The 144,179-nt window shown below is 37.0% G+C and overlaps 1 protein-coding gene and 1 pseudogene across 1 annotated transcript; one reads left to right on the forward strand and one right to left on the reverse strand.

Moving 5' to 3' along the window:
• The first annotated feature begins 21,140 nt into the window (after positions 1-21,140).
• Positions 21,141-21,231, forward strand: LOC126009840 (uncharacterized; annotated as a pseudogene).
• A 33,884-nt stretch (positions 21,232-55,115) lies between these two features.
• Positions 55,116-104,369, reverse strand: SLC35F5 (solute carrier family 35 member F5). Its single transcript, XM_049773575.1, has 16 exons — positions 104,155-104,369; positions 103,187-103,271; positions 102,898-103,039; positions 98,873-99,016; positions 95,067-95,129; positions 92,150-92,231; positions 90,673-90,863; positions 83,347-83,428; positions 82,182-82,269; positions 79,130-79,194; positions 74,766-74,870; positions 66,523-66,682; positions 61,992-62,082; positions 58,528-58,682; positions 57,865-57,961; positions 55,116-55,602 (listed from the first exon to the last, which is right to left on the reverse strand). The coding sequence occupies exons 1-15, from the start codon at positions 104,195-104,197 to the stop codon at positions 57,886-57,888; spliced, it is 1,572 nt and encodes a 523-aa protein (XP_049629532.1). The 5' UTR covers positions 104,198-104,369; the 3' UTR covers positions 55,116-55,602; positions 57,865-57,885.
• Positions 104,370-144,179: the final 39,810 nt, after the last annotated feature.

Below are 144,179 nucleotides of genomic sequence, written 5' to 3' on the forward strand. Positions count from 1 at the left end.
TGTATATATGCTCATTTTTATTTATTTATTTATTTATTTATTTATTGGTTTTTGGGCCACACCTGGTAGCTCAGGCGTTATTCCTGGCTCTACACTCAGAATTTGCTCTTGGCAGTCTCGGGGAACCATATGGGATGTCCGGATTCGAAACGCCGTCCTTCTGCATGAAAGGCAAATGCCTTACCTCCATGCTATCTCACTGGCCCCTAATATTATAATGATTTTAAACATATTCTTCTTATCTTTTTCATTTGTTTGTTTTTTGCTTGATGCTCAGGGGTTACTCCTGGCTAAGCGCTCAGAAATCGCCCCTGGCTTGGGCGTCCCATATGGGTCGCCTGGGGATCGAAATGCAGTCCTTCCTTGGCTAGCGCTTGCAAGGCAGACACCTTACCTCTAGCGCCACCTCACTGGCCCTAATTTATGTATATATGCTCATATATATACATAAAACACATATATATAATGGACTTCTCAATCATAAAATGAAATGAAATTTGCCATGGGCAACAACCTTGGTGAACTTAAGAGCATTAAGTCAGACAGTAAGAGACAAACTGAGTATGATTTCACTTGCATGGAAGTTTATAAAACAAAACAAACAAAGATAAATAAATTAAAATCATAGAAAGAGAAATAGATTGCTGATCACTATAGTGCAGACGAGTGGGAGGTGTTTGAAAAAGACAAATCAAGAGGTACAAATTTTCAATAATAGATAACAGATGCAATATAGAGCGCAAAGACTATTAATATAATATTGCAATGTTGAAAGTTGCTAATAAAATATTATAGCATTATTTGGTGATGATTTCACAAAGCATACAGATATTTTATCTTATATATTGTATTATTGTTTTACTTCAACTATACTTTAATAAACAGGCAAGATCTCACTTAAAGGCATCAATAACAAAGTAACAAATAAATGAAACACTGACAGAACTGAAATAGAAAGTTCAATAATTATAGTTCAATTCAATCTCTCAGTAATTGATAAAACAGATATTCATAAAAATAATAGGCTACAGAATATCTGAATTTACCAACCATTCCTGATAAATCATATGTCAAGCCATAAAACAAGTCTTAATAAACTAAAAATTCATGAACTCATACAACAATGTAGTTTCTAGCCATTGTTTTCAACTGGGTGAAAACAAAATCAAATATACTAAAATGCACATGTCAAGTTAATTTAATGCTTAGAAGAGTTTATGAAATTTTATATTTGAATTAGAAAGAAGAAAGATTTATAGTGTATACTAATCTTGCATCTCAATCAGATAGTAAAAGAATGAAGGATGCTTGGGGGCATCAGAAATGTAATGCAGAGTATAGGACAGTTTGTTGCCTTGTACACAATGGACACAGTTTCAATCCTGTATACCAGATGGCCCCCAGAGCCCACCAAGAGTAATTTCTGAGCACAGAGCAAGGAGTTAACTGAGCACCACTAAGTGTGCCGCCCCACACACACACACACACACACAAAGTACTCTGCTGACTAAAGGTAATTGTTTTGAAATCAGTCAGAAGGCGAAAGACATAGAATGTCAGACCATTTATGGCATATTTTAAAAAAAGCATATAATAATACCCAAAGACAATGGAGACAAGGGTCCATCATAGGACTCTTGCCATAATGATCTGGGTAGTGCTGTTGGAGTAGAGAAGGGACCATTATGACAATAATGATAATAGGAAATGATCATTCTGAACAAGAACTGGATGTTGAAAGGAGATAAAGTGATATGATAATATGCGTTCATTAACTATGTTGAAAATCACAGTGTCTATAAGGAAAAGTGCTACTTGCATAGCAGGCACAACTGAATGCAGGGGAGAGAATATGGAAGTGGGCAGAAGGCAATCTGGGGACATTAGTGATAGGAAATGTGCACTGGTAAAGGGATGGCTGTGGTCATTGAGTGACTGAAATTAAATAATGAATAATGGTGACTGTATCTCATAGTATAAAATTAAAAATTTGTTTATAAAACAACAGCTTTTAAAATGAAATGTTTGTTGGCATGAGACTGTAAGTTTAATGCTTAGTGCTTTCAAGTGTTACCGGTGACTCTGTAGTCGAGACTACCCAGTGTCACAGAATATATAGTCTGTGCAATTAAAGATGTATGAGCGCAGCATTCGGGAACAAAGTTCGAGAGCACCACAGTGACCCCTGCTGAGCATACAAGCAGAAGATATTCATTCACAATTAAGAGCACATGTGCAAATAGTGCAATTGAAGTGATAAACCCAGGGAGACAACTGATGTTGAGTATGAAAATACTGCAAGTAAGAATATTTTTGAATTCCAGTCATTACAACAACAGGAAAGAGAAGGGGAGGGAAGGGAAGAGAGAGGATGGAAAGAGAAGGGAAGGGGAGGGAAGGAAAAAGGAAGGAAAGAAACAGAAGAGAGAAGAAAGGGAGGGGAGAGGAAAGAGGAGTAGAGAGGTAGAAGGGGAAAAGGAAAGGGGAGAAAAAAAGGAAAAGAAAGGAAAGAGGAAGAGAAAAAGAAGAGAGGGAAAGGAGATAATATTGGGGAAATTAAGGGAAGTAAAGGGGAGGAAAGGGAAAGAAGAAAGATAGGAGGGAAGGGGGAAGGAAGGAATAAAAGAAGGGAGAGAGGAAGAAAGGAGGGAGGGAAGGACTGAAGGAAGAGAGGAAGGAAGAAGAATGAGAGAAAAAAGGAAGGGTAGAATGGAGGGGGAGAGGAAGACAAAAAGGGAGGGAAGGAAGGAGAAAAGTAAAGGAAGGAAGAACAAGAAAGAAAGAAAAAAGAGAGGAAGAAAGAAGATGAAAGAAAAAAGAAAGAAGAAAGCAGAAAGAAGAAAGAAAGTAGAAAGAAGAAAGAAAAAGAAAAAGAAAAGGAGACTTCAAATCAAAAGTAAATATAAAGTAAATAACTGGAAGGAATACAGATGGATGAGAAAAGCAATACAACAGAGGAAAAATTAACAAAAATAAAAAGCTGATTTTTTGAGAATTATGAATAAAATTTATAAGATCATAACTAAACTGACAAACAAAAAAATGACACAAATTACTGAACCAGGAGCAAAATAAAAGATGATAAAATGACTGATCCTTTAAGTGCTGAAAGGTTATTTTTTTTACTTTGTATGAGTTTTATTGTATATTTTTTATAAAAATCGTTATTTAAGCACCATGATAACAAGCTTGATTATAGTTGGGTTTCAGTCATAAACAGAACACCCCTCCTTCACCAGTGCAACATTCCCACCGCCAATGTCCCAAATCTCCCTCCTCCCCACCCCACCCACACCTGTACTCAAGACAGGCTTTCTATTTCCCTCATTCATTCACATTGTTAGGATAGTTCTCAATGTAGTTATTTCTCTAACTAAATTCATCACTCTTTGTAGTGAGCTTCATGTCATGAGCTGCATCTTCCAGCCCTCATCTCTTTTGTCTCTGAGAATTATTGCAAAAATGTCTTTCATTTTTCTTAAAACCCACAGATGAATGAGACTATTCTGCATCTATCTCTCTCCCTCTGACTTATTTCAATCAGCATAATAGATTCCATGTACATCCATGTATAGGAAAATTTCATGACTTCATCTCTCCTGTTGACTGCATAGTATTCTATTGTATATAGCTACTCATCTGTTGAAGGGCATCTTGGTTGTTTCCAGAGTCTGGCTATTGTAAATAGAGCTGCAATGAATATAGGTGTGAGGAAAGGGTTTTTGTATTGTATTTCTGTGTTCCTTGAGTATATCCCTAGGAGTGGTATAGCTGGATCGTATGGGAGCTCAATTTTCAGTTTTTGAGGAATCTCCATATTGCTTTTCATAAAGGTTGGACTAGATGGCATTCCCACCAGCAGTGAAAAAGAGTTCCTTTCTCTCCACATCCCCGCCAGCACTGCTTGTTTTCCTTCTTTGTGATGTGTGTCAATCTCAGTGGTGTGAGGTGTTACCTCATAGTTATTTTGATTTGCATCTCCCTGACTATTAGTGATGTGGAACATCTTTTCATGTGCCTTTTGGCCATTTGCATTTCTTCTTTTATAAAGTGTCTGTTATTTCTTATCCCCATTTTTTGATGGGGTTAGATGTTTTTTTTCTTGTAAAGTTCTGTCAGTACTTTGCATATTTTGGATATTAGTCCTTTATCTGATGGGTATTGGGTGAATAATTTCTCCCAATCAGTGGATTACTTTTGTATTCTGGACACTATCTCCTTTGAGGTGTAGAAGCTTCTCAACTTAATATAGTCCCATCTGTTTATCTCTGCTTCCACTTGTTTGGAGAGTACTGTTTCCTCCTTAAAAATGCCTTTAGTCTCAATGTCATGGAGTGTTTTACCTAAATGTTGTTCTCTATACCTTATAGTTTCATATCTGATATCAAGGTCTTTAATCCATTTGGATTTTACCTTCATGCATGGTGTTAGCTGGGGGTCTGAGTTTCGCATTTTTGCACGTGGCTAACCAGTTGTGCCAACACCACTTGTTGAATAAGCTTTCCTTGCTCCATTTAGGATTTCTTGCTCCTTTATCAAAAACTAGGTGGTTGTATGTCTGGGGAACATTCTCTGAGTACTCAAGCCTATTCCACTGATCTGAGGGTCTGTGCTGCAATACTGTGCTGCAAAACAAGACAGAATTTACCAAAATTGATTCAGTAAAAAATTTAAGTTTGAAATGAATAGTATCAATTAAGAAACAGAGTTAGTAATTAAACACTTTTTCTCCCAAAATCCCAAACCTAGATTATTTAATTGTGGTTATTACTAATAATTTTTTTGGTGTGGTGCCAGCTCAATCCCAAGCTTTTACACTAGTAAATTTTATCAAAAATTCAGAGGTGTCTTACCAATCCTACAATACCAATTTCAGAATATAAGTGTATTTGTGTGTTAGGACTGTCTCAAAGTCTCCCAAAGGCTGAAGAGTTGGTGCAGCAAGAAAGGCACTTGTAGTTAGAACCCAGCACTACATATGGTCATTCACACTTCTGGAGGTGATCCCTGAGCAGAGATAGGAGTAAGAACTGAGCATATTTGGGTTTGGTCAGAAATTCCAAAAGCCACCCCTCTCGTTCTCCTTGCTTTTTGTCCTCATATAAAAGAAAATCTCCAAACTCAGTGGTTTATCAGAGAAGCATCACATTATAATTCTGGAAGTTAGAGGCCTGAGATCAAGATGTTAGCAGCAAGAGAGGAGAGAATTCAAAGTTTTGGAGCACAGGCCTGGTTTATGGAAGCCTGGATTCCATCTCCAGCACCACCTGGCCTCCCTAGCACTGCCTAGTATAACTCTGGTGACTATTAGCACCTCTGGGGAGCACCTATCCTTGAAAAATAAGTTAAAATCTCAACATCTTAGGACCAAAGAGACAGCTCAATAGACTGAAACACAGACTGCATGCATGAGGCCTGGGTTCCACTTTCCATGTTGCATAATGCACAGAAAATCACCAAGAATGACCCCAAGCCTCCAGTTAGAAGAGTCCTTTAGCAGCACCATGTCAGAAACTCACCTAAAAATGACAACACGGAGGGGCCAGAGAGATAGCATGGAGGTAAGGTGTTTGCCTTGCATGCAGAAGGTTGGTAGTTCGAATCCCAGGATCCCATATGGTCCCCTGCCAGGAGCGATTCCTGAGCGTAGAGCCAGAAGTACCTCCTGAGCACTGCCAGGTGTGACATAAAAACCAAAAAAAAAAAAAAAATGACAACAGAGTTAGTTCCTTTTAAGGATTATGAGAAAATATTTGTTCTAGGTCTCTCTTCTGTGCTTATAGATCTCTGTGTCTTCACAAGACCATCCCTGTGTCCATACATTCCCTTCATAGAGGGATACCACTCTCATAACATTATTTTAACTTGAGTACTTTTGTAAAGACTCTAAATGAGTTCTTCTTAGGGGTACAGGTGGTTAGCACTTAAAACATAAATCTAAGCAAGTCACATAATTCAACTTATAATAATAAGTGAGAAGCAAGCGATCCCCATTAAAGCCAATTTTATCACCTGATACAGAATTTATCACTGAAATCATTAAGGAAAGTACAAAACAATATTATGCATGAAATAGATATAGAAATATTTTTTGGTGGGGTGTCACACCCAGTAATGACCAGAATTACTCTTTGGTGGTTTTTAGATGATGCTTCTAGTGGTACTCAGACTTGGGCTTCTACATGTAAATCTAGCCATTTGAGTTATTTTCCTGGACCATAACAAATATTTTTAAAAAGTAATAATTGTAGTATAAATAAGTATGTTTGGGAGGGGGTAATTAGTGGGGAGTCACACCTGTTTATACTCAAGGCTTACTCCTGGCAGTGCTTAAGAAGCTATATGTGGCACTGTGGATCAAATACAGGTTAGCATCATGCAAGGCAAGCACTTTACCCACTGTAATATCTCTCCAGCATATTTAAAAAAAAGTTGTGCATCATAGACTAGTGAGAAATATTTAAAGAAAATTAAGTTGGTTTGAAGAATTGAAGTTACAGAGCTTCAACTGCAGCTTCAACTTCAACTTCAACTTGAAGTTACTCAAAGGACAGAATGGAATGGAAATGAAGGATTTTAAGTGACATTAAAATTGTAGAAGATCTTTGACATTTGATGTTAGAGAAAGTACAGTAACTTTGTATACCAAAAGCATAAACAATAAAACTATATTATTTCTGTATTAATTGGAGGCTTTGGGCCACATCCAGCAGCACTCAGGGGTTACTCCTGGCTCTGCACTCAGAAATCACTCTGCATTCTAGGACACAAGTCTAACCTACATAAAGTCACAAATATAAGAATTTTACCAAGCACCCCATCAAGTCACAATGCCACAGAGTTTAAGGTTAACTGTAAAAAGAAGATGTGGAGAAAATCTAACACCTGAAAACTAAACAACATGCTACTGAACAACAGCTGGATCAAAGAGGAAATAAAAGAATAAATAAAGATATACATTGAAAATAATCTATGACCAAGAGGATTTCATCCCAGAGATACAAGGATGGTTCAACATATGCAAATCAATCAACACCATCCACCACATCAACAAAGAGTAAGACAAAAACCACATAATATCAATTGACGCAGAAAAGGCTTATGACAAAATGCAACACCCATTCATGATGAAAACCCTCAGCAAAAAAACCTTCCTCAAGATAGTGAGAGCTATCTATAAAAAACAAACAAACAAACAAACAAACAAAAAACAGCCAACATTATTTTTAATGGTAAAAACTAAAAGAATTTCCACCAAGGTCTGGCATGAGGCAAGGATGTCCACTATCTCCACTCTTTTACTCAACATAGCATTAGAAGTCCTAGAAATAGCAATCAGACAAGAGAAGGAAATAAAGGAATCCAAATCAGAAAAGAGGAAGTCAAAATATCTTTATTTGCAAATGGTATGATAATATACATCGAAGACCCTAAGGAGTCCACAGAAAAGCTCCTAGAAATAATAAGTCAATACAGTAAAATGGCTGACTACAAAGTCAATACACAAAACACAGTTGTATTCCTTTATACAAATAATGACTCAGAGGAGAAAGAGGTCAAAGAGTCCATACCATTTAAAATAGGGTCCAAAACTATCAAGTACCTAGGAATCAACCTAGCAAGAGACTTGAGAGATTTATATCAAGAAAACTTCAAAACACTTCAGAAGGAAATTGAAGAAGATCTAAGGAAATGGAAGAACAGTTCATGTTCTTGATTGGAAGAATAAATATAAACAAAATGATGGTCTTACCTAAACTACTATTTAGTTTCAATGCAATCCCTATTCAAATTCAGACAAACTTCTTCAAGGACTTAGAACAATCAATTATAAAGTTCATTTGGAACCATAGAAGACCTAGGATAGTGAAATCAATACTGAAAAACAAGAAATTGGGAAGCATCTCATTACCTAATTTGAATCTACAAAACCATAGTGATCAAAATAGCATGGTATTGGAACAAAGACAGATTTTCAGACTAATGGATCAAAAGAGAATATCCAGTGAGAACCTGCCAAGCATATAGTCAACTAATATTTAACAAAGGAACCAAGAAAATGAAATGGAACAAAGACAGTCTCTTCAACAAATAGTGTTTTTACTAGGACCATAGAGAAAGACTTTAGGGTTAGAAAATGTAGTATGCCCCCCAGCACCCCTTTACCGCCTTGCTCCAGATCTCCAGGGCTTCCCCGGGCCACATGCCTGGGCAAGCCAGCGAGGTGGGTCCCTCGGTGGAGCTTGAAGGTTGCCCTAGGCTTTCCCCATTCCCCACTTGGCTCCTTAGGGAGGGTCTGGGTGGGGGCCCTGAACTTCTGGCCTCCCAGCTTCTTGAAGGTTCTCTTTCCTTCCTGGGAGCCGGAAGTCTCTACTAGCATGGGGTTCGGCAGGCCTCCACCATGCCAGAGGCCTTCTTAACCAGGCCTAGGGGGGTGCGGGACTTGGGTGACCCCAGCACCCCTCTTCCGCCTTGCTCCAGATCTTCAGGGCTTCCCCAGGCCACATGCCTGGGCAAGCCAGTGAGGTGGGTCCCTCGGCAGAGTTTGAAGGTTGCAGGCTTTACTTGTAGGTTGCACTAAAGCAGTCACTGATAATCTCTTAACTAGTCTATATTTTCAAAACCACGCAGGGGCTAGCGCCCCCAGTACACAAGGTACATTAATAGCTCTCACTATCATTGAATTATGTTTTTGTGTATGCAGAATGTCCATTTTGTACTCTGCCCTTTCACATACCCCTACAAAAGATCATTTTTCTCTTAACTCTCTCACCCCCTATCATCATTACTCCACATTTACCCTTTTTAACTTAAGTACTGTAGAATCCTAAGTCACAGACCATAGTGGTGCCCTGGAGTTAACACCCCCCCAACTATTCCAAAAGGCATAGAATGTACACATATATCTTTTCAACATTTTATGTGTGTTTTCTTTGACGGCTATAATTCTTGCTGAATTATTTCTTATACACTGACGATTTTCCCTTTTTTTTTTATTATCTTTTCTTCTCTTTGTGAACTGTTCAATAGGGAATTTGGTGAAAGAGTCCCTTCGTTTAATGCTTATTTTGAACCAACTCATGGGTATTATTGGACGTGTTCTTACACCCCCATATACTCTGATAATGCCACGTGGCTTTATTTCTTGTTTGCTTAGGCACATTAAAACGGGAAAATACTATACATACAAATAAGTTCTTATCTAATAGAGATGGGAACACACAAATCTTGTAGTGCAATGGGACCTTACACCCTGAACATTGACATAATGACCTGACACAGGCCTCAGAAGAATGGGCATTCTCCATTCACCCCTGATCTAGGGAAGACATCTACGAAACATCCAAGGTTGTCTATAACATCACCTGGAGGCAATCCTCTACCAGGGAAGACCCTACCGCTGCTCTGACATCAACCTACTCAAAAGAGACTTCCCTTAACACTGAGAGACTTAACAACAACAATGACCTGCTTTCAGGACAGGTCTTTCTGTATTGCCCCTTAATTGTGAGGTGAAACTAGATGATATTCCACACGAGCCTGACTTCAATGTGGGATGTGCAGATTCTAGGATCTTTAATACAGAAACCTGATGCCAACAATAGAGACTGCATAAAAAATAAAACTGTATTGGCACTACAGACAATGACTTGGATTGAACAAATTTGCCTGGAGCCTAGAGTTGGTCTTATGCCAGGAAACTTCAGGGGTAGGGTCTCCTTGTATTTAGACCAAGGCTTTTCCTTTCCATGTCCCCCATATTTTGGTGGGCCTATGCAAAGAATATTCGCCACTCTAACACTGTTTTTACTGTGCCTCCTTTGACTCTAACCCTTTAAAAAAAAACTCTTAAACTTTTGATGTTAACTTAAACCAATATGCATGTGCATGAAAATATAAAAAATACTGTGCCTTCAATGTTTAAGGAGTCACATAAATTTCATTGCTTTAGATTGCTTTGTGTACTGCTAAGAAATGTTATAATGTACTACAATCTGGGGACTTGTGGACAAAGTAATTGTACATGGGTTCTGCCTTATTTTTCTTAATGTTCTTTGACTGTAAGTTCAATATTTAGGCGTCATCAAGGGGATTTCTTCTGAGAACTCTGTTTATGGGTGATTGTCCTTCCACTGTAACTTTACCTTGTCCTCTTTGCATCATTGTCTTCATAATTAAAAATAAAAATTAAAAAAAAAAGAAAAGAAAAAGAAATGTAGTATGCCTGGAGCCTGTAGTTGGTCTTATGCCAGGATGCTTGGGTTAGATCTCCCTGCTTTTGGGCCAAAAGTTTTTACTTTCAATTTTCCCCATATTTTGTGGTGCCTAAGCAAAAACAATAACAACAAAAACAAAAACCTGCCACACACTCATCTTTTTTTATTGTATTTTTAAAATCTCTTATCTTTTAAATTGGGGTTCCTGCCTTTTTATAGAACCTTAGCACATGGATTACTTTCTTTTACAACGTATTTTTGCATTTTTCTATGAAATTAAGAAGAAAGAAAGAAAGGCTGTGGGCCAGGGGCCAAGTGTTCTCAGATGCATTGGCAGGGAAATAAATAAGGACAGAACTAAATATCCAAGCCAAAGTCAATGATAATAGAATCAAGGGACCTAAATTTTAACAATCTAAACTTAAAGGGACCTGTTATACTGGCAGGCCAGGGCACAAAGGATGGTAGTAGAGGATGCACTCTGGGTCCATTGATTGAGGGAAGTTGACACTGGTGGTGAAAAGGGCCCTGACTCATTGTATATCTGAAAATTCATTTATGAAGGACTCTGAGGATCACAATTGTTTCAATTAAAACAAGAAAAGAAATCACTCCTGGCAGGCTCTAGGACTATATAGGATGTTAGAGATCAAAATTGGGTCTGTCCCTGGTTGGTTGTATGCAAGCCAAGTGCTCTATCACTGCTATGGCCCCTCAGTATTAATTGTTTAAATAAAAATAAACATTTTAATTTATAAAAATGATTAATATTATATACTGTATTAATAAAAATAAGGAAAATTACTATAGACAATTCAATTATTATGATTAAAAATTTTTAATTTCCCACAAAATAGAAAAATAGCCAGAACTTTTTTAATCTGAACAGCTTTTGAAAAAAAAATCCCAAAGCTATATTATACCTTCTGGTGAAAGAGTAACCTTTCCCTCCAAGAACAGAAATGTCAGGAAAAAAATTATCTAAGTGTAGTTAAATTTATTACTGAGATCTGCAGAGATAACATAGGAGTTAAAGTTTGCTTTGCATGTGGCCAATCCTGGTTTGACTTTTCATATATAGATTCCTAGCATCACAAGTAGTTACTTTGGACAGCGGAAATGAGCCCTGAGCACAGTTGGGTGTTGCAAAAAACCAACAAACAAAACAAATCAATAAAGAACATCTAAATATTAGAGAAATATTCTACATATATGGGTTGGGAAGTTCTACATTTTTAGGATGACAGTTTACTTAAATATATTAACTAAAATACAATCACAGTCAAAATTCCAGCAATTGGTTTGGTTTAGTAGAAATTAGTGAGTTGATTTTAATATGCATATAAAATACAAAAGACCTGTACTATGCATTATACATTTGTAAAGTAAAACAAAATCGACATATTCACATTTGCACATCTCAAACTGTATTGTGTACAGAAAACAAGACTTTGATTTAGTCAAAGGAATGAAAGAGAAATATATCCCTATTAATAGAGTTTACTTTTAATAAAGATGTCAAGACAGTTCATTGAGAAAATATGTTATTTTTTAAGACATAGTATTAATACTACTGAATATATGTATGCAAAGAAATTAAGATACCTCATACCATTTACAAAATTTGGCTTAACATGAACCACAGGCTTTAATATAAAAATTATAAAACTAAAAGAAAACCTAACACAAAAATGATTGTGCAGCTTAGATTAGGCAAGAAATTCTGACAATTGACACTGAAATCATTATCCACACAAAAATATTATTTCCTAACAAATTGTTAGTTAGGAAAAATCAAATTTAATTTACCTTTCCAAAGAAAACCAAACATAGAGAAAATATTTGCAAATCATATAGTTGATAAGGGATGTGTAATCAGATCATACAAAGAATTCTTACAGCACAGTAATTAGAAGGCAATTTAAATGTGCAAAAGAGTTTAATAGACATGTCACCCATGAAAATATATGATTGCCCAGCACCATGGGAAAATGCAAATTAAAATCACAGAAAGAGGCAGATCCATGATGAGCCCTTGAGAATGATTGTCAAAGAAGATAACAGGGCCAGAGCGGTGGCACAAGAGGTAAGGCCTTGCCTGTGCTAGCCTAGGACGAACCACGGCATCCCATATGGTCCCCCAAGCCAGGAGCTATTTCTTAGCTCATAGCCAGGAGTAACCCCTGGGAGACAACGGGTGTGGCCCAAAAACCGAAAGAAAACAAAAAGAGGATAACAACCTACCCATCCACAGACCAGAAGCCAAACAAGCTAAGGTTTACAAAGATGTGAGATTATCTCTCACCCACCTAAACTAAACCCACTTACTAGTGAGCAAGACTGATGGTAACATAGAAAAGAAGCACTTGATTTCAAGAGGAACCAAGATGAACAGCACAAAACCCCACCACACCTTGTAGGTGAAGATAGCAATCCAGCAAACAGGAATAGAAAGTAACCCCCTATATAACCTCTCTGACATCGAGTTCAGAGTGGAAATACTAAGGATGCTCAATGAAACAATGGAATGGACTGCCAATAAAATCCCAGTAAGAGCTCTCTCACCCATGGAGCCACAAACAGCAAACTGCCTCCTTGGAAGCTGGTGACTCATCCTATTGTTCTTATAGCATACTCTAAAAACCATTTAGGAAGCCGTTGGAAAGTTCCAGGCATGCTGACCAGAATACACACTGACCAAGTCATCAACACCTAACTGCAGAGCAATGAGCATGGTACTGAGGTTCTGCCAAGGACAAATTCTCTGGCAGCCAGAAATTTTACATCTCTGTGAAGCGCAGCTTAACCAAGTCTAATGCAGATAAAATCAAAGATACATTGGCTGTAAGCAGCCTGTTCGAGAAAGCTGTAGGTAGGGTTATATGTATTTCTAATATTGGGTCTGTAAACAAATAGTGGGCACTGTACTAAAAATCTTGGAGCAGCCCTTCCTTAATATCTACTCCCCACCTCAGCCCTCACTGAGGGCTTCTCCCCATCACACTTCTCTCCAATAAATCCTCCTTCTTATACACAAGAAAAAAAAAGAATAATAGTAAGACATTTTTTCACTATAGCAATAAAATGCCTTAGATAAAAAAAAATGATTCTTTCAAGGATTGGATTAGATTCTAAAAGGCTAGAGACCCTTCAGAAAATGACTTGGACGTTTCTTTATAAGTTGAATATTCAAAGATATGTAAGCCAATAGGTCAAAATAAAAATTATATATAATAAAAAAGTTGAATATTCACATATGAAATTGATTATTTTATGAGTCATCCAGCATTTTTATTCCTAAGTTACTAAGAGAAATGAGGGCATATGTCTATCCTAAGATTTACATGTAAATGTTGATGTAGCACTAATCATGACAAGCAAAAACTAGAAATTATAAAAATGTCTGTAAACAGTTGAATAATTAATTTCAACGTGGCATATCTGAATAGTGAAATGCTATTTAGCAACTAAAAGTAACAAACTACTGATAATACGACATGGAAAACTTCTGACTAATTAAGCTAAATTAAAGGGACTCAGAAAGGGTATGTGTTACAATGATCCATTTATATAACATGTCTCAAAATGGCAAGTCTATAGAATTAAAAGATAGCGGTTTCTGGGGCAGAGAGTATGAATGAGAAATAATTGTAATGAATATAAGTAAGAAAACTTTTTTTGGGGGGCCACACTCGGTGACGCTCAGCGGTTACTCCTGTCTATGCGCTCAGAAATCGCTCCTGACTTGGGGGACCATATGGGAAGCCCAGGGTCAGTTCTAGGCTAGCACACACGCAAGGCAGACACCTTAGGGCTCGCGCCACTGCTCCGGCCCCCAAGTAAGGAAACTTTTGAGTTTATGGACATGTCTTAAAATTGGGTGGTGGAGGAACCAAAGAGAGTACAGCAAGCAAGGTACTTGCCTTGCATTTGACTAACCTGTATTTTATTTCCAGCATCCCATATGGTCTCCTGATCCCTCCAGAAGTGACCTATGAGTAAATTTTGATCATTACCACTTTTCCCCCCAAACAAAACAAAAGTATAAATGATGGTAATTACTTCATAGCGATACACATTAAGAACAAAAACAACAAAACCAATTGAAGACTATAGTTCATTTGCTTGAATATTATTCCAATAAATATTTTCAACTAATTAAAATTAAAAAGTACTAAAATGAATTAAACCAAAAAATAATATACTTAGTAAACACTATAGAAGTAAGCCATGTGGGAATAGGCACATAAAATTAAATTTAGTGTCTATTTCTAATTGTTTGGGGTTTTTTCGTATGGGCCTATACCTTATGGTGCTCAAAGATCACAAAGTTCATATGTGGCCAAAGATCACAGTCCTCATATGCTGACCTGACTCAGGGTACCAAGGACCAAACCCTGGTTGCCCTCATGAAAAGCAAGAACCCTACTTGCTGTACTATCACTTTGACCCCAATTAAAAATAGTTTCTTAAATAATTGACAATTTTTAAGTTTTTAAGGGAAGGCGAAAAGAGAAAAATATTGAAAGTATTATGTTGTCATATCATAAGCTGGCATAGCTGAATTTCTTCGAGAGTGTAAATCATCATTCATAAGTTTGGTTGGGTGTGACAGGGAATTAGAAATACAATTTTGCAGCTCAGACAGATGATGGGTCAGAAGGATACAGGTTTGGAAATCATCCACCAAACTGAATGAGTTGGGGGCCATGAATAGGATTATAAACATGACAAGACAGAACAGAACTTTGTAGAATACCAAGCCCTAGGAGGTCTTCCTCTGAGAAGGAAGCATTATAGAGACAAGTTATGGGATCTAAAAGAAAAAAAGAAACCTAAGGCTTCATGAAATTCACTTTCCAAAATAGAGGCTAAGCTGGTGTACTCACAAAGAAATACAGGCAACAAAACTAGCCAAAATTAGTTTTCATTCCTTTTTTCTAATTCCTTGAATAAATTTATTTAGAAATCGAATGCTCTAAGGCACAACATTGGTTTGTTTTTTGCTTTTGCTGTATGTATTTTCTGGAGGGGGTGAGCTTAAATATATTTTTGTTTTTACTGATTACTCTTATTCGTGAGTCACTATGTTGTTCTCTTGACTTACATTATTTTAATTTGCAGTCTCAATTGTACAGTAATTTAGGAACCATTGTTTCCATTTTATAGAAGAGTAAAAGGAGGCACTCAGATGTTAGAAAATTTGAATAACCTAAGAACCAAAATTTTGTGTTTATTTAATTCTATAATCTGTGTTCTTTTTGTTTGTTTTTGGACCATACCTAGGGGTGTTCCAGGGTAACTCCTGAAGGGACTGAATCTGTGCTCCAGAATCACTCCCGGTGGGATATCTGGGATTGAATCAAGGTTGGTCACATGCAGGGGAAGCAACATACCTGCTACATTATCTTTCCATTTCCTAAAACCTTTGTTCTTAATCAGTACACTGAAATGCCTTGGACTCTCTATGAAGGTATATCTTAATGTTCTACAAACCGTAGAATGCCAAATCTTTGGAGTCTGAGGGTGAAGTGATGCATTCACACTGCAGCAGAGAAACCTAAATGGGGTAGGATCTTCATAAATTGGTTTTGCCCACAGAGAAATGTCTCTGCTGTTTCATCAGTACCATGAACTTTGCCTCCAGATCCATCTGCTCAAAGAAGTATCAGATTGTAGCCACTTCTGCAGGCTAAGTGTTCAATTGAGAGAAAACTCAAACTAGACTTTTTAGAGAAAAGTATAGGAGCAGAACTGAACCAGAAAGATAAAGGATTTGTCTAAGTTATAGAAAGCAAAAACAAAGCTCAGTGTAGAAGTCAAGTCTAACCATAAGCCCAGTGGAACCCTTTTTTGGGCCTCATCAAGATCACCTCAATTTGGGCTTTATCAAGATCACCTCAATTACCCCCCAAAATATATATATACATTTAAAATAAAAAATATCTGATATATATGTATATCTCACTTCAGTTAGGGAAGGAGGAAAATCACCTCAATAGCCCAAAGAAATACAGAATATTCACACTATAATTTCAGAATTTATATTTTTCAGACTTTTTAATTTTCATGGTTGGTTTGAATTAAATAATTTAATCATCTTGACTTTTTAATCTCCTTTTCAAAATTTAAATTCTCCAAGGTATTTCTACAATGAAGCTATTAATGAAAATGAGAACTAAATAAAAAAAAAGCTGTTACATCTATGTTTATCTACTTTCTTTCTCAAAAAAAAAAAAGCCCTTTGGGCATAATTGTGCCTTTTAATGTAAATGATGCAGTAATACAATTCTTAAAAGAAAGTCAATACAATGAAGTCATATAGAACAAATTTCATTTCCACCTTCCAATAAATAACAACTTTTAATGGTCTTTTGGCTTCCTTAAGGAAGACATTTTGAAGAAAACGGAGGAAGTGAGTAAACTTTGGAAATGATTGTCTTAATAAAAAGAAGGGAACAAAAAGAAAGTAAAAGGAGCAGGGAAAGGAGAGACAAAGGCAGAAGAAATACACAGAGAAAGTCAAATGGCAGACATAGGGTTATAAATGGGAATTGGTTGACATTCCCTAATGACTGTCCTTGACCCAAGAAAATTCTCTGGCTTGAATCCACACTGCTTTCTTATGCAGAGTTTCGTTGGCTGGAACAACCACATGATACCTTATTCAATAGTTGATTTTAGAAACAAATCATTTTTCCTGCTGCCTCTTTCTTATTCAGATAAGGCCAGTGGAGGGGTTGAGTCAGGCCTGAAAGGAGGCAAGAAGGCCTGGTAATAAATGCTCAAGCATTAAAGAGGTGTAACTTTACAACAATAGTCAAAAACTCTATTAGGAAATACAATACATACTTGTTAATAGATTTTTTGTTTTTCTTTTAAAAATCTCTTAAATTTTTAAAAATAAATCCTTTAATTGAATCACCATGAGATACACAATTACAAAGTTGTTCATGACTGAATTTCAGTCATACAATGTACAACAACTTTCACCAGTGTGGATTTCCTGCCACTAGTGTCTCCAGTTTCACTTCCACCCTCTCCTCCACCTGCTTCCATGACAGACATTCTTCTTCTTCTTCTTCTTCTTCTTCTTCTTCTTCTTCTTCTTCTTCTTCTTCTTCTTCTTCTTCTTCTTCTTCTTCTTCTTCTTCTTCTTCTTCTTCTTTTCTTCTTCTCCTTCTTCCTTCTTCTTCTCTTCTTCTTCTTCTTCTTCTTCTTCTTTCTTCTTCTTCTTCTTCTTCTTCTTCTTCTTCTTCTTCTTCTTCTTCTTCTTCTTCTTCTTCTGCTTCTTCTCTCTCCTCTCTTTTTATCTCTCTCTCTTTCTCAGACAACTATGGTTTGCAATATTGTTAGTAAAAGATTATCATGCATATCACTTTGTCTTCTTTCAGCACCCATTTCTTTTCCAGAGTGATCATTTTTTAACTATCATAGTGGTCCCTTCTCTGCCCTAACTGCTCTACTTATTCTGAAACAATAACAAACATAAATAAAAATGCAATCATCAAACCTATCTACTAACTCCCCTGTCTATTTGTGGCAAGCTTCCTACCATGAACTTGTCCTCCTGGTTTTTGTTTCTATTGTCTCTAGATCTTTTGACTATAAAAGTTATTATTAAGATAATTGAGCAATGCTGTCAATGTTATCTGTGATGAAGGTACTGATGCAGGACCACTGAAGGCAAGTCTCTGTGGTTATCTAAGGTTCCCAGGTTATGTAGAAAAGTTTATAGGAAAGTAAAGGAGATGGAAAAGGAACTTCCCATATGGGGAGGAACTTAGTGTAGAATTACATTCCTATGACTTGGGGGGGGGGTGTAAGAGTGGTTTATAGACAAACAGAGTGTATAGGCTTTAAAAGACTCTTTGCACTCCTTACCAACTGAAAAGAATGCAAGGATCCTACAGAGTGGCTGTTCTGAGTCCCTTGGGTTTGGCCATTTGCCTCAGGCATTGTCTGGTATCTTATCCTTCTTGGTGGGGCAGAACGCTATGGTCCAATTAGGAATGTTTAAAGTATTAGCCAGACTCTCTCTCTCTCTCTCTCTCTCTCTCTCTCTCTCTCTCTCTCTCTCTCTCTCTCTCTCTCTCTCTCTCTCTCTCTCTCCTCTTTCTTCTCTCTTTTTCTCTTTCTCCACTCTCTCTCCCTCCTTCTCTTTAACTCCCTTCCTCTCTATTTCTCTCCCTCCCTCCCTTCTTCTCTACTCTCTCTGTCTCTGTCTCTCTCTTTTTAGTTTTTGGGCCACACAGAACCATGCTCAGGGGTTACTCATAACTCTGTGCTCAGAAGTTGCTCCTGGCATGCATGCTCTGGGGACCATATGGGTTGCAGGGAATCAAAACCAGGTCCTCCAAGATCGGCTGCATGCAAGGCAAAGGCCCTCCCCTGTGCTTTCTCTCCAGCCCCTCTCCTCTCTTTTTTCCTCTCTCTTTCTCTTCTCTCTCTGTCTCTCTCTTCTCTCCACTCTCAAATCAAAAATAATAATAATAATAATAATAATAATAATAATAATAATAATAATAATAAAGTATTAGCCAGATCCTTGGGTATGAGGTGTGCATTAGGTCCACAGGGATAGAAGAAACTGCTGGCAAGGAGAACTGGGGCTCCCCCCCCCCAGTACTGTGGTTCTAAGAAGAGGGTGATATTCTTCTTAATAAAAAAAAAATTCTGAGAGGTTTAGCATGCTGGAGACTCATCACTCCTGTGTACAGTCCCGATTCCCTTAGAAAAGAGACCTTTGGGGTCAGAGTGATGGCGCGGAGCAGTAAGGTGTCTGCCTTGCTGGTGCTAGCCTAGGAAGGACCATGATGTGATCCCCTGGCATCCCATATGGTCTCCCAAGCCAGGAGTGATTTCTGAGTGCATAGCCAGGAGTAACTCCTGAGCATCACCTGGTGTGGCTGGGGGAAAAAAAGAGACCATTATTGGAACATTACTATGGACAATCTACTTATTGCTGTATGGAACATACTCTCAGATGGTTTACAGGGAAGAAACAAAGTCTTTTGTAGTATTCTTGACTTTTCCTCATAAAAGTGAATAGCTTCAAACAATGTTTAAAGGCTGGCTGTGATAGCGAGGAGATTGGTTTGATAATTGTGTTTTTATTTGTGTTTGTTATTGTTTCAGAATTAGTAGAGCAAACACCCAAATGGCCAAGGGAAGGAAAGAAAGGGGAGGCATCATATAATCCTTTAAGTGCTGAGTTTTGCAAAACTTGGGCTGGGTAAAATGGGAAGTAACCCTATTTGTCTTGCAAAATATAAACAAAGGCATTGCAATCACACCCAGTAATAATATGCTTTGCTCATCCCAGCTCACAGCAGGACTCCAGTCATCAGACCAAATAAGTCTAGGCAGTGCCACTGGAAGTAAACTTGCACAAAGAAAGGCAATTAGCTAGTCTTTATGGCAGGATCATCTCCCAGGCTCAGTGGGGAATGAGGGAGCACATGGATTTTCTACTATAAAAGCTGTTCTTCACTTTTACACCCTTTCTTTGTAACCCAAACTTCCAAAGTAAGCCCAGAGAGGACACTTTCTCCAGAAACCTCTCAAAGTCCCAACAGATGGAAAGAGGCTTATAGGCTGATCTGAACTAGCAGTGCTGAGAAACTTTGCTTTCATTTGGGATTTCATTTATTACCAACTGAAAACAGCGTTTTTTGTTTTTTCCAGACTATAAAAGTAGTCCATGCTTGTTATTAAAACAAGTTTAGACTGAAAAGCATATAATAGTGTGTCTGGGGGGTAAAGCATTGCTGGAAAGTGAAAAAAAATAAGTTATTCATAATTTTCCAACCAGAAAGTTGGACATATTTTTGTGTTAGCATTTAAGTTTATGTAATTATAAACAGCAATTTGATTATACTAAACAGGCTCTAGTATAACCATTATAATTTTTATTTTCTTCTTACACTATTCTAGGCATTTTATACATTCATAAATATAAATTTATAACACTACAAAAATATTATGTGTAAAAAGCCTGAGAAAACAAAGGACAAAGATTTTTGCCAATTTTTTCAGGAAAATATACAATAAACTAAAAGACTAGTTTCATTAGTCTTTAGGAAAATTCAAATAAAGACCTACCAAAATAGCTCAAATAAAAGAGAAAGTTGTAAGTACCTGGTAGCAAGGATGTGAAATAATTAGAACCTTTAGACACTGCTGTTGGATCATTTATTTATACAACTCCATTGCAAAATGTTTGGCAATATCTGTTAAAGCCAGTCATCTATGTACTCAAAGTTTAGCGATTTTATTTTGAGATACACATCTAACAGAAGTGCATGTACATATTCACTGAAACAGGAAAAAGAATACCCATCTATTCATAATAGATAAAAAGAAAAAACAAGGGCTGGAGCGATAACACAGCAGTAGGGCTTTTGCCTTACACGTGGCTGACCCAGGACGAACCTCGGTTCCATCCTCGGCGTCCCAGATGGTCCCCCAAGCCAGGGTTTCTGAGCTCATAGCTGGGAATGGCCAGATGTGGCCCAAAAACAAAAACAAAAAAAAGAAAAACAACTAACTTTCTACTTCTACTAGAAAACATTTAAAAAGCTGTGGTATATCAATAATTGATTGCTCATGCATCCGTGAGAGAGAGTGGATCTCAGCTACATATGATATCATGCATGTCTCTCACAGCAATGTCAAGAAAGTCAGCCACAGAAGATTACACATGGTGCAGAAGCAAGAGCAAGCTGACTAAGCATGGTAGGTTCTGGGTAGGGGCCCATTTTTTCCCCATAGGGGTAAATGGAGACTTCAGTAGTAAAGTTCTCTTTCTTGGTATGGGTCCTAGATATAACTATACCAGCTAAGTAAATACTATTCCAAGTATGTAAATATAGGAATATTATTATACACTCAAATTGATCACTTTACAAAGCCTGGAGTCATGTTCGCTTCGGCAGCACATATACTACAGAGAAGATTAGCATGGCCCCTGCACAAGGATGACACACAAATTCGTGACACATTCCATATTTGAAAAACAAAACAAAACAACAAAGTCTGGAGTCAGTTGAATTTATTCAGACATTTTTCTTCACAATCAGATTATAAAAATTTCTAATTATTTAGGGGGAGAGGTGTAGGGACCCACATGAAAGGCATTTTCTCTACTAGTAAGCTTTATCCCTAGCCCAAGGGTATCTTCATTGGTAAAAACAACAACACTCAAATTGTGCACAATATTAAAAATCTTTTTTTGCTATGATGACCTTTATCTACCTATCCCCTCTCAATATACACTACTATGCTAAGTACTGAGAGCAAACCAGTTCTTGGACACTAGAACACTAGACCACTAATTCTTGTCGGAGATACACTGGACTCACTGCCTCTCGGACAGATTGAGCTGCAGAGATTTCTTCTCCAAAACGGATCTCTGCAGAGTGAAACTGCCTGCCCACAACTATGCTTCTTCTCTGTGATTAACAGAGAAGAAGCATGACTGGTCCAGAGAATGGCTGAGGATTGGCCTCTACCTTCAAAGGGACAAGCAACTCTGACCCTAACTCCAGGGCATTGCAGTATTGGCCAAGAATTCTGTCCAAACTGTTTCATGGTTCAGATTTTTCCTTAACTCTTCTCCAGGAATAATCCCCATAAACAGCCTACACACAAACCTTTGTTTCAGTTTGTCTACTATAGGAACTGACTTCAGATATCTGCTTAGGAAAACAAATCAGAAATATATGACACATTGTTGAAAGCCAATATCCTCCAGGATAGGTATAGAGATGGTGGATTTTTAAGCTGCCACAGAATTTGACTTTGGAGATGTTAGTCTAGGGCTTGTCAGATAAGGAATCACTAGCAAAGGACAGGATAGTATCATATGGGCAAAGAAAGTTGAGAAAATATTGCCAAGGTTGACCTAACCAAAGTAGGAATGCTTGGTTGAGAAATAAACATAATACTTCATAGTCCATAGTTTTGATTTTTTGAGGTAGGCCCAATTGTGTTCAGAAGTTACTTCTGGCTCTCTGCTGGTGGTACTGACCATCCTGGTGGTGCTCAGAAAGTATAGGACATGCTAGGAATCAAAACTCAATTGTCTGCATGCAATACAAACTCTTCAGTCTCTGTCCTGATTCCCTGGCCTCTAGTTAGTTATAATTTTATCATTAAAAAATTCTTGTTATGAAGTTAGGTTGTTGTTTGTGGGCTTCCCAGATTCTCAGGATCTTGAAGGTCACACCTAGCAATAATCGTCTCTGGTTTAGCCATGAGATTTCAGTGTTCTCGCTAAGCAATATTGAGGCCCACCAGGACCACACCTGAGAGTGCTGTGGTGGTGACAGGGGAGCATGTATGATCGGGAATCAAACTTAAGGAAACAACTCAAGTGTCCAAGAAAAGATGACTGGATAAAGAAAATGGTACATAAACACAATGGAATACTTCTCAGTCATAAGGAAAATTAAAGTCATGTAATTTGTCAATACATGGATGGAACTGATGTCAGGTTGAGTGAAGTTGAGGAGATGGACAGACTCCAAATGATCTCTCTCAAAGTGGGATATAATAAAATGTCATAGGGGAATATCAAATGCTCCAAGGCTATAGAAACAAAGAGCAGAACTGGTCTTCAGTAGAAAGTTTGCCACTGCAGTGATAAATTAGGCAAGGGAACTCGAGGACAATGGTAAAGGGGAACATGCCTGCTATAATGACAGGTGATGCAAGGAAACAGGGAGGGAAATTGGGGACACTGGGGGAAGGTAGTGAACACTGGTGAAGGGATAGGTGTTAGAACATTGTACACCTGAAACTCAGTCATGAATATCTTTGTAACTTTATAGATCATGGTGATTCCAAAAATGAGTAGGATAGGGATAAAAAAAAAAAATAAGGCAAGGCATGAGTTCCACTTCTTAGAGTTATTCCCCTAACCTTTGAGAATGGCTTGAATAAAACAGGTACTCTACGGGGACCTTTGGACAAATGAATGACAGAGCTAAAGCTGTTTTGGAGAAATCAAGCAGTGAAGCACAAGCTGACTGCAGCAGTTTTGGCTTTTTGAAGTCCAGTATGGCACATGGGGCCACGGTCAGGCATAAAAACATACCATGTCTAGACTACAAGCAGTGCACAGGACAAAATAAAATGGAGCCAATCGATCTGCTCTTTCACTCTACAGAGTTGCCCTGAGAAAAGGCACTGGCTTTGTGCAGGCAAGGTGATACCAATCAACCAAGGATGAAAATATCATTGAAATGTAAGAGAACATATTAAACTAGAGAGTGCTCCAACCACAATTTGGAGTTGGCTGTCAAAGATGGGCTTGCATTTCTGGGGAATTTTTAAAAGGCTGGTGGCTTCCTCAAGAAAACTCAGAGGAAGTCAGCAATGAGTTGAAGACTAAACTAGCTTCTTTCATTTCCCTTTTAAACCTTTTGAGAAAAAAGGAAAAGGAAAGCCTAACTCCGCTGAGAAGAAAAATAGTTACTTCTCAGTAACTTTTGGAGTTACAGGGCACAAAAATATTTTTAAGTTATCTCCAAGTTCTCAAACTCAGAGGATGAAAAACTGTTGTTAAAACTGTCCCCATGGTGAGATTTTCATGACTGGGTTTCTTTCTTAAAACAAGAGTGCAGGTGGCTGGAGTGACACCATAGCAGTAGGGCATTTTCCTTGCATTCTGCTGACCCAGGAGGGACCCAGTTTGATTCCTGGCATCCCATATGGTCCCCCAGCCTGCCAGGGGCAATTTCTGAACACAGAGCCAGGAGTAACCCTTGAGCACCACAGGGTGTGGCCCAAAATCCAATAACTAAATACATAAAGTAAAAAAAAAAAAAAAAAAAAAAAGAGGACCGCAGAAGGTTTGCATCTGCTTTTAGTTGAAATGGAAGCAGTGCGTGCAGTCTCTTGTGCTAGCACAAGATGGGAATAGTGGAGCACGGTTGTAGACCTCACTTCCATTCAAAGCTTCCCCACATTTTTGCAGAATGGAGCTTTCATCAGCTGCTTGACTCCCAGTGTTCTCTTATTCTTCAAAGTCCTGGCACTATCTGTGGAGAAAGGGGATGCTTAGCACCAGCAAAGCACTACCTCAAAGTTGACAATCAGTCTACCGGCACCACTGCAGGGAGCAGGGACGGGCCTCTACATGCTGCTGCCAGGAGCAAGTCAACATCTTCTGTGTTAAGCAGACGTCTTTTTTTTTTAGTCACCTCTGCAATCACTGATCATGTGCCTTTTACAGTAGTCATTTGTTGAGACTTTTTTCTAATGACTTACTTTCTTTCTGGAGTTTGTCTTTTTTGAAAACATATCAATTTATATTTAGAAAAGGACTCAGTAGTGGGCTGCAGTGGTAGCGCAGCGGTAGGGCATTTGCCTTGCACGTGCTAACCTAGGACAGACCTGGGTTCGACCCCAGTATCCCATATGGCCCCCTAAGCTAGGAGCGATTTCTGAGCGTGTAGCCAGGAGTAACCCCTGAGCGTCACAGGGTGTGACCCAAAAACTAAAACAAAAACAAGAAAAGGACTCTAGTATGTGTGGTTAAAAAAAGCATATATTTGGGGGAGTGGGCAAGAGAAACTCGCCAAGCAGGGCTCAGTGGACCTGGGGCCATTCCCAATGATACTCAGCTAACGAGGCCAGCTGCTTCAAGGCTACAATAGGTGAAACAGAGCAACCAGGATTCAGCAGTGCTGGTGACAACCAGGATTATGAATGGTGGTAATAAGGACAAAGGGATTCATGCAAGGATTCCCATTCCTTGCTTCTGCAAGCCATGTATCCCTAACTCCTGAGCCCTCTGCTTAGCTCCTATTTGCATTTATTTTAAAACATGTTTTGGAAATCAAGTTCTTTTTTTTTTTTTAACCTGAGTTCTCTTTCTCTCTGCAATTTGATTTTATGATGCAGATCATTTCTTTACCTGTACAACCCATTATCCTCAACCACCAGGGGAACCAAGATTCTTTATGGTTTTATACCTATGTAGTTGACATTTTTGTTTCATGCTCAATGGAGGATAAAAGCAGGGAAATTTGGCTCATTCAATGTCTTCATGTTTTGAACATTATACTTTTACTCCAGGATGTTAATCCCACTGGAGTAACTGTCAGATTTACACATGCTCAGTGCCTTCTGGTCTCACACATTGAAAGGTTCACAAAACCAGAGCCACTGCTCTTAGGTTTCCTGCCTCATGTTCATGAGTCTGAGACCAGTTCTGCAACAATTTCAGTGCTAAGCTCCTGAGTCAGAAATGGAAAGTATTTGTTTCATGGAGAAAAGGAGAGCCCTCGTTCAGAAATATGGTTGATGACTGCTTTTCAATGTGTTGGGGGAAAATGGCCAATTTCTACAGATAAGAGCTAGCTCTCCAAAACTGCCATCAGAAAGCATCTGGATAAACCTTCAGTGGTGAAGTTTTCAGCTCTGATTTCTCGAGGTGAAAGAATAGCAAAGTGCTAGGAAGGCTTTCTTTTCAAGGACACCTACAATCCGTTGCCTAGGGATAAGAATGTTAGGTAAATTGGTGTCAAGGTCCCTTCTGCTAAGAGACTGAACTGCATTTTTATACAGGCTTGCCTTTTTTCAGTGAGAGGTATAAAAAGCCTTTAGGCAACTTGGTACACATCTCAGATTATGTTGGCTCATTACTCTGTGAATGAGGTCAGGGTTATTAGCTTGGCTTCCTGGAGTTGAGTTTTCTACTCTGTTCTGTGTCCACAGACCACAATTCTAACCTCAATTAGCAGTGACTGTATTAATTTTGTATGTTAATTTTAATAAGAAAACCAGGTAAGAGAATACCTGTATTTCAACTGGGGGCAGAGAGAGTATAATATTTATAATAATGTAATCCTGTTACCTCCTTCCCACTATTTTTCCTGAAATTCTTTTTAAAAATTTAATATGCATCTTATACATTTATTTGGCAATTGATTATTCTTTCTTTCTTCTTTTCTTCTTTTTTTTATTCATTCATTCTTTCTTTCTTCCTTTCTTTTTTCTTTTTGGTTTTTGGGCCACACTCGTTTGGTGCTCAGGGGTTACTCCTGGCTGTCTACTCAGAAATAGCTCCTGGCAGGCATGGGGGACCATATGGGACACCAGGATTCAAACCAACCACCTTAGGTCCTGGATCGGCTGCTTGCAAGGCAAACGCTGCTGTGCTATCTCTCCGGGCCCTCTTTTTTCTTTCTTTTTATGGATCATATGCAGTGCTCTTTAGGCCATTCTCTTGGCTCTATGCTATGGTTTATTCCTGACTCTGTTCAGGTGATCATATATGGTGTCATATGTTTATTTGACATTAGTAATTTATTTCCATCTTTTAAATTTGTTTTTTTTTTGTTTTTGGTTTTTCGAGCCACACACATTTGATGCTCAGGGGTTACTCCTGGCTAAGGCTCAGAAATTGCCCCTGGCTTGGGGGGACCATATGGGACGCCGGGGGATCGAACCGCGGTCCTAATCCTTGCTTAGTGCTTGCAAGGCAGACACCTTACTTCTAGCGCCACCTTGCTGGCCCACCATCTTTTAAATTTAATATAGACAAAAATACCTTTCTTTCACTTACTTTAAATACCCAGTGTCTAACTTTATCACAGAAAACCACTAATCTTAGTTTTTTATGAATCATTGCAAAACTTCTTTATATGTAAGAAAAAAATCCACATATATAAAGATATATATAAAGAAATAAGCAAAATGTCTTCTATTAGAAAACATTTGGATGGGGACCAGTGAGGTGGCGCTAGAGGTAAGGTGTCTGCCTTGCAAGCGCTAGCCTAGGAAGGACCGCGGTTCGATCCTCCGGGGTCCCATATGGTCCCCACAAGCCAGGGGCAATTTCTGAGAGCTTAGCCAGGAGTAACCCCTGAGAACCAAAAGGGTGTAGTCCCAAAAGCCAAAAAAAAAAAAAAAAAAAAAGAATGGATGAATTGAAGTACTATGAATTTTTTGTTTGTTTGCTTGTTTGTTTTTTTGGGTCACACCTGGCGGCACTCAGGAGTTACTCCTGGCTCTGAGCTCAGAAATAGCTCCTGGCAGGCTCTGGGGACCATATGGGATGCTGGGACTTGAACAGGGTCTGTCCCATTTTGATTACTTGCAAGGCAAATGCCTTACCACACTGTGCTATCACTCCAGTCCCAACTATGACTTTTTAAGTTGCAATAAATATTTATGCATATATTCTTAGTAAATTTCCATAGGGTAAATTTTTATTATGTAAAAGAATATGCATTTACAGTAGACATTCCCCATATATATGTATATATATACATGACAATATGCATATTGGGTTTGAGGGCTACACCTGGTAGTGTTCAGGGGTTATTCTTTGCTCTGCACTCAGAAATTACTCCTGGCAGGCTTGGAGGACCATGTGGGACGCTAAGGATCAAATTTGGGTTGACCTTGGGGCCAGCGTGGTGGCGCTAGAGGTAAGGTGCCTGCCTTGCCTGTGCTAGCCTAGGATGGACCACGGTTCGATCCCCCGGTGTCCCATATGGTCCCCCAAGCCAGGCACAATTTCTGAGCTCATAGCCAGGAGTAACCCCTGAGTGTCACTGGGTGTGACCCAAAAACCAAAAAAAAAAAAAAAATTTGGGTTGGCCTTATACAAGGCAAATGCTCTATTAGCTATGGTATCACTCCAGCCCTTACCCATATATCTTTAATAAGAACTTTTTTTTTAATTTAGGGGTCATCCCCTGCCATGTTAAGGCTACTCCTTGCTCTGTGCTTAGTGATTATTAGGGGACCATAAAGGGTGCTTGGGGATTGAAACTGGGTTGGCTGCATGCAAGACAACCACCCTACCCACTGTACTTTCTCTCTGGCCCAACACAGAAGATTTTTGAACAGGAAGTACTTTTAAAAGTACCATATAAAATTTAACTCAAGATGGAACAAAGTAAACACAGTCACCATGTTCAAATCAAGCAGCTCAGTAAATTCACTCTTTTCTCAAATGAGATGTAAATCAAAACATGAAAGATTATGCCTACACTGGCCCATACAGTAGAAAGCTGGCCATCTTGAAAGGAGAGGGTGTGTCATGTCCCTGCCATATTGAAACTATGCTTCCTGCCTCACCCAGAATCAACTCCATGATGATCCAATCTCATCACTTACCCTTTATGATTCCTTTTAAAGACACAAATCTGACCACACTTCAGATATGCCTATTTGGGGGCTGATATTGTCAGGGCTTTTACGGGTACGGGCTCCCTCCTCCTGTATCTTTCATCTTTCAGGAGATCTGCCAGCTGAGTATATGCCCCTAAAAGTTGTAGTATCAGTAATAGTGCTTTGAATTTCTGGACAACTTCATGAATATGATGCTTCATCCCTAAAAGAACACCCCAGTTACCAGAATGGACAACTAATAACAAGAGCTTACTTAAACTTCTGCCATTGTATTAATGACTTCATTGGAGATACAATACTTTTCACAAATGTGCTTGCTATTCTACTTCTTTATTTTTTTCTCTTCCATTTTATTTTTTCCTTCTATTTTTCAATAACTTTGTTTTCACTTATCTGGAAATAAATGTATTAGGATCAACTGTTTCAACTATGTGATGCATTTTCTTTAAATAAAAAAGATGAAACAAAGATCTAAATATAAGAGCCAAATATAAAAGTCAAAAAACATATTTGACTGTGTATTCCTATAGTAACAAAAACATAAACATCAAATGAAAAAATAGATAAAATAAACTTAACACGTATCATTTCTGTGCATTAGAGAAACTTTTAAAGAATTAAAAGTTAATCTATACAAAGGGAGAAAATATTTGCCAATCTTGTATCTTATAAGAATCTACTATCGGGGCCGGGAAGGTGGCGCTGGAGATAAGGTGTCTGCCTTGTAAGCGCTACCAAGGAACGGACCGCGGTTCGATCCCCCGGCGTCCCATATGGTCCCCCCAAGCCAGGGGCGATTTCTGAGCACATAGCCAGGAGTAACCCCTGAGCGTCAAACGGGTGTGGCCCAAAAACCAAAAAAAAAAAAAAAAAAAGAATCTACTATCGGGGCCAGACCAATAGTACAGGAGGTAAAGCACTTGCCTTGCATGCAGCTGGCCAGTATTCAGTCCCAAGCAACCCATATAGTCCCTAAAGCATATACAGGAGTGATCCTTTAGTACAGAGATGCAGATGAGTACAAAGTACAGAGACAGAGATGCCCTGTGCATCTCTAGGTATTGCCAAAAATATCACGCACACACACACACACACACACACACACACACTCACACAAAAATAATCTACTACTATATTACAGAATAAACAGAATATTTACAATGAAAAGCAAAAACAGTTAAAAAGTAAGTAAAGACTTACAAAGATATCTCTCCAAAGAGGAATTATAAATAGTCACTAAATAAAGGAAAACTCAACACTAGTTTCCAGGAAAATAAAAATCAAAGTCACTAGGATACATAATAATATAACAAAATTAAATGCCACTGAAGTGTATATTTAAAGTGGTCATAATGTTAAATTTTATATTATATGATATGTTATAGAGTAAAAATAATCTTATATATTTATATCATAAATATTATGAAATAGAAACAATTTAACTCCAGTACTATATGTTTTTCTGTGTACCCCAGGAGTCCTATTCTCTGAACATAGGACCAGTAGTAAGCCCTGAGCATAGCTGGCTCTGGCCTAAAAACAAAAAGAAACCAATTCCAGTATAGATCCTAGAAACAAAAAACACAGTGAGATGTGATTCTAACCTATGAGAATAAATATAATGAATAAAAACACACACATTGAAAAATGAAATAAAGCAGAGTTGTTGAATGTGTGGAGAATCTCAGGCTAGAGAGAACAGCTCATGGACTGAGCACATTTTCATATGCAGGATATCAAAGTCCCGTTTCCAGCACAAAGCAGGATCCCCTAAGCTCTGCCAGGAGTGAGCCCCAAGCACAGAGGCAGACGTAGTCCCTGAGGACTGCTTAGTATGGATCAACAAGGAAATCAAAGATAGGGACACACACACACACACACACACACACACACACACATTTCTTACAGTGTAAATGGTACAACACTATGGAAAAGAGTAGAACAGATGTCAAAACATGAAATACTGAGTTATCACGTAAGGTTAACAATTTTCTCCCAGGTAGAGATATCCAAGAAACATGAAAACATGTTCACACAAAAACTGTACACAAATATTTGTAGAACCATCACTCACACTAGGTAAAAGATGGGGAAAACCTAGATATCCATCATCTAATTAATTAAAAATTAGCATAACTATACAATAGAATATTATTTGTCCAAAGAAAATGTAGAGGCTGAAGAGATAGCCTCTACCCTCTACAATGCTTTTTACACCGCTGACCCAGGCTTAATCCCCAGCAATTTATTATGGTCCTCTGAGCCCTGCCAGGAGTGACCACTGAGCAGAGTTAGGAGTCAGTAGTACCTGCACAGGTATGCTGTCCTCCTCCAATTAATAAAGAAAAGAAAACTGAACCACACGCTATGATATGATATGGTTGTACCTTAAGTCATTACATGATTAAATTAAAAAAAAAAACTCAGTTGCCAATTGCATACATTATCTGAATCCTTTTATCTTGAATAGCAGCAGATAGGGGTAGAAAATCACTTTATCAGGCTGGGGAGATTGAAGAGGAAGTGAAGATAACAGTGAAAGTGAGATAAAAATTAGTTGGGGATGATCAAAAGGTTCTAAAATGAACTGTGATAAGGAAAGACAAGCTGTAAATATACTAAAAAAGTAATATATTTTGTTTTATCATGGTGAATATATAATATATAAATTGTGTCTCAAGGCTAGAGAAATAGTATAATAGGTAGGGCACTTGCTTTGCATGTGGTTGACCCCTCTAGGCACCAACTGCAACACCACAACTGGACCCTTGAGCTCCACTGGACGTGATTCTTGAGCACAGAGCCAGGAGTAAGTTAGGTTTGTCTTTTTGGTACATAATGAGCACGGCTGGGTGTGGGAAACAGCAGCAACAACAACAACAACAACAAAATAAACAAAAAACCCTGAAAGAATTGTATCTCAAACTGTTAAAAAGTCACATATAATCTAATTGCTAAAGATTGAATATTCAGAGTGTATGGGGATATCAATAATCAATTTTCCAGAACTCCCTTTCTCTTTTCCTTCTCTCTCTCACTCCTAGTGAATCTTGACAAATACCAGTTCAACACATCATTCTCCCCCAAGCAAAGGCACTATGAAATGGTGGGTTGCGCGTTCCACAATCCCCAGAGAGGAAGAGGGATTCCTATGCCCCCATCTGGGTAGGACAAGAGACGCAGGTCCGGCAGCAATTCTGATGCAGAAAATAATCCACAGACAATTGCAAAAGAATAGCAGGCCAGAAACTCACACTGCAAGCTGTTCACCCACAAACCAGTTGCTCAACCACGTGGAACAGCAGGCCAAGATGGCAGCTTTGCCTCTAAGGCCTCCAAAGCAGTCTTTATTGGGAAAAACAAAGCCCATACCCAAGGGGAGGGGGAAAAGCCAGATGAGGTGGCAATGGGGAAACTTCTTTTTCAACAAGAAAACCAAAGGAACCCATCGAAAATCATCTAATTAGAAGGCAATATGAGGACCACTCCAAAGTCCTCTATCAACAAGGCACAACTACTATCAAAGAAAACAAATTTAGTTAGAAGGGTATCCACCAGCATGCGCTTCAAAGAGAGAAATAGGGGTCAATAAACACGCAGTCATTGTTCAGAAAACTCATGAGTATGAGTGGACACACACAGTTGAGGAATATACAATGGACGTAGAGTGCATATATGGGAAATGACAGAGAACGGCCACTAGCAGTATGAGGACAATGGTGTCTGCAGGTTGGAGAAAGTGCAATAATTAGTAATCTCCACTGAGCAGTACTGTCCAGCCAGGGGCTTGGTGTACTTATAAGTATGATAGTATTTTGAAGGTTTTGTTTTACTGAATCAACACCAAAAGAATATAATGATGTGGGCCAGAGCAATAGTACAGCTGGCAAGGCATTTGCCTTGCATGTGGTGAGCCGAATTTGATCCCCAGCATCATATACTGTCCTCCATGCCTGCCAGGAGTAACCCTGAGGAGCGCTAGGTGTGGCCAAAACCCAAAAAATAAACAAAGAAACAAAAAAATAGAATGATGTGGCTTCTTCCATGAAGGATCTGTTACACCCTCCAAACTACAGACCAGTCAGTCTATTTTAGCTTCCTTAACTCCAGAGAGTCCTTATAAGATCTTTTTGTGGGAAGAGAGAAGGGGCACAAAGTTGCAATTATTGAAATAGAAGGTCATTTTCAATAGATATTCCATTTGAAACTCTAGAAATATGAGCTACTGCTTGTCATTTGATTGTTTTCAATGAGTAAATTTGCATGAACCACTACATTCACTCAATTGGTTCAATTGGACTGTGGGCATTCCTCCTTTTTGAAACAAATGATAAAACAAAGACATGTAATATTCCTGAGGCAAACAAAACTACATAGTAGACTATGCAATGATGATTGAAACACTGATTTTAGACATAAGCCAACAAATTATGTGATCAGAGAGCAGGTCAAAACAGGGGTGTTTTGAGGGACACTCATCATTTGTCTACCAAAAAATGCAATTGACTTGTTTTTAACTAAACCTTTTATTTGACTTCATCCAAAGAACACTCATAGATAAGAAAAAGATGAGTACTCATTAGAAATAAGACATTAAAATATAGTACATAATGAAAATGTAAAAAAAAAATCTGGATGTGGAAATAGTACCAATTCACTCATACGATAAAAGCTGTAAGGGGCTAGAGAGATAGTGCCTGCCTTGCATGCACTCAACCCAAGTTCGATCCCCAACACTCCATATGCCTTTCCCAAACCTGTCAAAAGTGATTTCTGAGTGCAGAGCCAGGAGTAAGCCCTGAACACCACTAGGTATGATCCAACCTCCATCCTCCAAAAAAGCTTGAAGTTAAGGGGCTAAAGAGATTGTACAAGGGTTGAGGCACTAACCTTGCATGCAGCTGACCCTAGTTCAGTCCCTGGTAGCACATATACTGGTATATATATATATATATATTCCTGAGCACAAACTCAGGAATAAGCTCCAAGCACCAAAACTTTCATTTTTTTTAGAAAAGCTGCAAGTTGGAGCCAGAGTGGTAGCACATAGTGGTAGGGAATTTGCATTGCACGCAGCTGACCCAGGATGGACCTCTGTTCGATCCCCAGGGTCCCATATGATCCCCCAAGCCAGAAGCAATTTCTGAGCACATAGCTAGGAGTAATCCCTGAGCAAGCGTCATCAAGTGTGGCCCCAAAACAAACAAACAAGCAAGCTTCAAGTTAAAGCTATACCCAAATTATTTTTTGATGGCCACACCTGCAGTGCCCATGTCTTGTTTCTGATTCTGTACCCAGGGATGATGCCTGGCAGATCTCATAGCCCCATATAAGTTCCAAGGAATGAATCCCAGTCAACCGTATGCAAGGCAAGTGCCCTACCCACTGTATTATCTCTCTGGCCCCCAGAATGACAAATATTAAAAAGCTATTTAGAGCTGGAGAGATGGTTCTAAGGTTTGCATGTAAAAGCCCCTCAAGTTAGATCACCATGCCTATCTGGCCCTGGAGCACTGTTATGAATAACCTGTGATCTCTGCGAGGTAACCTGGTCCAGCATTGCTGGACCTGAGCAGAATTAGTAGATTAGAACAGTGAATCATATGCCTCAGTTGACTGAATGATCCCTGGATCCCTAAGTATTGCTAAGGAGGGCACCTCCTCAAAAAATAGTTTAGATATCCCCATGGGTTTTCCAAAGAAATATTATTGTTCACCTGAAACGTAAAAGTCTTTTAAACTAATATTTTCTTAATTAAAAAATAAAAGACCCACATGTATTGGTGATACAAAAATAAACAGGAACAAATTCTGGAAGGCAACTGAACAATAGAATGGCAACTAACAAGGTATATGAGGCCCATATCCTGTGACCCAGAGATTCCCCTATCAGCAGTCCTGCTATAGATATCTGTTCTTTCTTATCTTCCTTCTTCTCTTTTTTAATTTTTACTATATGCCTCAAAGGAAGTTAATAAATGGGTAATCATTCCTCTAAACTCTACAGAACTAATTTCTTCTTGACTATAGGAACTGCCACTTTAAAATAATATATATGTGTGCCTTTATAAAGAAAGAAGCATCAAAAGTTCCTTCTACAAAGGTTCACAACTAAAAATGTAAAATAAATGAAGCTCCTAAAATGAGGTGCCGGTAGGTCGGATTAGTAATCCCACTCAACAAGAGTTGACAACTGGGTTTTGGAAACCAAACTCAGAATGATCAACATATATGCTACCAAAGCGCCCCCTGCTGTCTCAATTACAAAACAGATCTATGTGATAGGTTTTAGCTGTTTTCAATTGCAGCTCTAAATACATTTATGTTTCCTGGGGCTGGAGCACAGAGGTAGGGCATTTGCCTTGCACGTGGCCAACCCCGAAGGAATCCCAGCACAATTCCTGGCATCCCATGTGGTTCCCCAACCCTGCCAGGAGCGATTCCGAGCACAGAGCCAGGAGTAACCCCTGAGCACTGCCTGATGCGACCCAAAACCAAGAAGTAAATACATTTACATTTTCTAAAATTTTTTATTAACATCTTCAGTTTCCTCGGCTCAGAGGTCTTCTTGGATCATGTAGGCTTCTGACCTGTGTATATCAAATATTTCAGTGAAGATCAAGAGCCCTGGAGACCTTTTGTTTGCTTGGTTTTTTGTAGTTATTTTATTTGGAGGGGACTTCCAGATACTCATACCTCATGTCTAAAGATTTGCTTCTTTTTATTTTTCCTGTCTAATTTTGTGCCATATTCCTCCTTCCTTCTTTGTAAACTGAAATCTTTCTACCTGTTCTCCTCTGTTCAGGGTATCTGTATATATGTAAATGGTTACATATTAGTCATTTACTGCAAGTTCACAATACACTTGCATTCAGATTCATGCCCACACAACCTCCATCCCACCTGTGTTCCACTCCTTAATTGAAGTGAATTTTAAATGATGTCTATGTATGAACTATACACATGGTTCATCTGACTATAAATATACACATATATAGGCATATGTATAGTTTCATATGACTGAAAGTCCATATCCCTGAGTCTACTGAATCAGATCGTCATCTTGAATCTACACTTTGAACAAGTACCATAAGAAATAACAAGCACACACACTATAAAATTTTACATAGTTTTTTTTAAATTATTTTGGTTTGGGGCCCTACCAAGCTGTGCTTAGGGTTTACACCTGACTCTAAGCTTTGGGACTCTCCTAGCAGTGCTTGGGGATTGAATCAGGATGGACCACAAGCAAGACAATCCCCTGAAACATTGTATAATCTCTCTGTGATTTTTACCAAATCATGAGTTTTTGTCTAGAGAGTTTTCATAACTCCGAATCATCTAAGAAATTAAGTGTAAGATTAATGCTGGCTTATATGGCCATTGATTGTTTACAATACCTGTACTTCATCCCTATGAGAGGATTCTATATAGATACTTCATCGATAGCAAGCTTGGCCAGGACTTACAAAGTAAAACAAAGCCATATGGTAAAAAGGCCCTCCTTTTATTAAACAAAGTTTTACTTTGTAAATCATAAGAAAAACAATATTTCACAGTCATTTTATAAATATGGCCCAAATGGCTCTCTTCTTTATTCAACTCACTGTTTATGATTAAATTCAACAAAATATATTTACAGTTTCTAAGCAAATGCACTTACCAAGCTCCAATAACAAATCCTCCAAATACTTGTTGCAGATATCTTATTATTTTCTTAATTTCATTTAATTGATACTTTGTGATCTACAGAGTCCTTCATAGTTGAATTTCAGACATAGAGTGAGTCAGGGCCCTTTTCACCACCAGTGTCAACCTCCCTTCACCAATGAACCCAGAGTGCAACCTATCCCACCACCCTTTGCCCCCTGACCTGCCAGTATAACAGGCCCCTTTAAGTTAAGATTCAAAGTTCAGATCCCTTGATTCTATTATCATTGATTTTGGCTTGAACATTTAGTTCTGTCCTTATTTATTTCCCTGCCAATGCATCTGAGAACACTTGGCCCCTGGCCCCCAGCCTTTCTTTATTCCTTCTTAGTTTTATAGAAAAATGCAGAAATAAGTGGTAAAATAAAGTAATCCAGGCCCCAAGGTTCTATGAAAAAGGCAGGAGCTCCAATTTAAAAGAGATAAAAAAAATACAATAAAAAAGGTGTGTGTGAGGCCGGAGAGATAGCATGGAGATAAGGCATTTGCCTTGCATGCAGAAGGATGGTGGTTGGAATCCCACCATCCCATATGGTCCCCCGAGCCTGCCAGGAGCAATTTCTGAGTGCAGAGCCAGGAGTAACCCCTGAGTGCTGCCAGATGTGACACTCCCCCAAAAGAAAGGTGTGTGTGTGTGTGTGGCAGAGTTGTTTGTTTGTTTGTTTTGCATAGGCACAGCAAAATGTGGGGTAAATAGAAAGAAAAAAAACCTTTGGCCTAAAATCATGGAGAACTTACCCATGAAGCATCCTGGCATAAGACCAAAATCAGGCTCCAGGAATACTAAAAGTCTTTCTCTGTGATCCCAGTAAGAGCTCTTCATAATCACAGTTGGCATGGTCAGGTTTCTGTAGTTACAGACCCTGGTTTCTGTACAGATCCTATGTCAAAGTCAGGGTGACACGGAGCATCTTCTGGTTTTATCTCACCATTAGGTGACAATGTAGAGATCCTCCCTTGAAAGCAGGTTGTTGCTGTTACTAAGTCATCAGGGTATCATATAAACCCACTCTGGAGCAAGTCGATGCCAAGCCAGCATTAGGGCCTTGTAGAAGTCTGATCCCTGATGCTGGTGTAGAAAACCATAGATGGGATCCATAGATGGGATCCAAGATTCAGTGGTGAATGGCCAATGTCTGATATTCTGAAATCTAAGCCAAGTCATTATGGCAAGTGTCTATTTGGTAGGAAATTCTAGTAGATAAGTTTCTTTAGTGTTCTAAGTTAATGTTAGAACCAGGTTATCAGAATTGTTTATCTTGTTATTTAAAATCCCATATGCACCAGTAGTACTATGTGGCATTGTTCCTTTTTTACATAGGCATATTAAAATGATGAAATTTTATGTGTGCAAACAAGTTCTTATCTAATAAGGATAGGAATGCATAAATTTTATATTGCAGTGGGACCTTACACCCAGAGATCTTTTTCTTAATCAGAACTTCCTGCCCATATTTGCATCCCTCCCTCACTGCTTCTGTTAAGCCAATACCCTCTGAAATATCTTGACAGTAACTGTAAAGCTTCTTCAGGTTTTGCTGGTCTTATTTTAAAGAGATAGAAAACTATTTTTGAACTGCTTATCAATTTCATGCTGTTTGATGTTTTATTGCAAGTTGAAGGTAAAACTACTTTGTACTTATTAGGAACACAAAGTTTCTTGCCTGAGTACTTCAATAAGCCATCAGTGCTAAGAAAACATCTCCGTTCAGCCTCTCCATTACCTCTGGGCAAGTGCATTCTTCTACAATACTCGAAAAGACACCCTGACCATTTATCAACCATTTGCCATTTTATCAGAAATTTCCAAACATTATTATTTGTAAAATAAATATTTCTATTCATGCATGGATAGATGTTTAGAGAAATCATGAAAAAGTAAGAGTGAGTGAGAAAGAAAAAGTAAAAGAAAGAAAAAGGAAGTACAAACAAAAGGAAGAAAGAAAAAAGGAAGGAAGGGAAGAAGGAAGAGAAGGAAGGAAGGAAGGAAGGAAGGAAGGAAGGAAGGAAGGAAGGAAGGAAGGAAGGAAGGAAGGAAGGAAGGAAGGAAGGAAGGAAGGAAGGAAGGAAGGAAGGAAGGAAGGGAGGGAGGGAGGGAGGGAGGGAGGGAGGGAGGGAGGGAGGAAAGGAAGGAAGGAAGGAAGGAAGGAAGAGAAGGAAGGAAAGGAGGGAGGGAGAGGGAGGGGACTAAGAAAAGGAGGGGGAGAGGGAAGGAGAAGGAAGGGAGGAAGAAAAAGTTTTATGAGGTGGGGCAGGAAATCAATGGTTAAATTTTTGCAGAAAACCACATATTGGACTTCATCCTCTATAGGGAGATGCTATTTATATAGGATAATCAATATGTCACAGGATACCACAGTGTTTCTCAATATATTCAACAACAAAATCAATTTTTGTTCCTTTGGTTTGTTTTAGATCACCAATTAAATTCATCTCTACGGACAATAGTATTCAACAAGACTTGAATTAAGAAATGCATTCATGCAGATATCCCTAAATATTACATCTTAAGTAGGTTTTCAAGGCCAGGAAGATAGTTTAAAAGGCATGAGTGCATGTTTGGCATGTGGGACTCTGGATTTAAGCACTACATGGTCCTTCTCACAGCACTGCCAGAAACAATCCCTGGGCAGTCCCTGAGATAACCCCCAGTGTGGCCCAAATAAAAATATAAAAAACAAAATATAAAAAATATAAAAACCTTAAGTAAGTCACTTCATTAGAAGTTACTTAATAATATCCCTCAGTTTACTACAAAAGGGACATTCATGTCACCCCTTCATTTGCGGTAGTACAAACCACAGTGTCAAAAAAGAAAAGAGAGCAAGGGGGGTGGGCGCATGGTGAAGGTTGTTATACTTTGTATGACTGTAACTCAATTCTGAACAAATTTATCTGTGAAAAAACCCTGTATTATGCACAACCTTTAAGCCATGGTGTTTAAATAAAAAAAAAATTTTTAAAGATGACATATATAACAGTTAAATGGAAAGGCAACTTATGTACTCTGGAAGTGTATATATTGCTAAAGTGGCCAGTTTTACTAAATCAATATGTAAATTCAGTACAATCTTCATAAAAAAAATACCAAAGTAATTTTTAACAAAACACATCAATTCTAAAAGTTGTGTGTAAATTAAATAAAAATACCGCACAGCTGGAGTAATTCTGTGAAAGAAACAAATTCAAAAAAGAGTCATAGTACGTGGCTTATATTACATTAGCATATTATAATTCTTTTTTTCCAATCATCATAATAACTTTATTCAAGAACTATTTTTACAAACACATTTCTAGTTGGGTTTCAGTCAAAAAACTATACCCCTTTACCAGTGCAACATTCCCAACATCAATTTCCCCCCCCTCCCCATTCTCTCCCACCCCCTGCCTGTATTCAAGACAGGCATTCTATTTATCTCACTACCATTGTCATGATAGTTGTTAGTGTAGTGATTTCTCTAACTGCACTCAACACTCTTTGTGGTAAGCTTCATATTGTGGGCCAGTCCTTCCAGCCCTCATCTCTGTTGTCTTTAGGTATTATTACCGTACCATCTTAAATTTTTCTTAAATTCCAAAGATAAATAAAAAATATTTTAAAAAATAATTCAGAGAAATAAATATAAAAAACAATGACCCTTTTTACTTTTAGTTAAATGAGTACCATATTATTATTATGAGTGAAAGGGAAGGGCATAGGGTAAATTAATTTAATTGGTCATTTAAATCTCTGGCTCCAAAAGTTTTCCAGTCAAAATCGGCAATGAGATGGTAGCAGTAGGAGTAATGGGAGATAAAAGGAAGCTCCTAGTCAGGCAACAGTCACTTTGCACCCTCACATACACCCAAACAGACAATATGACAGCAGGGTCTCATCATATCCATGTGGCTTTGGCCAGGGCCTCAGATAGGGTATGGGGAAGAGATAGGTAGTTACTGGGGTAGAGCCTAGAGAGGCCCAGCAACAGGTTACAGAGCAGCAGTCTCAACAAGGGACACAGGGAGCAACAAATGGCTAAAGGCAACAGAGCCTGAGAATTATGAGATCTACTGAACTGAGCTTATGTGGAGAAGAATTTAATTAGAGGGACCATTGTTTTGAGACCTTAGGAGGGAAGTAATCACTGTGGTGGTACACATTACAGTATTGTAAATCTCAACAGAGATTTTTTTTTTAAAAAAAAATCATTCCTGGAAGGCTGGAGAGACCATATGGGATGCCAGGATTCGAACTACCATCCACCCTGTGTTGGCCATGTGCAAGGCCTTACTGCTGTGCTATCACTATGGCCCCACTGAGTAGCATTTATATCACAGCTTCTTTACTTCCTTTGGACTTCTGATATGTTGCACAGAGGAGGAACAAGGGAGTTTTATGGGTTGTTTGCAGATTTTGGTTAGTGGAAATAATGCTGCAATAAAAATGATGTACATATAACTTTGGAGACTATTACTGGGATAGATGTCAGGAAGTCGAATTTCTTGATCACATGCTAGTTACATTTTCAGCATTTTGAGATTTTCAAACTGTTTACCACTGAGGCTGATCTAGTTTCCATTTCCACCATTAGTTGATGAAATTATTTTTTTTCTTGCATTCCCACCTGCACTTTCTGTTTCTGGCCCCTTTCTAGGCCATTTTCACAAGTGTAAGTTTTTCATTATCAGTTTTTCTTTCTTGTTATTAAATTTTACTTTTGGCCACTGGTCTATAACACAGTATATACAACCTATCACCATATCCTCTATCAAAGTAATTTGTATTTTACTGATAATCAGTGATCAGAATCTTTTTTTTTTTTTTTTTGGTTTGGGAACCACAACTAGATGACTCAGTGCTTACTCTTGGCTCTGCACTCAAGGGTCACTCCTGGTAATGCTCAGGGGATGATATGTGCTGCCAGAGGGATCACTAGAGTGGCCCCATACAAAGCAAATACCTTACCCACTGTACTATGCTCTAGTCCAGAATGAGCACTTTTCATGTGCCCGTTGACCATCTTTACTTCTTTGCAGAAGTGTCTGTTAAGGTCTTTTCCCCATTGTTCAATAAGGTTGTTTGATTTCTTATTTTTTTTTTGGGGCCACACCCTGTGACGCTCAGGGGTTACTCCTGGCTATGTGCTCAGAAGTTGCTCCTGGCTTCTTGGGGGACCATATGGGACGCCGGGGGATCGAACCGCGGTCCGTCCTAGGCTAGCGCAGGCTGATTTCTTATTGTTAAGTTTTGAGAATTTAAGAAAGATACAGCAATCTTTAAAAACATCCACTAATGCTATATTTTAGCAATTCATCATATAGGTCTATAATTCTAGAATGATGCAAAACTCTTAAGATATGGGTTAGTAGTTCATTGATCATTTAACATTATAGTTGATCATTATAGTTGCCTGCCATTTTATTAGATGCTACAAAGATTTGCCTATTAAAGCACATTTTCCTAAATCTATATGGAAGCTCTACTTATTATATATTTTAGTTATTAAAGTTATTCGAGTCTTTGTGCTAGATTATAACTGTTTCTCCTCAACGTCAAATTTAAACAAAATTATTTGTGATGTTCAGAAGATCTGAAAACAAGAAGGCATGCCTGGCCCAAATGATGAGCTACTTGCCTGTTATGTCATGGTGAAATTCACGTCCCTAAATCAGAGCCTCCTGTTTTTGCCTCCTCCAGTGGGCTCACCAAAGACACAGGTACCGTAGAGTAATTCTTAAAAAAAAATCCAGATACTAAATACTGCTGTGTCTTTTTTTTTTGCAAATACCAATACCAAAATATGCATAAAAAGTGAAATAACCTTTCATCATAAACTCCTCCCCATGACACAGTATCTTATATTCACAAAGGAACAGCCAATTTAAGAATAAAGGGCATGAACCTAACATGTCTAATGCTCAACTTTAATGGTTACTAAATGAGGATCAGACCCTCAAATCACCTAAAGCTGATAGCTAATAGCCTTTACTCTTGGGTCCCACAGGACCATTAAACAACATAGTTGTATAGCCACTGATGTACTTCCCAGAGCTATAGCACTAGGCACAAACAGCTAATATCTGGGCTTCTCTTCCAGAAAGGCCTTCACAGTTAACCAATCCACCTGCTGAGGATGTAGCTTCTAATTGGGTGCTGAATAAGACTCTTAGGAGACACAAATAGTTGGTGAGCACAACCTAGAGGACATCTTCCAAATGCCAGTTCACTCCATAGACCAGTGTCAATTCTGAACCTGCTCAATACCCACTCTCCAGTGTCACAGTTCCAGCTAGGTCCTGACTGTGGGAATAGATTATGGAAAGTAAAGAAAAGCTAAAGTATTTCTATACTGGTCTCTGATTATATCACTTGTACATTTTCTGCCCTTTTCTTGCTATAAGAAATTTCTTTAGGGGCTGGAGAGATAGCATGGAACTAAGGCGTTTGGCTTGCATGCAGAAGGTCGGTGGTTCAAATCCTGGCATCCCATGTGGTCCCCCAAGTCTGCCAGGAGCAATTTCTGAGCATAGAACTAGGAGTAACCCCTGAGTGCTGCTGGGTGTGACCCAAAACCAAAAAAATAAAAATAAATAGAAATTTCTTTAGCAAGATCCTGACTTGTGTCTCCAGTTAACATTTTCTCCTTTTGCCCCATCAGTTTAGAGATAGTATTTTGGTTTTACTGAGATTGCCATCTTTTGTTTGTTCTTCCAGTACTTTTACTACCTGAGCAATCAATTCTTCTAAACCGTGTTTAAAATACTTAGGAGTATGTTTTATGTGTCCCTTCTCACTGACCTACCCACCCATCACCCCTTGGTATACCCATGACTGCTATAATCGTGAGCTGTTTCAACTCTTCAGGAAAAACTCACTGGAAGGGCCTTATCATGTATATATGTAGTTCTTCCCTATGAAATCATTCGAAAATTACTTTGAATATTTGAAAACTTTACCTCTTATGTTGGAGTTTGCATGAATATGCAATCAACCTATTGTATTTTAATGTTTTAGTTTTTCTATGCTCATTTCTACAGGATATATCTTAGCAATTCAGGTAAAAAGTAATGAATAGAAAAAATTTTAGCCACACCCATCTGTGCTCAGGGATTACTCCTGGTTCTGTGCTCAGGGATCACTCCTGCTGGGCACAAGGGACCATCTGAATAGCAGGAATTGAACACAGATTGACTGAGTACAAGACTAGTCCCTTACCCTCTAATCCCTTACTGCTCTGACCCCATGAATTGGAAATGTTTATTAAAAGGAAAAATATTAGAAGTCAAATACTTGTCTACCTAAGAATAGTTTGGAACATTTTATGTGTTTTATGAACATATATATACAAATAATTTTACACAGAATAAAATTATTTTGTGTATTATATAATAAAAATTATTAAAACTCATTAACTCATATTTTACATGATTATTCAGCCCATAAAACAATCTTTTCCAAATTACAAAAATAAACAGTATTTCAAATTATATCCAAAATTATAATTAGCCATATAACTGTGCTTATATTTTAAATATCTAAACATTAATTTTATTAAACAGATGGAGGAAAATTATTGAGTTTTATAATAAAATTGAGAAAAATAAACATTAAATTATCCATTACCAAGAAATAAATATCTAAAAATATACTTCTTTAATCTGCAAATATTTCATCTTTCTAAATATTCTTTTACTACCTCTACTCTTCTGGAACTGGTTATTGAATGAAGTTTTGCAAAAACATGATTTTTATACTACAAGTTCCCTGGAGTAGCTGCACATAGCTACTGACTACTCTGTATAGACTCTCAGATAAATCTTAAATAATGCAACTTGGTAAGAATGATGCTCTTTTGTCTTATGTAAAAGTACAAATCTAAGTATATTGGCACTTAGTAACTTCATCTTTAATTTACTAGCCAAAGAGAATTAGAATGCAATATAAAGTTTTAGTATAGGACTAGTCTAGATGCCAACCAAAGTTCCACAAGAAATTTCCAGGACAACTAACGACTTTAAAAGAACTATAAACTAGGGCCCGGAGAGATAGCACAGCGGCGCTTGCCTTGCAAGCAGCCGATCCAGGACCAAAGGTGGTTGGTTCAAATCCCGGTGTCCCATATGGTCCCCCATGCCTGCCAGGATCTATTTCTGAGCAGATAGCCAGGAGTATCCCCTGAGCACCTCCGGGTGTGGCCCAAAAACCAAAAAAAAAAAAAAAAATTATAAAAGAACTATAAACTATAAAAAATGTAAGCTCTCTCGCACTCTCTGTATATATATATATGTATATAATATATAATATAGTTATATTATGTCATATTATTTTATATATAACATGTAAGGTATTGTAACATATATTAAATATAATATCATATGGATAATATATACTTTGTATAATAAATAAATATATATATTCCTACATTCACATTTTAAAGTTTATTAATTTGGGTAAAATGGTTACTTGAATGTCAGAGTATATGGTATTTATATAGCAAATTGTTGGGTTTCATCTTTTCTTTGAGCTACATAGTATATATATATATATTGTGTATATATTTCGTAGCTTCTTTATTCATTCATCAGTCATTGGACATTTAGGTCCCTCCATGTTCTGACTATTGTACTAAGTGTTGCAATATATAAATACTGTTGCCTTATCTCTAAGACTATAAGATCCATTTTGGATTATAATAGTTGAACTTTATCTTATATCCTACTATTGGTTTGATTTTTTTTGGGGGGGGTGGGGGGCTTGGGCCACACCCAGCAGTGCTCAGGGGTTACTCCTGGCTATCTGCTCAGAAATAGCTACTGGCAGGCACGGGGGACCATATGGGATGCCAGGATTTGAACCAATCACCTTGGGTCCTGGGTCGGCTGCTTGCAAGGCAAACGCCACTGTGCTATCTCTCTGACCCCGGTTTTATTTTTTTTCACCATTAACAAATATTTTCCATTGTATAAGTAAATGGAATTACAATTTGCAATGTTCCCCTTTTCTTTTGCCATTCTCTTTAGTTTTTAACTATAAGATATTTCAGTGGATTAATGGATTCCAAAAGTGGAGAAAACTTCCCATTTATGAGCTAGGGTGCTCATCCTGCAGGCACCTAATAGAAGTTTAACATGTTAATGCTGGAATTACAGTCTATACTACCAGGTAAGCCAAAGCCAAATGGTGCTATGTACAGATGTCAACAATGTTAAAGAGCATGATCTAGTTGGAAGCAAAATGTTTTTTTAAATCTTTTGTTTGCTTTTTGAGGTTACACCCAGTGACGCTTAGGGGGTTACTCCTGGCTATGCACTCAGATATTGCTCCTGGCTTGGGGGACCATATGGGACGCCGGGGATCAAACCAAGGTTTGTCCTGGATTGATCATGTTCAAGACAAATGCCCTACCACTGTGCTATCACCCAGGAAGCAAATGTTTTATCCAAGTTCTTCTACATACACATGTATATAAAATATATATACATGTATATAAAATATACATGTATATAAAATACATGTATATAAAATATATATCCCAATATTTGCCATTTAGCAGTTCTAAATGATAGGGAAAGGTTGGGACTATTCTATGTAATAAGATTGAATTAAGAGGAGAAATATTTGTAGTATTTTATCTTGATACTTTCAACATTCCCAGTTTTTAAGATTATAAATTCACAAGTACATGAGTGACTATTTTTAAATTAAATACTGAAAAAATTGTATATATTAAATCATATGCTCACAATGTTAGCTTGTTTTTATAGTTTGTTTAATGCTACCTGGAAATCAAGCAGGTAATGAAAAGTAATATTTAATGTAGTGGAGATTAACAAGGTCAGTCACTTAGAAAAGCGACTATTTATTATTTATCTAATATACCTAGTCTTCACAAAACTGATGGATTCAGACTATGCTAGAACATAAAAGCTTCAATACTGCTTTACAAATTTGACTAAACCCAGAGACCTCTGATTCCACCAAATGTGTCCCACAAAGTTTCAAAACAAAAACGACCTTATTTGTGACAGTACTTCAGCTTCCAAGGGAGTGTACCAAGTGCCTTCAGGAAAAGCCACAGGCAGCTGAGTGGCTTCAAGCCTAGGGTATGTCAGTGTAAAGGACAGAGGTAGTGTTCTCCGTGAGGTTGGTCATTCACCTCGCTAGTCTACCTGGGGGGCAGGGGGCTTTTGTCCTTTCTTGTGAAGGAGCTGTTAAGGTAGGAGTAATCTTTTTGTTTTATTTCACTTCTAAGAAAATTAACTGATTTCATTTATAGGTCTATTTTATATTTCGCTTGTCCACACGAGGGGAGTTCAGGGGCTACTGATGCTGCCATTCTGCCCTGACCTGACCCTAAAGTTCACTGAAGACTTCTGAGTCTTGGGGCTGGAGTGATAGCACAGCACACGGTGTTTGCCTTGCATGCAGCAGACCTGGGTTTGATCCCTGGTATCCCATATGCTCTCCTAAGCACTGCCAGGAATGGCCACTGAGTGAAGAGCCAAGAGTTGTTCCTGAGCACTGCTGGGGCTACTCTTCCCTCATAAAATAACCCAACTTCTGAGTCTGGTCAGTAAGCTCTATTAGAAGCAAATATGAAGCTGTGATACGTTATCACTACTGTTACTTTACTCTTCTGTAAGGCGCCAAGTGCATCTATAGTATTATCTCTTGGATAATAATATTTAAAAGGAACCTTAGAAGATACTGAGTTTAGTGTCTCACTTTCCATTTGTAAGTAGTAAGACAGTGAAGCTCTGACCAAGGAAATGAGCATTTGCAGCAATGCTTAAGCAGAGGATTAAGCACTGCCACCTTGGTCTTAGTCTCTGGTGGGTGACATTAGCTTTCATTTAATTTGATCAGGGTTGGGCCCTCAGTGATTTTTCACTGGGCCAAGATTCAATACTAGGGCTTGAGGGTGTTATCCTACTGAGGCCCTGTGATGCCCAGGATCACCCTGATCAACAGTGATCCTGAGGTCTCTAGGGCTTGGGGGATTCTTTGGGGATCATATTGTGCCCAGTATTAACTGGGGTCAGCTGCATGTAAGGCACATGCTTAAACCTCTATACTGTCTCTCCACCCTAACCTCCCTTTTATAACTAAATGCAAGGACACCTCAACATGCTTTGCATACTAGAGGCCAAGTTTAGATCCCCAGCAACACAGGGCCTATTCCTGCCGCCCTCTTCCGGACCCACATACACACAGGATCACTAGAAACCAGGGATAATCTCTGAGACCCCAAAACCAAAGTAGATCTATCTAAATCATACATATATCTCCAAATAAAAATTCCCAGTGGGGATAAAGAGAAAATTTAATTTTAAAATTTCAATGCAGATTTCAATCCAGGACAATGATTTTCAAAGTAAGATTCTGAGATCAGGGACCGGCGCAGTGGCACTAGAGGTAAGGTATCTGCCTTGCCAGTGCTAGCCTAGGATGGACTGCGGTTCGATCCCCCGGGGTCCCATATGGTCCCCCAAGCCTGGAGCGACTTCTGAGCGCATAGCCAGGAGTAACCCCTGAGCGTCACCGAGTGTGGCCCAAAAACCAAAAAATAAACAAATAAATAAATAAGTAAATGATTCTGAGATCAGGAGGAGGGGCATTACTTAAAACTGTTAGAAATGCAAAAAAAAAAAAAAAACTGTTAGAAATGCAAAAACTTATCCCTGAGCCCCCCACCCTACCTAACCCTTTTCATTCCTCTCTACACAATCAGAAAAGGTTGCACTGAATAATCTGCTGTTTAATAAAGCCTTTCTTCCAGGTAATATGAATGGATGATCAAATTTGAAAGTCACTGTTCCTGTATGCATTTATATTTATAAAAAAGGAAAATACTACAGTTAATTATAAAGCCAAAGTAATTCAGTGTATTATACTTTTAACCAGAAAAAGAACAACAAAAATTTGCTTTGAATATTACATGGTCTGACACCAGATTTTCACAAGGACAAGAATGTGAAAGCTAAATAAGCAAATAGTGGTAGTTAGAATCTAAAGAATTGTTTTCACCTCATGTCACTGACTCCTGGAGAACAGAAATCTTCTGCATGCCTTGCAAGGACACGCTAAAATTAATGGATTTTCTTGCATGACTCGCTTCATTATTACTTGTCATAATTAAAACAGGTATTTTTGAAAACCAAGTAGTAAAATTTTGAATGCCTAGCATGCAAGATCTCAGTTATAGTTAATAAAAAGTCTTAAGAAATCACATGTAAAATTAAATTAAAAACTAAAAATTTCATAAAGTGACTTGCTGAAAACTTTAAAACTTTTATATTAGGATATCAAAGTTTTACTTTTCCTAGCATAAAATTACATAACTCTGTCTTTATCTGAGTGCTTCAGCAACCAAAGCTCCTACTTTAAAAATAAGCTACCTGTATATAACCAAAAATTCAATATGCTCTTATTGATTATATTTTTTTCATTTCATAGAAAATTTTTGTTTGCTTGTTTTGGAGCAATATCTGGCAAAGCTCAGGGTCTACTCCTGGCTCTGTTCTCAAGGTTGAAAGCTGGAAATGCATAGTCAATGATGGGCACTGAACTGGGCTTGACTGCATGCAAGGAAAATGAATGATTAATTTTATATAGCTTATGGGAATTTTTAGGAAAGCATTGTTTTTTCAAATACAATGATATTAAGTAGTTTTAAAAACATGTGGGACATATTTTAAGTTATTAACATTTAAAAAATTTATAGTTAGGGTAGCATCATTGCCAAAAGATATTAACATTTATGTTATTGAACAAAGTTACTGAACCTCTACCCACACCCCAAGATCCACTATCAATGACTACTTATAACTTCATAACGAAAAAAATCAGAATAAAAATAAGGTACCGTAAGTTGAAGATAAAATAAAATTTCCATCATTATGTTAAATGCTCCAATTTAATGTTCACTGTAATCCAACCCCAGGAAAATGGGTCTAAAGCAGGATCCCCACAAGAATTAATAAACCAAGATACTCATATGGTAGAAAAAAGATAAAATGGGAAGCTTCCAACCTCAGGGTCCTGAGCTTGCCAAACCCACCTCTTTATTGACCAGCTAAATCCTCAACTGGCTGGGGGAGGATTCAGTGACAAAGCATCTCTCTCGAGCTAATCCAATCCAGTGTAAGTGGGCCTTTTACATGTAAAAAAGAGTGAGTTAAAAAGGAAGGGAGTCAGGAAAGTTTATTTTAGGGTAAATATATCCAATACGATATAATCTTTATGCTTGATGGCAAATTTGTTTTATATTAATTTAACAGTAAATTACCATCATGACTTGATTCTAATTTACCGTATTTTCCGGCGTATAAGACAACTTTTGAAACAAAAAAATGTCAACCGAAAATTGGGGGTCGTCTTATACGCTGAGTATATCCCGAAAAATGTTTCAATATGCCGCTAAACGAAAATTGTCTGAATATTGCCACAAAACAAATTTTCCAACTCGATCCTGCACCAATCACTGCAAGGCTGCTTGGACTGCCTCTCTAACTCAGCCAATCCAAGCAGGCTTTTTATGCATGCAAATTAGACAATGTTCTGTACCCAAATCTACACTGTCAAAAGCCTGCTCAGATTGGCCAGAGTCAGAGAGGATATCTATTACAGTATAACCTTTGAACCTTTGCTTGTTGTGATTGGCTCACTGTGGTACAGACAGTTGCAGCACAGGAACGTTCGTTCTGTCTGATAGAGCGAATATAGGCCTAAACCTATGTTTTAACTGCAAAATTAGGGGGTTGTCTTATATGCTGGAAAATACGGTATATAAAACTATTATCTACCTCTAATTTTGCGGGGTCCTGAAGCCCCCCAGGGGGGCCCGGCCAGCAGGAATTAGCTGGGAAGGCTTCTCAGACAACCGCACTTCTATTTTGCTGAGTAGAAGAACAACCACACCTGTAAAAAATCTGAGAGAGGTTAATAATAACGACCCAAGGCAATGTCTCACTGCTCAAAGGCGTTTATTGAGGTCCAGCACCTCTTTATATAGGGAAGGTGAAGGAGGCAGGCAAAAGGCAATGTCAATCATTCTTTTGGCATGAAAATTACTTCATTATTCCAAATAAGGCAAGTGGGCAATACTTCTTGCAGTATCCATGGAAACATCTTGTGACCTTCTAGCTGCATTTCTAAACTTTTAACAGATATAAGGTGGGGGCAATGTTCTTACAGAAATAATTTTGTACAGACAATGTAACATATACACATAATAGCTGCCTTGTTGACTCCGGAATGTAGTTGAGGGAGTAAGACCTCATTTCTGGGAATGGTACCGGGCCGTGTTGCTCTCCTCCGGGCTACAAGATTAATTATACTTTGCAGCTGCACATTCCTTTCTCTTTGGCCCTAGAACTTACAGCAAGACTGCATGTAGCCTTTAGGTGAAAGGCTGAACTAAGGCAGAAAGTATAGCAAAATAACCTCAAACAAGTCACAGTCCCCAACATAATTTGTTTAAGGCTAGTAATTTTTTTTTTCAACCTTCCAAGTGGTACTCAGGAGGCCCAAGAGCATCACTGGGATTTGCAGTCAAACAAATCAGAAGTTCAATTGTAAGGGCCTGAGGATATGTTGCTGCTCAGGCCCTGCTATAAGCATAGCTTGGACCCTCCTAGTGGTTCCAGGGGTCTGCAGGGTCACATCTAGTAATGCTCAGGAGATTCTATAGTACAAAGAATTGAACTCATAAGATGTATACATACTAGGCATGTGTCCTAACCCTGCACAACCTCCCAGCCCTATGGAACAGATCTTAATATTTAAAGGAAAATGTTCTATGTACACAGTACACAAAGCATGAAAACTTTATTACTACTTTTGTACAGATGATTGGTATTAATACTATCAAAGGAAATGTGGGGGAGGAGAGTGTTTAAAAATTGCAAGTCTTTGAATTTCCATACAGTTTCCCCATGGAGTCTGAACCAGATAGTATTGTCACTAATTGTGAAAAGGGTTACTTTTGTTACCATATTCCCACCAACATAGGTTGTTTTGTTTGTAATCATTTTTATTTATGCTATTGTCACTGGTGTGCTATGGTTTCTTGTTGTTTGGACTTGTATTTTCCTCATAATAAACAGCATGAACACGTAAAAAAAAAATTGCAAGTCTTTGTCAAAAATTTTAAATTAGTTTATCCTTTGTGGGAAAACATAATTATTCTAAAAATAAACATAGCAGCCAGAGACATAGTACAAGGGTGCTTGCTTTGCACACCACAGACCCTGAACACCATCACCAAGAATATGAGCACAGAACCCAAAGCAAGCCCTGAGCACTAGGAGGTGTGGTCCAAGCCCTCCCCCAAATTAAAAACAGAACAAAAGATGATCCCACAATTCCATTCCTACATATATATCTATCTAAAGAAGACAAAAATATGATTTGAAAACAATATGTATATCTATGTTCATTGATGTACTACTTAAAATAGTCGTGACCTGGAAACTACCCAAGTTCCCCCATACAAATGAGTAGACAAAGAGGCATATATACACAATGAAATATTACTCAGCTAGAGGAAAAGATGAAGTCTTTTTGCCACAATGTGAAGGGCATAGTGAGTGTCATGCTAAGCAAAATAAACCTGAAGAAAGGCAACACAAGATGATCTCAATTACATGTGGATTCAAATAAACAAAGCAAGGGAACTGCTATGTCCACTGAAAACAAACATTTTGATTCTGACTATAGAACTGAGGTATGGCTAGCAGAAGCTTTCAAGGAACTGTGAGGGAATATCTATGAGCTGTGGCTGAGTCTACAGGAGAATACTGGTGCTCTGGTGTTAAGTATAATTTGGTAACACTGTGCCCCCTAAAATATAGAAATACTTACATGCTTGTAATATTTATATATAAATACCAATATCACTTCAATAATTAAAAAAAAAATTTTGGGGGGGTCACACCCGGCAGTGCTCAGGGGTTACTCCTGGCTGTTTGCTCAGAAATAGCTCCTGGCAGGCACGGGGGACCATATGGGACACCAGGATTCGAACCAACCACCTTTGGTTCTGGATCGGCTGCTTGCAAGGCAAACACCGCTGTGCTATCTCTCTGGGCCCAATTTAAAATATTTTAAAAGTTAAAATTAAAGTAAAAAATTTGGCACGTTACACAAACTATAATTTAATTTTAAAATCTGCAAATAACACCATTTGAAAAAAAATCAGTATTTTTGTTTTGTTTTCTTTTTTGGGCCACACCCAGTGACACTTAGGGGTTACTCCTGGCTATGCACTCAGAAATCGCTCCTGGCTTGGGAGACCATATGGGACATCGGGAAAATAAAACCACAGTCCTAGGTCAGCTGTATGCAAGGCAAACACCCTACCGCTGTGCCATCGCTCCGGCCCAATACATCATTTTTTAGCTATATGTTAAATATGAATATGTCACAAATAATATTCACTTATTTCGGTGAAATCTTCCTTAACTATGGTTCATTTATATATATATTTCAAAAGCAGTGAGAAACAACCAGGATTATAAAAATGAAAACAGCTTAAATTCAAAAGAACATTTCATTTACTTGCTAATCTGACTCGGGGAAAATATTTTCTAATTCCTACTTGATTCTTCTTAAAGAAATTTTATTTCTTCAATCAGCACACAGGATTAGTACTACACAGACCTCCAAGGAGTCTTACTTTGCAACCCCAAATTGGTTCTGTATGAGTGATTTTAAAGAAGGCATTAGTATTCTTCCTGAAACAAGGCTGTCTATATACCTCTGAGGACATTCACATTTAACCTTGTAAGCTCACTTCTATAGAAATAATGAACTTAATTCATCAGCTGCCAAAGAAAAAAGCAGTTTAATGTAAGGAATTAAGTCATGCTGATAGAGGCTAATATATCAATTTTTAAAAAATAAAACTTTAAATAAGTGTACGTGATTTATATACAACTAGTGGCTTTGTAAAGCTCCAAATAGCATTCATCTAAGCACTTTTAAGTTTGTCTCATTTTTCAGTTTTGATTTAGTAGAGTCGAAGAGAAAGTTGATGAACAAAATAGGCTTCCTTCAATCAAGGTCATGATTTGAGACATTAGATGACATGAGACTTGAATTATGTATGGAAAGAAAAGTAGAAGACTGAAAACAAAGTACCAGAAAACATCTTTAGATTCAGAAAAACAGAATCAAACAGAGAGAAAGGACACAAGCAGCTACTTGCAGGAGCTTCCCAACACTGCCATAGGCGGCAACATGGTTGCTGTGATCCTTAGGTCCTAATGTCTGTTTCTGGGTTATCACAAAGTAGAAATAATTCACCACAACTTTATTTTCTGAGAATGTAAACTTTCCATTACAAAGGTGCAGAAGAAAAGGCTTCAATTCAACAGTGTTTAAATATAAGTAATAGTGAAATGAAAGCCTAGAAGAAAAGATAAAGGATGGGAAAGGAAAGGAGCAGTAACTCAAAACTTTCAGTTAGCATGTTTAATAATGCTTAAGAGTTTGTTCTTCAAAAGTTAGTAGCCCAATGGAAAAGCACAGTCCTTCTCAAGAATGATACAGTATGTTATGTGAGGTTGACTTCTGCCAGAGTCCTGAGTGACAGGATATGATATGTTTGCCAGTGTAAGCAGAGCATATGAAGAAACCCCCACATTCTTAAGTTTGCCCTCCTTTCTAATCAACTTTATAAAATAATTTAAAATAAATTTCACTTTCATTATTTTAACTATTTAACCTTATAAACTATCAAAGGTATTCGTGAAACTGTCAAACAGCAAAAACAGAGATCGCTAAGTAGTAACTTGTACAACCAAAATTAGTTTTTTTAAGTAAATGAAATGTTACTTCATTTAGGAAAGAAACTCCTCAGAGGCCAAATTGTTTAAATGCCTTTACCTTGCATCAAGCAACAAAATCAATATTATTTTTCTTTAGCTAAACAAGAATGTGCACCAATGAGTTTTTAAAACAGCTATTTTAACTCTAATATTCCTACACAATCTTTTAAATTAACATGACCACTCTCAGAAATAAGCAGAAAGATGATTAAACTTCATTTTAGACCATGTTTATACCAAGAAATTTTAGAAATGTAAATATAACAACTTAAGTTACAATAGAGAATTTTTAAAAATCAGATTTGTTAAGTTTTGAAAAGAAGTGAAATGTTCTCACAACTTGAAAAGAAAACAAGTTCTAATTAATTAATGCCAGGATGAATCCTAAAACATGAATTTACACACCAATGCATAATAATAGAATTCAGGAACAAATGTACAATAAGTACATATAAGTCTTAAGCTTAGGAAGTGCATTGAGGAATATTTTATATTTATACTTGGTAGGGGAAACAATTCAAAAGTAAGTTTTAGGGGCTGGAGAGATAGCATGGAGGTAGGGCGTTTGGCCTTGCATGCAGAAAAATGGTGGTTTTAATCCTGTTATCCCATATGTCCCCCGAGCCTGCTAGGAGCGATTTCTGAGCACAGAGCCAGGAGTAACCCCTGAGCACTGCCAGGTGTGACCCAAAAACCAAAAATAAATAAATAAATAAACAAACAAACAAAAGCATGTTTTAAAGCAGTCTTGCCTTCCTTATTCAGTATTTTAGTCATTAAACATTTATTTGGAAAAAGAAAATTATTTAAAGAGCCATCTAGTCCTAGAATAATCTGGTACATCTATATGCAAAAAATATCAGAAATCAATTAATAGATCTTTAACACACAAAATACATTGTATAAACATTTTATTTTAATAATCCATTTATCACTTCAATTAAAATCATTCCATTATGAAAATTTCTTAATTGAAGAGAATATTTATTCAAAACTCTAAATTAAACAGAGCTTTTTATCAATTAAATTTACAGTAATACAGCCTTTAGAAATACATAACTTCTCATTTTACAATACTTCCCCTTTAAAAAATGGTTTGTCACAGATTTAAAATACAAGGCACCTAATCTATGAAAAAATAATACAATAAAAAGCATAAGTAAACAGATTGTTTCTCAAATATTGATTTATTTAAAATTTTGTCTAAATTTTTGTATGAACATACTTGATACATAAATTTTTTGCATTAATTTTCAATATTTTACAAAACTCGAAATATAATCCGTACCTATTATAGGTAAGTTATTTAGCATTTTACCAGTAAGAAAGAAACAACCTACATTCTTAAATGATTTCTGGAAAATATTTTCATTGCATAATCTAGAATTTAACAAATAATGTGTGGGAAAAAAGTCACCAGACATCAAGATCTTATTCCTTGATTAATTCAAATTATTTTTACCAGTTGAATTCCTTGAGATGGATAAGGCAGATTGGTCCTGTGCACAGGAACTTTTTATAACTACAGTGACATATACACAACTACATAAAAAAAGTTCTTCATTGTGAAAATGAAGAAAACAGATACACAGAAAATATATTTTAGAGTTCCAAAGAACTGAAACTGTTATTTTCAGACTAGGCACTGAAACATTTTTCGAAAAGTCTTGCCAGAGATTGTCTCTTCGCTGTATAATGTTCCATTATCAAACTAAAAAATAAAAATAAAAAAATTATTATAGTAAAATTCACATAAATAACATATTTCAATAAGCAAATCATCTGTCTTGAAATATATATATCAACTAAAGTAATAATTAGATACTTGAATGTATAGTGTGCACTAAGAATACACAAAAGTGAGCTCTATGGCTATATTAAAGGCTAAAATCCAATACTAACTGTAGGTTGTTTAATAAGTTTATTCATGGTCTACCATTATCCTTCTTGGAAAAAGGACTCTCGCTCTCTATCTGTCCCACTTTTACTCTAGTGTAAGCCTTCCTCTTTGCCACCTTCATCACCATATTCATCATCTCCTCCTTTATACAGCTCTCATTTCCAACAATGAGAGCTGAGTAAGAGTGACTATATGGGGTGGGTCTGAGTGTGAAAAAAGAATATGCACTAATAGGGGAATGCATAAATTGCCATATTAAAATCTTTACAGGTAAATAACTATGTGTTCTTCTGGAAACTGAAGTATGATAAATTAATTTTGTTATAGTTCTACTCTGTCTCCCAAATCTCAATAAAAAGAAAAACGAATTTATTTTTAAAGAAATAAATCACATAAACAGAAAAAAAAAAGTAGTCAACTCTTAGTAATGAGGAAATATCACCAGATATCTGAGTAAATAGAGGTAAATAAACAAATGGAACAGGAAAATGGTACAAGGTTCATAGGAAAAGTTAAATAGTCAAAAGCTCTCAACTTTTTCCATTGATCAAGAATCACTTCATTCTGAAAGGTTTGAAATTATTCTCTAAGATTAGGAAAAAAATTCTTCACTGGAAAAATATCAGGCATAAATTCTAATGGTTCAGGTAAAAGTAACATTTATATAATGTGATACAACTAACAACAACATACACCTGGATTATAGAGCTATCCAGAATTTTGCATTAATTAACTCTAGTGTGAGGTAGAAGTGATATAGGGTAAAGGCAGGTAAACTAAATGGGAACACAAAAAGGGAGAAAGTATGATGACAGAAAATCAACTGAAGATTCTAACACTGAGAAACTGAGAAAAGTATAAAGCACAATATTCAGAGGTAATGAAGGAAAAAAGAGAAAAGAAAAAAAGATCTGATTAAAGAGTTGGAGTTTTGTTTTGTTTTTTTTTGGGGGGGAAGGGAGGGGCACACCAGCAGTCCACAGGACTTTCTCTTGGGTCTACATTCCTCCTAGTGGGCTTAGAAGATCACGTAGAGAGCAGGGGGTCAAACCCAGGTTGGCTAAGTGCAAGCCAAATGCCCAACCAGTTTTACTATCGTCTGGCCTTGACTAAGTGTCTTAAAATGACTCTTCATAAAGGTAAAAGTCTGAAAGGAGGAAAGGTCATGAGAACAGGAGTAGCTGCTTGGTCCAGAAAGTCTTATAGAACTCTTTTTAAACTATGTGGACGATAACCATCACAACAGGAAAAATTAGAATAAAAACTGAGGTAAGCAAAAGCCAGAATAAAAACCAAAACAATTAGCCTTAGGTGAGAGGTGAACTGAACCGGAAGATAAAGTAAATTTTAAGCTTTAAAGGCAATTGAATGCAAAGACTTTACCGAAACTACTCAATATTGAGGGTTGGGAGGAGTAGCATAATTACAGTAAGGAAATGATTTAGTATAAATTGACCAAAGCTATTACAGAAGAAATCTGAATCTCTAGATTTTCAGTAATCTATCATAGAATTAATTATAAAACATATAATTCTTTATATAATTGCCAAAGACATATTGTCTTTCAAATATTTATTCAATAAAGCTTAAACTACCATGTATTCTGTCATAATAAATTATAAAATATAGTTCCAATTCTTTAAAACAGTCAAGTTACTTAAATGCAGTTAAGTAAAAAAAGCAGTCAGATTTAGGATATGCACATGCCAATTATAGAAAATACACATACATGCATTGAAAAAAGATGAATATGCTTCAAAGTATTAGTTTTTCTAACTTTTATAACTCAGAAAAAACTTTCCAAAGTATAACATTAAATGGAATGATGGTATTCAATACTTCAACAAAATTATGAGAAAAATCTTTTGTAACTACATTATACATTAAAAAAAAACCCACATACATAATAAAAAAAAGAAAGCTAAGAAATTGTCAGAGGATCTGGAGTTTTGATTCCTAACCCTCGGATATATGTTTTCTCTCAAATAACTAATACGGTAAATCAATCCTGTATCTAAGCATTAGATTAACAACTAGTATTTATTCAATGCTAATGCAAAATGACATACAAACCTGAACTATAGACAATAGCAGCTAAGAAGCTCCATCCTCCTGAGAAACACCGTGCATAGGAATGAGACTCTCACACTGTTCACTATCTTCTGGGACCCTTTAAACAAAGTAAAGAAAGCTTTGGAACTGGAATGACCCCTTAAAAATACTCAATTCTACTAGATAAAGTTGTGCAGTAGGAAATAACTCTAGGGAAAGATTTTCACAATCTCTCACCTTAAGTTTATTCTAACAGTAGCCTGTAAAAAGTGTTCTCCAAACGAAACTGGAAAAGTAACATTGTCCGCAATGTTAACATGTTTTATTATGAAATTGGTATAAAGCAATACATTTTTTATTTTTTAAAATATCTTTATTTAAACACTTTGATTATAATAAACATTATTGTAGTTGGGTTTCAGTCACATAGAGAACACACCCCTTCAGCAGTGCATTAACAAAATAGTTAAGCATCTATTTTTATTTTAAACTAGTTGCAAAAGAATCTATATCATCACTCAAAGTAACTCAACAAGTTATTTTATCTGGCATAGTAGATATATAAATTATAATCTTTCAACAACTCTTCATAAAGACCTTTAAATATATAGACTAAAGAAAAAAATCCCTCAGGTACCATTAGTTTAGCATTAAAAACCCCTTTTATATGGGAACTACACCTACCTCTGAATTCGATGTTTCCTGCATACAAAGGCAAAAATTCTTCTGATTCCCACCATGACAGGATCCCAATTATTGTAATGGCAAAGAAGAGTTACAATAAAAAATGAAAAAAATACAGGTATAGCACCTGCAAAAAATAACCATGAGAACTGCACCTAGACGGAAAAGAACCCATAGTTACCACTAACACAATCTTCCCCTCTTAATATAATTTTTCATTTATGAAAATTCTGATCAGTTGAAAATGCTAAAGATGATATTCAGTATCGACATTAATTGAATTAATTATATTAAATAATTACAATATATTAAATAGCAAGGATCGGGTTTCCATGTAAAATTTCAACTGTTTAAATTACCAACAAAACTATTTTTCTTGGAGAATGGCCCATAAGAGAGCCAAGAAGGAAGCTCTTTACTAAGCGAAGTACATTCAAGAATTGAATTATGAAGCTTTTAACTTTTTGTTTTGCATATCACAATGCCCATTTCTTTTCTATTAATTCTGCATGTTTTCAAATTGATTCCTCTCCCCTTTGGTTTCAGAAATAAACTTTAAAAGAATATAAAAATATATTTAAGACAGGGATCTGGCTTAACAGTAAAGCACATGCCTTATATACATGGGACATGTTTGAGCCTCAGCACCAAAAAACCAAAACAAAGCCAAGATTTTTCAAGACTATCATATTCTGTAGCTGCAATACATTACATTCTCATGATATCACTACAAGTTCTTCAAGGGAACTTTTAAACCTTACTTCAATAATTAGTAACAACTTCTAATCCCAATCGTCAAAAATATCTTAATCACCTACTAAAAAATAAAAAATTTCCAAGACATTGCTGAGCAAAGTAAAGGCTATAAATATTTTTACTAGGAAATATAAATAGGATAAAAAAACAAGCAGCAAAAAATGCACCTCAGCAGTAAAGAGTCTCTAGACATCAAAGTCTGTCTCTCCTATGCATCATTTTCTCAGGGCTGTCAGGAAAACTAAAAATGAGATGCTATAAAGTTAACCATCTCCCCAAATTATTCTTCCCTTTTACTAGCATACCTTTATCTTTTATTATCTATATTCACCTAGAGAGAAAAGTAAATGTCACAGAAACCTACACCAATTAACTGTTTAGATGTCACTGCAACATACTGATAATTTGTCCTCAAAATTATAACTCTAGCTTTAAAAACGGAGGAAAGTAGTTGTTGTGCTTTTAAATCATAAAATATAAGTGTCAAGATTTAGAATCAGAAGCAGTACTCCCTCTAGTGGAAATATCTATTTTCACAGCACTGCTTGTCACATTGAAGAAATTTTGTGCCAAAAATTTCACCCAAATGAGGGACTGACTCATCACAATGCTGAACAATTTAATCATTGCCAACTTTGCACATTCATGTCCTGTTGACTTGTTACACCCACATGGGGCACATCAGCTGGAGAACATTCAGGAAAGAGCAGTCAGGAAGACAGACTGAAAAGTCTTTATCAAAGTACTGGAATATCTGTCATGTACTTAATCTAGTAAATTTTTCATAATCAAAACTTTTTAAAGTTTATTTATTTATTTATTTATTTGTTTTGGATGGGGGGGGCACACCTGGAGGTGATCAGGAGTTACTCCTGGCTCTACGCTCAGAAATCACTCCTGGAAGGCTTGGGGACCATATGGAATGCTGGGAATTGAATCCGAGTCCATCCCAGGTTGTCTGCATGCAAAGCAAATGCCCTATCGCTCCAGCCCCCCCAAAACTTCTAATATAGTTTCCATAAACAGGAACAATCATTCCTGAATACAATTAAATATAGATCTAAATATAATCAGAATACTTATCTTCTCTTACAGGAAACACAAACTAGAATAGGTTTGAATAATCAATTTATTTCAAGCACAATAAGCAATCTAATAAAATATACTCAAGTGCTCTTAGAAACTCATTGTGTGTGGGGGCCAGAGTGACAGCACAGCAGTAGGGTGTTTGCCTTGCACGAGATCAATCCAGGACAGACCTGGTTTGATCCTTAGCATCCCATATGGTCCCCTGAGCCAGGAGTGATTTCTTGAGCGCATAGCCAGGAGTATACCCCTGAGCATCACTGGATGTGGCCCAAAATCCAAAAGAAAAAAAAAGAAAAGAAAAAGAAAGAAAAGAAAAGGGAAGAAAAGGGAAGGGAAGGGAAGGGAAGGGAAGGGAAGGGAAGGGAAGGGAAGGGAAGGGAAGAAAAGGGAAGGGAAAGGAAAAGGAAAAGGGAAAGGGAAAGGGAAAGGAAAAGGGAAGGGAAGGGAAAGGAAAGGGAAGGAAAGGAAAGGAAAGGAAAGGAAAGGAAAGGAAAGGAAAGGAAAGGAAAGGAAAGGAAAGGAAAGGAAAGGAAAGGAAAGGAAAGGAAAGGAAAGGAAAGGAAAGGAAAGGAAAGGAAGGAAAGGAAGGGAAGGGAAGGGAAGGAAAGGAAAGGAAAGGAAAGGAAAGGAAAGGAAAGGAAAGGAAAGGAAAGGAAAGGAAAGGAAAGAAAAGGAAAGGAAAGGAAAGGAAAGGAAAGGAAAGGGAAGGAAAGGAAGGAAGGAAGGAAGGAAGGAAGGAAGGAAGGAAGGAAGGAAGGAAGGAAGGAAGGAAGGAAGGAAGGAAGGAAGGAAGGAAGGAAGGAAGGAAGGAAGGAAGGAAGGAAGGAAGGGAGAAAGAGAAAGAGAAAGGAAGGAAGGAAGGAAGGAAGGAAGGAAGGAAGGAAGGAAGGAAGGAAGGAAGGGAGAAAGAGAAAAGAAAGGAAGGAAGGAAGGAAGGAAGGAAGGAAGGAAGGAAGGAGGAAGGAAGGAAGGAAGGAAGGAAGGAAGGAAGGCATGAATGTGTAGGTGGTATGGGGGGGGTTATGTAATTTTTAGAATAAAATTCCAAGTACATTTTTCCTACATGTTTCTAATACCTCTCTGGTCATACTCTGCTACTTAGTTGCCTATATCTAGATAAACAAGATCTAGATGAATCAAGATGGCTGCTTCTTTCTTCCAGTCAAATATTTTCTATTTCTTTGTGTCTTCAAGTAGTCCTACCAAATTACACTAAATTACTTATTCCCAGAAACACGTTAACATAATATTTGAGAGCTTAAAATTTATAGATATTAAATGAATGATAAATGGCTAGAGTAAATCTCTGAACATCAGTCAATGGTTGGAAGTATACCCCAGATTATCTTTTCTGCAATATTATCATTGCAAATATATTACCAAAAAACAGAGTAGAGTTTCACAAAAGAGGGAAAGAGCCCATGCTTCCTAAATCCAGAAAGAAATTAACATTTATTGGGAAACAATTTTATTTCTATACTACCTATCTATATAAATACTAACATAGTAAAAAATAATCTCTGGACTTATCTTAGAAATCAAAACTATACTAAGTTTACCATACTCCCATAACTTTAATTAGCTATGTTTCAATAATAGTCCTAAGATGTTCATCTTACCTTCTGCATACACATATCTGCTATTATGGAGAGAGGTATTGTAAGGCTTAGTGCAAGTGTGCCTATCAATGATGAGGTAAGAAAGCAGCCCCTAAATAGAAAACAAAAGTAAAATATATATATTTCTGTATTAAAAGAAGTAAGTCTCACATTTATTAAATATTATTTATGATACAGAAGGGAGATCAGAAATAAAAATGAAAGCTTCAGAATATGAGACAACATGATTCCTCAAGTTTATCTTCAAATCTTAATAAATCCAAAATAAAAGTACAACATTTTCACTTTCAAGATCTAATACACAAAAAATTTAATTCTGGATATACATTTCATTAACATATTTTATGAAACTGTTGATAATTTTGGTTTTTGCTTTAATTGTTGTTATTTTGGATCACATCCGGCAGCACTCATAGGTTACTCCTGGCTCTGTAGTCAGAAACTGCTCCTGGCAGGCTCGGGGGACTATATAGGATGCCGGGAATCAACCTGGGGTCCGTCCTGGGTCGGCTGTGTGCAAGGCAAATACCCTACCACTGTGCTATCTCTCTGGCCCCAGAAACTGTTAACAGTTTCAATGATTCTGTAATGAGAACAAAGAAAACATCTTTCTTAAAATTGCAGGACAGGGTATAGGATGTGGCTCAGTGGTAGAGCTCAGGCTTTACATGTGTAAAGTCTTGGATTTGATCCCTAACATCATGAAGGTAGGGGGAGGACATTTAAAATAAGGCCTGAGTGCACACTCTGCATGGTACCACAGGACACTAAGCACCACTTGGAACAATTCCCTAAGCACAGCACAGATGAAAGAAGTTCCAGAGTATCTCCTGATATGGCCACAAAGCCAAAAATATTAAATTGTAAAAAAGTGTATCATATCACAGACTTTTAAGAAAATGATATATTCACTTGTTTCTGATAAACTTTCTTTTATTGTCCTAAATAGTCTAAATATGTAAGAATATAAGCATAGGAGTTTAGGTATTTGCCTTGCATGCAGAAGGTTGGTGGTTTGAATCCTGGCATCCCATATGGTCCCCTGAGCCTGCCAGGAGTGATTTCTGAGTCAGGAGTAGTAACTCCTGAGCACTGCCGGGTAACCCAAAAACCAAAATATATATTAGCATATCTAAAAACTGAAGTCTTAAAAAAAATTCACCTAGGTAAGGCTAAAGAGAATTTTCACCAGAACATATAACTCTGAGGGTCTAATTTAATTCAACTATTCAATAACAAATGCTCACATATAATCAATATATAAAATACATTCCCTCTGCAAGTTCCTAAAATATTTGAAATCTGTGTGACTCAAATATATCCTACATAAAGCTTATACACACACACACACACACACACACACATACAAATAGACAAATATATATATATCTTAATTGCATGTTTTTTCAAAACAAAGGACTGGAAACTTAAAATGTCTTTCAGTAAGGAACTGGTAGCACGTATTATACTCTTTTCATTTGATTATATAATGGCTTGAAATAGAATAGATTAAAATACTACCCTGAGAATCCAGGAAGCAGTTCAAGTAATGGAGCATGTCATGCATGAAAAAATTTTGATCTCTAGCATCACACGGGCTCCTTGCACAAAGTTGAAAGTGACTCTGGTGACCCTTACGCACTTCAGTGTTTGACCTCCAGAACAAAAATCAAGCTTAAAAAAAAAAGAGTTGGGGTTGGACAGATAAGGTGCTTGCCTTGAAAAGGATCAACCTGGGGCCGGAAAGATAGCATAGAAATAGGGCGTTTGCTTTGCATGCAGAAGGACGGTGGTTTGAATCCCGACATCCCATATGGTCCCCCGAGCCTGCCAGGAGTGATTTCTGAGCATGGAGCCAGGAGTAACCCCTGAGCACTGCCAGGTGTGACCCAAAAACCAAAAAAGAAAAAAGAAAAAAAAGAAAAGGATCAACCTAAATTCAATCCCTGGCATCCCATATGAACTTCTGAACCTGTCAGGAGTGATCCTTAAGTACAAAGCTTGGAAAGCTTGGAGTAAGCCCTGATCATCACCAGGGGTGGCAAAAATAACTTAAAATTTTTTTCATCTATATTGTGACATATTAAGATTTTAAGCTGAGGGCCAGAGATAGCATGGAAGTAAGGCATTTGCCCTGCATGCGGAAGGACGGTGGTTCGAATCCCAGCATCCCATATGGTCCCCCGAGCCTGCCAGGAGCAATTTCTTGAGCATAGAGCCGATCTGACCCAAAACAAATACACACACACACACACACACACACACACACACACACACACACACACACACACACACACAAATTTTAAGCTGATATATAAAGATTTACCAAAACCAAAACCAAATCAAAACAAAAACAAAAATAACCCATCGGTGGAAATTTAAAAAATAACAAAACAAAATCTACAGTATGCTCCCATTTATATGTTAAAAAATCAGAAAAATTAAAACTGAAGAGACTGGCACACTTTTCTGTATGTACAAAAAATTTTATACTAAGGTTAAAGTTAACAGCGGTTACTCTGGGGAAAATAGTAAGAAATGTAGAAGGAAATTCTTATTTTTATTTATTTATGTTTTGGGGCACACGCAGTGGCACTCAGGGGTTACTCCTGGCTCTGTGCTAGAATTCTCTCCTGGCAGGCTCAGGGGACTATGTGGGATGCCTGGAATCAAACCTGGGTCTGCTCCAGGTCGCCATGTGCAAGGCAAACATCCTACTGATGTGCAATCACTCTGGCCCCAGGAGATTCTTATTTTTTAGACTTCCGTTTGAATTACTCTCTTCTAATTTTAGAAAGTTAAATCTGTATATGGCACAGTCTATGTTCACCATGAATCTCAATGTAATAAGGATCATACTAAATAAACTCTTCTCTATTCTTATTTTTGAAAATGTATAAATATGCTTTGAAATTTTCTAATTTAAACGAAAACCAGAGAATATGAAATAGAGCAAGTACAAAATTAGACACAGAATATAGGTCACTAAAAAGTGACATAAAAGTGCAGTCAAATTTGATTTAAGAATTTTTTTCCTCCCAAAATAGATTTAAAAAAATTCATAGAAATCAGAGAGAAAGAGATAGAAAAAAAAAGAAAGAAATATTTATGAGAAACACAAGCTTCTCTAGTGGGAAAAGGCTGAAATATTAAAAATAATTTGGGAAGGTGGGAGGGTCCACGCCTGGCAGTGCTAAGGGCTTACTCCTAGCTCTGTACTCAGGAATGACTCCTGGCAGACTCTTTGTCCATATGGGATACTGGAGATTGAACCTAAATCTACTTTTCAAGGCTAACTCTCTACCTGCTAAACTATCTTTCAAGTCCCCAAAGTTAAAAATTTATTACTACCTAATTTCAATCAAAATATAAAAGTAAATATTTCTATCTGTCCAAAACCAATAGTGAGAAGATAAATGAAAGCGAAGAATGATGTGACAAGAGAACATGAAAAACAAGAGACACATTAATAAAATATATAATGTGTAACTTAAAACAAAGAAAAATGAGCAAGTAGATCCTGATAACCAGTGTTTTGCTCTGCAAAAGAATATAAAGTAAGTGTGTATAAATTCATGGCACAAAATAAAATTTTAAGTACTACATGAAAAGGGGTAACTATAGAAGATATTAGGAAAGAAGAAAAAATGTAGGAAAGAATACTTAAAAAACCAGTATTGTTAAAATCTTTAGCAAAGGGAAATTTTTTAATAGACTTAACTGGCATATGATAAAATTCATAGAAATTTAAGTACAATTTATGTTCCCTTTTTGTATTGGGGCTGGGATAGAAGAGATCAAACCTGGGTCTCTTGAATGTAAAGTATGTGCTTAGTTCACTCAGCTTTCCCTTTTTTAAGAATCAAATAAAGAGAAAAACACCTAAAAGCTTTCTTAAACCCCATATATGATACTGACTTCAAACTATTTTAGGACTATTTTATTTACTATCTTTTTTTTTTTTTAAATTAGTCATGATTTGCATTTATTATTTTAATATTTTCATAAGAGTTAATGTTCACATTTGATGTTTAAAATACTGTGGAATCTGACATTAATTTGTTTAGGATTTATATATCTTATCTCATCTATACAAAAAGTCCTGAGAATAAAACAAAAATATCTATGAATAATCAGACTCTTGACAGTTTATAAATAAACAAGAATATTTAAATAATTCTAACTTGGAACTCCTATTTGTATATATGTCATTATGTCTGAATGTTCATTAGATAATGATGCCTTTTATCTGCATAACAATCTACTCTCTAAAACACCTTTAAAATTATATTCATATTTTTTCATTCATTCAACAAATATTTGGTGGGCTTCCTCTATATGCAAAGCTTTAAACTACAAAATTGGTATATAGGAATTAAAAAATAGAAATAAAGTTCCTGTTTCCATGAAAAGAAGTACACAGAAAATCATTAGGAAACAGAATTAAAAGATTTAAACATACTTAAAAAAAACCACAAACTCATGATTAATAATAGTGTAATAAATAAATAATAGTGTAATAAATACATACCACAACCACAGGAATTCTGAGAGAACTGTTCCAATAAGACCATTAAGGATAATGCACATTAATACTACTTTATTGGGAAATTCAAAGTCTTCAAATCCAGTATAATGTAGTAAAAAGAAACCTGGCCATAACAGCAGCAGATTAAACAGACCTACAAAACCTGAACATGTAAAAAGAAAAAGACAAAAGTCCATAATCATACACTAAATTTATAATAGTAGTTAACCTTAATATAACTGTCACTAAACTTTAAAAAAATAGGTATGTTTGTATATTCAACTTAATTCATGTCACTGGATGAATTTTCCCTCTTATTCAAGTTATATTTATCTTTGAAAAACCTGAACTATTGTAGGAATATGGAATAAGGTTCTAAAAAAGGTAAAATTTTTGTTCTCTTTCATTTGCTTATTGTTTGTTTTTTGACTGGACTAGTCAGTGCTCTGGGCTTTTTTCTGGCACTGCTGGAACCATAAGGAAAACTGGGGATTAAACCAGGGTTTGACTCCATGCTAGGCAAATACCCTACCCTCTGAACTCTCTCTCCCACCCAATAAAGGGTGAAATTTTTAATTCTTCCCTTCCTCGAAGTTTATAAAAAGACAATGATTATTCAACATATAACTAAAAACAGACCAGCTATTTGTAGAAAAAACTGTAACATTTAATAATTGAAAGTGTATGTAGTTAAAACCCATGACTATTCTGGATTGCCCCGGCAGGCCCATAATTCATGAATAGTGAAAACCTTAGGCAAGACACAGAACCTCTTTAAGGGCTCAATTTTCCAAATTTTAAGTGTTAAACATGATACTTAATTAGGTCTGGGACATAATTGAACAATACACATAAAATCTAGGACAGAAAAAAGTTAATAGCATTACAAAAGGACAGTGAGAGACAAAACACTGGGAGAAAATATGTTACTTAATCAACAAAGACAAAAGAAATAATCTATGACTTATAGAAATACCTGGAGGGGAGCAATAAGGGAAAGAGGAAGAATAAGTAGTGAGGGAAATAATAGCAGAGAATGTTCCCATTCTCTGGAAAGAGATAGCTATACAAATCCAAGAGGTGAAAAAGATACAGAGACAAAGATGGACATTACTTATTAATCAGGAACATTAGACCAAAAAGTACTAACTCTGATCAACATTTATGCACCAAATATAGAGCCAGAAAAATATGAAAAGCTTTATGCTCCTAAACCTGGAACAACATATGAATGGACAAAACAAACAAACAAACAAACAAAAAGTCTTTGATGATAGAATGCCAATGGAAAGAACTATAGCATAAAACCTAAATTAATGGGACTACATCAAACTAAAAAGTTTCTGTATAGCAAAAGAAACACAGGCTAAAAGTAGAAGATAGCTAATGAAATGGCGAAAAAATTTTGCATTCAACACATCAGATAAAGGTGTGATATCTAGGATATACAAAGAATTCAAAAAAGTTAGCTCTACAAAACCTAAAAATGTCAAAAAATGGAGAAGAAATGAACAGATATTTCTCTAAAGAAGACCAACAGATAGCCAAATGAAAACCTGTTCAGCATTACTTATCATTAGGAAAATCCAAATCAAGACAACAATGAGGCACCATCATACACCAGTGAGGATGGCACATATCTAAAGTAATGGGAACAATTTCTGTTGGTGGGGATGTGGTAAGGAACTCTCATCCATTGCAGGTGAAATGCTGCCTGGTTCAACCCCTATGAAAAATCATATGGAGGGTTCTCACTAAACTCAAATTGAGTTGCTATATGACCCAGCAATCCCTCTACTGGGTATCTATCACCAGGATAGAAAGTCATTCATCCAAAAGTATGTATGCACATCACTATTCAATACAATATTCAGTAAAATAGCTAAGACTTGGAATCAACCTAGATGTCTAACAACAGATGAGTGAATCATGAAGATGTGGAGCATATACACAATGGGATACTATATAGGAGTATAAATGATACAATCATGCAATTTGCAGCAACATAGATGGAACTAGAAAATATGTTAAAGTAAGCCAGAAGAAAAAGGATAAATACAGAATGATAGCACTTATATTGTGGTATTTAGAATACCTCCACAATGGAAACACAATGGTCTAAAGGGCAGATACTCTGAACACCATAGGTGCCAGGGGATAGCGAGAAGGGAACAAATCAAGCAGAAGTGGAGAAACACAAAGCCTTTACTCTCTTTCATACTATAAAGAAAGCTGCAACAATGAAAACAACTGTTTAGATTGAACAGTTGTCCAATCAATCAACCTCTCACTACAAAGGCCTATAAAAATGTTCTAATGTTTTTATCTACCGAATCAGGTGCAGGATATGATTGGAAGCCAGAAACTCCTACTACAATGCTCACTATGTTTCAGTGCCTCAATTTTACTATGTATAAAATAACTCCTCAATTTCTTTGTCCACAGAGGTTCTTGGAGATAGAGGTTAGACACCCTAATTTCGCAATTCAGTGCTCCATCATATTAGACTCCAAATACAATACTCATTATGACAATGTCTTGACAAATACTCAAATTTACCCATTTCCATTTATTTATGTCTGTACTATAATCTAAAGCTTCTGACTATAGAGACCACTGAAATAGACAATGGCACACAATAGACTTGTCACAGGCCCCACTGATTAAGTATGTTTTTGAAAATTACTATTAACTTCCCCCTTTTTCTCTTTTTCAATTCAAGCTATGCTACTATTATTTCATAATGCCCACACTGTCAGTTTTCTTTCAGGAAAAGAACCTTGATGTACAAGACACAGTAGATGATACTTTATAAGGTAGGCTCCTCTCATAGTGCTCACTACCATAGCTAGTACTCTAGACATAAAAATTTTGGTTATCCTAAAATGCTCCATGCACAATCTAACCCTGAAAACTTCATTTAGTGAAGTTTGGTGAAGTTTATCTTCATCATTGATGAAAAGCCTAGAAAAGTCTTAGATGCCCCGCCCCATTTAAAAAGTTTTTTTCATTTATCTTATTTATTTTTGTGTTTTGTTTTTTTTTTTATAAAATCTTTATTTAAGCACCATAATTATAGGCATGGTTATAGTTGGGTTTCAGTCATAAACAGAACATTTTTAAAGCCCTCTTATATATTATCCCTCTCCCTCCCCATTCACCACCCTATAAAACTACTATCCTCCCACCTCTTCAATCCTTATCTTCAATCCTTATCTCTTCCTATTTAACCCTCTTAACCCTCAGTTCTTAACTCCTCAAGAACTGTGACATTCCCCTGCCCCAGTAAACTGCCACCTGGCTCCCAAAATGAAAGGACACCCTCAAAGCCACCCATCTCTCACCCTATCATGAGCTGCAGCCACCGCTCTTGATGATTCATTCTTTGTGACATTTTTTCTTCCACCTCCCCTCAATATGAACTGTTGCTCACTACCAGATTCAGCTCCAGAGGGATCCCCAGCTCGAGGACACTACCTGATCCCTGACTGCTACAAACCATTTCTAAGACTCCAAAGGAACACGTGCAGGACAAAAAATGTGCCCTGGATCTTATCCCCTACTCAGACTATCTCAAAAGAATTAATGGGAATTTCAATATTTCCCTTGTATATTTATTTTCTTATAGCTATAACTCTTAGTGTGTTTTACAGTAATTCTGTTGTAGTTTTATAATTAATTCTATAGAAATATATCTAGAATTTTACAGTAATTTTATTGTACTTCCTATAGAATTAATATTACATACTAATGTCTACTAGGTAAATAGTAGCTTTCTTAAAGTAAATTTTCAATACAAATACATATTAGCTGCTAACTAATAAGATAGTATTCATGACATAGTTAGATCTTAACAGAACTGTAATACAAACTTTTCCTCTGTGTGTTGCTAAGGACTCAAAGTCACCTACCTCTTCTAAGCATTGTCTTGGAAAGCACAGACTGACTTTCCCTGCAAGTTGTAACTTTTAACCAACATGCACCGCTGCAACCAAGGACTAATGGAGGAGTCACCAGCTGATATGAAGGCAATGAGCTCAGGCAAATTCTAAGTTTACTACCTGGTCCTGCCCGCTTCTTCTTCCCTCCTACTCTTCCCTCTTAAGAACACAGCCAAACTTCAGTAGTACCTGAAGCTAACAGAATAATAAAAATACATCTCTAACCAGCTTTTCTCACTCACTGTCATTTTTCCCCCTATCTTTTAGTAGAAATTTATTAATATTACTTAATATTGTTTCATTTTTTAATTTTTTTTAAATTTTTATTTATTTTTTAAATAATATATTTATTTAAACACCATGATCACAAACATGATTGTAGTTGAGTTTCAGTCATAAATAGAACACCCCTTTCACCAGTGCCACATTCCCATCACCAATGCTCCCCATCTCCCTCCTCCCCACCTCCCGCCTGTATTCAAGACAGGCTTTCTACTTTCTTCATTCATTGATTGACATTGCTATGACAGTTCTCAGTGTAGTTATTTTTCTAACTGCACTCACCACTCTTTGTGGTGACCTTTAGGAGGGATTAAGTCATGTATTTAGAAAATTATAAAGATTACCAAAAAGCTTCTAGAAATAAGAGTTTTGTATAGTAAAGTGGCAGGCTACAAATTAATGCACAAAAATCAATAGCCTTCTTATATACAAAAAAGTAAGATATTAAAAATAAACAATCCCATTCACAATAGGGCCACAAAAACTCAAGTACTTTGGAGTCAACTTAACTAAAGAGGTAAAGGACTTATACAAAGAAAAATACAAAACACTGCTTCAAGAAATAAAAGAGGACGCAAGGAAATGGAGACAGATACCCTGTTCATGGATTGGGAGGATTAATATCATTAAAATGGCAATACTTCCCAAAGCACTGTATAGATTTAAAGCAATCCCTCTAAGGATACTCATGGCATTCTTCAAAGAAGTGGATCAAATACTCCTGAAATTCTCTTGGAACAATAAATGCCACCAATAGCTACAGCAATCCTTAGGAAAAAGAAGATGGGAGGCATCACTTTCCTCAACTTTGAATTATACTACAAAGCAATAGTTACTAAAATAGCATGGTATTAGTATAAAGACAGACACTCAGATTACTGGAAGACTTGAGTATTAAGAGAATGTTCCCCAGACATACGATCACTTAATATTTGATAAAGGGGGAAAAACACAAAATGGCACAAGGAAAGCCTCTTCAAAAAGTGGTATTGAAAAAGCTGTCTGCTGTTCTGTAACTGTCAGCTACACAAAAACTGTAACAGCTGTAACTGTCAGCTACACACACAAAAAAAACTCTGACTTCTATTTAACCTTTGCACAAAGGTCAAATCAAAAGATTTGATACAGACCTTGAGATCAGACCTGAAACTATAAGGTATAAAGAAGAAGATATAGGCAAAACATTCCATGACATTGGGACTAAAGGCATCTTCAAGGAGAAAAAAATTACTATCCAAACAAGTGGAAGCACGGATAAACAAATGGGATTACATTAAACTGAGAAGCTCCTGCACCTCAAAGGAAATAGTGACTAGGAAAAAAAGGCCACCGAGAGAATAGGAGAAACTATTCACCTAATATCCATCAGATAAGAAGCTAATATCTAAGATATACAAGATATTGACAGAACTTAACAATAACAATAACTAACCCCATTAAAAAATAGAGAGAAGTGAACAGACATTTCCCCAAAAAAATAGAAATAGCCAAAAGGCACATGAATAAATACTCCACATCACTAAACATCAAGGAGATGCAAATCAAAACAGCAAAGAGGTATTTCATGCTACAGAGACTGCCACACATCACAAAGAACAAGAACCACTGCAGGCGTGGATGTGGGGAGAAAGAAACTCTCATTGACTACTAGTGGGAATGCCATTTAGTCCAGCCTTTCTGGAAAACAATATGGATCTTCAATAAAACTGGAACTAGAGATCCATATGATCCAGCAATACTACTCCAAGGGATATAGGCTAAGAACACAAAATCATAATACAAAAATGCTCTCTGTACTCCTATGTTCATTGCAGTGCTATTTATAATAGCCAGAATCTGAAAACAACCAACGTTTCAAACATAAAAATGAGTGGCTAAAGAAACTGTGGTAAATATACACAATTGAATACTATGTAGCTGTTTGGAAAAATGTAGTCATGAAATGAGTCAAAGGAAGAGGGATAGACATAGAATAGTCTCACTCATCTGTGCAAATTAAGAAAATTTAAAAAATGATATAGTAATAATACCCGGAGGTAACAGAGATGAGGGCCAGAAAGACCAGTCCATGATATGAAGCTTCCTATAAAGAGTAAGGAGTGCAGTTAGAGAAGTAATGATGCTAACCACTACCAGGACAATGGCAGTGAGAGAGAAATAGAATGCCTGTTCTGAAGACAGGCAGGCAGTAGGGGAAGATGGAGATGAGAACATTCATGGTGGGAAAGTTGCACTGATGAAGAAGAATGTATATCTTATGACAAACTCAACTATGAACATGTTTGCAACCGTGATGCTTAAATTAATTATTTTTTTTAGTATTAAAAAAAAAAACTAGGTCAAGACTCTGGAGAGATAGTCGGGTGCTCGTCTTGAACACTACTGTTTGATTCCTGACATTCCATACGGTTCCCCAAGCACAACTAGGAGTGTTTCCCGAGTGCAGAGCCAGTAATAAGTTTTGAGCATCTCCAGGTATGGGCCCAAATCAAAACAACAAAAATAAAATAAAACCTAAGTCTATTTTCTAACAGTTGAACTACAAAGTCTAGAAGAATCACACAGCTAACAACCTTAGGCCTAAAGACCAAATAATTTGGACTAACTCATTGTCTGTTCAGAATACTTTTCTGTTTTATCTAAAATGATCTACTCACTGTTCTCTGCTCTACTCTGTGCTCTCATCTTTATGTCTAAAGAACCCTCCTATCCCAGTCCCAATTACTATTTCTTAAATTTCAATCAACATTGTTTATAATGTAATAATACTGTAATATCCTGTCACATATGAAAAATGCCTGTCAAGTAACACCTAACACCTATGTGCATTTTTGTGATAAGAGTAAACTTGACATTTTTCTTTTCTTTTCTTTTTTTGATTTTGGGTCATACCCGGCAGTGCTCAGGCGTTACACCTGGCTCTACACTCAGAAAGGGTCGTCTTATACGCCGGCAAATACAGTAGTCAAGAACACATGTATCAAGGATCCAAGTTTGATTTCAGACTTATTTCCATTTCTGTTGTTTTCTAAGTTTCCTAAATCTTATTTTAGATCTCTTCAATCTTTTCTTCAGCTGCCATTACTCTGATGCTCAGATTTTCTATTGTTTTTTTTTGTTTGTTTTTGTTTTTGTTTTTTTTTTGGTTTTTGGGTCACACCCGGTGACGCTCAGAGGTTACTCCTGGCTATGCGCTCAGAAGTTGCTCCTGGCTTGGGGGACCATATGGGACGCCGGGGGATCGAACCGCGGTCCGTCCAAGGCTAGTGCAGGTAAGGCAGGCACCTTACCTCCAGCGCCACCGCCCGGCCCCCTTCTATTGAGTTTTTTACATCACCTATTTGTCATTTCTTATTATAGTTTCTTTGAGTTCATTAAAAATCCTCAATATGGTATCATTAAAGTCATTTTCAAAGATTGTACAGGACTGGTTGTTGCTGGCTAAGCTTCTGGATGTTACTATTGTCACTTGGGGGGCTTCTACACACCTTCTCCAAAACGTTTGCTCTGCTCCTGTTGTGCAGGGAGGGCTGGGGAGCCAGCAGAGATTTAGGAGATGTGGCTGGGGCTATGATATGCCAAAATAGGGTATAGAGGCTGCTGGGACATAGCCAGAAGGAAGGGATTCTTTCTTCCTTTCAGAAAGACATAAACTGTTACATTTTAAAGATTGTGTAATCCAAGCATAATTTCTCTTGTTCTAAACAGTTGTGAACCAATGAAGAAATACCTATTTCTATAATGTGAGGTAAATGAATTCCTTCTAATATGTTGTTTGCATTTTGAATATATCAGTCAAATAATTTTCTATGGATAGGATAGGTATGCTATTTATAAGCATATAAGAATATATCTGTAGTATAAATTTTCCTATTGTGAATTGTTAGAAATATAGTTAAAATGTAAAATGTTTAAAAATAAAATCACAAGGAAGTGAGATAAAGGCCCCTTATTTCCTCCAACAATACAAAACAAAAATCTTAAGACATACAGAAATCCTTAAAAAGTTAAACATAATCTTACCAAAGAACATTGGAATATCCAACTTATCTTCTCTGTCTACTTTTCTTTTAATCATAACAATATAAACAGCATAGAGCATGGCTCCAACAAGAGACCAAATGGAACCTGTAAGAATCAATAGGATTTAAGAATTTGTTCATTAACTCATTCAGTATATGCTTATTTAAAATCTAACACTGTGCTAGATACTGTTTCAAGAAAAGGATACACAAAGATCAAAAGATAAAAGTGTAATTCACGCCTTCCCAGGTCCTTTTGAAATATAAAAAGGAGTGTGTGGGAGAGAGGGGTTAAAAAAAAAAGGATTTGAAAATCAACTGATAGCTAAAACATGTAACCAATAATATAACCAAATACTTTTATAAAACTGAAACCCATCTTAATTTTTAAATGCATACTTCCCATTTTCCCTATACAATTTTGACATCTGATATTGTTCAACTTAATAGTGCTACTTTCCATCTCTAAGATTTTGCTTATACAACACAATTTATCATTTTTAGTATCTGTCCATTACAATTTTAATTTATTTAATTATAAGTATTGAAGCCCACCTCTGCTTTAAGTTTCCTTTATTTCCTTTTGAGGGATGGGGGCACACCTGGTGGTGCTCAAGGGTTACTCTTGGCCATGCACTTAGCAATCACTCCTGGTGGGCTTGAGAGACCATATTTCAGTTCCCAAACTACAGCATGAGGGCCACACATGGCCCGCCAAGGACGTTTATCCAGCCTGCTAGGTATTTTTGCCACCACTGCCTGTCCTGCTCAGCAGCTGACAGTCCCGGGCCCACAGTTTGCATGCGTGATATGTGCACCACACTCTCTCAACTCCCCTCCTTCTGTCTCTTGACCTTCTCCTCTCAGTCTTGGACAGGGGGTCCTCAAACCATGAACCATCACAGGCAAGTCCATAGTTCCCATTGAAATACAGCTAAGTTTGTTTATTTAACTTTACTTGTTCTTCATTTTAAGTATTGTATTTATTCCCATTTGGTTTTTTTACATTAAAATAAGATGTGCAATATAGAAATTTGTTCATAAATGTTTTGGGGTTTATTTGTTTGTTTTGGGGCCACACCTAATAGCCCTCAGGGGTTACTCCTGGCTCTGTACTCAGAAATCACTGCTGGTTCGGGGGACCATATAGAATGCCAGGAGGCGAACACAGGTCAGCTGTTCCAGGTCAGCTGCATGCAAGACAAATACCCTACCACTGTGCGATCTCTCCGGCCCCTGTAGTATTTTTTTACACTATTGTTCTGCCCTCCCAACAGTCTAAGAGACAGTGAACTGACACCGTTTAAAAAATTTGAGAACACCTGCCATGAGTTGCTAGGGATCAAACCTGCATTGAATGTGTGCAAGACAAGAACCCTACTCATTGTACTATTGCTCCAGCCCTTTTTATAAAATATAGTTTCTATTCAATTAAATTTCTCTATTTGCCCTCTATTTTGAACCAACTAATTTTATTATATTTACATATACTATTATTTTACTTTATAGTGGCTTCATTTTTTATCAATACTGATTAAAATCAAGAACATAGAAACTGAAATATAAATTTTAATATTCTAAAATATATTCATAATACATTATAAGAAATATTCTCCTTATTTTCTCTAAAAAAGATTTAAGACCTCTAAACATCTAAATTACCAACTCATCATATTCAAATTTTAATCTATTATCCAGAAGTATAATGATTTGCTAAATTATCTCTATTACTATGATTTCATTTTAGAGACCTCACCCAGTTGTACATGGGAGATCTGGAGCCTTTCTCAATGATGCTTGGCCTGCAGGTTGATGCTTCAACTGCCAGCAGTGCTCTGGAGTCACCAGGGCCACATACAGTAGGGCTTGGGGGAATCACTAACAGCTAGTGGTTGCTTAAGGAATCATAAAGTGTTGATGACAGAAGTCATGATCTGTTACATGCTAGGCATACACTAGACTTAAGTTGTTCCCAACTCTATATTTTTTTAAATATCATTTCAAAACAAGATGTTATTTTTATTTTTTTAATATATTGAATCACCATGAACTACAAAACTAAAAAGTTTTGAACTGAAATTCAGGTCTATAATGTTCCAATATCAATTGCTTTACCAATGAAACCAGTTTCCCTTCAGTCCTCCAGCCTCCCTGGTAGATACATTTCCTTTTCATCATTCTCCTATTGTTCTCTTCCCTAACTTATCCCTCCACATTCTCTCCCCAGTGGCAAGTGTTCCACTGAAGACCAGTTCTCTTTTGCTCTTTGTTTCTACTGCCTTGAGCATCCTTCTGCACCTTAAAGAAAATGATGCCAAGAATACAATAGCTCATAGATTGGAAGAAATTATTTGTTCATCACTCATCCAATAAAGGGTTAATATCGAAAATATATAAAACATTAGTAGAATTCTACAAAAAAAATACCCAACCCTATCAATAAAGGAGAAGAAATGAACAGAAATTTACTCAAAGAAGAAATACAAAAAGACATGTGAAAAATGAGATATCACCACCTCACACCTGAGACTGGCAATCATCAAAAAGAAGAACCACCAGTGTTGGAGAAAATGTGAAGGAAAAGGGCGCTTAATGCTGAAGTGAAATATAGCAGGTAAGGAGCTTGTCTTACATGTCGTCAATTACAGTATAACCTTTGAACCTTTGCTTGTTGTGATTGGCTCACTGTGGTACATACAGTTGCAGTACAGGAACGTTCTAACGTCTGATACAGTGAATATAGGCCTAAACCCATGCTTTAACTGCAAAATTAGGGGGTCGTCTTATACGCCGGAAAATACAGTATATACTATTTTACTGCTTAGATTATATCCATAGAGTTATTTTAGGTGATCAGTGGGTAATAACCAAGGAGAATGTAGGAAATATTAGGTTATTCAATAAACTTCAAATAGCCTACCAAAGTATTTAGAGGAAAACCATTAAGCAAGGTTATGAATGTAGGATATATAAAGAAATTTTGTAAGAAAATATGAAATGCTCAAAGGCAATAAAACTAATATTATTTATAAAATAGCAAATGAAAGCCTGTCTACAAATTTCACACACACACAAACACACAAATATATACTATTTTATATATATACTATTTTACTACTTTACTGCTTACTATTTTACTGTTTAGATTATATCCATAGAGTTATTTTAGGTGATAAGAGGTAAGGCAGTTCAAAACATAGCTCAGCAGGTAATAACCAAGGAGAGTGTAGTAAATATTAGGTTATTCAATAAACTCCAAATACCAAAGTATTCAGAGAAAAACCATTAATCAAGGTTATGACTGTACCTTAGGTTTTGTTATTTCTAAGCAATGGATTAGTTATTTTCACCATAGTTAACTGTTAAAAGGCAAGAACCAAAATGCCAATTATAACAGAAACAATTAATGGCTTTATTATACTTGAACAACCTGTCAGACATTAAAATTAAGGTCACAAATTGACATATGTCCCTCCTGATATTAAAGAACTTAGCAGGACACAGCATCACTTCCATACCAAAATACAGAATAAAAATTCCATTCTAAAAAAAATATAGGTATCCCTATGTTGAGAAACAATCTATAAAATTATGAACAGTATTATTTTTTTAAAAGATTGAGAAATACTTGCAGTTAAAGGAAAACTAGAGGGGCATAATAATAACATATACGCAATTTTGGAACAGAAGAAGAACATTAGTTGAAATATGGGAAAATGTAAAAGTAATCTACAGAGAAGGTATTAGTATAGCCCAGTGGTCGGCAAGCCGCGGCTTGCAAGCCACATGTGGCTCTTTATACTTTTTTTTGGGGGGGGGGGCTACACCCAGCTCAGGGGTTACTCCTGGCTGTCTGCTCAGAAATAGCTCCTGGCAGGCACGGGGGACCATATGGGACGATTCGAACCAACCACCTTTGGTCCTGGATCGGCTGCTTGCAAGGCAAACGCCGCTGTGCTATCTCTCCGGGCCCTCTTTACACTTTTTTATGTGGCTCTTCTATGTGCCGGGCGGCCGCTCCAGAAGTCAGGACTCTGCTCCTAGCCTCTGTCAGTGCGCGCCCTGTGTGGCTCTCAAAATAAATTTCAATCGTGGTTTTGGCAAGATCTGGCTCAGTTGATAAAAAGTTTGCCCACCACTGGTATAGCGAATATTAATTCCTGTTTTTATAGTTATATATGTAATTAATAAAGAATAGAAATGAAAGCTATGAAGAACTAAATTAATTTTTTGAGAGTTTATTTCAAATGAAGTGTTTTATTAGAAAGAACTTGTTTGTGCATACCCTTTGTGTTTGTGCATGCACATGATCCATGAGAGTAGCAAACATTCTCAATTACTGAAAGAATGTGATCAAATTCTTACCTATTGTATCTCTTCCAGCAGATTTTCCAGAACTGGATAGATTTACCAGCACAACTCCTCCAATACTGAAGAACAACAACCATTAGTGGCAAATAAAATAATAAAAATTCCTTAAAAGAGCTAATCATAAGTATAAAAGTGATTTGCAAGTGATCAAGACTAATCTCACATCTGGGTAAAAATGTCAAAGAATTTAGTTATTTAACTAATATCTAATAATTTAATGAGAATAATTAAGCGCCATATTCATATCATGCTATATTCATATGAAACAGTATAAACCAAAATGCAAAATGTTTATCTTATACAGATCTTATTATTATTACTATGACTTCCAATATCATTCTATATATGAGATAAAAAGGCAAAAATAGAAGAAACAATGAATTCAATCCAAAGCATACAAATGGGATTGAAACACAGTTGGTTTCTAGAGTTTAACCCGTTTTACTTGCTACCATTTTTCAATTAAGATTAAACATTTTTTCATTCTTTTCTAGTCTTCTGGAGCTAATTATATATAATATATATACACACATTAGTCATTTACATTGATAATACTTAATTTTATTAAATATTGTATTATTCCTTGTTATTGAAGAAACCTAAATTAACAATAATGCTGGTCTTAAATACTTAAAATAATATATTTTAATAGTTTAGAAAATAAGACTAGATTAAGGATGTAGAAATTAAAGACAATTTATATATTACTGAGTTAAATAGAAGACTATAGCCATGGAAAAGACTGATATAATTTCTGTCCTCATGAAGCTTGTCTATTTCCATGCATTTTATAAGATATATTTTCCAAAAGGATGAAAACTAACTTAATAAAAGACCAGCCTAATTATATAGCTTAACAGGCAGAAAATCCAAGTACCATTAAGAAAATATAAAGATTATTTTTCCCTTTTAAAATTATGCCATCTTAGGTCAAATCTCGTCATTATGAAATACTCATACCCTTAAAATAGATCATTTTATTGTATATTCAAGTCAGTGTTGAAATTTAAATGCAGTAATTTTTTTCAGGAAAATATATTTATTGGACACCTTTACAAAAATATTTAGGCACATAATTGTCCTGTTTATGTCACCTGATTTACATTATTTCAATTTTAGGTACCTTTTAAAAACACTAAAGGTAAATAGAATCTGTATTGAGAAAATATCGTGATAGGCCAACATTTGTGGTCATCAGCAAAGAAACATTATGAACAAAATAAAACATTATGAACAAAATAAAATGTCTCTAAAGACATTTTTGGAGACAATAAATCTAACCAGTAGATTCCTTAAAAAACATTTTCAAAACACAAAGATAAAAAACATATTAGAAGATGTGTCACCATGACAATGTGACACTTGAACAGTGAGGACAGAAGCCAGTGATGGCAACAGAGGCCCATGAAGGAAATGCCAGTCCAAAAGGAGCTTCCAGAAGTGATCAACCTGGGGTATTTTGCTTTGTTTTGGGGCCACACACAGCCCTGTCCAAGTGCTCAGAGCTGACTCCAGGCTCTGTGCTCTGAGAAATCATATGTTTCTCGGGAAATCATATGTTTTGCCAAGATTGAACTCAGGTTGACCGCATGCAAACCCCGTGCCTTAACTCCTGTCCTATTTCCCTAGTTCAACATGGACATTTTTAACTAAACTGCCATCCTGAAGTGTTATCGTTGTATTGGGGCCACTCTCAGAAATGCTCAAAGGTTACTCCTGGTTCCCAGGAGTGCTCAGGGATCACTCCTGGTGGGCTCCAAGGGAACGTAAGGGATGAAATGCAGTAATTATTTTTAAGCTCACAAAAATACGAGGAACCAGATGTTTTCATTTTATTTAAATAATAGTTCTGAAAACAGATAAATAAACTCAACATCTATTGTATATCACTATGTGAATCACTCCAGAGGTATAACTAATTTAATTCTCAGAGACAAATTCTATAAAATATTCCTTTAAGAATTCTCAATATTCAGATGAGAAAACTTACAGACAATAAAGAAACTTGTCTAACATCTTATGACTAGTAATAATTACAGGAAGTATAGTTCAAAGTTACACTCTATTTTATCTCTAAACTGCCAAATGAGAATTTTTTAAATTACTAGAATGGATTTTCTTTTATAATTTTTTCCATATGGACAGAGATATAATAGAAGTTCAAGGTGTTTCCTTGAATATGGCTGAACTTGATTCAAACCCCACTACTGCAGGGTCCCGTAGGCACCACCAGCAACAGCTCCTAAGCATTGGCAAGTATGGCTCAGCTCCCTTCTTTCTAAATAAAAGACTGTTTCCATGTCAAGTTATTTTGGGCATATGCTATGAGATTCATACTTGCACCCACCTGACTGCTTAAAAATCACTCTTGCTAAGGCTCAGAGGCACTATATGCAGTGCCTGGGACTGAAATGGGCTTCTTATATGCAATGCATGTTCTCTAACCTGGCTTACATTCCAATAGGGAAAATAAGCTAAGCACAAAGTTAACTAAAAATAAACTATTCAAATATATTTAAATTAAATTATTTTATTAAAATATTGATATTATGCAGTCATATAAAATTGCAAAGTGGGTCATATTGAAATAATTGACTGATCACCTAAGGATAAAACAATCAGAGAAGATTGTATGTTCTGTTTTGAGAAGTGAAAACTAAAATTAAAACAAAACAGGCAACTTGTTATGGGAAGAAAACAAAAACTAAACGATTTTTGTTTTGTCTAAAGGCTACACTTTGATTATTACTGTGTAGCTCAGGGATCACTCAGGTGGTGCTGAGGATTTGAACCAGGCTAAACAGGATACAAGGTAAGTGCCCTGTAGACTCTCTTCGGTCCAAAACTGTCTTTGTTTTATTCCCTCTACTTTCCGCCAGGAAAATTTGGTAAAATAGTTCAAGGATATGATGCAAAGCTGAACAGTATGTCATTTTTTTTTATCCTCACCTTTGTTTGGCTATATAAACTATCCTATATCACTACCCAAATTTCTTAAACATAACATTCTAAGCATAATGAACTAGTTAAAAATCTAGACTCCTACCTTAAAATCACAGCTAATAGTTTGGAAAGAGTAAATCTATCTCCACTGTTACTTGGAAACACTGCAGCAAGAATTAAAGTAAATAGTCCTAAGAAAGAAGGAAAGTTAAAAAACAGATTAGCTAAAATAACTGTCAAAATTATGTATTACCAAATCATTTAAATAACAAATTATACCTAACTTTCAAAAAGATGTTATCATTTATTTAAAACTAGGGTAAGAAAAAAATTGTAGTTACTTAGGCTGAAAAGTTTAAAAATGATACACAAAAAGCTTCCAAACATTTATTTCAACAATACATATCAAGTATAGTGTTATTTACTTTAAACAAATAAGACTACTAAATTAAGCAATTCAAATAACATGCTGACCTTATCTTTTAGTTTTTGTTTTGTTTTTTTTGGACCACACCCAGTGACACTCAGAGGTTACTCCTGGCTATGCACTCAGAAATTGCTCCTGGCTCAGGGGACCATATGGGAAGCTACGGATAGAACCAAGGTCACCCTGGAATCGGCCACGTGCAAGGCAAATGCCCTATCAGTGTGCTATCACTCTGGCCCCTGCTGACCTTACTTTAAGCATGTGAGCTTAGTTATTTTTATAGCCTCAGAAAGGCTTTTATATTCCAGATATGGGTGGTGATTCAATTTTAAAAATACTTTTCATGAGACAAATTATAGTTATGACAGAGCAATTACACTTATTCAAAGAGCCTAGAAAAATCTTCAGAAAGGATATGTGAAAGGAAAAACAATAATAGTCAATAAAAATCTTACCACATTGTTTCATAAAAAATACTAAAAATATTTGAAGAAAAATAAATAGCATAGGCTATGTATGAAACTATGAAGTTAAGAAATAGTGCGGGGCCAGAGCAATAGTACAGTATGTAGAGCACTTGCCTTGCACATGGATGACCTGGGTCCAATCCCTAGTACCCCACAGAGTTCCCCAAACATAGCACGGAGTAATTCCCAAATACAGAACTGAGAGTAAGCCCTATACATCATGGATTTAACTCCAAACAAAACAAAACAAAAACCATTCAACATTCTAGTGTACATTCAAATGAAATATAATTCATAAGATTTAAATGCATATACACACATACGTAAAAACTAAATCTGATTTATAATGCAGAATTGGGAGACAAATTTCTTACCAGAAGTTGAAGACAAAATATTAACTATAGCAACCTGTGTGTCTGAAAGTGCTTCTTGATATGACAAATTTGCCAAAAACCACTAAAAAATAGAAAACAAAGAGAAACCCAATGAATGCGATACTTAAATTTGCCACTATATAGTGTTCACCATTTCCCTCCTAAATTCTGCTAGAAGAGATTTTAAAAGCTCCCTTGTTACACACACACACACACACACACACACACACACCAAAAAAGTCATTTATGATCATTTCTAAGATGTTTGCTATCCAATAAATTAAAAAGTAAAGGATGAAGAGATATAGCTTGGTGGACAGTGATCTTCTGGCACTGCATAACCCCCACCAGTACAATGGTGGCCCCTAGGACCACTGGGATCAACTTGAACTGTTCAGAGTAGTTGCCCAAGTACAGCTGAAAGTGGCCCCTGGATCCCTAAAAACTGCTTGAGAGGCAATCAATAGCAGACAACAAAAAATATTTTTAATTACTGGTTCAAAATAAGCATTTAGCAGTTTTATGGGGGAGAAAGGCTCACACCCAATAGTACTGAGGCATCACTCTTGACTTGGCACTCAAGAATCACTTCTGGCAGGGCTCAGAGGACTATATGAGGTGCTAGAGTTCAGCACAGAACCTGGATTCAGCTCAGAATATTGAACACCAAATACCTATCTCATTGAACAAACAAGCACCTTGCCTGGTGTACTTTTTCTCCAGCTCCTACGTTTGTTTTTAATAAGGCGGAATTGAATACCAAACATTTCTTGAATATCAAACATACGGAGTAGTAAACATGTCAAACAAATACCAAATTCAAAATTTGCTTTATCCATGCTAGCACTAAATTAAGTTCATTTAAATCAAATTTAAGTTGGGGAAAATCTCAAACATAAAAAGAAATAGCAGGGTAAGAATTCAATTGAATAATAATATCTTGTTAACAGTTAGCTTAAGTTAATTGGATAATAAACTATATTCATTTGGGAAATTTTACAATGTACAAAAAGTTGGGGTTTTGTCTATATACAGCCGTTTCTTTGATCCTTAGTTTGGAAAATATATATACATATATGCATATATGTATAAATATGTATAATGTATGTATATATATATATATATATATATATATATATATATATATATATATATATATATATATATATAGTCTTATAACATAACAATAGGAGTTCTCCAGCAATGAAAATTTTCCTTTCTTCATTTTTGCTCATCTTTTTGTTGTTTTGTTGTTTTGGGGGGCCCACACTCAGTGACGCTCAGGGGTTACTCCTGGCTCTGCACTCAAAAATCACCCCAGGGGCCAGAGCCGTGACGCAAGCACATGCTAGCCTAGGACGGACCTCGGTTCAATCCCCTGGTGTCCCATATGTTCCCCAAGCCAGGAGCGATTTCTGAGTACACAGCCAGGAGTAACCCCTTAGTGTCACCATATGTGGCCATAAAAACAAAAATGAGAGAGAGAGAGAGAGAGAGAGAGAGAGAGAGAGAGAGAGAGAGAGAGAGAGAGAGAGAGAGAGAGAGAGAGAGAGAGAAATAAAAGAAATCGTCCCTGGCTTGGGGGACCTTATGGGACACCAGGGGGTCAAACCACAGTCCATACTAGGTTAACCGCCTGCAAGGAACACACCTTAACACTTGCGCCACCACTTTGGCCCATAAACTATAATATTCTTATACTACCAATCCTGCAACTACTTCAATCTAGAAAACATAAAATAAAACTCCCTTTAGATAGTCTGGAATATATGTGTCTCCAAAGTTTACTTATTTTCTCTAATATCAGATACTATAATGTATATTACCAGAAATCAGCATTATTCTGTGTTTGGACACTTGAGTTATTTCAAAATATGCTACAAACACATTATAGAACAAAGCTCCAGGTGCATAAGTGCCAGTAATTTATATGCTATGATGCAAACTGCCAAGTCAATCAATTAAACTACTTGCCTATTACTTAAATAGAATGAACAGATAATCTCATTTCCTAAAGAATGACTCCTCTATTAAGGAAAGGACATATCTTGATCTCTTTCAGAACTTGTGTAGTTAAGCGATTAGTATAAGTATTAACATTTACATTTCAAGGAAGCATCATAAATGCTTAATCAGACATGACTACTAGAAAGTAGCAGATTGCTATTTAGTCTGTGGACTGAAATCATGGCAAAATGATTCTCATTCCAGGACCAAAGAGATATAAAAGTGGATAAGGCACTTGCCTTGCACACAATTGACCTATGCACCAATTGACTAAGCCTTAGCAACAGCTTTCAAAAAAAAAAAAAGTGTCTTATTCCATCTGGCAGACTTTTTAGATCACTTCACTTGGTTATCAAAATAAGAAAATGATGTGGCATCTGATGAGGACAATATCCAACACAGAAGGCATCAAAAGTCAGAAGCTGCTTAAAGTGAAGTGTCAGAAAACTGGACTTTATCTTTTGGAGATTGTCTGCAAGGGTAGATAGCACTTAAAATGATTGCTTTCTTGACCTACTTTCCTTAAAAATTTAACACTTAAGGAACTGGAGAACTAATATGGAAAGTGGGGAATTTGCCTAGCACTCAGCTAACCTGGGTTCAAACCCTGGCAACCCATATGGTCTGTTGAGTCCTACAGAAGAGGGCAGAGCAAGAGTAAGCACTGAGCAGTGTGTGTAGCACCTCCCAAAAATAAAATTTAATACTTAAATTACGTTTAATTTCTAAGTATCTATCTTATTGAATACTACTAAAACAAAATAACAAAATTGTTAAAAATCACAGGGGCTAGAGAGACATTACAGCAGGTAAGGTGCTTTTTTTATGTACCTAACCAGGTTCCATCCCTGACAGCCAATAGGGTCCCCTGAACCAGCCAGCAGTGTCCCTGAACACAGAGCCAGGAGTAAGACCTGAGCACAGCTGAGTATGGCCAAAAAAAAAAAAAAATAGTTGAAGAAAGTCACTCAGATGACAGATATTTAGTTATCATAAAAGTTGATCAATAGTTCTACCATATTTCCAGAAATACATTCCTACTCTCCATCTTTCCTAGAGTCCATTTTGTGACTCTCAAAACAAAAGTATTCTTATTACAAAAAGGACTCTCAATTAACACTATTAAAAATCATCCTATTTAAAAGAAAAAAAAAGGGAAAAAATCTCTCTACAAGTTTTCCTTCATTAGTCCAGAACTTCGGACAATCACATATTAAAAATTAATATTTAATTATTCCATGAGTTATTACCCCTTTATAAAATTATTAAAAATCCAATGTAAACAAAATTATATGTTACAGAAAAAAATTAAACATGAATTAAAGATATTCAAGACAACTGGCAAACAGAGCAATCAATTACTCCTTTTGATTTGAACTATCCAATACCATTTAGTAAATGGTACTTTGGTATTTGGTAAATGAGTAAGTAAAATGTTGTTAGTCTAAATTGTGATATTTAAAAATTGAAATTAAAGGGGCTGCAGAGATAATGCAGAGACTAAGACACTTGTCGTGCATGCAGCAGATGCCAAGTCAATCTCTGGCACAATATATAGATCCCACAGCACCACCAGAAGTGGCCCCTGAATCAACAGTAGTCCCTCAGCACCACTGGGTCTGGACCAAAACCAAGTTTTTAAAATCTGAAATAAGACAAAGCTGAAATATAATGGAAGAATCTCATAGATACATATTTTTTTCCTATTTGCAGCAACATACACTAAAATACTTATTAAAACAGTTTCACTTGTTTCTTCTTCTCTAGAAGACTTAAAAATGTATTTATGTCCTGCATTTGAGTCTCTCATTCTGTTACTGAACTGTACTATTCTAAGCCTCCTTATCTAAGCCTCTATTTTGCAAGAAGATTTCTGGGAGCCAGAGCTAGAGTTGCTATGCCTTGCTGGCAGCAGCCACTTGAAGCAGGACCACATTTGTGGGCCCTCTTACTAAACTGCTTGCTGGTCAGTGCTCACAGGTCATCAATGGATGGATGAATAAACAGAATAGGATCAACAGTGAAAAATTAAGCTTGTAAAAATGAGAAAATGCCAATATGCTACAAGAATGACACCTTGAAGACATGATGCTAAATGAAGTATGCCAGTAACAAAATAAAATTACTATAAGCACTCCTCTAAGTCTTTCTAGCAGTCAAAATCAGAGACAAAAATGTGGAATGACTGTCAGAAGCTGGGAAGAGTCAAGGAGCATTAGTATTTACTGGATATGAGTTTCAGTTTCTCAAGAAGAAAAAGGTTTCGTTGAAGGACAGTGATAATGACTGCAGGATGTGCAAAAATAGACTGAATGATACTGAACTATTCATTTAAAACTATTTATTTTTGTTTTGCTTTGCCGGGTTCAGTTTTAAAGGCATAACCAACAGTGCTTGGGGGCACCTCCTGGCATGGTGTTCAGGGATCACTCCCTGTGACACTCAGGGGAATAAGCAGTGGCAACACTGAATCTGAGAGTTCTGGATGCAAAGTATTCACTCTATCCAGTCCTATATGTTATCTCCTCAGCTCCAATAAGGTCATTTTAATGATATATTTTACCACAATTGTCTTTAAGAAGTTGTACATAGTTATGCCTTATAAAAGAACCAATATAATCTTTCAGTTTTGAGCTTGCAAAAAACTAGCTTCACCTAATACAAAGAGATATTACTTTTTAAGAAGAGTAGGCAATGTTACTTTGGTTTCCCTTTTTTGCTAGCCAGTTTACTTGGAAACCAGCTATTACCTGAAGTGATTTTTCTACCTTTAAATTTTCTAATACCTTCATCCCATTCCCTAGCCAGCTTTTCTACCACATTACTCTTTAATCTGCCTCTTATCATTTTGCCTTCCCTAAAACTTTTACCTGTGCTTCTGTTATGCCTCACCTGAAATATCCTTTGAAAGCCAAACAGCATAATTAATAATATTAGTCCAATCTTATACTCATTAAAAGCAAACAGCTTCACAACTAAAAAGTATAATCCCAATAGATAAACCTTTATATATAGATGCATAATTATTGTACTACCTAATATTTGATTTTCACAATAAAATATATTAATCAGATTATTATTTATTGCTTGAGGTTCCACATGCAAATGATGGAGAAAATGGGTTCTATTTTCTGAATAAGTATGAGGCAAACTAACATTGTATGAGCCAATGTTTAAATATATTCACCATAAACTTAAATATAAAAAGCTCATTAAGTAACCATGATTTGGTTAATTCCATACACACATATAAATATGTAATATTTGTAATTACATATATATTAATTTAAATTAAATGTTTATTTTCAGGAACCAGAGCAATAGCAGAGCAGTAGGGCATTTGCCTTGCACGCAGATGACCTAAAACGGATCTGGGTTCAATCACCAGCATCCCATATAGTCCCCCGAGCCTGTCAGGAGTAATTTTTGAGTGTAGAGCCAGATGTAACTCCTGAGCAGCCTGGATATGATCCCAAAACCTAAAAAAAAAAATGTTTATTTTCAATATATAAACACAGGTATGTTTATATATTGAAATTTATTTTTATTTATTTCTGGTTCTTTGGGCCACATTCAGGGATATTCAGGGATCGCTTCTGGCAGGCTAGGACGACCACTAGGAATGCCAGGGATCAAATTTGGGCTGGTCTCATGGATGGCAAGAGTCCTATCATTTTGGCCCCTAAAATTTATTTTTAATATTAAACTTTAATAGTAAACTTCAGGATCTTTTCTTATTTGTTTTTTTGGGCCACGCTCAGCAATGCTCTGGCTTACTCCTAGCTTGCTGTCAGGGAATCACTTCTGGCAGGGCTCAGGAATTACTTGGAGTGTCAGAGATTAGCCCTGGAGTCAGGTGCAAACAAGGCAAGCACCTTGCCTATTGTACTCTTTGACCTCTAAACTTAAGAATTCCACAAGTCTCATTATATGTTTTTAATTCTAATTTTGTTCCAAATATTTTAATTACTACCTATGTGAAACATTAAGCATTTTTAAGTTTCCATACTAAAATAAAAGATAGGGCCAGAGAGATAGTACAGGGGATAAGGGATGTGTCTTACACATAGCTACTGAGTATCATTGCTGAGGCTAGCAATGGAGACTCCAAAAAGCAGTGGGATGATTCCTGGCACTACATGGTCTCCCAACATCACTAGGGGTTCCCCAGCACTGTAGCAACAACCTCTTCAAGTCCTTAAGTTGAACGGCTAGCCTGATTGGTCAAAAGTTGCTGGAAGGGGTCCCAGGTATCTCCTGAGCATCACTTGAGAAGCTCCCTCTAAGTAAAATAATAGGTACTAGTAGTAATGTCAAATTAAATTCAGGAGAAATATTTGATATGAGTACATTCTAAAATATATGACCACATTTACATGAATATAAGTTTGCAAAATGAAGCAATCTGCATATATTGAGTATTAGAGCAACAGTACTTCAGGTAGAGCACCTGCCTTGCACAAGGCAAAACCTGGATTTGATCCCTGGCATCTAATAAGACCTCTAAAACCTGCCAGAAGTACTGTATTTTTCACTCTATAAGATGCACCTGACCATAACACACACATTGTTTTTATATGAGGAAAACAAGTAAAAATATTCTAAAGCAAATGGTGTATTAAAATATTTAATAAACACAACACAAGACACCATCAGGAGATGATGGCTGGGAACAATCAGCCTGCGAGGCCACCGGTCCACAATATACCAGTCCACAACTGGTTAAACACATTCACCTAAGTCTTTTATTTACATCAGAAAATAAAAAACACTTTTTAAATACTTTTTCATTAACATTAAAAAAAATAAAAGTCCCAGTACAAATCAAATAGCCTATATGTGACAGTGAAAGTGCATTAAATTGATTTTATGTGGTATGTCTGCGCAATAAATGGGCCTAACACTGCAATGTCATGTGTTTAGTATATGCTCTCCTCCCCGCACTCAGGCTTTAGTTGCAGGAGGAATTCACTCCATAAGATGCACAGATATTTTTCCCCATCTTTGGGGGGGGGGGGAGGGCAACGTGTGTCTTATGGTATGAAAAATACGGTTAAAGCTGAGTGCAGAGCAGACATGGCCAAAATTTTAAAACAATTAACACATATAGAAAACTCTTGCCTATATATTCCTAGCCACTGTATATATATATAGCATAGTATAAAAGAAAACAATACAATATTCTGACCATGAGGAAATACCAGCCTCTAGATATATGAGTAGTTGCAGCATTATTTACAAGCTAATACAACCTAAATATTTTTGCACTTTAGTGACATGTTCCAGAACTCAAATTCCAAACATATTTATAAAACTTACCACAAAGCAAAAGAAAAAGCTAATTTTTGCTACTTGAGTTGCAGTTAGTTTCCCCACAGTTTTGAATAATGATTCTTGATCTTTCACAGTAGGATACGACATGCGTGACAGCTTAGCTTCCAAAGCATGGCTTGATGGAAGCTGTCGAATCTCCATGATGTTACTGAACCTGACACGAGACTTCTTGGGAGCTTAAAAAAACCATAACAAAAATCACTGAATATTTCCACTTATATTAACAAAATTCACACATGTAAATTACAGAGCATATATTACTAAATATACCTATAATTAGACTTGCAGTCAACAATGAGCCAATTATATTACCCATGATAGTTTTGCTTATTCAAAAGACTTAACAGGTTAAAGGTCTTCATTTATAAATAAAGCTTTGATGGGGCAGAGCAGTAGTGTTTGCCATGCATGTGGCTGACCTGAGGTTCGATCCCTTGCATCCCTTATGGTCCCCGAGCCTGCCAAGAGCATTTGATGAGCACTGAACCAGGATTAACCCCTGAGCACTACTAGATGTGATCTAAATCCCTCCCAAAAAAGATTCGAAAAAGTGACACTAATACTCAAATGGGCTTTGAAGTATGTATACAACTGCTTAATCATTTAAGCATTTAATTAAAAATTGAACTTGGATATTTTCCTTCATACTCTTACAATTTATGAAATTGGCCAAACATGCAGCAAGTTCTTCTATAAGTCCACTTATTGTACAGTTACATTATGGATAAATAAATATAGTACTTATTTTGAAGCTGTCATTATTAATTAGAAGAACCAGAAACACTGCTGCACTTTTGTAATCAAGATTCTTAACTATAGAGAATATTATTTACTGAAAATATCTACAAAATTAATGAAACTACAGATTTTAATAGAATTATTATTATTTTAATAAACTTCTATGCATACCTTTGGATGACAGATTATAGGTCAAATATTAAGCCATGGATCAAAAGAATGATGAAGGTGACCCCAGTACCCAATGAATCACTGAGTCTGAGGTCAGGTTAAAAATTACTGTGATATTGGGCACCAGAGCAATAAAACAGCATTTGTCTTGCATGCAGCCTACCAGCATCCCATATGGTCCCCCAAGCGTACCAGGAATAATTTTTGAGCACAGACCCAAGAATAACCTGAGCACCACTGGTGTGGCCCAAAAAACCAACCTCCCCTCCCTGTAACAAGGGCAAAAGGAATGGAAAAAGTAAAAAAGGCTTGCAACAGATGTTTTGCAACCTGTTGACATAGATTTGATCCCCAATATTCCCTGTCTGTTTTTCACAGCAGCACCAGAGGTCACTCTTGAGAGCCAGGAATAGTCCTAAGAACAACCAACTATGATCCCAAAGCAAAGCTAATATTATTAAAATTTTTTTGAAAAATGTACTCAACTAATTCAATACTCAATAACTAAAATATGTACCCATTTTTGAGTTATGAAATTTTACGTTTTGCTTACTTTTTTCAGAATCAATGTCTTTGTTCTCCGGCTTTTCACTTGGGAGATCATGAAATTTCACAGGTACATACAGAGGTTCACTCTGGAATATAACATCAAATATAAATAAATATGAACACAAATATATAATACTAATATTGGGGGGGTTGGGCCACACCCAGTAACGTTCAGGGGTTATTCCTGGCTATGCGCTCAGAAATCGCTCCTGGCTTGGGTGACCATATGGGATGCCCGGGGATCGAATTATGGTCTGTCCTGGGTCAGGAGCATGCAAGGCAAACACCCTAACGCTGTGCCATCGCTCTGGCCCCATAATACTAATATTTTAAGTGGGTAAAATATAGATATATAAGATGCGACCATTCATCACCACATATAAACAAAATAAATTTTCAAAGTTTTATAAAGACTAAAGGGGTGAGGCAAGTGGTTCAAAGGCTGCATACACTGTATGCCGGAGCTTTGAATTTAATCCTTGCTGCTGCCTGGTCACCTAAGCACCAAGCATTGCTGGGTGTGGTCCAAAAACAACCAGAAATAAAAATGATACACATATTGACAGTGGCAAAAAATGGTTTAAAGCTTAGACATGTAAAAGAACAGCATTGCAAAATATGAACAGATCTCTGCCATTCCTTTTCATTCATGCTTTCAACTCATTTTATTTCATTAATTAATTCATTTAAAAACAATATTGAGTTTGTAACCAAGATGTTAAGAGCAGTTCCAGGTCCAAAAGATATAATAGTGAAGAAAAAGTCATCTCAATGATCAAGAGTTTTAAAAGGGAAAATAGACACAGACACACCATATGGTAATATGTGAATGTATTTGATACATATGTATATTTGCCAATTGTTTCCTTATTGTTTAACATGTAAGTAAAGCAAAATTTCCTAAAAACCTTCATAGTGAAAAGAAAACAACTGTTAACCACTTATCTATTTTTACTATTTACCAACTGGCAACAATTAAACATTTCATTAGTCCTTATAACGACCTTATGATAGTATTTTAGTCAAATATTTCTAGAAGCTGAGATTTAAAATAACCAAGTAGGAGAAATAAATTTAAATCATATTTGCATAAGCATGCTCCAAAGATCTATAATTTTACATTGCTCTAAATTCCTCAACCATTTTTACATATGATCTACAAATAATATATATTTAAGAAATAATATTTGAGTCAGAGAGACAATACAGGGGTTAAGATGCTTTCCCTGCATATTATGGTTCCATCCCCAGTACCACCAGCAGTGACCCCAGAACAAAGAACCAGAAATAAACCCTGAGTTCTGTCTTTGTTTGTTTGGTTGGGGTTTTTGGCCACACCTGGCAGCACTCCTGGCTTATTACTGGCTGTGATCAGAAACCGCTTTTGGCAGGCTCGGGGACCATATTGTAGTAAGCCAGGAATCAAACGTGGTCTTTCCCAGGTCAGCCATGTGTAAGGCAACCATCCTATCACTGCGCTATCGCTCTGGCCCTAAGTTCTGTCTTATGAGTTCCCAAAACAAACAGAAAAATAATAAAACAAAGATACTTTTTTCCAACTAGATTGCTTTTAAAGTAATATAAAATGCTAAAATGTATTTCCTTAATTTCTCTTTTTAACTCCTTATGTAGGATTCTAACAATGAAAAACAGAAAAAAGACAACAGCATCTAGAAATTAAAAAACAATTCCTCTGCTACAACCAACTTTTCATTATAGTACTTGGCGTAGAACAATGAAGACATATTCATCTTAATAGAATAGTAGGCAATCATTACAACTCTGCCTGTCTTCCACACTTAGTGACAACTGTTATTAATCTCTTGATGCTTAAGATTCACAAAAGAAATTAAAAACATTTAATATAATTTTTATAAATTATTCATAACATCCGGTAACCTATTCTACTTGCAACATATTTCTCAAAGGCAGATAAAGAAAAAGCTATACTGTCAATAAGGTACAGTTTCATAAATTGATATAACATCTCAAAGAATATATTTTATATGCTACTCTCCAATTTTATGCATGATAAAAGCTTAATAAGTGAACATTATTTTATTTTGCTATTTTTATACCTTCCCAAATATAGTCTTACACACAAAACATCAAAGTTTTGTTTTCAAAGCCTAAAACAACTATTCTTAAATTTTTTTCTTGAGAGGCAAAAGAGATAGCACAAGCGGTAGGGTGTTTGCCTTGCATGCAGCCAACCCAGGAGGTATGCAATTCAATTCTCGGCATCCCATATGGTCCCCCAGCCTGCCAGGGGTGATCTGAATGAAGAGCCAGGAGCCCCAAAAACCAATCAATCAATAAAGTTTTTTAAAAAAATTTTTCAGGACCGGATAGATAGCATGGAGGTAAGGTGTTTGCCTTGTGTCCAGAAGGACGGTGGTTCGAATCCTGACATCCCCTATGGTCCCCCGTGCCTGCCAGGGACAATTCCTGAGCATAGAGACAGAAGTGACCCCTGAGCGTGGTGGGTGTGACCCAAAAACCAAAAAGAAAATTTTTTTTTCCTGAAATGTGAGATAAATGAATACACAATCTGCTTACAGTCTGCATCAAGCAAATACATCTCCTTTTATATGATAATAATAAAATGAACATGAAGTGACAAAGCCAGTAGAAAACAAGGGACAAAAGGCTTTTCATTACTATTTCATTCCTCAACTAATTTTCTTTTCCATTAGGTCCCCAGAAGTGGCTAAATTGCTAACTTTTAGATCCCAGGTATCTCTAAGAAAAAAAAGTACCAAATTACCATGTGGTTGGTACCAAATAGAGGACACCCCCCCCCCCGGTAAAAACCATCTATATCCTAATATATCCATAAGTGTTATCAATGCTATTTCAGTTCCTTTATACTAGGGTTCAACTCCACCCACTCTATTCCTGATGAGAAAGGAAGCACTTACCAAAGAACTATTCATAGTTGTATCTGTTGTACAAGCAGCAAAGTAACCTTCGGCATCTGCAAACTATTGATAATGACACATACAATTAAATTAAATTAATATTATAAAATATTATTTATTATCAGTACTGTCACAAAGGCATAGTTTCAAATTCCAAAATATAGACTATATATAAGAATATAACTATTAATAACAGCAGCAGCAAATGCCAAGTATTTAACTGTGCAAGGTAGTATTGTTAACTTAATTTTATTTATAAAAAATAATAGTACCAGAAATAAAGCCCAAGCTGTTATAATTACAAAACATATGCCTTTATACAATACTATTGTAATATTTCATACAACAAGGATAAAATGGATGACTAGTGATAAACAAATAACATCTTTGTATTATCAAAATATATAGTAATTGCCATAGTATGAAACCTTAAAACCCTAGATCACACTTTGAGAACCTATGCTAGTACTGTATAGCTGTGGCCACAGCTACTTCTATGTTTAACCCTGATTGAAATATAAAGAACCTTAATAACTTCCCTAAGATGAATAGCAAGCAATAGATCAAGATTCAAACACCAGACCCAAGCTAATAAGAACCTTTTTAAGAAACAAGAAAAATGGAAAAGAGGGGCAAGATAGTACAGAAGGTAGGGAGCTTGCCTTGCATGCAGCAAACCCATGTTTGATCCCAGCATCCCATCTGGCCCCTCAACCCTGCCAGAAGTAATTCCTGAGTACAAAGCTGGGAGTAATCCCTGAGCATTGTTGGGTATGACCCAAAAACAAAATAAAAAAAAGAAAAATGAAACAAATAACAAGTACATTCTAATGTACAACAACAAATAGGTTTTATTAAGTAAGCAAAATCTTACAGATTTATGAGCTACCATTATTCATCTATAATAATTGCAAATGCTGAGGTTTCATTGTGAATTCAATCTTAATGAAATTCAATCTCAATGAATTCACAGAAGACATATACATTAGTATATAACTACTACAAGTAGTAATTTAAAAATTGTAATTTTCCAATTATCAGGAAGCTTCAAAAATGTTTTTATTTTACGTTATTTTCTTTTCCAGCACTTCGGCTCTTAGAAATTTATTTAAGGGGCTGGAGAGATAGTATTGAGGTAAGCTGTTTGCCTTGCATGCAGAAGGTCAGTGGTTAGAATCCCGGCATCCCATATGGTCCCTGAGCCTGCCAGGAGCGATTTCTGAGCATAGAGCCAGGAGTAACACCTGGGCGCTGCTGGGTGTGACCCAAAAACAAACAAACAAAAAAATTATTTAAAGTATATAGTTATAAAATTGGGGTCATGCCAACCTGGGTTCAATACCTAGCATCTCTTTTTTGTTTTGTTTTGTTTTTTGTTTTTTCAGGCCACACCCGTTTGATGCTCAGGGGTTACTTAAGCGCTCAGAAATTGCCCCTGGCTTTGGGGGGGACCATATGGGACGCTGGGGGTTTGAACCGCAATCCTTCCTTGGCTAGCAATTGCAAGGCAGACACCTTACCTCTAGCGCCACCTCACTAGCCCCAATACCTAGTATCTCATATGGTCCTCCAGAGGATCACCACCAGGAGTGATTCCTGAGTGCAAAACCAGAAGAAACCTTTCAGCAGTACTAGGTGTGCACCCCCTCCAAAACAACAACAAAACAACAATTATATATTTGAATGAAAATATTTCTATTTATTTATATCAAAATAAAAAAACAACCTGCCAGGGACTGGTTTAATATAAAAAGATAGAAATAATATTTGTTAGCCTAGAAAAGGTATTTATTATATATTGTTAAGTGAAAAATAAAATTGGATTAGAAACTGACTGATAAAGTCCAGATGAATATAGTCTAGTGAGTAAAGTGCTTGCCTTGCTTGCAAGTGGCTAAGCCAGTTTCAATCCCTGGAGCTCCATATGGTTCCCTAAGCACTGCCAGGAGTGCTCTGAGCACAGAGCCAAGAGTAAGTAAGTCCTGAGCACGACTGGAAATAGCCACACACCCCTAACCAATATACAAAAAAAAACAAAAACTAATAGACTGAACTTTTTATGTTCTATTCTTCAGTGCATACAAGTAAACACTGAGCTGCAGGTTTATAAAATATTCTTTATTTTCAAACACTTCAAGTCTCCTTTTTCCTTTAAAATAATTGAGTTAGCACTGGTCTACTGCATTATAGGACTTCAGGCATATAGTTTAACATGTATACAGGAATCTCCAGTTGAACTATTTCCTTTCTCCTGCTGTGCTGCTGGTAAGGATCTGCATACACTTGGTTGCATTGCTTGCTTACTTGACTATGGTGCTCACCAGGGCTTTACATTCTTGGATGTGGCACTCATTGGAGAGTACGCACTTCAGCTAAAATACTCCAGAGATCACACGCTTTTGCTAGGGGACCAGTAATTGCAAACAGCAGTACAGTTGGGATTGCACTCGGCATGTGAACAGTGCCAGGAGGAATTAAGGACTTCATGCCTACAAGGCAGGTACTCAATCATCCTTAGCCCATTTACACTACCTTAATCTTCAGTGACTATAATTTTGTTTTCAATAATGAACAGTATTATTATAATCTAAAAATACTTAACATACTAGTAATACTAAATTATAAAAAAGTTGCTTATGATATAAACTGTTGAGTAGAAAAGAATATAATCAATCAGGCCACAATAGCTTTATTTTTATAAAAATAAACATGTTAGAAATGGTAAGATATATGCCAACATAGAGAAGTGTTTATTTCTTGAACAGTAGAGTTTAGTTTTTTTTTAATTTCTTGATATTTTCTAACTTATCAACATATACAACAAAGGTACACACAAAACAAGTATATGTAGAATATCTCTATATGTAACAGTACAATGATGTACATGTATTTCTACAATGATTACTTTTATCAAATGAAATAAAAATACATATTCACATTTTGATACGTGAGCTAGTATTTATTCCTAGTTTTTCCTCAAAAATAAATCCCTGACCAAAAAATCCAACAAGTCTTCGAATAACTCATATAGGCTACAATATGCTATTATTTTAAGACATACTACAAATTGTACACATAAAAGAGTAATAGAAATAATGAGAATGTATGAGGGAAATAGAAAGCTTGTCTAGAGTACAGGCGGGGGTTGGGTGGGGAGGAGGGAGATTTGGGACATTGGTGATGGGAATATTGCACTGGTGATGGGTGGTGTTCTTTACATGACTGAAACCCAAACACAACCATGTATGTAATCAAGGTGTTTAAATAAAATATATATAAAAAAAAGAAAAAAGGTTAAAATATTAAATATGATGTTATATCTACTTTATCACAAACTTTTAAAAAATAAAAATTGAGAAAAACAATGATTAATAAGCTACATATTCTTCAGTGTCAAAAATTCAGTTTCTAAACTTCAACAAGGAAAATAAATCACTATTAGAACTTTCCGTCTCTTTCAATATGAACCTGCAAGTTGTAACAATGTCCTGAAATATATTATTTTAGTATGCAAAATTGAATTATTCTGATTCCTTAACTTTACAACAAATTTAATAGCACTCAGCCTGTCTTCAAATGTCCAAAGGCTCCAGTTATTACTCCTCTTTTTTGCTTTAGCTCCTTTTTCCTTTTCATTGATTTGGGGAAGTTCAATAATTTTTGACAACTCAGAGGTCTTATGAAATGAAGAAAAGAATGTGTCCTACCATAATCTGATTCAATTTCAAGAAACCTAACACATCTTGAAACTAAAAAAAATAAAAATAAAAAGTACCCAGTCCCCAATACTTAAATTAAAAACTTACAAAAGCAGCATGCTTTCCTCGAAATCCTCTTGTACATTGCTGTCTCCAAGGCTTCCAAATAATAAAGCCCAAAAGGTACAAAACAAACATAGATGTTTTTGCAAAAGTGCTGAAGAATGGTTTGTTGTACTGAGTAAAAACATACTGTAAAGGAAAAAAATCAAACAAACTATAAGGAAACCAGTATATAATTTTAGTAACTCTTTAAACATTTACTTGAAAAGATAATATAAGAAGTGTAAAATCAGTATAGAGATCCTTCTGAACTATTATATTTGTCTTGGGTACATGAGCTAATATTTCCAAAGCAATAACAGCTTACACAAGTATTGTTCACCACTCACTGAAAACCAGCTATACAACAGTACTTTGTGCCAGGGACTAAGAAACATGAACAGGTTTTCATGAAAGATGATATATCTAAAACGAGTATACAGCATAAAATACTAAGCACCATCTTATCAGGGAATACAGATACTTATGGGAGTATTACAGGAAGAGAGACCAATAGAAACTTTGTTGAAGCTCCCAAGAGAAGCAACTCCTGGATTATGTATCAAGGGTTCGGCACTACACCATAAATGAAATAGCATAAAAAATAAGACAATAAAACAAATTTTTCATGAAGAAAATCACAGGAAGTTCAATATCATTAGCAAGTTATATAAAACCTGCTCTCTTCATTTAAAACGGAAATTGCATTCAATCATGCAATCAAGACTTTTTTATTTACTTAAAAAATAATCCTGATTATGTGCAATGAAGAGAAAGTACAGTGGGTAAAGTGCCCACCTTGCAAGCAGTTGACCCTGGTTTGATCCTAGGTATTCTATAAGGTTCAGTGAGCACAGTCAAGAGTGATCCCTGAGTACATAGCCAGGTGTGGCCCAAAACTGGAGAAGGGAAGAGAGGGAGAGGCATGGAGAAAAGAAAAATGATAACCTAGAGCACTTCTAGAATTCAGATAGTCATCTGTATCATTTTACACAAAAAAGAAATTATGGGTCCTTGAAAAAAAGTAGCTACATCCAACTATGGGGTAGGAAATATAAACCTGGACAACTTGTGCCAGAAAGTGAACAGGAGGGGCCGGAAAGATAGCACAGCAGTATGGCGTTTGCCTTAGACGCAGAAGGACGGTGGTTCGAATCCCGGCATCCCATATGGTCCCCCAAGCCTGCCAGAAACGATTTCTAAGCCTAGAGCCAGGAGTAATCCCTGAGCGCTGTCGGGTGTGACCAAAAAACCAAAAACCAAAAAAAAAAAAAAAAAAAAAAAATGAAAGTGAACAGGATGTTTAACTTTAATGGGGTAATACTAAAAACAGAACTGAATACAGACAGAATACTTTAAGTATGAAAAGGGTTGATAACTACAATTGCTTAAAACATATCAAATACATAAATAATCAAAAAAAGTATGTAAGGAATACTTTATAAAGTTGTCGGGGCCAGAGAGATAGCATGGAGGTAAGGTGTTTGACTTTCATGCAGAAGGTTACTGGTTCAAATTCCAGCATCCCATATGGTCCCCCTGTGCCTGCCAGGAGTGATTTCTAAGCGTGGAGCCAGGAGAAAGCCCTGAGCACTGCCAGGCAACAATACTCTTAAATTGAACAAAAACTAAATCCGTATTTATATAAATTCCCCTATGTGAAACATGTATTAGGATAACTATAGAGTAGTTGTGGAAATGTTCTACTTAAAGAATTATAGCTAATAAATATAAACTTACCATTAAAAAAAAGGTCACTGTTTTGAATGTTCTTACATATGTGTGGTATTTAGAACAATTGTATGAAGAAATGCAATGCTTTATATGAAATTGGTCAAGAATTCTCTAGACCTCAGAGTATAGCAAGGATAAGAAAAGAAACTGAGTGGAGGAGAAATATAAATATGAAAGGATGGGGGACAGGGGCCAAGAGATCTCAAGTGCATTAAAGGTGTTAAGAAAGGACAGAACTAAAGACCCAAGCCAGAATCAACGACAGTGAAATCATGAGACCCAAACATTAACTATCTAAACTTAAAATGGGTCTGTTATACTGGCAGGCAAGGGGTGGTAGCATGAGATGTGCTCTGGAAATATTACTGGTGGAAGGAGGTCAACATTGGTGGTAGAATTGGCCATGAAACATTGTATGTCTGAAACTCAACTATGAAGAACTGTAAATCACAATGGTTTCCATATAAAAATTTAAAAAAGAACCACTATTTTATAACTGCTAATTAAAGAGTGTCAGTAATTGTATGAATATTTATTTATTTGTTTTTCGTTTTTTGGGGCCACACCCCAGAGGGGAAGGCTCTCTAAGCACCTTCTGTCTAGTAAAAACACAGTTATTTAAAAAAAAAAAAAAGAAAGAAAGAAAAAGAAAAATAGAAAATAAAAACAAACAAAAAAAATCCCTGATATCTTGGAATCAAAGGTCTTCAAATACCAGTTCTATCAATCCCCAATCCTGGAGGAGCTCCTAAACCTCTAGAAGTGTGAGAAGTGTTTGTTGTTTAAGCCACCATAACTATAGAATGATTACAGCAGCGAGTCACCTGAAAGACTAAGTAAGGCAGTGATATGTATATCACAGGAGAAAAGTTTACTTCAACAAATCTATGTTATCATAAAAACGGTGAAGAGGAAAACAGTGAGGGAAACCTAGTTAAAGAATAAACATGACTTAGAAGACAAAACGGGCAAAGCGAAGCAATAGTATAGTGAGGAAGGCACTTGCATTATAAGTCACAGGACAGGGTTCAATCCCCAGCATCCTATATGGTTCCTTCCAACCAAGAGTGATTCCTGAGAGCAGTCAGGAGTAATCACTGATCACTGCTGGCTGGCTGACCAGTTGCAAAACAAACAAACAAAAATGTAATAAAAATAAAATAAAAGATATAACAGAAATGAAGAGAGATCTTAAAAGGTATAAGGTGCACACTTTACATGTAGCTGACTGCAATTCTGTCCCTGGGACCATATGGTTCCTCAAATTTCACTGAATCCCCAGCATAGCACAGTTGGTAAACTCGTGGTACGGGTCCACAACAGGCCTCTTGAATACTACTTAAGAGACTCACACTACTCCCCACCCTGCCCTCCAAAAATAAGGTAACAGAATGAGTGATACGGTTCAGATCATAAGCCAGGTATGTGCAAGGCGTGCACAAGAGACCTGTGACTAATGCTACCCCACATAAGTACCACCAGGTGTGGCACTGATTCTTTCCAATCACCATTGTATCTAAGCACAAAGCACAGTTCCCATTAAAAAAAAAAAAAAAAAAGGTATCACTCCAGCCCCTAGGATGTTAATCTTAAAAATAATCCCCAAAACACCAAATTCCAAACAATTTTTTTAATTTTAAGTATTCATGAGATACAGTGTCAGTATCAAGTATCAACTATTGGCTATGTGTGGTTATGACCAACATTGTCATTATGCTCTTTTGACACCAAAGTTTATTTTAGAATACTTGTTTCCTTTGGTATATTGGCCTTAAGCCTGAAAAATGACAGCTAAAATGCAGTTAGTTCTAAAAATAAGTTATTTATCTTTTTATAAGTCTCAGTAGCCAAAAAGTTTATAAGTAGAAAAGTGAGATTTGAATCAAAAATCATGCCAATGTACACACATACACAACAGTGATCTGGAGACATACACCTAAATCACTTTCACTTGTTTCATCAGAAACATTGTGTAGCAAATGATTTGCCTCTTGATTGGTCTGCTGAAAAACAGAATGTCTACATGAAGAAATGGAATTTTGAAAAAAAAAATAAAAATACTTTTAAAAGTATTAGTATGTATATTGTCTCACTTTGTAAAGAATGCTCCCCAAAGATACAAACTATATATAAGAATGAAGATGCCCTTTTAGTTTCCACTTGTACTGACAGAAAACACATAAACCAAAAGTATTAAAATACTGCTTTAATTATACACGAGAGTATTGCCTAGAGGTATGCTATAATGTAAGTTAAGTTCCTAAAATGCAGTATCATTCAAAATCAGAATTACATACCGAAGTAAGTTCTGAGGATGCCACCCAGATCACATCAACAAGTAGGAGAATAACAATCCCCAGAGCCAGTCGCCTGCGCTGAGTGAAACCACTGCTCTGGGAATTCATTCGGTTCATGATAAATACACACACCATTTGCAGTCTGTGTTTTAAAAAACAAACATCATATTAGAAGAAATTCTTTAAAAAAAAATAGCCAGAGAGAGACAGAGAGTCAGAGAGAGAACAAGCATGATCAAAACCTGACATTTGACAGAAAACCAGACCATAAAAAAGGTGTGGAATTTACCTTAATTTAAAGGCTTTCCTCAGGTCCTCAAGGCCTGAAAACTTGGCAGAGCTGAGTCTAAAAGGAGGCGAGGAACTCAGCACACCTACAATCACAAAACAATGATCACTCACTCAAAACAAGATTCAGTACATCTAAAACAATGATCACTCACTCAAAACAAGATTCAGTACATCCTTTATTGTAAATAAAGCAACAATCTGCTTTGAAAGGAAGGCTAAATGAAAACACGAGTGTGTTAAACTGTTGGTGACTTTTTTCCTTAGGGCGTTCAATGTTAAAACTCTTGTGCATTGAAACGATATACTCTGAGGAAAGTAGCAACGTCAGTTATTAACCACGGAAGGAAAACAGTTCCTCCGAGTTTCCTTTTCGTGTAAATACAGAATGTGGTCGCCTTTCTCTTTTGGGGGAAAAAAAAATCTACTCTCCCTGGAGACAGTCTTGACAGAAGTTGGGGGTGTTTTGGGGTCACGCCAGTGACCTCCACTCGAGGTAATCTGGATCCTAGGAAGAAGTAGTAGTTTGCTGGGAGTGTCGGGGTACTAAATTATTGCAATCACCTCCGAGAAGGAGGAAGAGGAGGAAGCACCCTCCAGGGTCCAGCCGCCCACCCTAGAGACTCTACACTGTTATTTTAGAAAATACCAGAGTGTGAAAAACAGCTGTTAAACGAGGCAGTGACGTGTGTCCCCTGCAGAGATCAAAGCCCAGGAGTGTGGCCCAGGCTTGACGCGCCCCTGTCACTCAGATCACCCCCATAAGTCGGACCCATTCCTGGCCAAAGTGTGGTGGGGACCCGGCTGCATGTCCCCCCAAGTCAGCTCCATGCCAAGCAGGGGTGGATCAGGCTGCACCGCCTCCGCAGCCTTCCCACCCTCAATCCCGTCACTCCGCCTTGCAGACGTCTCTCTCTGCGGGCTCTTCTCCCGGGCTGGCGATTCCAAGGTCCGGCCCTGCCAGCCTACCTGGCCTTCCTCCTGCCCCGCGATGGCGTCGTGGCGGCACCATGGGCAAGCTCCACCGGGGCCCGCCACGGCCGCGGCTCCGGCTTCACACGACGCTCGCGACGCCGCCAGACATTTGCCCTTCGCTCCAGGGCCCAGCGCCGCCCCCGCTAAGACCACCTGGCAGAAGCGATGCCACCAAGACGGCGGGGAGCGGGAGTAAGGGAGAAGAGAGACCGTCCGTCCGTCCGTCCGCACCGGCAAGGCCCGGAGCAGCAAGCAGCAAGACCCTCCGGCCCCGGCCACGCCCCCCCAGCCGGACACTTCTGCGCTGGCGGCCCCGCCCCGGTATGATGGCGGCGGCGCGCGCAGGTGACGTCACGCGAGCGCCAGGGTGGGCGTGGCTGGGAGCGTGTCCCGGATGACGCGGCGCGAAATTTCGCCAGCTCAGCGTTTGTGTTGATCCCCTAGTTGAGCAGACCTGGACGCGCTAGGGCGTTTGCCTTGCTAGGCGCTGACCTAGGACGGACGATTCCTCCGGTGTCCCCTATGGTCCCCCCGAGCCAGGAGCGATTTCTGAGCGCATAGCAGTCCGGAGTAACCCCTGAGCGTCACCGGGTGTGTCCCAAAAAGCAAAAAGCAAAAAAAAAAAAAAAAAAAAAAAAATCCTGGACTTTGCTTCCTGCAACTATGTCTATGTGAAGTCGATCCAGCCCATGAGTTTTTGCATCTGCGTGTTTACTTTGATGTAGCAGAATTTAGTTATTGCACTCGTGTTTAAAATTATTAAGCTCTAGATTAAAAAAAACAACTCTTGAATAACTTAAAATATTTTTGTCGGCATCCTGATAGGTTATTTAAAAAACAAAAAAATGGGATTAAAGAATTCTGTTAAGAAAATGCCCTCTAAGTCCAGAGGATAGTACAGAGTCGGGAAGGCATTTTCTTTGCACTCGGTCAACCCAGGTTCGATTCCCGACAACAGTCAGTTGTTGAGAGCATCACCAGGTGTGGCCCCAAAAGAATTGTCTTCTATATATACTTTCTGTTGTCTATAATTGAATATTTATTAAATCGACTAGTAAGACAGTACTAATAGACAACTTTTGTGTTGACCCAGTCCAGTTCTAAGAAACTATTAGTATATACTGTGTCATCTAGAAATGTTATGCAAGACAAAAACATTGAATATCTACTTGAAATTACTTAAGAGGGGAAGTTTGGTGGAAGCATTAATAAAAGTTTCCCAACAGTGTCAGAATTTTCTCTCCAACAGTGTCAGAATCAAATATACTACTTTAAAAAAAAACTTTATTCAATTATTAATTCATTGATTGGTTTTGGGGCTACACCTAGCAACACTCAGGGTCACTCCTGGTTCTGCACTCAGAAATTTCTCCTGGCAGGCTGGGGTCCATATGGATGCCGGGATTCGAACAGGTCCCTCCCAGGTGGGCCACATGCAAGGCAAACGCCTTAAGGCTGCACTATCTCTCCAGCACCCTCAAATGTACTAGTTTTATGAATCAACTTGAAAACTAAAACTTGCATGATTTCTGTACCATGGCACCATTCTGAATCGTTCCAGTCATTTCTTCCTCTGTGTATTTATACACAGAAAGATTAAAGTTTTATAAAGAAGACTTCTAGCTGATCTGATCAGTTCAACTTCTATAGAAATCATAAAATTGTCTCTTATCCCTCCCATTAATCCCAACTGTCTACATTTTCATATGTAACTAGGCTAAACTTAGTTTGACTGAGAATTTTTTCACATTACAGTGGTGTGAAATTTATAAACATTTAATAGAAAAATGTACTTCAAATGTTGGTCTTCTCTGTTCATTCTAAAAATATTAAGTAGCAGCAGTGAACCAAAGTTCCCAGCTTATGCTCTACAAACTAGTCATCATCAGCATCGTCATTTTTAGTACAGTAATTATTAGTATTATTCAATATGGGGTGGAGAGATAATTCTGGGATTAGAGCTTTTGCCTTATATTTTGACCCAAATTTGATCCCTGACACCTTAATAGTCCTCCAAGCCTGTGAGGAGTGATTTCTGAGTGCAGAGCTAAGAATAAGCCCTAAACACAGCCAGGTATGGACCAAAAATAAAAGCAAAAAAGAAAAATTACAAGATACATTATTATGAAATAGACTTTGTTTCTTTATTTTAGATGATTTTGTCCAACTGTCAGCTCATTTAAGTGTTGTGAACACTATGGAAAACTAAGCTGTGATTAAGAGTAACTTAGGTTGAACACTATGGAAAACTAAGCTGTGATTAAGAGTAACTTAGGTTGGGGCCGTGAGGTGGCGCTAGAGGTAAGGTGCCTGCCTTGCCTGCGCTAGCCTTGGACGGACCGCGGTTCGATCCCCCGACGTCCCATATGGTCCCCCAAGCCAGGAGCGACTTCTGAGCGCATAGCCAGGAGTAACCCCTGAGCGTCACCGGGTGTGGCCCAAAAAACCAAAAAAGAAAAAAAAAAAAGAGTAGCTTAGGGAGTAGGCATTTTAGTTTAATAACTTTTCAACTTCTGATGAGTAGTTCATTAGGTCCTAGTAGCCCATCTTGAATCCAGAAAGATCTAAGTTCCAGAGAACAAGTTCTACAAATACAATCCCAACATTTAGATATTTTATACCCAAGTAAATTTCTGACCCTTATTTCTATGTAGCACTTTTTTCCCTATAAGGCTTAGAAAGGTTAATCTTTCACTTCTTTTTTATTGTGCAGAGTGAATAAATGTTAAGTATCCCAGATTATTCATTGCCCTCAAGGAATCTATGCTTAAATAGTAACTCCAGTCTTTTTCTTTAATTAATATATTTATTTAAGCCACCTGACTACAAACATGTTTGTAGTTGGGTTTCAGTTAATCTTTCACATTTTATTAATTTTCCTTTTACACTTCAAAGTTGATTATTATTCAAATCCTTTTGGAATGTCTCAATAGTAGACCATTAAAACTCATCAATTATTAAGTCTGACCTTCAGAAATGTCACCTAATGTAGAGAGTTTCATTTCCCCAGTAAAGCATATGTCACAATAGAACTATAAAAGCAAAGTTGTCTGGCACTTGGCAGTCAAGCTCTCTGTTCATCAGGTCAGTGAGTACATTCTCATTCAAGCCCTAGTGAAATTACAAACCATTCTCTTGAATCTTCGGGGCTCTAGGTAATCATTGAAACTACCTATAATAATTCTTAAATTCCAAGTCTGGAAGTAAATGGAGCATTCCCAAATGACAAGAAAATGTTTTTACAGAGCTTGCTACAATAAGTCAACCACTATTACCTGTGTTTGGCAAGTGTTCAAAGTCAGAGAGAGTGTAGAAGACTAGTAGGAAAAGGAAATGCTTCCTTTATTCCTTGATAGGGAGTTACAATGGAAGCTAAAGGCAGTCTTTTGTTTGGGGTTGCACCCAGAAGTACTCAGAGCTTACTCTTTATTCTGCTAAGGGATCACTCTTAGTTGGGGATAACTCCTATTTGTGATATCAGTGATTGAGCCAGAGTCTACTGTGTGTAAAGCAAGCACCCTACCCACTGTATTAATCTTTCTAGCCCTTTGGGAGGCAGCCCTACTATAAGGAAATAGGGCAAAAAACAAGGAAGCTGGCAATTTTTTCCAAGAACTACTAAAATTATTGCTGCAGAGATTGTGATTGTTTTCCTGTATTAATGGATGCAAAGGTAGTGGGTCAAAGTTATACTCTGGCGTTTGTCCCTTTGAATATTCAGGATGCGCAAGATCTGTGGATCATCATATACTATGCAGTACCTATCAAAATTCTGTGCTCATACACTGCTACATTTTTTAAATTTATTTCATAAGTCTTGGCCTATTGGATTGAGTGTCAGAATTTTTTAAATTACACACATGTGACTGCTTTCTAACCTTAATTAATTTTATTGTATAAACCATACTATAGTAGAAGTTATAAATGTGAGCAGTTCAAAGATATATAAGATACTAAAGGATTATTATACATAATCAACTCCTAGATTTTAAAGCACTCACAGACTGGATAGAGGACCAAAATGTCAGCAAAGCTGTTAGTCAAATTTCAATAGAATAAGACCCTAACATAATATTTTAACATTGCCCGCTCATTGGATTGTCCTTCTGGGCACTAACTATAGTTTTGAGACATTAAGACCTATTTGCTTCAGGTCAATTATAGGTATTTCTATTTAGAAAATAGTGTTTTGGGAGGGCAGAATAGTGTCGCAAATGGTAAGGCATCTGCCTTGCCCACTCTAGCCTAGGAAGGACCACGGTTTGATCCCCAGGTGTCCCATATGGTCCCCCAAGGCAGGAATGATTTCTGAGTGCATAGCCAGGAGTAATCCCTGGTTGTCTCCCTGGTATGTTCTCCCCCCCAAAAAAATATATATAGTGTTTGGGGGCTAGAGAGATGATACAGTGGATTGAGTATTTACTTTACATATGCTGACCTGATTTTGATCCTCAGCATATTATATGGTTCCTAGAGCACTCCTAGCAGTGATTCCCGAGGTAAGACTAAACCCTAAGCATTGCCAGGTGTGTCAAGGAAAGGAAAGAGAAGCGTAGGGAGGTTTGAATTTTATTAAATTATGGTAAGATTTTAATGGGGGAGAGCAGTGAGAATTTTTTCTTTAAAATAATAGATAAAAGGAAGGAAACATTCTTTTTCCTCTTACATGGTACTTATACAATTACTAGTTAAAGGGAGTTAATAAGAGAACATGAACACAGTGCATATCATTTGGGGGGGGCAATATTAATAACTCAAAGGAAATGTGGGAGAATACATTAACAGAACAATAATCTGTAAAGAATTGTCAAAGAAAATGATTTTTCAAGTTTCAAGAGCAGCAAACAGCAGGAATGTATATTTACATATGAGGCAAAGTAATAGAATAAAGCTTTAGTTGTTCAAGTCTGTCATGATGTTTTCCATTTTATTCATGACTATAAAATTTCTATAGGAGATGGTATTTATGGAATACTGTATTTTTTCAAGAGTTTATGAAAAAATATTATACTAAAAAAGCTCCAGGATTCTTGCTGAATTCTCATTTGCTCAAAATAATTCTTTTATCAGAGTGACATATTTGGAGGGGAGATATATTTATATGACCTGCCTAAGCAACAGAATAAGGTGTGTCTAGAAACAAAGTATAAAATACATTTACAGAGGCCTACACAGTTGCACACAGATAGGGCTTTTTCTTGCACGTGGCTGGGTTCTACCCCCACTGTCCCATATAGTCCCCCAAGCCAGGAGTAATTTCTGAGTGCATTGCCAAGAGTAACCCCTGAGCACCACTGGGTGTGGCCCAAAAACAAACAAACAAACAACAAAAATACTTTTACAAACTGAAAGTTTAGTACATTGGGTAAGGTGCTTACTTTTTCATGTAGTAGACCTGGGTCTGGTCCCCAACACCCCACATGGTCCCCTGATTCCCGTCAGGAGTTATCTCTGAGTGCCAAGCCAGAATGACCACCTTCAGATGTGGCCCAAAATCAAAATATAAAGAAAAACACACACCAAAACTGATTTGGCTGAGTATGAGTATAAAGAACGCAAGGACTCTCTCTGGTAGAACACTTGCATTCAGAGCACGGGGCCACAGGTATTCCTGGCTCTACCTCACATTATTAAGTGCAATCCCCAGATCTTTCCAGTCTTACTCCCAAGTACTGTAAGTGTGATTCTTCCAATGCACCACAGAAAATCATGCAACACAATCCATAACAACAAAGTAAATGGAAGGGGAAAATTATGATTATATTCATATGAAGCAAAGGGAAAGTTTGCTGCATGCTCTGAAAACTAAGCCAAAGGGCTTTGGATTTTTATTTGGTATATAACTGAATTTAGAGCATTTTAGGGGCACAAGGCATAAGGCAGGGAAATTGGAGACATTGATGATAGTAAATGTGCACTGCTGAAGGGTGTTGAACATTGTATTACTGAAACTCAATCATGAACAACTTTGTAACCATGTATCTCATGATGATTCAATTAAAGAAGTTATTTAAAATAAAAAAGATCGAAGGGGAACTTAAAAACAAAAGAAGCATTCCATGGAAATAAAGATCTGCATTTGGAATGGTATTCTAATAGTCCTAATAACCAAATATATAGTACAATATTTTTATTTTCATTACTTAACCCCCTGGCTTCTGTTCTGCATCATAGCCAACTTCAAAATACCAATGGGACAGTACTGAAGATGGAGGTAGGAAAAGATTCACTGCATGACATCATTATAAAATATTTCAACCATGTACATATAGTAGATATACATAATAGTAAAATTTAGTTCAATAATTAGGAGATGATGACTGTTTATAATCATTTTTAATCATTTAGTTGTAAGTTTATATAGAACTTAATTTTTTTAATATGTAATCATGTACTTAACAACCCTCCAAGATTCCTGATAATTGGACAATTATTTTTTGCAAGTTACTGCAGGCAAATTCCAGCATACCACTATACCATTCCCAGAAGGCACAAATGTCAGATTATAGTCAAACTAGTCAAATAAGATCTTTATGTACCTTGTTCAACTGGCTTTCTTCTAAGCTATCTGATGCTGGAGACTGCAGAAAACAAGAAAACCTCATGAGTAGCAGTAGAACTAGAGGAATAAAGAATCTAACCAAGCTTCCATCCCAACATAGGCTTTCAAACCTAAAAAGATTTCTGTGTAGGCAGAGGGATAAAAATTTTTGAATAAGGGTTAGGTGTTTTATTATTATTACATGAAAGCAGAATTTTTAATGTCTGAAAATGTTTCATGTGGGGACTGCTAAGAACAAAGGAAGAAAGCTAGCAAAGAGGGGGAAGATAGTGAGATTAGTGAATATTTCTATTCATATTCTACAAATCTAGCTCATTCAATTAGAATAATTACTAATTATAGATTTCTATATGACAAATTACTGTTTTATATAACAGCTTAAAATTGCTCATTTTCTAGTTTCTACAGGTCAAGAATTTGGGACTAGTTCTGGATCAGGAATACTTTAGGTTTCAGTCAAGGTGTTGTTGGACTGCCATCATCTGAAGGCTTCACTGGAGCTGGGATCTGCTAAGATGGCATCTTCATATGATTTTTGGCAGAATTACAGCTGCTTGCTAGTTGTTGGCACTAGGCCTCAATCTGCCTCTCAAGCGCTGCTTAAATGTTCTGATAATATGTTGACTTGCTGGCCATGCTCTGGACAAGCAGTATAAGAATAAGAGCAAATAAAAAGTTATGCCTTCTGATGGCGCAACGGTAGGGCTTTTGCCTTGCATGCAACTGACCTAAGACAAAGCACGTTTTTGATCCCCTAGTGTCCCATATGGTCCCCCAAGTCAGGAGCCTTTCTGAGCATCCTGATCTATTTTTAGATCAATCTTCGCTTTCCACATCTTCAACACATTAGAATCAAATTATTAAGTCTTACCCACCCATAATTTAAGTTGAGGAAGAATGAGAATTGCAGTCATAATTTTGATTAAAGGAAGTATTGGATCTATTGACATTATTTTATTTTATAACCACATCTGACTGTGTTCAGAATTTACTACTGGCACTGTGATCAGAGATCATTACTGGCAGTGCACAGGGGGTTGCTTACATGCTATTCCAGAGATCCAACCCAGGTTTGCTGCAGAAAGGCAATTGTCTTAACCACTATACTAACTCTCAGGCCTAGTTTAGGCGTATTTTAAAACCAATAAATATATCTGAATGGATAAGTACATGTGCATTTGCAATAGTCAATTTATCTCAAGATGTACCCATTTTTATGTTTATCCAAGCCACAATTGAATCACTTTTATTTCTAGTTGGAGTTTAAAAGGCACTTCAAATTCTATGGGAATCATAGGAAAACTGATATCTTCTGGTTCAGGATGACTCACATTTTTCTAGAAATTAATTCATCCTAAGGAAAAAGTAATTGTCAAAACTATTCACATTGGCCAAAGTAATTGTTTCTGGATTTTAGAAGTCTAAAATCAAAGCAATGACATTGTCAAGAAGGTTGTTTTTTTGTGTGGTGAGGAAGAGTGAAGGATGGGCGTGCTTTCTTTCTTTTTCTAGTGTTTTTCTTTGTATTAGGGCCACATCTGGCAGTGCTCAATGGCTATGTTCTGTGCACAGGAGTGATCCCTGTTGAAGTGATTGTATATAGTGCCCAGGATTCAAACCAGGGCTGGGCAACATCACAAGCACACACTCTACATCCCACACTATCTATTGCTCATGTTTTGGGTAGGGACCCCTACCTGTTTGTTTTCTGTTTTATTAAATTATAACTTAAGTGATATGATTACAATATTGTTAAAATTTATTGTATTTACAAAATGTCACTGAACACCATTAGCACCACCAAAGTAATAATAACATGTGCTTATATATGTATATATGTATATAAAGAGAAAGTGATAAAGAAAATATGACATAGTTCTAAGAACAGAGAGTTCAGAAGAAGAATATGTGAAAATTCATTGTGCCATTTCTTGGCAATTGTTCTTTAAGTTTAAATTTCTTCCAATAAATTATTAAAAATGAAATATGTAAAAATACTATGCAGGAAAATTAGCTAGATATGGCAAGTGTTAGTTAGAATTAAATTAGAAATAAATTAGGTAAAATGCCCATAACAATTGAAAACAAAAGATAGCTTTCTGGGATATTTATTATCCTTTTGTCATCTTCTTTAAGCTTGATTTATTTACGTGGTTACAGCAAGGTTCACATGTTACATGGAGTTAAGCTGATTAGGTAAGTGGTGTGCTTTTCTTATTAGATAACATGCCAATGCTACATTTGGAAGAAAATTTGTAAAACTTGAAGAAATTATCCTGCTCCCTATTTCATAGGAAAGTATACAACTTCTTAGTAATATGCTGTCAAAAATGTTCCCCTACCCACACTTTCAGCCTATAAACTTGCATACTAATGGTAGACTAGGTAAATTATAAGTCTTCATGAGAAAATGTTAAGATATTTTTTCATCTTTTGCTTTAAGCATGAACAAATATTAACCCCTTTTAAATATCAATTATTTTAAACTATCATGATGTCTAAATATTTTGTATTCTCTTAATGGCTTCTATACCACCAACACCTAAAATCCTAAAAATCTTATTTGACCTAGAGAGAGATTCCAAATTATTTTATATACTTATAATCTCAGCAGATTGAAGAAGTATTTATCAATACCTATTACCTTAAATTTGTATCAATGGTGTTTTCTTTCTTGACTAACTTAACCAATAGTTAATGAGTGTGAAGCCTCCTCCTCTCTCAGCTTTTCACCATTAAGATATACTTATGATTTATCTGACAGTGGGATAGAGGAGAGATCACACCCTCTATAATCTCTTTGATTCACACCCAAATACATCAACATGTTGTACCAGCCTCACCTTTTAAATATGTCTTGAATGTCCATGGCTTAGTGGCAAAAGCCTCTGTCTGGCAAATATAAAGCCCCAAGTTTGAGCTCTGTTGCTTCCCACATGCACTCAGTACATTTCCTGTCACTCTGCTATCTGAGACTCTCTGTACAACAGCAGATTGTTTGAACCCCATTGAGAAGACATGTATGAATCTGTATGCAAATATGCAAGAAAAGCATCTGAACCCTGTTAAACACCACAGCTGAGTGTATGACTCCACCCATCATAAAGGTTCCATTATACACAATCCAAAGATCCTTACTGAAATCTACACTATTTTCTTGCTATTATCACTAGCTATACCTATTTTTAAAACCTTTCATTTATTTCCCTATAATATCAATCCTAATGTGTCCCCAGTCATTACAGAACCCCATTCTTCCTATCAAAAATGCTGCCCCTCATCCTTGTGCATATGTACTTGCACACATGCACACAAAAATATATAGTTCATCATTCTTCCTTATAAAATATGCTTTTCAGAGAAGTTAACCATTCATTAAAAATACAATAAATATATATATATATTGTAAATATATATATTTGTTTCCACCAGAATATATCCTGATCATAGGCCTTCCTTCCTTCCTCCATCCATTCTTCTTTCCTTCCTTCCATCTTTCCTTTCTTCCTTCTTTCCTTCCTTTCATTCTTCCTTCCAAGCATCCAACCTTGCTTCCTTCCAGTTTTTGATAAGCCCAAACAAAATTCTAGTTCTTAATATTGACAGAAAGTTATTGTATTCTATAGAGGACACTGTTTCTAGTTTGAAAACGGGAGCTGTAGAGATAGTACAGGAAGAAAACCATTGGTCTTTAACGTGGCTAACCTGATTCAAATTCCTCACATCACATATGCCCCCAACCACCACCAGGGGCCACTCCTGAGAAGGAAGAAAGGAAGGGAGGGGGGAGGGGAGGGAGGGAAGGGAGGGACGGGGGAGGGAGGGAGGGAGGGGAGGAAGGAAGGAAGGAAGCAGGGAAGGAGGGAGGGAAGGAAGGAAGCAGTGAAGGAGGGAGGGAAGGAAGGAAAGAAGTAAGACAGGAAAGACGTAAGGAAGGAGGGAGGGAAGGAAGGAGGGAGGGAGGGAAGGAAGAAAGGAGGGCAGAAAGAAAATAAAGGAAGAAGGGAGGAAGGGAGGAAGAAGGGAAGGAAGGGAGAAAAGGAGGAAGGAAGGAAGAAAGGGAAAGGGAGGGAGGGAAGGAGAGAAAGAAGGAAGGAGGGAGGGAAGGAAGGAAGCAGGGAAGGAGGGAAGGAACGAATAAAGAAAGGAAGAAAGGAAGGAAGGAAGGAAGACAGGAAAGGAGTAAGGAAGGAGGGAGGGAGGGAAGGAAGAAAAGAGAAAAGAAGGAAGGAAGGGAATAAAGGAAGAAGGAGGAAGGGAGGAAGAAGGGAAGGAAGGGAGAAACGGAGGAAGGAATAAAGAAAGGGGAAGGGAGGGAGGGAAGGAGGGAAAGAAGGAAGGAGGGAGGGAAGGAAGGAAAGAAGAAAGGAGGAAAATAAGGAAGGAATGAAGGAAATAGGGAGGGAGGGAAGGAAAGAAGCAGGGAAGGAGGGAAGGAAGAAAGGAAAGAAAGAAGAAAGGAAGGAAGGAGGGAAGGAGGGAAGTAAGGAAGGGAATAAAGGAAGAAGTAAGGAAGGGAGGAAGAAGGGAAGGAAGGAAGGGAGAAAAGGAGGAAGGAAGGAAGTGAGGGAGAGAGGAAGAAAGGGAGGAAGGAAAGAAACAAGGGAGGGAGGAAGGAAGGAGGGAAGGAAGGAAAGAAAGAAGGAAGGAAGGAAGGAGGGAGGGAGGAATGAAGGGAGGGAGGAAGAAAGAAAGGAAAAGAGAAAGGAAAGAAGGAGGGAAGAAAGGAAAGAAGGAATGGAGAAGGACACCCAGGACCCAGATTCAATCACATGAATCTCAGTGTCTCCAGTTATATTCACTGTACTATCGCTCTGACCCCTGAGAGTAATTTAAAAATAATTTTAAACTATTTATCACTTTCATAAATGTTTTCAACACCTAAAAAACGAGTAAATTTTTTTTTGTTTATTTTTTGGGCCACACCCGTTTGATGCTCAGGGGTTACTCCTGGCTAAGCGCTGGGGGACCATATGGGACACCATATGGGGGATCGAACCGCTATCTTTCCTTGGCTAGCGCTTGCAAGGCAGACACCTTACCTCTAGCGCCACCTCGCGACCCCGTAAATTTCTTTCATATAGAAGTACTTTGAGTATTCATGAAAGAGTAAAAGAGAAGCTGGAAAGACAGGATAGCACAGGGGTCTCAAACTCGTGGCCCGCATGCCGTTTACGGCCCTCCATACAACATTTTGTGGCTCGTGGCCGGTCTTCAAATATTGCAGTATTCGCAATTATTCACTTACCAAATAATCGCAATAAAAATCGCATTAGTTGGGGACGGAAATGAGAGAGCCAAGCAGGTTGCCAGTCTTAAAGCATGCCTAATAAGGCAACAAGATTTCTGCAAGAAAGCAACCAAAGAAAATGTTGCATCAGTCGAAGCTAGTTACATGGTTAATGAGATGATTGCTAAGGCAGGGAAACCATTCACAGAAGGAGCGTTTGTTTTAAAATGCACGTTACAGGCTGCAAGTATTATCTGTCTGGAAAAAAAGGTCAGTTTAGCAAAATCAGCCTTTCTGCCAACACTGTGGCAGAGCGCATTTCTGACATGTCAAGTGACATTTATCATCAACTGTGTGAGAAAGCCAAATGTTTTGATGCATACTCAGTTGCTCTTGATGAGGGCACAGATATAACAGGGGTTAAAGCACAGGAGGTTCCATGCTCTTTTAGAGGAAATGGAGTCAGAATATGGATATGTGCTCTATTTCACTGAGGTACGTTGGCTCGGCAGGGGAAATGTCCTGAAAAGATTTTTTGAGTTGAGAGAAGAAGTGAAAATCTTCATGGAGAAGGATGGAATGCTGTTTCTGAGTTAAGTGATCACAAATGGCTCATGGACTTCGCTTTTCTTGTTGACATCACACATAAGCTGAATGTACTAAACAAGTTGTTACAAGGCCTGGGGCAGCTTATCAGAGCTGCCTATGACAACGTGAGAGCATTCTCCACAAAACTTGTGTTATGGAAATCCCAGCTCTCTCAGACAAACCTTTGCCATTTCCCAGCATGCAAGGAACTTGTGGATGCAGGTATACTATTCAGTGGTGAGAAATATGTGGATGCAATTTTTAAGCTAGAGAAGGAACTTGATCACAGATTTGCAGACTTCAAAAAGCACAGAGCCACTTTCCAAAGTTTTGTGGACCCATTTTCCTTTGATGTGCAAGATGCCCCTCCTGTGCTTCAAATGGAGCTCATTGACCTGCAATCCAACTTTGATCTCAAAGCCAAGTTCAGGGAGATTAGTGGAAAAGCAGACATGCATGGGCAATTTTTTAAAGAATTGCCCCCCAGCTTCCCTGAGCTTTCCCAAATGTTCAAGCACACCATGTGCCTTTTGGGGAGCACATATTTGTGTGAAAAGTTATTCTCCACATTGAACTTCAATAAGTCAAAGTACAGGTCTAGACTTAATGATGATCATCTTCAAGCCATACTGAGGGTCTCAACTGCTTCCTCTCTAAAGCCAAATGTGGTTCAGATTTGTGAGAAGAAGCACTGTCAAGTCTCTGGCAGCAAGGAATAGGCAAAACATGCCATGTTCAGAAGAACTCTTCATGATCTTCACTCAATGTTCTATTCATGTTCAGAAGAAATAATTAAAACTGTTAATAATGATGTTTGAGGACTTTTTTTTGTGAAATCCCTTATGCGACTCTGCCTCACCCTGACTTTGCCTCCTGCAGCCCCCAGGTAAATTGAGTTTGAGAGCCCTGGTATAGCATGAAGACACTTGTTTGCACATAATCAATGCTGGCATTTCTTAGGGTCCTCTGACATATTTAGGTGTGATTTCAAAATGAATTAATAAAAAAATCAAAACAAAACAAATAATAAAGGTAGAATGGTGTATTAACGGCAACAAAGAATGGAGAGAAAAAAGTGTACTATAGAGGCTGATTGAAGGTGGAGTGGAGGACTGGAAAAAAACTGGGGAAATTGGTGGTGGGAAATTAACATTGGTAAAGGGATATGTATTGGAACATTGTGTGATTGCAGCTTAACTATTAAGAACGTTTTAATTATCTCACAATGATTTAATACTAAAATAAAGAATAAAGGTATAGCATCACTTTGTAGATTGTATTATTGACTCAACACTCCCCCCAACCCCAGTTTCCTCACCCTCTCCCAGGTTCCCTTTGCAATGGAAACACAGTAACAGTATAGATTTGGGCACTTGCTTAGCACTAGGCTAATCTGGGTTTGATCCATGGCATCCTACATAGTCCCCTGAACCCACCAATAGTGATTCCTGAGCATGGAGCCAGGAGTAACTCCTGAGCATTGCTAGGTGTAAAGCAGTTTCCTTCTCCCACCTGAGTATGCTGTATATATGTAGAAATATGCAGCAGCTTTGCCACAAATTAAACAGTTCAAGTCTGTAAATAAAATTATTAGTTTATAGAAAGGACAGGTGATTGGTAAAAATATTAAACTATTTTAAAATCATCATTGGTGGATAAATAATATATTTTCTTAAATAATTAAAATTTTAAGTATTTAGAGATATAAAATGTCTATTTAAAGACTAATTAAATCTCAGTTAAAAACTTTCTAAGCAATTATGAGATAATAAAGATGAATTATGATTTGAACATTGGTTATCTTAGGGTAATTATTGATAATCATTTTATGAGTACTAAAACATTTTTAGACATTGTTGTTATCCCATTTTATTCTAGTCTGGGGCTATACCCAGTGGTGCTTAGGGTTTACTATGGACTCTGCCGCAGGGATCATTCCTAGCTGGCTCAGGAGACCATATGGGGATTGAAACTGGATCAACCATTTGCAAGGCAAGTGCTATAACTATCTTTCTAGCCCAATCCTATTTTATATATTGCAGAATAGTAAACAACCCAAAGTGACTTAAAAAAATCTAGCAATCTTCTAGGCAAGTATTTGAACAAAGATCAACTGTATAATCTTTAGCTCTGTATAACTCCACCTAAATCATTCAGTTATAGTCAGTGAGCAGATGGACAGATTTAGAACAACTAAGAAGATGTTATTTATATCTCTTGGTACAACTTTATTGGGTGCGTTTGAGAGAAAGGACAAATAACAGTTTGGGGAGAAGGCAAATGACAATGATATTGGTACAGGGCCCCCATTTTCCTTCTCCTGTCAACTCTCTTATTGCTCTGAATGGAAAGTTCTCCATCCTATAATGTTCCCACATGACGCTGTTGTAAGAAAAAAAAAAGAGAAAGAATTAGAACTCACAGTCATATGACTTGAAGGAAACCACACTTTCTGTATTTCAGTTTCATCCTTTAATCTCTGCCCTATTTTCTAATAAAGATTGTTAGGAGGATCTTGTTCTTAAACAACTATGAAAAAAATATAAAGCTTTCTAAAAGTATAAGATATTGTTAGAATTCCTAGTCTGTATATATAAATGCTTTTAAAAATTTTTTTTAGGTTCAAACACTTTGTACTCAAGAGCTATTGACACTGGCAATGTCCAACAGATCATGAAGTACTAAGATGGAACTCAGTCCTCTTTAGGCTTATGCATATTAGCCCATCCAGCTATCTTTCTGGTCCCAATAATATTTTTATTAAATAAAACCTAGAACCATTTGTTTCAAATAAGAATAATCTTTATTTCCAATTTTGTGATCTTCTCTGCAGACTTCTTTAGAAAGACAATTTCTTAAATTGGAAATTATTTTGAAACAAGGTCATTAAGTAACTACTTATTGGAGACTCTGTACATACTCTGTCCTGCTATTCCAACAGAAACGAGATTTAATTCACAATGATCATGTACCCAGTTAAAAAACTATATGACAGTTATTTATGCTTTAGAGAAAGTTATAGCAAGAAACCCAAAGAGATAGTACACAGGTTTGGGGACTTGCTGAGCATGAGATATACCCTACTATAATTCTCAGCATAGCATTTGTTTCCCCAACACCACCAAGTATAGCCCCTGAGCACAGAGCCAGGAGCAGCCTCTGAGCACCAGTGGTGTGGCCCAAAACTTTCCCTACAAACAAAAACAAAAAACAGGTTATTTAGAAATTTAGAGATAACACCAGAATAATTGAATTAAAGAATAGAAATATCTTTATGCAAGACTTATTTTTCTGTGTAGATACATTTTCCAAAGTGCCACAAGTTTGCCATCAAATATAGAAGCATTTGAAGAGTTCATTCATATTAAAGTGGTAATGACTAATGGTAACCTAATGTTAAAAACGCTTTAAGAATGATTAAGTTTATTATAATTATTTAATCAAAATAGTTATGAGAACTCAATTCTCAAAGACCATAATAAAAACTGAACAAAGCCTAAAATTAGTAAATGAAGAAACAGCAACAGTATAATCTATAACACACAAAATTAACAAGTTTCAAACATAGAACAAAGTGTGGTGAGGTAGAGATAAGAGTTTAATTGCTCCATCTTAATGGGCCTAGACCTTTCTTATGGTAGTTTAAGTCTTGAGACCTTTTGCTACTTCTGTTATCATTTAAAAATAGTCATTGCACTGGTGATGGGGGGCCGTTCTTTACATGACTGAAACCCAACCACATCATGTTTGTAATCAAGGTGTTTAAATAAGATATTATTAAAAATAAACATAAATAAAAATAGTCATGGATACCTACTAAGTTTATTTTTTACTTTTTTGGCAGTTATTCTTCAGTAATATAATCAGATAATTTCATGACTACCATTTTATATTACCATGATAAAATTGTCATTAAACTTCACTTATTAATTTTACACCTTGGTTTAGTACAAGGATTTTCTTAGTTCTATTTTCCTGAGCTTATCATTTGGTTCAGGTGAGATATCGAAAGCCCAGTAAAACAAGCAAAAGGCAATATAGACAAGTCCTTAAATATTCAAGATATGTAAACTTACTTTGGGTCATGTGACCACCAATGAAATAAAGCAGATATTGGTTTGCTGCCAGCTGATTTTCACTTTTTTTTTTATAGGTTCAGATGGCCGGCCCTGCCACCCAAATCAATCCAACCAGATGGTCCATGGGGGAGAATTCAAATACCTATATACTGGAGTATAAGCAGGAATTTTCAGCACAAAATTTGTGCCGAAAACCCCAAACTTGGCTTATACTCAGGTCATACAGGTTATTTGGTTCAGTGTTTGTGCACCAAATCAAATGCGCAATCTCCAGTCGTCTTCTGCTGTCTGCTGGAGGGGGTGGTGCTTGAGCTCAGTCCACAATTTGGGCTGAGCTGAAAGGTGGGGCGGCTGAACTGAACTGAACTGAACACGCACACAGCACTAAATTTGCAGTTTTATGGTTGAGTTACAAGAGCAGAGACATTGTGTCTGCTGCTGAGGTTGTTGCAAATTTACTGAACTAAAACGATCATATCTTGATGATTAGTGTTGTATGTAATCATTATATGCAACTGAGAAAACTGTGGTCTGTGTCACCTAATTTGGTAAACTTAGAAATAAAAGCTCTTATCTGAAACACAGCAGTGCCTTACAATATACAAATAATTGTGGTGAAAGTTATGAGCTGTAAGATTCATTTCTGCCCTTCCCAAGCACCATCTTTCAGGAAGTCATCCCTTATTTCTTTAGATGGTAAGAATATTGAAACATGTTGAATTGTCAAAGTGCTTTCTTATCCAAGTTTGGAGGCATCCCTCAGGACAAATAAATAGATAAAAAGATGACATATACACATAATATGAAAAATCAACTATCAGAAAAATGCTGCAACAGATAGTGGAGGGATTTGGTATTTTGACAGCATGTGTGGGAGATAACTTACTTTTTAAGGGGGGGTGAAAGATCATATCTGTTACAACAGACTCATGTAAGTCAATGCTGCCTCAATAAAAAGATTTTTTTTAATTTTTAATGAGACATATACACACACAGCATAATAGGATGTGAAGATAAGGTAATATTTGAGATTATCAATGCCTAACTGAGAAATTTCTGCTCTATTCCAAATAAGACAAGCAGGCTAATTGTTTCTGTCACCCTTTACCAAGATCTTTCAAAGTTCCCACCAGGCTTCACTGAACAGTTCTCATGCTTTTCTTCCCAAATGTAAATCAGTTATTAGCATTCGTAAGTACAGCCACTTAAACTAGTAACCCCAGTGCAACCATAGAAACTATCACTTAGAAACTGCAATGATCCATAAAAACAGCTAATGCCTTCATAGCTACTTTTGCCAAGGTACATTTGAGCATTCACTAATATTAGCCACTTAGAGACATTAAAGGTACAATTGCAATGCAATAGGGTACAGTAATAAATGCTTCAGGTGTAGTTACTGTAGTACAAGACGCATATTAAATTTTTTTAGAGTATATGCAATCATCAAAGGAGACTTATTGTCAAGGATGGCTTTATCTAAGCCAGAGTTATGCATTGCTCTTTGCATTTTTGCGGATTATTTTGGGTTATCTTCACAGGAATGTTTGGTGGTTTTGCAACTAGAAGCCCAAATTGGAGGGGCCCCACTTTTGTAACTAAGAATGGCATGTTACCATGCCAGATACGCAAAGAAGCTATTCTTATAGAAATATTTCTGCATTTATATTGGTGCTCACACTTATTTCATTGTTTCAAGGAACAAAAGAGAAAAAAAGTAAAGGATGGCCGCCAACTCTTCCCGGGTAGTATGATCCAAGCTGAAAACTCTGGGGGCTTGTAATGCAGGTGGCAGATTCTCCTTTCTGCCCAAAGGCACAATAGCCGACAATCAAATATGATAGTCTCCAACAGAAAACGTCCACAATTTAATTTTATCAGACTGCTAAGCTACCTAATTATTTCCATATTTATTGATTCTCAACACCTCAAAATCTCAGTGTCAGTAGGATCACAGCAAATCTGACTGAAATGTTGCTTAGAAGACCACCAAGCTCAGAGAGCCTTAATAGAAACATAGAACTGTCAGTTGGCATTAAATACAGCCCAATAAATCCTTTGCCGATGCCTAAAATGACTTTGGCAACATAAATGAGAGATATAACAATTATTACAAATTGAGCCTTATTGATATAAGTTTTTTTTGGGGGGGAGCACACCCTGTAAGCTCAGGGGTTACTCCTGGCTATGCACTCAGAAGTCACTCCTGGCTTGGGGGACCATATGGGACACTGGGGGGACCGAACCCTGGTCCATCCTAGGCTAGCGCAGGCAAGGCAGGCACCTTACCTCTAGCACCACCACGCCGGCCCCCTTATTGATCTAAGTTTAAATAATTCCATTTGCCTTTGTATTGTAACAAACAATATAAAAATTTGTTTATGCATGCAAAGGGGCAGGCCAGGGTGGTGGATGAGAAACTGGGAACAGTAATAAAGGAAAGGTCACACAGGTGCTTGAATGGGTGTTTTAATATTTAATAACCTCAAACAATTATATAATAAACAAATTGATAAATCACAGGGCTATGATAAAAAATTTTAAATAAAATAAGCTCAGAATTTATATCTCAGATTCAACCATCAAATTTTTTTTTTGTGGTTTTTGGGTCACACCCGGCAGTGCTCAGGGGTTACTCCTGGCTCCATGCTCAGAAATTGCTCCTGGCAGGCACAGGGGACCATATGGGACACCGGGATTCGAACTGATGACCTCCTGCATGAAAGGCAAACGCCTTACCTCCATGCTATCTCTCTGGCCCTCAACCATCAAATATTAACAGTGATAGGACTCAGTAAAACTTTGCATTATAAATACATATCACTGCACAAGAGAAATCCTACATTTCTTTAAGTCAGCTATTCAGCATTCTGAATCACTTTCAGCATCAAAAAACTTGGAAATCTTCCTATCAGTGTCATTGAAAGGTCTAAGACACATCGTTATGTTAGTTGCTGTTGAATCCTCAGCCTTAAAAATAGTACTCCTCATTGCAACTCTAAACTCCTTATCTGAGAGACTGACTAGGTGGTTGATCATGTTCAAGTCATCAGAGTTGCCATCTTCATTCTCTATGTCTGGCACTGGCCCATGTTGTTTCCCCATTGTCACACTAGTACTGCGTGTTTTTCTACGTGTTGTGATTGTATTCATTGGCTAAATGCTGTGCACCGTTGCGAAGGGGAGTGGAGCAACCATGCTCCTCTGGCTTCTCCCTTTCTGGGCGTGTCGACTCACCTCCACGGAAGGCTCACAGGAAGGCAGGCTGGCAGATGGGCCGCACCCAGGATGAAATCAATATGGAACATGTTCAAAGAACTCAAACAAAGTATAGAAGAGAAAACTAAAAAGAATCAGGAGAATATGAAGATAGAAATGAGAAAACTCCAAACGAAAATTTCAGATCAAATAACAGGTCTGAGAAACTCAGTAGATGAATTGAAGAAAAACATGTTTGAGATTTCCCACAGGTTAACAGCAGCTGAGGATAGAATCAGTACACTGGAAGATGAGATACATAACAATTACATACAGCAGAAGAAATTGGAAAAAAGCCTCAAAGCAAATGATCAAACAATGGAAAAAATACTCAAAGAATGGGAACAGATGAAAATAGAAGTCTATGATAAGCTCAACAGAAACAACTTAAGAATCATTGGAGTCCCAGAGACTCAGGAAGAAAATCTCCGGGAAGAATCAACAGTCAAGAACATCATTAAAGAGAAACTACCAGAGATAATGAATACATGTGATCAAATCCTGCATGCCCGAAGAGTGCCAACTAAAAGAGACCCCAGAAAAAACACCCCAAGACACATCCTAGTCACAATGACGAATCCCATAGATAGAGACAGAATTCTGAAAGCAGCAAGATCGAAAAGAGAAGTTACATTTAAGGGAACATCTTTGAGATTTACTGCAGACCTGTCACCAGAAACACTCAAGGCCAGAAGGCAGTGGTGGGACATAGTGACAAAACTCAATGAAATAAATGCTTCGCCTAGAATACTGCACCCAGCAAAACTCACTTTTAGGTTTGAAGGAACAATACATAGTTTCACAGACAAATAACAGCTCAAAAACTTCACAGACTCAAAACCATTCTTAAAAGAAAAACTGAACGGCATACTTTAAGACAAAGCTTACCAACAGACACACCAAACTTTAATATAAAGATGGCACTAACTCCCAGGACAATTCTTTCTCTCAATGTCAATGGACTAAATGCACCAGTTAAGAGACACAGAGTGGCTAAATGGATCAAAAAACTCAATCCAAACTTCTGCTGCCTACAAGAAACGCACCTGAATAGTCAGAACAAACATAGACTCAAAATAAAAGGCTGGAGGAAAATCATCCAAGCAAACAACACCCAAAAAAAAGCAGGAGTGGCCATATTAATATCAGATGATGCAAACTTTATACTTAGGAAAGGAGTAAGGGACAAAGATGGACATTTTGTATTAATCAAGGGATATGTACAGCAGGAAGAAATCACCCTCCTAAACATATATGCACCGAATGAGGGGCCAGCAAAATATTTAATACAACTGTTGACAAATCTGAAAAATAATATCAATAACAACACAATAATTGTGGGAGACCTCAACACGGCATTGTCAACACTAGACAGGTCAACCAGACTGAAACCCAACAAGAATATACTAGACCTGAGGAGAGAAATGGAAGTAAGAGGCCTAGTAGATATATACAGGACACTCCACCCCCAGAGGCCTGGATACACATTTTTCTCTAATGTACATGGGACATTCTCTAGGATAGACTACATGTTAGCACACAAAACATATCTCCATAATATCAAGAGGATAGAAATTTTGCAGGCTGCCTTTGCTGACCACAAAGCCCTGAAATTATATATAAACTACAAAGGGACACAGAAGAAAAATTTTAACACCTGGAAGTTAAATAGCCTCATACTGAATAATCAGTGGGTCCGAGATGAAATCAAAGAGGAAATCAAAACCTTCCTGAAAACAAATGACAATGGAGAAACAATTTATCAGAACCTATGGGACACAGCAAAAGCAGTACTGAGAGGAAAATTTATAGCTTTGCAAGCACACATCAGGAAAGAAGAAGGGGCATACCTGAATAGCTTAATGATGCAGCTCATAGAATTAGAAAGTGCTCAACAAAAGGATCCAAAAATAGGGAGGCAGAAGGAAATAACAAAGCTGAGAGCAGAAATCAATGAAGTGGAAACCAGAAAAACCATCCAAAAGATCAACGAAAGCAGAAGTTGGTTCTTTGAAAAAATAAACAAGATTGATAGACCACTGGCAAAACTAACAAAGAAAGAAAGAGAGAGAAACTTGATAACTCGTATTAGGAATGAAAAAGGAGAGATCACTACTGATATGGTAGAGATTCAAAGGGTAATCAGAAACTACTTTGAGAAACTCTATGCCACTAAAAATGAAAACCTGGCAGAAATGGATAAATTTTTGGAATCTTATAATCTTCCACGATTGAATGAAGAGGATGTAGCATATCTAAACACACCCATTACTATTGAGGAAATTAAGAAAGTAATCAAATGTCTGCCCAAAAACAAAAGCCCAGGCCCAGATGGATTTACTAATGAATTCTTTCAAACCTTTCAAGAGGAACTACTACCAATCCTGGCAAGACTCTTTCATGAAATTGAAAAAACAGGAAAACTTCCAAATAGCTTTTATGAAGCCAACATTACCTTGATACCTAAACCAGACAGAGATGCTACGAAAAAAGAAAATTACAGACCAATATCGCTGATGAATGCAGATGCAAAGATCTTCAACAAAATCCTGGCAAATAGGATTCAATGCCTCATTAAGAAGATCATCCACTACGATCAAGTAGGTTTCATTCCAGGAATGCAAGGCTGGTTTAACATCCGTAAATCTATCAACATAATACACAACATCAACAGCAAGAAAAATAAAAATCACATGATCATATCAATCGACGCAGAGAAAGCATTTGACAAGGTCGAACACCCATTCTTGATCAAAACTCTCAGCAAGATGGGAATGGAGGGAACCTTTCTCAATATAGTTAAGGCCATCTACCACAAGCCAGAGGCAAATATTGTCCTCAATGGAGAAAAACTGAAAGCCTTTCCTCTAAATTCTGGCACAAGACAAGGCTGTCCTCTCTCACCACTCCTATTCAACATAGCACTGGAAGTACTCGCTATAGCGATTAGGCAAGAAAAGGATATCAAGGGAATCCAGATAGGAAAGGAAGAAGTCAAGCTCTCACTGTTTGCAGATGACATGATACTCTACTTAGAAAACCCCAAAGACTCTATCAAAAAGCTTCTAGAAACAATAGACTCATATAGCAAGGTGGCAGGCTACAAAATTAACACACAAAAATCAATGGCCTTCCTATACACCAATACTAATAAGGAAGAAATGGACATTAAGAAAACAACTCCATTCACTATAGTGTCACACAAACTCAAATATCTTGGAATCAACTTGACTAAAAATGTGAAGGACCTATACAAGGAAAACTATAAAACTCTGCTCCAAGAAATAAGAGAGGACACGCGGAAATGGAAGCATATACCCTGCTCATGGATTGGCAGGATTAACATCATTAAAATGGCAATACTCCCCAAAGCACTGTACAGATTTAATGCGATCCCCCTAAAGATACCCATGACATTCTTCAAAGAAGTGGACCAGGCACTTTTGAAATTTATTTGGAACAATAAACACCCTCGAATAGCTAAAGCAATCATTGGGAAAAAGAATATGGGAGGAATTACTTTCCCCAACTTTAAACTTTACTACAAAGCAATAGTTATCAAAACAGCATGGTATTGGAATAAAGACAGGCCCTCAGATCAGTGGAATAAGCTTGAATACTCAGAGAATGTTCCCCAGACATACAATCATCTAATTTTTGATAAAGGAGCAAAAAATCCTAAATGGAACAAAGAAAGCCTCTTCAACAAGTGGTGTTGGCAAAACTGGGTAGCCACTTGCAAAAAATTGAACTTAGACCCCCAGCTAACATCATGTACGAAGGTAAAATCCAAATGGATTAAAGACCTCGATATCAGCCCCAAAACCATAAGATATATAGAACAATACGTAGGTAAAACACTCCAGGACATTGAGGCTAAAGGCATCTTCAAGGAAGAAACTGCACTCTCCAAGCAAGTGAAAGCAGAAATTAACAGATGGGAATATATTAAGCTGAGAAGCTTCTGCACCTCAAAGGAAATAGTGCCCAAGATACAAGAGCCACCCACTGAGTGGGAGAAACTATTCACCCAATACCCATCAGATAAGGGGCTAATCTCCAAAATATATAAGGCACTGACAGAACTTTACAAGAAAAAAACATCTAATCCCATCAAAAAATGGGGAGAAGAAATGAACAGACACTTTGACAAAGAAGAAATACAGATGGCCAAAAGACACATGAAAAAGTGCTCCACATCACTAATCATCAGGGAGATGCAAATCAAAACAACGATGAGATACCACCTCACACCCCAGAGAATGGCACACATCACAAAGAATGAGAATAAACAGTGTTGGCGGGGATGTGGGGAGAAAGGAACTCTTATCCACTGCTGGTGGGAATGCCGTCTAGTTCAACCTTTATGGAAAGCGATATGGAGATTCCTCCAAAAACTGGAAATCGAGCTCCCATACGATCCAGCTATACCACTCCTAGGAATATACCCTAGGAACACAAAAATACAATACAAAAACCCCTTCATTACACCTATATTCATTGCAGCTCTATTTACCATAGCAAGACTCTGGAAACAACCAAGATGCCCTTCAACAGACGAATGGCTAAAGAAACTGTGGTACATATACACAATGGAATATTATGCAGCTGTCAGGAGAGATGAAGTCATGAAATTTTCCTATACATGGATGTACACGGAATCTATTATGCTGAGTGAAATAAGTCAGAGAGAGAGAGAAAGACGCAGAATGGTCTCACACATTTATGGGTTTTAAGAAAAATGAAAGACATTCTTGCAATAATAACTTTCAGACACAAAAGAGAAAAGAGCTGGAAGTTCCAGCTCACCTCAGGAAGCTCATCACAAAGAGTGATGAGTTTAGTTGGATAAATAACTACATTTTGAACTGTTCTAATAATGAGAATGTATGAGGGAAATTGAGAACCTGTTTAGAGTACAGGCGGGGGTCGGGTGGGGAGGAGGGAGACTTGGGACATTGGTGATGGGAATATTGCACTGGTGATGGGTAGTGTAAAAAAAAAAAAAAAAGAAAAAATGAGTTTGGTTCATGCTAAAAAATATCAAGTTTAGAGGTAGAAAATGCAACTGGAGAACTAAATGCTGAAGAGAGGGGCCAAAGTGGTAGCACAGTGGTAAAAAAAAAAAAAAAAAAAGAAATATATAGACATATCTATATTTATAACATCACTATAAAAATATATAAGATGTGTTTATTATATATTTGAATATCCAATGGTACTCAATGGTAAATTCCTACTCTATGTTCAGTGATTATCTCCCAGCTGTGCCTAGAATTAAACACAAGCTGTTGGGGCCGGCAAGAAAAAAAAAAAAATTAATAAAAAAAAAAATAGTACTCCTCTTCTAAGCCTTTTTCTGTTTCAATCATTCCCACACAAGAATACCTAAAACCATTCTCATGATGTAAAGAAACAAGAACCAACTAAGAATAATCAGAGATCATGGAGCTATCTAGAACTTCTGGGAACCTCTTCCAGCCTTGAGGCCTCTCAAAACAATATTTCCTACTCTTTTCCTCTAGAAAATCTAATGGAAGCTCTGCAGATCTTTACTATGTCATAGGTAAGTTAATTATTACCAAACCCAGTGAATCCCCTGTTATAAAGCTGTTTCTGCTTTGAGGCATCAGAAGCCCAGAGGTACAAAGTGACAACATCTGAAGAAAATGATAAAAGAAATATCTTGGAAAAACAAGCAGTGTAGTTAATTCAATAAATCATCCCACCAGCTTTAAGTAGTCATCCTTCTAATTCAGAAAATATTTCAATTCCCTCCTTTGATCTAATAGAGTCCAGTATGATTTGACCCTCCTGTGTCCTTTAGATCTTAACTCTCTCTTATCTCATGTAACCGTATTGTGCTTTTCTATGCTTTTTGTACTTTGCCAACCTCTCTCCTTACAGTGCCTTTGGGCAATCAAACGTCAAGATAATCCTCTCTGATTTACATCTCATGGCATACCTTCCTTATAAAATGCTCCTGCAGTGAACAGTGAATAGGATTGATTTATAAAATGATTAGATTTTGTAGAACTGACTTCTGTGCTAGATTATGAAAGATATGTAATTCCTGCCTTGTCACTATATTAGACTGTTTGCTCTGGGAGCAACCAGCTATTTATCTTTGCTTTGGAGATGCTCAAGCAATATATGGGAATGTCCACATTTGGAGAATAAGATGGCAGAATCTTGAAATTTGGGAAGTGGATCCTCCAGATGCTGTCAATCCTGCAGAGATTATAGCCTTGGTTTACAACTTGTCTGAAATCTGTAAAGTGACCCTTAGACAGAAATTGCTTCCAAATTCTGAATTAACCAGTTCTAACTAACCAGTCAAGATGCTTCCAAATTCTGGACCAACAAAAATTCTGATATGGTAAATATTAGTTATTATTTCAAGCTACTATCACTTGAGACAGTATGGTTTGCAGAAATAAATAACAGAGGTTGTCACATGCCTTCTGGAATACTTGAAGTTCTCCTGTTTTCTACAATCCTTTGAATATTTGTTTTAATGTCAACTACTGTGACTATATAAAAATACTCTCTTTAAAATGATATTCTTGGTTCATATTTTCCTACTTAACTTTTCTTTATGTTATTTATAAATACTGATATAATTTACCTGAGTCACCATGCTCAAATATCAGATACTTGAGAACAGTGATTGATTTTGTTCACAGCTATATTTCCAAAGCTGAGAATAGAAGTATGTACTCAATTTCTGTTGAGTGGTTGAAGGAAGGAAGTAAATAAAGCCAGGGAAGAATTGTTACGAAATAATGGATTCAGGATAAGCATATGAGGTTCCATTTGTGCTTTGAGAACAAAAAATAACAGATATCTATTAAACTGTCATATTTAAAGTCTGATTTAGGCAATTATACCAAAAAAAGGATGCACTATTATAATTTGTAAAAGAATCAAGAGAGATGAAAGATATAGGAAACACGATTAATGAGAGAAAGCTACTAGGAAACTTCAGGGCATCTTTTAAAATTATAAAGTAAAAAATATAATTTTATTTTTAAATTTAATTAAAAAATTGAGGGGGGGGCGGAGAGATAGCACAGCGATCAGGCGTTTGCCTTGCAAGCAGCTGACCCTGGACCAATGGTGGTTGGAATCCCAGCATCCCATATGGTCCCCGGGGCCTGCCAAGAGCGATTTCTGAGCACAGAACCAGGATTAACCCCTGAGTGCCACTGGTTGTGGCCCATAAAACCAAAAAAAATTTTTTTTAATTAAAATTTTTTTGGATTTTGGCAACCTGGCTATGCAGAGCTAATTCCTGGCTCTGCACTTAGGGATTACTCCTAGTGGGCCATGTGTGAAACCAGGGATCAAACCTAGGTTGGTCACATGCAATATAATTGTCCTACCAAATTTAGCCCACAAAATATAATTTTAAACAAACAGAAAAAAATCTCAAAACTCAAATGTTCATTGAAAGCAAAAATATTTCATAATTTTTCTGTTTAATTGTTTTACTTTCTTCTCAATGTGAAACTACACATAATTCAAGTTCTTTAAACATTAAAATGTGAAAGGTTTTCTTATTGTATATAGCTCTTAAATTCAGATACAAGTTTTCACTTTTCAAGAATCAACTACACAGTTAAGTACAATCTTTTTTTTAATTGAAGCAGATGCTTGTCAGAGCATAACATCAAATTAAAAACCAAACAAGGACTTGAGGAAGAATGGCTATTTTTTCAAATACAAGTAAACTGGCCCACTTTGTGACTCAAGCAAGTGTCTCTTTAGTAAAAGGTGTCAAAAATATGATATTTTGGAAAGGAAAATAATCAGAGGCTCACAACCAAAGCAAGAAAATGACAGAATTTTTGTTAACACATCATACATATATTTGAGTAGTGGTTATTTTTAAAATTGATTTATCTATTTAAATATTCTAGCGCATAGCTCCCTAATTCCCTTTAAAATATCTTCTTTATTCTACTACTGCATATTTCTATATATTAAACTTGATAGATCATGACTATTTTGTAATCCTTACTGAAAGCTATTTTTAACTCCTTCTTCACTAGTAATATTTAATATCAATTTCATATTTTCATTTTGGGGCACATTAACATTTTTTTTAATTTTTATTTTGATCATAGTGGCTTACATATCTTTCACAGTAGTATTTTAGATACATATTAACATTGAATCAGGAGAATACCCACCACCAAATTTGTCCTCCCCCCTTTCCTGTTCCCTTTCTGCAACCTATATCCCCCACCATCACCCCCCGAACTGGTGGTCCCCTCTTTGTCTAGCTTACTATCAGTGATCATACATCTGTTTGGTCCTGGTGCCCTCCCTTGTTTCTCCCTCTATTTGAGAGGCTAAGCTAGATAAGTTGAGTTATGTGTTTTTGTTTGAGGGAAAGAAAAGCAATAGAATGGGGTAAAGATTAAGCAAAAAAAATTAATAAAGAAAAATAATAATAAAAATATGCTAAAAATGGGTGGAGTCCTTCTAGTGGCTATCAGCCTCAGTTTGAGAGAGGACTTGAAAAAGGTAATTGAAACACCATAACAATACAAAACTAAATGTCAAATTAAATATCCAGTGAGCCCTACAGCAATAAAGAGAAGCACCACACAATAGTCTTGGTTCTAAATTCAAATCATGCCCGAGTGCAAAAAGAAAGAGAAAGATAAGATAAAATAATATAAAATAAAAAAGGAGACATCGACTTCAATATCTACACCAAAATAAGGATGTCAAAAAAAAAAACAATCGATCAATAAATATATATGTGAAAAATGATTATTTTGTGCTTTATTTTCCTTTTTTTTTTCTTTTTCCCCCTGCATAGGCACAGTAACTATTGGGGATATTATAGAGGGAATTCCCTTGGCCTAGGAGATCCCTGAAGTGTACTGTCATGGGATTAACTATAGACTCCTTGCATGATCATTTACTCTCCCCTCGGTGCTTTTGTGGTATATGGAAGACTTCTGCTTCGTCATGGATGGTAAAATCAGTCCTCTGTATCTAGAAATCTTGGTGACTGCAGCTCAAGAATGGAACTAATGGTGAAGGCTTTCTTTGTGGTTCTAGCAGTTCTGCTTCTTCAGTGTCATTTTAATTCATCTTCTGTAGTTGGTGTTTTTGGTCATTATGTTGCTCCTAGGATGGAGCCTGGGACAGTCTTTCGTTATGTTTCTGGAAGACCCGTTCACTTGCGGTTGTCTCAGTCAAACCTCTGGAATTGGAGATCTTGTTTGTTGTACAGATTGTAGACCAAAAGCTAGATTAGAGCTTTTTGTTGTTGTTGTTGGTCCCGGGATGTGTACTGTCTAGTCCTGGTTGTAAAAACCAGTCATCTGTATACAGCAATCTTGGTTTTTGCATAGATCAAAGGGTGACGTGTCTTCTGATTTTGTCTTATCGTTGGCTAGTGAGGAAGGATAACTTGCTCTTAGATCTAGTTGTTCCCATTTCCTCGTTGTCAGGTTATCAATTTAGAACTGGCGTATATTGGCGTCAGAACAGCATTATGAATGCCCTGAAGAGGATTTGGTTCCTGGAGCTGTTGTGGAGAACTCTGTCATTTCTATGTCTGGGGAGTCAAGGCTGGATGGTCGGTACCTATTTGACTGGAGTCTAGGTTGGTTCCCCATGACATACATTCAGGGTGGGAGATGTCCTTTGTGTTGTAAAAAAGTATAAGTTCTTATCCCTAGTAGATAAGAGCTTGTTTTTGCACGTAAAATTTCCCCTATTTTTAATATGCCTTTGCAGGGAGACGTGGTGCTAAATTATATTGATGGTGGATTTGGGGGTGGAGAGAGAAGGAAACAGACCCATGACAGAAACTAAAAATATATATGCTCAGACATATCTAAAGAAAAAAGAGTTTCTTAAAATAAAATAAAAGGATTAAATAAAGGAGATAACTAAAGAAATAAAGTGGGGCCGGGAGGGATAGTATGGAGGCAAGGCATCTGTCCTTCCTGCAGAAGGACAGTGGCTCACATCCAGGCATCCCACATGGTCCCCCATGCCCACCAAGGGCAACTTCCGAGCACAGAGCCAGGAGCACCCTCCGACAGCCGCCAGCTGTGACCCAAAAGAAGCACAAAACAAATCAAATCAAAAAACAAAAAGTAGAACAAAACAAACAAACAAACAAAAAAGCAAACAAGGGGGGAGAAAAAAAACAAAGAAAAAGGGAGAAAGTGATACAGGAGATTACATCTGGGGAGAAACAGTATAGGACGTAGTGTTATATAGGTCTATACTTATGATGATAGTATAGGCTTCCCCCATTGTCTTTTGAGGTTTCCTCGTGAGGTGTGGGCTCCACGCAGGGAGGTCTTGGGTAGAGTTCTTGCAATGGGAGTCCTTTTGGAGCTAATTCGGTATTAAGCCACAGTTCACAATAGGGAGAGGTGATTAGGAGGGCCACACTGCAGGAGTCAGTCAGGGTGTTGGTTGTATTTTCTTGCCGAGAACGAAGTGTGAGTTTGAGAAGGTGTCTCTTCACTTGGGAACTGGGTACTGATTCGTTGGTGTAGGAGGTTGGTATTGATGCCTAATGGGTTAAGAACTGAGGGTGAAGAGTTATAACATGGTGGGGATATCAGGGATTGGATTAAGGGGTGAAGGGATAGTCAGGTTTCTGAGGTGGGGAGGGGATAGTTCATGGGAAGGGTTATATAGGGTATAGGTATGGATTGTTTGTGGTTTAGGTTTGTCTCTTAAGGAGGATTCCTATCTCTGTGTGCTCCTGCCCCCATATAAACATATAGAAGTTAGCTTAGGTATATATTACATTAACATTTTTTATTTTGGTCACCATTATTTATAAGTTTATAATATGGTCAATGATAGAATTTTATATACAAAACTCCAACACCATCCTCTACCATAATATTCATTTTCCTCCACTACTGAATCTGGATATTCAGTTCATTACCTCCTCACCTCCACACCTTTCCCTTGACATCACATAATGTATACGCCATTCTGTCGCTCAATTCCAAGGTTTTGTTGCTTGACTTTTTATTACTCTCTTACCATGTTTGTTTATATCCTATATATGAGAGACAATCTATATATGTCTCTCTCATTCAGCTTGACTTCACTCATCACTATACCCTCCAGTTTTATCCACATAACAGCAAATCGCATGATGTTGTCTCTTTTTATAACTGAGAATGTTACATTGTATAAATATAACACAGTTTTTTTATCCAGTCAGCTGTTCTTGGACACCAATGAACACAAGATTCAAAATGTCCCTTCTGTGTAGCCTTTTTGGGTAAATGCCCAGAAGAGGGATTGCTGAGTCATATGGAAGTCTAATTTTCAGTTTTTGAGGATTTTTCATATTGTTTTCCAAAAAGGTTTATCCAGTCAACATTCTCACCAGTATTGATGAATATTTCTTTCCCCCAAATCCACACTGGTTGTTTTCATTTTTTTTGATGTGTGCCAGTCTCACTGGTGTGAGGTGACTTTTATGGTTTTGATTGTTATTACCCTAATAATCAGTGATGCAGAGCACTTTTTTAATATACCGATTGGTCATCTATAAGTCTTCTGGGAAATGTTCTGATTATCTCTCCTCCCACACCATATTTTTATGCAGATGATTTGTGTTGTTGTTAAGTTTTAATAGTCCTTTATATATTGCTGAGAGTGATTAATCCTCAAATAAGTTGTGGGCAAATATTTCCTCCAATTCTGTAGGTTGTCTTTTACTTCTGGTAATAGTTTTTTTCACAGTATTAATTTAAAAAAAAGACAGGAGCTTTTTCTTTTACAAATTTTAAATTATAGTATAATGCTATAGTAATCAAGAAATATTTTTAAAAAATGACAGTCCTAGACGGATGTAATGGCTTTGAAAGCCTGAACAGAGATCTTCAGATATTCAGTCAGCTAATCTATGACAAAGATTTTAAGAGCAAAAAGTAAAGCAAGAAAAGCCTCTACAACAAATGGCATTGAGAAAACTGATCATATGTAAAAGCAAACAAACAAAAAAAAATTCAGACCTTCACTTCACACCATGCATTAAATTCAAAATGGATTTAAGATCTCAATATCAGACCTGAGACCATAAATTATATTAAAAAAAACATATAGGCAGACTTGTCATGCCATTGACTATCAAGGTATCTTTAATGATTAAAAGCCATAGGCCAAGCAAATAGGAGAGAAAAACAATGCAATCACTTCTGTTTATCTCAAATTTCAGCAGGAATAACATTATCTTAACAGAAAGTAGTTATTTCAGTGAAATTATCTTCTATTTCACACCTCTATAGAATACTGTTGTTGCTATAAATCATTTCAAAGTAGCACTGAGTAGCATAATCTTTGACTATATAGATATAGATATAGATATAAATCTACTTGTCACAAATTAATCCAAAGTCTGGCTTTAAACTTACTTATTTTCTTCCCTTTACACATTTACAGGTTTGAAGAAAGGATAAGTTCTATTTTTTGGATCTATCACAGTTCAACTTGGGAAGGGAAAATTCTATAAGAGCAAAACCAGATTATTATTTGGAATGAATCAATGTTTTGTGTTTGAAATTGCTCTATGTTCTTCCTAAATCTTCCTTTGTCACACAAATATATATTATGCTAATTCCTAAGAAGAGAGGTGTGGTCTTGCAAAATATGTGAAAATATTATTGAATGTCCCAAAAAGATATTTCTGAGATCACTTAATGAAGACCTAGCCTAGTACTTACTTTACACTTTATGCAAGAGGAGGAAAAATAAAAGCCAGTGTATTTCTAAAATTTGACCTTAAATGTACCTTTGTCAAACATAAGAAGAAAAGTATACATAACTATAAAATCTAAAGATCTTATTTATGATTAACCAATGAACTGAAAAAATTTGCTTGAGTATTATTTGAGATACTACAACAGATAAACAGACTGAAATTGTAAAATGAATAATTACAATCTGTGCATGTATAACTTTTTGTGCATGTACAATTTTTAACTAAGCACTTAACACATTCTCATAGTCATATAAATATAGTATATTGAAAACTGAAAATGTTATATTCAATGGAAAAGACTTCTTGAGTGTAAAATTGATTAAAAATCTACCATATTAGCTCTAGCCAGCATGGGGAGACCCCATGTCGAAGGCCTTCTCCCTAACTTGGGTTGCTGAGGGCCTTGATAGGCCCCCAGCCGTTCCATCCCCTCTTCTGCCCCCAGCCTTCAGGCCTTCCTTCCCTGGGTGCCAGCTCAGGCGGCCAGACAAGGTGGGTGTTTGGTGGTCCCTCCTAGAAGGTGGGTCCTAACTTGAGGTGTGCTGAGATTTGCTTGGTTGCTCTAAGTTTGTCACTGGCAATTTATCAGTCTACTAGCCCCGCGCGAACAATATATATTAAGAGTATTCCCTATCCTTAAGTTATGTTTTGCGTATGCAGAATGTCCATTTTGTATTCTGCCCTTTCGCACATCCCTACAAAGCTCATTTTTACTCCTTAATTCTCACTCCCCTACCATCAGTAACGAACATTACTCTTTTTAACTTCAGTACTGCAAAATCCTAATCCCAGACCAAAGCCGTACATTGGAACTAACAACCCCAACTATTTCAAAAGACATAAAATGGACACGTATGTCTTTTGGATATTTTATGTGTTTTTTCTCTGAAAGCTATATGTCTTACTAAATATTCTCATACAGTGACGATTCTAACAAATTTTTATCTTTTCTTCTCTTTGTGAGCTGTTCAATAAGGAATTTTGGTGAAAGAGTCCTCCAGTTTAATGCTTATGATTGAACCATGTCATGGGGATTGTTGGACTTTTTCTTATGACCCCCATATGCGCTGATAACGTCACGTGGCATTGTTCCTTGTTTGCATAGGCACATTAAAATGGGAAAATACTATACATACAAATAAGATCTTATCTAATAGAGATTGGAACACACAAATCTTTTTTGGGGGGGATTTCTTTTATATATATATATACATATATTATTTAAACACCTTGATTACCTACATGATTGTGTTTGGGTTTCAGTCATGTAAAGAACACCACCAGTGCAACATTTCCCATCACCAATGTCCCAAATCTCCCTCCTCCCCACCTGACCCCCGCCTGCACTCTAGACAGGCTTTCCATTTCCCTCATACATTCTCATTATTAGGACAGTTCAAAATGTAGTTATTTCTCTAACTAAACTCATCACTCTTTGTGGTGAGCTTCCTGAGGTGAGGTGTAACTTCCAGCTTTTTTCTCTTTTGGGAACACACAAATCTTGTAGTGCAATAGGACCTTACACCCTGAACATTGACATAATGACCTGGCACATGCCTCAGAAGAATGGGCATTCTCCATTCACCCCTGAACCAGGAATGCCATCCACGAAACATCCAAGTTTGTCTATAACATCACCTGAAAGCAATCCTCTACCAGGGAAGACTCTACTGCTGCTCTGACTTCGACCTGCTCAAAAGAGACTTCCCTTAACACTGAGAAGACTTAACAACAACGACCTGCTTACATGACAATGCTCTCTGCATTGCCCTTTAATTGTGAGGTGAAACTAGAGGATGCTCCACGTCCTGACTTCAATGTAGGATATGCAGATTCCAGGATCTTTAATACAGAAACTATGATACCAACAACAGAGACTGTGTGAAAAATAAAAGTGTGTTGGCACTACAGACAATGTCTTGGATTGGACAAACTAGCTTGCCTGGAACCTGGAGTTGGTCTTATGCCAGGAAACTTCAGGGGAAGGGTCTCCTTGTATTTAGGCCAAGGTTGAATTCTGTTTATGGGTGATTATCCTTCCACTGTAACTTTACCTTGTCCTCTTTCTTTGCATCTTTGTTCTCATAATTAAAAATAAAAAATTAAAAAAAAGCAAAGCAAACAAATAAAAACAAAAAAATCTACCATATATTTGCAAACAATTGGAAAGCCTTTACATTTTTAGTAATATGTAATTAAATTGCCTCAACTAAAACAACTGGAAAAACAAGCTTTAATATGTCCATGGTATGTAATTTCTTTTTTTTCTAATTATCTTTATTTAAACACTGTGATTACAAATATGATTGTAGTTGTATGATTTTAGTCATGTAAAGAGCACCCCCCTTCACCAGTGCAACATTCCCACCACCAATGTCCCAAATCTTCCTCTTCCCCACCACACCCGCACATGTATTATAGACAGGCTTCTACTTCCCTCAATCATTCACATTGTTATGATAGTTCTCATTGTAGTTATTATCTCTAATAACACTCATCATTCTTTGTGGTGAGCTTCATGTAGTCAGCTGGATCTTCCAGCCCTCTTCTTTTTTGTCTTTAGAAATTACTGCAAAAATGTATTTTATTTTTCTTTAAACCCATAGATGAGTGAGACTATTCTGCGTTTCTCTCTCTTTCTCCCTCTGACTTATTTCACTCAGCATAATAGATTCCATGTACATCATGGTATGTAATTTCTAATAAATGTAAATGACTGTCAGCAGTGTGTTTTTCTCTTAATTTTATGAACCCACTTTTGTTCGTATATTAATCCTTTTTGAGGACATACTGCTTAAGATGGAAGCAATTCCTATTTACATCTGCCATATTACCTTGCATTGAGGCTAATCATGTGTCTTAGTTCTAGCCAATAAATGGCTACTTTCTCTCTTCCCTATACATACTCCAGATGCATATAAAAATGATAAGGTACTAGAAAATTCCTAGTCACTACATGGAAGGGTCTGAATCCCCAAGTTACATCAAGGAAGAAAGTCTTTGCCAACTAGGAACTCCCTTTCAAATAGACATGAGCAAAGAAAACAAAAGCCATTATGTTTAGGTTTTAATTATTATAGCAGCTAGATTACTCCAATATAGTTCTCTAGTAGTAAGTAGTATTATACCTACCAGAATAAATACAAGGATACACACATTTATGTATGTATTTATACACATATTATATATAGGAACATATGTATACAGATACATACATATTTTTGTGTTGCTAATGTAATTAAAATTTCCATAATCATTCCATGGTATAAAAACAACAGTATACATCTGACTCATGAGTAAGTAGTATTATACCTACCAGTATAAATACAAGGATACACACATATATGTATGTATTTATACACATATTATATATAGGAACATATGTATATAGATACATATTTTTGTGTTGCTAATGTAATTAAAATTTCCATAATCATTCCATGGTATAAAAATAACAGTATACATCTGACTCATGAATTAGTCCTGAAGGCTCAGAATGATATGAGATGCCAGTATCAAACTCAGGTCTACTGTGTACAAGGCAGACACCCTACCCCTTAACTACCACTACAGCTCCAGTCCTATATGATTTTATTTTAATTACATCTGCAGTTACCCTATCCAAAATAAAGCCACATTCTGAAGGAAGAGGGGTGTAATATTGTGATCTGGAACAAATGTCTGTCTGGGCTTTGTCTTGCTTCTGAAAACTAAATTACAGTAATTTCCTACAAGAAGATGACTTTTGAGCTGCTTCGAAGAATGGGGCTGGCTGAACAGGGCTGGCTGTAGTGCAATCAACCTTGCGATTAGAGAGTTAAAATTTTCAGTCCTATTTCTCCCAACCCAGTAGAAATAACTCTATCAACTCTGCATTCAGGGAGCTTCTGAGTTAAGAGAAGGGGTGTTAATATATAGAGATAGTTCATATGTGTTGGTAGGGGGTTAATGAGGACTAGTGAGTCTGAAGATTGCAGGGTGATGGTGGAGAAACTCACAAAGCAGTCAGGTGAAGTTCCAGATGTCAGCCAGCTTTATTTCACAGTCCTATGTGAAATGTACGTTTCCTCACAGGGCTTCTCTGCCTTTTCCAAGCAGCCACTTCTCTGCTCATTCCCTGGCTCTCTCTCTACCTACCTCTGCCTCTCCTCCAGCTGCTCTTCAGGCTTCCTTGCTGATTGACTCCCTTTGCTGACTCTAATTCTCCTTCTTATCCCCTCTCTCCCCCACCAGGCAGACTCCTTTACCAGCTCATTCCAGGTGTGGGTGGTTTTGAGCATTCAGGTGAGATAAACAAGAATTTGAGGGAGGGGATACCCATCTTCACTTTTTTGTATTATTACACAAGAACTATTGATAAGTCCAAGTTTCTTTTCATAAGCATCTCTAAACAAAATCACAAGAACATTTCTGCAGATAATACAGTTTGAAAATAAGCTGCTATGTAAGATACACAATATAACATCTTACCAATTGGGAAACATTCACTAGGATAGCTGAGAACTTTAAAAACTCTAACATGCATTTCCCAAGAATAGTGCAAACAAATAATAAAGCACTAAAGTTAGGTACAAAAATTTCTATTTGCAGTGGGGCTTAGAACAAAACAGTAAGATCCATACAGATAAAACACAATTTAACCAGCAATATAGTTACCAATGAACTAGTGTCAAGAGATTGGCATAGGCCCAGTACCTGCGGCTCCCGAGCCACATGTGGCTCTTTACACTTTTAATTCGGCTCTTCTGTGTGCCGGGTGGCCGCTCCAGGAGTCAGGACTTTGCTCCTAGCCTCTGTCAGTGCGCGCCCTTTGTGGCTCTCAAAATAAATTTCAATCGTGGTTTTGGCGAGATTTGGCTCAGTTGAAAAAAAAGGTTGCCGACCACTGCCTGTTAATTTTTTGGAGGGAACCCAGGGGCAGAAAGTTCTGAAAGCAGCTTCTTCTCAGCTGGTCTTCAATTGGTCTTGGATCCTCTGTCTTCTCTATATTCGTCTTCTATGTTAGGCTACTGGAGTCTCCTCAATAAACTGCTGCAGGTTAGGGGTCCAAGGTTCTTGCAAAAGGCGCCTCTGGTGGAGGAAAGATAGTAGATGGTTAAGTTTGGGATGCCCAGAATCTTCAACTCTTTCCCCTCACTGCCTGCTTCTGTCTCACCTGAGGGGTCTTTTGCACTATAGGTGGTGGGCCAACTGAGTGAGGCTGGGGGATGAATTGATAGAACCTATGTCAATTGGGAGCATATCTACTACCTTTCACGGGCATTCTGCCAGGCCTGGATACATTAGCAGCTTTTGGTCCCCTCTCTCCTTTCACAACATCAAACTCCACAGTCTCCTCATCACAAAAACTTCTACACAAAAACTCTACACAAAAAACTTCCTGGGATTATTTCTCTTAATAGCTCTTGATAGCTGTCCAGTGAACAAAGATATATTCTTTGATGACATTTCTTTTTTGTTTGTTTGTTTTGTTTTTGGGTCACACCCGGTGACACTCAGGGGTTACTCCTGACTATGCTCTCAGAAATTGCTCCTGGGTTGGAACACCGGGAAGGGACCCCGTTCGATTGCTTGACATCCCATAAGGGGCTCCAGCCTGACAGGAGCGATTTCTGAGTGCAGAGCCAGGAGTAACCCCTGAGCACCACCAGGTGCTAAAAAAAAGATGGATAGACACATCAACTAGAAACAATTATACTGAATTGACTGGAGAATGACAGAGGGTACAAAATAATTGCTGAATATTTTCATTAAAATGTCTTCAATTAACTAATTCCCATGATTACATGCAATAGACTGACCTAATATCCACATATGTTTTGTCATTTATTTTTTAATTTAATTTAATTTTGGTCACACCAGGTGGTGCTGAGAGGTTTCTCCTGACTCTGCACTCAGAAATCACTCCAGGCAAGCTCGGTGGACTATATGGAATGCCGGGAATCTAATACAGGTCCATTCTGGGTTGGCCTCATGCACGGCAAACACTCTACTGCTGTGCTATCTTTCTGGCCTCTGTTTTTGTCATTTTTAACTCTTGATTTACAAAATTACAAAAATTCATGCCTATTTCCAAGAGATCAAAGGCCATCCTGGTGAACATATGCTTGTTAGTTTGGTTTTGGATTTTTTGCTAGCTCAGGGTTAACTTCTGGCTCTGAGCACGGATCACTGTCAGTGGTGTGTAAGGGGTCATATGAGATACCAGGAATCAAACCTGCGTCAACAAGCATGAGGCAAAAGCTTTGACTGTTAGTTTCTAATCTAAAGCTCTTTTCATTAGTTTTTCTCTACCATTTTTATTCATTTGAATTTAAAGAGGTTTCATTGTTGAATAATAATAATGCATTCTAAAATAAATCAATGAAATTATTACTATATGTCAATCTTCTCTGACAAAAATACCCACATTTATAAAACTCACATTTATTTAGTGACAGAAAACAACTTAAGAATAGCTCTGCAAACATTATTATAGTACTGAAACAGGACATTAGTTCTCTGGATAATATAAATTTATGAAAGAGGTTACACTTTTCTGGTAAAACTGTGTCCAAAATCTTGCTCAACTCACCTTTTTCCAATCTGGATGTTTAACCATACTCAAGGATTAAAAATTTTTGAAAAGTCATTTTTCCCCTGTCCTAGAGCTATTCTGCTTCCTGGGATGAAGGTAAGAAAATGTTAAGAAACAAAATTATATGCTTCAAGTGTATCTTGAATTATAAGATTTCTTTCAAGATGAAAAGTTCATCTTTTTTTTTTTTTTTAAGAAAAACCCTAAAGGAAAAAGCAACAGGGAAGGTGAAGGGATATTACTTATTTTTATTTTTAATCAACAGTGTTAACTATGGGTTTTGTTTTTTGTTTTTTTTTTGTCTATTTGTTTGTTTGGTTTTGGTTTTTGGTTCACACCCAACAGCACTTAGGGGCTACTCCTGGCTTTACACTCAGAAATCGCTCCTGGCAGGCTCAGGGGACCATATGGGATGCTGGGATTCGAACCACCGTCCCTTGCAAATGCCTTACCTGCATGCTATCTCTCAGCCTGGTTAACTATGTTTGGAAGAAAGAAATGTGTCATTAGAAACAATGTTATTTTAAAAAAGTGGTTACAGGGCAGGAGTGATAAAGGGCCAACCTAGGTTCAGTCCCAGGTTCCATATGATCCCCCAGGTCTGCCAAGAGTAATTTTGTTTTCTTTAGATTGTTATTTTATTAAAACCATTGTGAAGTCCTTCAAAGTTTAATTTCAGATATACAGTAGATCAGGGCCTTTCCCACCACCAGTGTGTACCTTTCACCTCCCTCCACCAATGAACTCAGAGTGCATCCTATACCACCACTCTTTGTCCTCTGGCCTGCCAGGATAACAGGCCTATTTAAGTTTAGATCGTTAAAGTTTAGGTCTTTTATTCTATTGTCATTGACTTTGGTTTAGATATTTAGTTCTATCCTTATATTTTTCTCCACCAGTGCATCAGAGACTATGTTGCCCCTGGCCCCAGCCTTTCTTTTTTCTTTTCTTCTTAG

The sequence above is a fragment of the Suncus etruscus genome, chromosome 5, assembly GCF_024139225.1.
Source record: "Suncus etruscus isolate mSunEtr1 chromosome 5, mSunEtr1.pri.cur, whole genome shotgun sequence".
NCBI lineage: Eukaryota > Metazoa > Chordata > Mammalia > Eulipotyphla > Soricidae > Suncus > Suncus etruscus.

Coding starts and splice junctions, on each gene's coding strand:
- SLC35F5 (XM_049773575.1), bottom strand. CDS start 104,197: ATGGTGCCGCCACGACGCCATCGCGGGGCAGGAGGAAGGCCAG. Junction 90,864..92,149: donor AGACATTGATTCTGAAAAAA/GTAAGCAAAACG, acceptor GGTTTTTTTAAG/CTCCCAAGAAGTCTCGTGTC. Junction 62,083..66,522: donor TCAGAATTCCTGTGGTTGTG/GTATGTATTTAT, acceptor TTTTCTATTTAG/GGGCTGCTTTCTTACCTCAT.